The sequence below is a fragment of the Lissotriton helveticus genome, chromosome 5_1 (genome assembly GCF_964261635.1).
Source record: "Lissotriton helveticus chromosome 5_1, aLisHel1.1, whole genome shotgun sequence".
NCBI lineage: Eukaryota > Metazoa > Chordata > Amphibia > Caudata > Salamandridae > Lissotriton > Lissotriton helveticus.
In genome coordinates, this window is record NC_136065.1 from 1,167,658,472 (window position 1) to 1,167,802,650 (window position 144,179).

The 144,179-nt window shown below is 44.3% G+C and overlaps 1 protein-coding gene across 5 annotated transcripts; it reads left to right on the plus strand.

The window, feature by feature from the left end:
- The first annotated feature begins 24,482 nt into the window (after window positions 1-24,482).
- On the plus strand, window positions 24,483-106,462 carry PLEKHS1 (pleckstrin homology domain containing S1). 5 transcript variants are annotated; one of them, XM_078643858.1, is made up of 17 exons: window positions 24,483-24,739; window positions 31,243-31,304; window positions 33,170-33,255; window positions 33,347-33,465; window positions 36,109-36,243; window positions 38,982-39,054; window positions 51,849-51,950; window positions 57,309-57,392; window positions 57,918-58,022; window positions 59,006-59,077; window positions 61,843-61,949; window positions 63,212-63,286; window positions 64,824-65,033; window positions 85,444-85,542; window positions 90,215-90,350; window positions 94,608-94,687; window positions 105,049-106,462. In XM_078643858.1, exons 2-16 carry the CDS (start codon window positions 31,265-31,267, stop codon window positions 94,674-94,676), a joined length of 1,512 nt encoding a protein of 503 aa, XP_078499984.1. In that variant the 5' UTR covers window positions 24,483-24,739; window positions 31,243-31,264; the 3' UTR covers window positions 94,677-94,687; window positions 105,049-106,462. The 5 variants fall into 5 exon arrangements, 4 of the variants coding, with proteins under 4 accessions (XP_078499984.1, XP_078499982.1, XP_078499980.1 ...); XM_078643856.1 differs by having other exon boundaries at window positions 24,505-24,739; window positions 31,246-31,304; XM_078643854.1 differs by having other exon boundaries at window positions 24,524-24,739; window positions 31,246-31,304; window positions 33,329-33,465.
- Window positions 106,463-144,179: the final 37,717 nt, after the last annotated feature.

Sequence of the window (144,179 nt, forward strand, 5' to 3'; positions counted from 1 at the left end):
ATAAAAGAAATAGCTCTGTTGTGGTGGGCACTCTGTTCGTCAGGAGTAGCGATTTATTTATTTTTTCAAAAACAAAACCGTAGCTTTCAGGGCTTGTTTTAGAAAAACAGAAACTTTTCCTGATTCAGTCTAAAACAACATGACACCCTCGGGGCAAGGTGCTCTGACTTTAAGACAGTGAGATACCCTTGAAGAAGGCTATGATCACAAAATTTGGCAGGTGCTCAGGGTCGAGCTGGGACAGAAAATAGGCCCAGGCACCAAAATAATAATGCCTTCCATTAGCGAAATAGTTTGTACTTGTAAAGACACATTATACAGGTTATGCAAGGTAGGCATGCATTTGTGCTTGCAAAAGGCAATGTTTGTGATAATATCAGGGAAATTAAATGTAAAAACCTGTCACCAGACCGCAAAACAAGCCAAAAGAGCTCTAAAAAACGGCCCACACACTGACCTATCAGACCAGCTCATTTAGCACTCTCTCATTGCCCTAAAAGCCCGTTGAGTCCTGCAGGCATTCATCCACCAGGGGAGTGGAGATCAGAGCATAAGGAGACCTAAATACTAATCCTGACTTCCTCACTAGACACAGCTTTGTCCTATGCATAATTATTTCCTTCAAATTTTCATGCAGCTTGTAAGTTCTTTCTATTTCCTGAAAGTTATTTTATACTGCAGCCCTTGCCTGAATTCTTCCGCTCAATTAAAATAAAAGCTTCTCTTGTTTTCTTTGCACCTGTGAAATGCAATGTGCCACGGATGGCAAAGGTCAGCAGGCATACTTTGGTAACTTCTTCAAGAGTGCACTTTTAATCATTAAAGACTAAAGTGTGAGCACTATACTAACCATGGTAACCAAAGAATCTACCAACATACACATATATTTTTTTACAGTTTTATATAGCACAAACTCAACCAGAAAGGTATTGGAGCACTTTACATGAGCACCTGTTACGTTAGACAAGAACCCATTCATTTTTGGTAGATACGGGGAGATTCAGGGGATTATTTACAAGGGATTCATCTCCTCTTTTTTGGCTTAGAAAGCCAAAAAAGCAGAGATAAACTATCGCCCTATTTACAAGAGGGTGCTAACATGCACAATCGCATGTTAGCACCCTTTTTCCCAACGCCTCCCTTTGCATCTCTAATTAGATGCAAAGTGGGCGTCACTGGGCGTACCCCGGATGGACTACCTTGCAAATATCGCTGATGTTCATATCGTTATATTTACAAGGCTGTCCCCGCATTTTAGCACACCTTAGTTTTTGGAGAAAACTACTGTTTTCTCCAAAAACTAACGACTGCTAAAATGCAGACTTACCTTTTTTCTTTTTTTAAGTTCAAGTGAAATTTTATTAGAATAACAAAGGTGTCATTACAGAAAAAGAAATGAGATACATTATCATCAAGAAAGCAAGGTGAATTAGGTTACAACAATAAATATCAGAAAGTAATAATTGCAGGGGGGGAAAAAAAAAAAAGAGAAAAACAAAAGTGTAAATGAGGCTAGAAATATAAGATATATGAGGCTGTATAAATGGGGGTAAGACAATAGATAATATGTGAGGAAAAATATGTTCTAAAGAAAATAAAGGAACGAAAGGTAACTTAGGGAGGTTTTGAAACCTCTTGTTGAAAAGGGGATAAATGAGAGGAGCGCTTGGCACAAACTTCAAGGTAAAGGGTAATGGGAAGCCATAGGGCGTATCTTTTCGGGGCACGATTAAGTGGATAGACAAATGCAGTATCAAGCCTATTAACAAGCCTAAAATGCAGACTTACCTATCCCTAACATTGGGGTGGATTATGCTGAAAACCAGCGATGTTCCCTGCAAGACGGCGATAACCTTGCTATCTCTGGAATTTTTATCGCCCTGGAGACACTTTGTTTATAATGCGCTACCAGGGTGATAAATTCCAGAGATAGCCTGTGATATCAAAATTATCTCTAAGCATGGCCAGCGATAGATATCCCTGGCAGTTGAAAATATGCCCCTAAGTGACCTGCCTAGACTCACAGGATGTTTAGCCGATGCCGAGACTCAAACCTGGTTCCAAAGTCGGCAGCTCGGACTGTAACGTTCTGCAGATCACCTTTGTAAAGTGGTACTTGGCACCACTATGGTCTAATGGTCTTCATATGGAAATTTAGATTTTAGTCAAAACTTACTTTTCATGATGCTGCTCTCATGTAGGCTCACAGCCCAGGTCAACAAAGTACTAGGGTTAAAACCTCACTGGAGGAATAGGAGATTTTGGTGAGATAAATCTTAAAGCATGCAGGTCATGCACACTTTGTTTTCTCGATTAGCCTTGCAAATTCCAAGACTAACATGGTGTTCTTACTTTTTATTATGATCCACACAATGTTCCCTTTGAAGTAAGGAGACCAGAATAGAAAGACCTTTGTCTTTGCATCTGTCATCTTGAACTTCAGTGAAAATCACCAATTACTTTGAAGCCCTAAAACCAACTATTACAGACTTTAAGGAAAACACATTGTAAGTGTCTGGCCCATTTCAGTGGACCATGGGACAAGCAGGGGTTATTGGGCTCTAAAAGTGGTGGCAGAGGTTGTTTGCCTCCAATTTCCTACGGTCCATCCTACTATTGTTCTGCACACTGAGACAAGCACTTGACTCTCAGTGGTAGTGAGGGTGAGCAGTCGCAAGCCTCTCAGGGAGGCAGTGCGGTGTGCTTGACAATCAATTAAGAATGCAATAAGAGAATGTCCAGCCCATTATTTATATTTATAAGAACATTTTTATTGCACAGTAGATTGGAATACTAAACGCTACTAACAGAAAATGTTGTCTCTCAGGGAGCTATCCGGTACACACTACTAATCACAGAAAATGTTGGGTCTCAGGGAGCTATCCGGTACACACTACTAATCACAGAAAATGTTGGGTCTCAGGGAGCTATCCGGTACACACTACTAATCACAGAAAATGTTGGGTCTCAGGGAGCTATCCGGTACACACTACTAATCACAGAAAATGTTGTGTTTCAGGGAGCTATCTGGGTCAGTGCTGCATCTTCACCTGCCCTTCTATTGCCCCCTCCTCCCCCGCCACCCCTTGCCGGTTTAGGCTCTCTCTCTTGATCTGTGTGTCATCCCTTCTATGGGAAATACAGCAGTAGTATGATGATGTGCAGATTAGATCCAGCCGAATAATGTGTGTGCAGTCTCACTTCAGTCTGTCGCCACCTCTCGAGTGGATTCAGTCCTCACTGGCTGTGCTTGCCTACCCTCACTCTTGAACACATTCCAGTTAAGTGGCATCACAAAAGCTACCAGCTCTTTCCCTCTCCCACCTTTTGCTCTGCAGCCGCACGTGGGATTGTGCTTTCTCTGGGTGTCTTCAGTGGCAGGATCAGGAGACGACAGTCCTGGTGAGGCGTGCTCTCGACCAGACTGACTGTAAATGTCTCTGGCTTTGGAGTCTCAGCATTGAGACCATGTCTGGGCAAGTACGTCCTTGGAGAAGCTCTGTTAGGGTCTGGTAATACTTTAGTAGATGCGCATTATCTGGCTTGATGAGAGTTCAGTTGCTGCATGGCTGGAACTGGCTGGGTCCAACTTCAGCAGCTGCAGCTCCCTCATAGGCTAGTCACTCCTTGGCGAATGTTGCACTGCAAGGGTAAGTAACAATGTAATGTTATGTTAATTAAATTTGTATAAGGTGCAACAGCTCCCCAAAAGGGTTTCCCGGCGCTGCCAGAGAGAAACAGAGAGGTCAGAAGTTACTGATTAAACAACCAGGTTTTTAGTGACTTGCGAAAATGCACATAAGCTGTTTCCTTGCAGAGAGCCACAGGCAGTGTATTCCACAAGGAAGGGCCCAGGTAAGCAAAGGAGCGACATCCCATACGGGACAATCTAATCCTAGGCACCTGGAATTTAGCCTGGGTGGAGGAACGAAGAGTGCGTGATGACAAGTAGGGATGAACAAGAGTTTGAAGATATTGCGGAGCCGTACCCTGCTTAATTTTGAACATGTAGTTCAAAGCTTTAAACTTGATGCGGCTCTCGACCCTAAGCCAATGGAGGTCTCTCTGAGAGCCTGAGATGGATGCAGCTCTAGGGACCTGGCAGAGCAGTCTAGCAACAGAGTTCTGCACCAGTTGTAGTTTGCGCGTCACATCTTTATTGGCCCCCAGATAAAGGATGTTGCTGTAGTCCAGTCTAGATGTTATAAGAGCTTGGACTACGGTCTCTTTGTGGAGCTGGGCAGCATCGAGACAATTTTCTTAAGCCATTTCAGTATGGGGAAACATATTGCAGCCACCATGATGGCTTGTTGATGCATAGATAGTAAGGCGTCAATAAGAAAGCCAAGAGTACGAACATGATGAAAGGGCTGGGGCAAAACACCCATTTCTGCGGGCCAATGGTGGGGGCCCCAAAAATCTTTGTTTTTCCCTAAAATGAGGACCTCAGTCTTTTCACCATTATGCTTAAAAAAATTAGTTTGCATCCAGGAATATATTTTGCACAATCCCACCTGAAGAATGGAATGCTCCAACTCCTTCCCCGCAGAGAGAAAGAAAATAATCTGGGTGTCGTCTGCATAAGAAAATAGAGACAACCCTGCTTCCTCTGCAATCACTGCCAGGGGTTTGATGTAAATATTAAAAAGCAGAGGACTAAGAATAAACCCCTGGGGAACCCCATAGGGAGAGGAGTGGATATTAGAAGAGGCCACTGGAGAAAAGACTTGAAACATACGGTCTGTGAGATAAGATTTTAACCAACTTAATGCTAGGCCAACAACCCCCATGGATTAAAGGACCTTCAGTAACACGATGTGAGACACTGTGTCAAAGGTCGCGCTTAAGTCGAGTAATATAAGTGCCACTGTATCTCCAATATCCCACCGATGACGTTACACTTCTGTAACTCTGAGAAGAGTTGTTTCTGTAGAGAAGCCGGCTCTAAAGCCAGATTGTGACTGGTGGAGAAAATCTTGAGTTGCAACAAATTGGGCTAGTTGTCCATTGATGTGTTTCTCTAAAACTTTAGAGAGTGCTGGGAGGGGAGAGATCCGCCGATAATTAGCGGACACAGTGGGATCAGCGTTAGTCTTTTTAGCAAAGGTAAAAACCATTTCATGCTTCCAATCAGAGCGGACCGTTGCCTCTTTTAAGGAGGAATTGAGAAGCTCCATAATTATAGTAAGTGGAGGCCGCTCAAGCTGTTGCAGTACTGAGATGGGAAGTAGATCACAAGGGGAGCCAGATTTAATGCTACCTAAGTGCTGTTTAAAAGTGGTGATATCTAGTGGTAGCCAAAATTCCAACTCATTGTTCCAACAATCTTCAGCAGTCACAAGTGCCACGCAAGCTGAAAGCAGCTTATCATTGCAGCCATGCACAAGTCAATCATAACTGGCAGATGTGGCCATGCGCAGGCTGATCACAACCGACAGTGGCAGCTGTGCCCTACCTAATCCTGACCACCCCCACAGACCCAACTGGCCTGGAGAATTGCAGCTGTGTAGTACCAGTTTCTTCCAGGAACTAGCCCAGAGAGTCTGAGGGCCCATGGATGCTTGGGTTCAACAGATTGCTGTCCAACAGTCCTCTCTTGTGGGCACCCCACACAAGCGATGTGCTATACCTCACTCCTTGGTTGACAGCCTCTCTTCCTGCTGAGTTGGCAGACTCCTTTTCTCTCTTTGCCTTCAGGCTTCTGAGTGCTTCAGGGTAGGTATACAGCTCCTCCTGCAAAAGATCCCTACCTTGGGTGATGTCCCCTCACCTCTGGGAAACTAGCTCTCAGGCAGACCAGCCACGGTTGCACAGGAGTCCTCTAGGTACTCTGTAGGGCACTCACTACCTTGGCCACAGGGAACTTGAAATTGGACCGACAAATGGGTATTGGAAGCCCACTTTAGTCAACAAGTTTGAGACAGTAGATGTGTATCCATTCTCTGAAATTGTAGAACTAGTTTGGGGTGGTTCTCCTTTCAAATGTCCTTTCAAGGCCATTCTCCAGACAAAGCTTTTGTGTAGAGCAGTAGCGGTCGGTGGTGGGAATAATAAATAAATAAAATGAATTTCGTTGCGCGCACTGCATCATCACTTACCTGTATTTGGCTGTATTCCATAGTTTACTACCCTCCACCCTGCCCCTCCCTCGCCCCATGTCACCACCCGGCAGCACTCCCACCACTGGCCGCTACTGGTGTAGAGTGATGCTTCTCACAGCAGGGTAATTCAAACATGAAAAATCCACAACAAAGGTACAAAGTGGTGAGCAGTTTTTGCACTCAGCACATTGAAGAACTAATCAGAGAAAGACAGAAACAGAAGGACACCCTAAGGCAATCCTCAAATTGCTAAACAGAATTGGTAGTTCTATCCCTCTATCTTACCATCCACCAAATAGCAGAAAATTCAGGATTCAGGAAAACTAATCAGCAGCTCCTTGCTAAGCAAAAGGTCTCATTGACAATCAAAAAGGTCCATGTCTCCACTCCCCTCACTTCAGTATCTAAGTGGGTCATTACGATGGCAAACGGACTTTAGTCCGTCCGCCATCGTATCGTATTTACACCGCCCGCCTACAATGCGGTAGTCTCACAGGCCAAATAATGATGCGACTGCCTCCGTGGCTGTCGCATTGGACACCTTTTACATTGCGGCGGGTGCTGATGGCTGCAGTACCCACCGCAATGTAAAAGAGGGATGTTTTACATATCCCTGTACTACATGACAGGCACCAAAATAAAATGCCAGAGGGAAAAGGCGGGCCTTCTAGGGGCTCCAATGTCCGTCCCCGCCAGCCTTTTCATGGGGGGAGAACCGCCATGGAAAGCCTGGCAGGGGGGGACATCCTAATCCCTAAGGTGGGGCCTGGTATGCACCGCCGGCAATGCATGAATTGGGAGGCCCTCCACCACACAGGCGGGCTCAAGGAGCCCATATGGTGTGTGGCGGTCAGAGTTTCCAACCGCCATGGAACTGCCAGCCATCGTAATGTGGCGAGCGTGAAATGGCCTTCCGATGGCGGTGAGAATGCCACCGACGGCCTGTCGGTGATGGTCTTGCCGTCATTGTAATGAACCCCTACGTTTTCTCCTTCCAGCTTCAGAAATATGAGCAATGTGTCAGGGCCAGTGAACCTAGGTGCCTTCCTCACAGTGGCACCATAAAGACTACAATTCCCATGATGCCCGGAGAAAGCTCATGGGTATTTCAGGACCAGAGACGCACATACTTTGGAGAACCGCATCAGCTTATTGCGGGTTCTTCCTTGCACCACAGTTCATTTATTTTTCCCTGACAAGAGCACGGCTGGGACTGTGTTTCAGCGAGAACAGCATGGTGTGTGGGTAAAGGTCCTGCTTGTGTGCACCAGCGCACTGAAGACGGAGGAGTATTCTCCCCTTTCCTGTTACATTCACCCGAGGACTCCCTTTAGAGGTATGAAGGGTGGGGTGTACTATCCTCAGAGCTAAAGACTAGTCCTGTGCAGAGCTCGAGACGTTTTACATTCCGTGGAGGATAAGGATGGTTTAAGTTACAGTAGTTGCTCATCGGAAGCTTAGGTGATGTAACCTTTGTTTCTGGCTCTCTCTTATTTTTGTTTCTGGCATCCTATCATCTTTTGAATTTTTGTGTGCCTAACTATTTGAATTAGCATTCAAAGTGACATGAAGACCCCTGTTCCCCAGGGTACATCTGTTCTGATTGACTTTCTTTACTTTCTTATTGTTGGGGATTGGAGTATTGGATCACATGGATTTATTTTCTACACACAAGACTGGAAGCTTTGTAATAAGTCGTGCCTTCTCATTTGTGTGGTATGTAAGGTGGCTACCCAGTGTTGCAGCACCCTAGACATTTGTGTATTTGTGTAACTCATGCAAGGTTGTGTTCGTTGTTTTGGTGTTCTTCCCTTAATAGAAACTACGGAAAGGGACGGATTGGTGATTATAGGCCTGAGTGACAAAACACATCAGAACCGTGCTTCTACATATTCAGGTAGATCTTTTATGGTGCTAGCAAGACTTAAAGAGAGTACATTGTGGTAGTGTGCCCTCTGTACTTACTCTCATGTTGTCTTTTCCAAAGCTTCCTAAATTCCAGCAGTTCCCTTCCTTTTTACTTATCCCTCGATTGACCTCTTCACTACTCTATGTTTATTTCTGCTCATAGAGTGGGGATGTCGGGAGGTGGACCATTCTGAGCAACAGTCCAGTTCTGAATTTACTGGACTAACACAATACACTTCCACTGTCTGGGAAACACAACCCTCACCACTATCTTGGGCAAAGCCAGGCCTGGGGTATGTGTCCAAACTGGATCTCACTGACCTCCATTACTCTGGCTCACTCATACACACTTTGCATGTACCACACAGGTCACAACATGCATAGCACATGCTCGATGTTAGCGCAAGGAACTGAATAAGACTCTGTGCACTTACTCAGTGTCGTGCCCTAACATCTTGAGTGCATAGAAGTGGAACGTTATGCTTATTGACCAGCAGACCTCCACTCCAGTGATGCAGATAAAAAGGTCTGGTCACAACTATGGTACGCTCAAAAACACCGATTTATGTTCTAAACCCATGGCATGGATAGTGGCCTACTGTCAGCCATTGAGGGCAGAACTGGTGTGCCTCTCCAGATCATAGGTCAAGCCCAAGACCTACTCATGTCAAGGTGATGCCTAGACCTTTCGGCACACACTAGATCAGTTTGACGCCAGGACCAAAATCAAAAAGTCAGGATACGCGATTCAAGCAGTCTGGCACTAAGGGCAGGGTATGCTCCTGTGGACCATGCAAGTACAATTCCGTCCCAATAGTAACAAATGTAGATTTAGGTTAACTTAGAGGCAACTTATTTTAGGTTTGAAACTGCAAAAACTGAAATGTAGCTTATCCTTATGAAGGGCCTTTCTGTGGCCCATGACTTAGGGGCTGTGCTAAATCATTAAGATGTTCCTGATTTCGAGAGAAACAAAGAAAAGTAAGGCTTTCTACCTTGTATGTCTAACCCTACTGCCTTAAGCTTAACTACCTGTTGCAAATGGCAACATCCAAGCATGCTCCTTGGACCAGGGGTGCACTTGCTCACTTCTTCCCTGCTTGGATATTGCGGAACCAAAGACAGTGGAAGACTATTTAACCTTTTAATTATGGAGGCCTAAAGAGAACAGCTGAGCTGATACTGTGTAGCCATTGGTATGTTTGAGAGCCAATTTCCCTCCTTCAGTACTTAGTTTGTGAAGGTGGCTGTAGGTGGTGGGCTGTCGCAGCCGGCATGGCTCATGGGTGGCGGGGGGCATTCCCAGGGTGGCACGGGGTGGCGGGACGGGTGAGTGGTCGCGAAGGAAGGGGGGTTGTGCGGGATGGGGGTTTAAAATAATTTTTAAAATAATATTAATTACTTTCCTGGGTCCTGCATCTTCACTGCATGCAGCCTACATGGAGAAAAGGCAGAGTGCACATGACGGGTTCTGTCAGCCCTAGAGGGCCGACTAACCAGTCAGCGCCCTCAGCAGTGGGCAAGCCACTCCTCGCTGCCCTAGAGCAGACCCGCCCCCAACAAAACCCTTCTGCTTTCTCGCACTGAGAGAAGCAGCAACATAAAATGGTAGTTTTACCATTTTATGTTTCTGCTTCTCGCTAACCCTGAGCCATATATTCTGCTCCACCAGCGGAGTGTGCGAAAAACAGTTAAAGATTATTTTAAAATTAAATAAAAACACGATTACCTGTCCTGTGGTGTCCCTGGGCTTCCCCCTTCCTCCTCACCATCTCTCTCTCCATCGTGGGGTACATCTTGAGAGAACTGTGCATTCGTGCGTGCGCGTGTATGCATACTTCTCGCAAGACGGGGAAGCTGCAGTTCAGGTAAGTGTGTTTTTATTTAATTTAAAAATAATCTTAACTGTTTTTTGTGCAGGGGGTGGCGGAGCGAGTTTCCCCCCAGCTCCGTGGACCTCGGTGTAGTTTTACAGTGCCAGTTCCGCCCAGAGTTACTTCTCGCAGAGCAAAAAAGCAGTGTGACGATGCTCCTCTGCGCTAGTGGAGGAGCCGCCCCTGGTGGTGGGCCTCCGCACTCATTTTTTGGGGACCAGGACTTACTTTTTGGATTTGGACCCAGAGAAGGAGCGAAAAAGGCAGAAAAGAAAGAAGAAAATTAATGGAAAACAGTGACAAAGAGTGAGACAGTGGGTGAAAAAGAACTTTCCAGAATGTATTAAAGAGATGGGAAGTTTAGGGTGGCGGAAGAAGAGGGATGATGTGTAATCAAGACCAGGCAGCTTTGGTATTCGGCAGCTCCAGCAATTGGCAGCAGCAACGGCATGCTTCTGAGCAACGTACCCCAGAGATCCCTGCCTGATTTGCAAGACTTAAAGAAGCGACTTGCTCACCAGGCGCTACCCACCAACACTATTTAGCTAGCTTCCCTTCAGAATTTGGGTCTCTTTTGTCTACTGAATCATTTGATAGACAGAACGGCACCACCTTTATCAGTGGTCCAGATTTGTTTTCTGTTTATTCTACTCCCCCAACCCGAGCTACCAATACCAGGGAATCAGTAACTCCAAGGGTAGAATTAAAGGAGTTTACAGAGGTAACGCAGAAATGCCACTGAGAAATGAGGAATTACTGGGGGAATAATTCATTCCCTGTCCGATTCCCCATTTGTTACCTTCCCGTCGAAATTTGGAGGCCACTCATAATGAGAGCTTTGTTACTTTTTGAACATTTGTACTTGTATCCCAATCGTGTGCTGGTTTTCATTGAAGCTCATGTTAATGGTTGCACCCAATGACATTACTCTGTTACTTTTAATATTTTTCTTTCAATTCTCATTGGATTATTATTTAGGTGTTTTCCTTTTTTGAGAATTGTTTGGTAAAGGTAGTCTTTACTCTATTAGCTGATTTTCTTGTTGAATTGCTGATCCTCACATGTTTAGCACGTCTCTCAGTGTAAACCTTGAGCTCGGTTCAAGGGTCCATGGTAATAAAGGGTGAGAAAAAAATATTGTTAATGAGTCATCGAATTTTCTCTCTGACTCACCTGATGTGACTGATGTGGGAACCTTGTCAGAACATATCAAAATATTTATTTATTGAGTCTGCCAGGAGAATTTCACGTTGCGGGATTCTTGACGTAAAATGTAAACATGTACAATTAAACTGGCCTGTGCTGACCAGGGCTCACCAAATGATATATGCACCCATCCCCTTCGTTGTGGCCTCCTGATTTTTGGATTACCATCTCAAGCAGACCATAGACACCATACTGCGCCATGCAGTGGCGTCACTGGGGTTGGTGTCACCCGGTGCGGGTAACTCATGGTGTCACCCCCTCACGACTTACCGCATGGACCACCTCTGTCGGAAATGTACGGCACTAGGTACTGTCTTACTCCCTCTAGCTCCCTCTCTCTGTCTAGCTCCCTCTAGCTCCCTCTCTCTGTCTTACTCCCTCTAGCTCGCTCCCTCTGTCTCCCTCTCTCTCTGTCTTACTCCCTCTAGCTCCCTCTCTCTCTCTGTCTTACTCCCTCTAGCTCCCTCTCCCTCTTACTCCCTCTAGCTCCCTCTCTCTGTCTTGCTCCCTCTCTCCCTCTCTTACTCCTTCTAGCTCCCTCTCTCTCTGTCTTACTCCCTCTAGCTCCCTCTGTCTCCCTCTCTCTCTGCCCTACTCTCTCTCTAGCTCCCTCTCTCTCTGTCTTACTCCCTCTAGCTCCCTCTCTCTGTCTAGCTCCTTCTAGCTCCCTATCTCTTGCTCCCTCTAGCTCCCCCTGTCTCCCTCTCTCTCTGTCTTACTCCCTCTAGCTCCCTCTCTCTCTGTTTTCCTCCCTCAAGCTCCCTCTCTCTGTCTTCCTCCCTCTAGCTCCCTCTCTCTGTCTAGCTCCCTCTCTGTCTTGCTCCCCCTAGCTCCCTCTGTCTTCCTCTCTCTCTGTCTTACTCCCTCTAGCTCCCTCTCTCTGTCTAGCTCCCTCTCTCTCTGTGTCTTACTCCCTCTAGCTCCCTCTGTCTCCCTCTCTCTCTGTCTTACTCCCTCTAGCGCCCTCTTTCTCTGTCTTACTCCCTCTAGCTCCCTCTCTCTGTCTATCTCCTTCTAGCTCCCTCTCTCTTGCTCCCTCTAGCTCCCTCTGTCTCCCTCTCTCTCTGTCTTACTCCCTCTAGCTCCCTCTCTCTCTGTCTTCTTCCCTCTAGCTCCCTCTCTCTCTCTTACTCCCTCTAGCTCCTTCTCTCTCTGTCTTCCTCCCTCTCTCTCTCTATCTTACTCCCTCTAGCTCCCTCTCTCTGTCTAGCTCCCTCTCTGTCTTGCTCCCTCTAGCTCCCTCTATCTCCCTCTATCTCCCTCTCTCTCTGTCTTACTCCCTCTAGCTCCCTCTCTCTGTCTAGCTCCCTCTAGATCCCTCTCTCTCTGTATTACTCCCTCTAGCTCCCTCTCTCTGTCTAGCTCCTTCTAGCTCCCTCTCTCTCCAAGGGCGGCTCTAGGCTCATGGTGGCCCTGGGCAGGGAGCGTAGGTAGGGGGACCCGGAAGAGGAAATCCGGGCAGGGCGGTGCGGAGGCCATTGAAGAGGGGGGGAGGGGTCAGGGTGTTTGGAAGTGGAACAGAGCCGGAGGCCGCCAAATCTCTGCCAGGGGCCGCCACGCAAATATGTATCCATCCGCAGAGGATTATTATATTAAGGATATATATTGGAGTGGTGGCCCCTGGGGTTTGGTGGCCCTGTGCAGGTGCACAGCTTGCACATGCCTAAGGCTGCCCCTGCTCTCTCTGTCTTACTCCCTCTAGCTCCTTCTCTCTGTCTAGCTCCCTCTCTCTCTCTGTCTTACTTCCTCTAGCTCCCTCTGTCTCCCTCTCTCTCTCTGTCTTACTCCCTCTACCTCCCTCTCTCTCTGTCTTGCTCCCTCTAGCTCCCTCTCTCTCTTATTCCCTCTAGCTCCCTCTCTCTCTATCTTGCTCCCTCTAGCTCCCCTCTCTCTGTCTTACTCCCTCTAGCTCCCTCCCTCTAGCTCCCTCTCTCTCTGTCTTTCTCACTCTAGCTCTCTCTCCCTCTGGCTTACTCCCTCTAGCTCCCTCTCTCTCTCTGTCTTACTCCCTTTATCTCCTTCTCTCTCTGTCTTACTCTCCTAGCTCCCTCTCTCTCTTTGTTACGCCCTCTTGTTCCCTCTCTCTCTGTCTTGCTCTCTCTAGCTCCCTCTCTCTGTCTTACTCCCTCTATCTCCCTCTCTCTATGTCTTACTTCCTCTAGCTCCCTCTCTCTATGTCTTGCTCCCTCTAGCTCCCTCTCTGTCTTACTCCCTCTAGCCCCCTCTCCCTGTCCAGCTCCCTCTCTCTCTGTCTTACTCCCTCTAGCTCCCTCTGTCTCCCTCTCTCGCTGTCTTACTCCCTCTGTCGCCCTCTCTCTCTGTATTACTCCCTCTAGCTCCCTCTGTCTCCCTCTCTCTCTTAGTCCATCTGTCTTCCCTGGATTTGTATAAACAAGAGTGCGAGCAACAGGTGGCACTGTAGTGAAGAGCAAGCTGAAATTTGGAACTGGTTCACTGGAAAACTGAAGACTGTGCAAGATACTGAAAAATAGGAAACCATGCACCCTCAGATGAGCTAGACCGCTATAGAGTTGCCTTGTGAGCAAAGAAAATTGCAGTCAAGCATTGCAGATCTCCTGCGAGACGCTGGCGAGTGTGAACAGCATGAGCTCTTGGCCTAAGTTGGTATATCCAAGACATGAAATGTTACGTTCCCACTCGAGGCCTGCCCATGATTGCAACAGTGCCTGTCACATAATATTCAAAGATTGAATCTCTATCTTTGCTTGCCCAACATATAAAGTTGTTAGAGCTAAATGGTTGAAACCTGTATGTAGGGAGTTGGGGGTAAAAGATTGTATGTCAGCCCTACGTATTATTACAACCAACACGGTTTCTTTGTACATTGTTTGCGGGGTGGCCAAATATTTGGGGGGTGCGTAGCTATTACGCTCCAGACTGGTGAACAACGTATAAATCTCGGGAAAGGGGAAGTTAATTTCTTAAAACAATTTCTGTTTTATTTTGATCCATGAGATGTAATTGCAGTACTATAGATTATTTGTTTTTATATGTTTGTACGTTTGTACTTTTATGATGTATGTCCATCGAATAAAGTATTACAACACGCAACACGAATCTCTATCTCTGTTAACACACCTGCATGCAGTCCGCTGGCTTCAATGAACAAAGCAACCTTTCCCCGGCCGAGAGCTTAATAGGCACGCAGCAGCTCATTAAAAACCCATCGATTCCCTGCTGCTGTTAGAAATCCTCGAAACCGGCCGCACGCTTTCTAATATTTGCAATGTTTGGCATATTTGGCAATAAAGGCCCTGGAAGCGCTGAAGGGTGGGGGATGGGCTGGGCAGGGGCAGGCTACCTCGAAGAAAAGGGCATGTGTGGGGCATAGGAAGAATTTAGAAAGCCAGCTTGTACCCGCCGAAGAGGGCCCTCAGGGCCGTGTTTTCATTTGTGTGCCACTGCACTGCTTTACTAATATGACAGTCTCATGTCATGCAGTCTGTATTTATGATCATGATATACAGTATATTATACATTAAAATTATACTATTCTCTACTGTCTCTACTACTAGTGACAGTCAGCAGTCTCTCACCGTTCCAAATTTGAAGGGAAGAGAAGATAGTGCCGGAGTCAGACTCGCCTCGGCTCGGACCGGTGTCGTCGTCGTTCTTTTTAAGTTTATTCTCACGATGCACAGTACGCACTCTCCCTGGCGCAGGCGGGCGCGTGACCGCCATGACGCGTCAGAGGCTAAGCGCAGCAGGTGCAGTTGCGCACTTCGCACAGAGCGCGGGGGCTGTCCCAGGGCCGTCACGTCAATGGTAGTAGGGATAAGATTGACGGCCCTGGGACCCAAACTGCTGGGCAAGTGTCAGTGAAACCAAACTGCAAGTCAACGATGCCATTGCCTGCCTGCCTGGTATATGCATAACTGGGTTTGGTTTGGCTTCGGTTTCGTTTCGACTTTCGTCACAGAACAACAATGCAAACCCAAACCCTTGACTAAAGCAGAACGCAGGTAGACTCGTCAGTGTAGATTGGTGTCACCCCCCAGATGGGGTGACACCCGGTGCGGTCCGCACCCCCCGCACCCTCCTAGTGACGCCACTGGCGCCATGTACCCCACTTCACATACTGTGGCTCTCCTGCTCTATGTAAAGCGCTCCCCTGCTTCATGCATGTGCATCTGTGGTGTTTCATAAACCTTCAGGACCTTTCTGGCTCTTATGTACTGTTTCATTTAGCCAAAGCACTGCTCCCTCTGTTTCTCTCAGATGGATGGATGGAACCATGTGCCAGGAGAGGTGGGAGGAGCCTTGCCATTGAACTACTGTCAGGATTGCCTTTGTTCTGATGGTTTATGGGTCCAGATGAAGCACACGTCAGTCTCCTCAGTTCTAGTAGCCCAGACTCTCCTGCCAGAGTACCAGTATTAACACTGGTTTACAGGAGGGTCTTTCTACTCAGTTTGATGATGGTTTGCCTGTGGCCGCAATTAGCCTGACCCATGTAAGGGAAGCCCCCTATTGGTAAGATTAGTGGCTTGAAATCAAAAACAGTTAACAGGCCAGAATGAGCCAGCAAAATGGCTACTGTAAGATGCACATGTCGGACCATCATGGGTGTTGGCCCACATCCAAATAAGGGATTTTGTGCCCTAAGGCCCTTTTTATCACTGAGGAAACCCTACCGCCGTAGGAAGGGTCCCAGAGCAGAGCAGCCTAATTCCCTATCTGCTTATCATAGACCGCCCGGATCTATGACAAAATATAGAAAGACAAAATATCGACCTACAAAAATATCGGAGCACTAATATCGATGTCAACAATATCGACATCCTATCTACAAAAAGGTAAGTACAAAAATTAATTAAAAAATACTTACAAATGTAATAAACATAGTACAAAATATATTATGTTATTTAAAATTAATAAGTAATATACATAATGTAATAAAAAAATTAAACCTAGAAATATAATATATATACTTAATAATCAGTTGTAATATTTATTGTAATAACTTATAAATAATTAAAAATATTATATATTACAAATGCATCTATACACATAAAATAATAACATAAATACAAATTACATAATTATGCAAAACAAATTTAAAAAATATATATTTTTAATATTTTTTACATTAATTATCTACTACATTAACTAAAATACAAAAAATATTAAGTAACAGAGAGAATAAAATACTGTTCCAACTCCCAAAAAAACAACAGTAAGGAAAATGTTGGATAGCGGAGGGCTAACAATTACTATTCTCACTCCAGAGAGTGCAGCAGTAGGGAAAGTGTTGGATAGCGTAAGGGTAAAAATTACTATTCCAACTCCAGAGAGTGCAACAGTAGGGAAAGTGTTGGATAGCATAGGGGTAAAAATTACTATTCCAACTCCAGTTAGTGCAACAGTAGGGAAAGTGTTGGATAGCGTAGGGGTAAAAAGTACTATTCCAACTCCAGAGAGTGCAACAGTAGGGAAAGTGTTGGATAGCATAGGGGTAAAAATTACTATTCCAACTCCAGAGAGTGCAACAGTAGGGAAAGTGTTGGATAGCATAGGGGTAAAAATTACTATTCCAACTCCAGTTAGTGCAACAGTAGGGAAAGTGTTGGATAGCGTAGGGGGTAAAAATTACTATTCCAACTCCAGTTAGTGCAACAGTAGGGAAAGTGTTGGATAGCGTAGGGGTAAAAATTACTATTCCAACTCCAGTTAGTGCAACAGTAGGGAAAGTGTTGGATAGAGTAGGGGTAAAAATTACTATTCCAACTCCAGAGTGCAACAGTAGGGAAAGTGTAGGATAGCGTAGGGGTACAAATTACTATTCCCACTCCAGAGAGTGCAACAGTAGGGAAAGTGTGGGATAGCGTAGGGGTAAAAATTACTATTCCAACTCCAGAGAGTGCAACAGTAGGGAAAGTGTTGGATAGTGTAGGGGTACAAATTACTATTCCCACTCCAGAGAGTGCAACAGTAGGGAAAGTGTTGGATAGCGTAGGGGTAAAAATGTGTATTCCCACTCCAGAGAGTGCAACAGTAGGGAAAGTGTTGGATAGCGTAGGGGTAAAAATTACTATTCCCACTCCAGAGAGTGCAACAGTAGGGAAAGTGTTGGATAGCATAGAGGTAAAAATTACTATTCCAACTCCAGAGAGTGCAACAGTAGGGAAAGTGTTGGATAGCATAGGGGTAAAAATTACTATTCAAACTCCAGAGAGTGCAACAGTAGGGAAAGTATTGGATAGCGTAGAAGGTAAAAATAACATATTTATAAATAAATTAATAATTTAAAATAATACAAAAATTTATTAAATAAATATAAACTACAAAAACCAATACATAATTATTAAAAACATGATTAGCAGTAAATAATTAAGTAAAAATGAATTAATAATAAATACCAATCAATAATAATACATTACAAATTAATAATTAATTAAAAATAATTAATTTGCAAAACAATGAATTAAAATAAATTATTACTTAATAACATTTAAATTGCTTCCCAACCTATTCCCCTATAAACCCATAAACCATAACATAATTATCAATTAATCAATTAATTAAAATTAATTATCAATTAATTAAAATTAATTACCAATTAATTAAAATTAATGTATAATTCCTACTAATTAATAATTAATTTACTATAATTAAATTACTTCCCACCCTATTCCCCTATAAACCCATAGCCCGCTACAGAACATAATTATCAATTAATCAATTAATTAAAATTATTTACCAATTAATAAAAATTAATTACCAATTAATTAAAATTATTTAATAATTCCTAATAATTAATAATTAATTTACTATAATTAAATTACTTCCCACCCTATTCCCCTATAAACCCATAACCGGCTACAGAACATAATTATCAATTAATCAAGTAATCAAAATTAATTACCAATTACTAAAAATTAATTACCAATTAATTAAATTTAATTTATAATACCTAATAATGAATAATTAATTTACTATAATTAAATTACTTCCCACCCTATTCCCCTATAAGCCCAGAACCCGCTACGGTACTAAAATACAAAATGTACTCAAATTACATAAATAAAGACTTAAATACATAATAAATACATAATAATATACATAGAAATCATACAAAAATCGATATTAGTAACATCTATATTACTAACATCGATATTAGTAACATCGATATTAGTAACATAGATATTACTAACATCAATATTAGTAACATAGATATTACTAACATCGATATTAAACTTATCGATATAACTTACCTTCTATATTATGTCCCTTCGATATTTAAACATCGACATTATTGTAAGTCGATATTTAAACCTCGATATTTTGTCTGCCTACCAGACCGCCCACCCTCCTGCCTATGAGGGAGAGACCGCCATTGACCCAGCTGGATAAAACCTGCAAATTGAATTTATGTCTACTCGAAAAACCTAGTGCTACGAATGAGCTGCATGTCGCAAGCTATTGTTTTGCAAATTAACTAAAGAAGTGAACAGGAACAGCTGGATCAGCTTAAAGCGCTGCTGGCAAGGAGGGAAATAGGCAAAAAGCGTGGCCGGCACTAGGGCAAATATTGAGCAGGACCTGGTCATCTGGCAGCATGAACCAAAGAAATCCTAAGCACAGACATTATCCAAGAACCCTCTGGACCATCGACTGCTCAAGGTCCTGTGACAGCAGTTAGCATCTTTATAAACCTATGTATAGCACTTTCGACTTCATAGGCCAGACATTTAGAGCCATTTCCTCTCTTTCTGTTGGAGAGGAAATGGCTCTAAATGTCTGGCCCCAGGGCTTGCATGGGTTAAGCGGAATGAAAAAACTGGAGGGTCTCTCAAAGGGATGTGGCCAATGTAATTAAGGGCATGGCTTAAAAATACACAAGGTAAAAATCTATGCTTAGCATAGTGGGCTGCCTGACTGGTATTTTGCTGTGTCTGTCATTGCATACAGATATACAATACAAGTAACATTACTCATACAACAAGTCAGGGCTATTGGCTTTGCCAATGGTTGTTATTTGTGAAAATAAATAAGCAATAACTATGGCTTCGCTGTAGAGAATATTGAAAATGCTTCAGTTCTGAAATGACGAGACTGTGGAAGAACTATAACTAGTCTCTTTGAAGTTACATCAAAGACAGTGAAGGGTGGTACTGCTGCAGGGTTAAGATTGTTTTTCTCACCCTGAGGGTGAGGGCAAGAATTAGGAGCCTTATAGGGACCCTTCTCAGCAACTGCTTTTTAGAACTGCCTGTGAGGACTCAGCCCAATTAAAGCCCAGAAGAGAAACAGCAACATATAACCTGAAGCCTACAGGGAAATGGCACAATGGCCAGTCTGGCCCTGATGACCACGCGCACAAAGCCCGCCTCAATGTTTTGGTGATTAACCAGTGAACACATGCACTTTTCAAAGACCGTTTGCTTGGATAACATGTCATTTGTCTCTTAACTGTAATGCTTCTGAAATGTGTTTCTCATTTCCAAAAGTCCCAACAATGCTTTCAGGTTGAAATCCTGAACTTAGCTAAGCTATAAAAAGAAGAGCTTACCTTAAAGAGATGTCCTCAACTCTGTAGGACAATAAGTGAATAAGGGGATTGTGAATGTTCGGTTATAGCTCACTAAAGCTTTTACTTTCTCGTCCACTTCTATCTGACCACTAGTGGTATTTATTTCAAAGCAAGCAAATTACTTTTTCTCCCAGTGAGACAATTCCGTTAAATGACAATTTTGGGAGCACATAAGGCCATATCAGCCCTTTGAGAGCTTCTGTTTACTAACAGGATGGAAGCTGCGTAAGTCTCAAATTTTAGTCATTTGTCTTCCATAGGTTTTGCTAAATGAAAATAAACATTTTTGTCTTTTCTTTCATATGTTTATGCTTCTATTGCATGTAATTATTTATTTTGAAGTATTTTGAAAGTGGCATATTTCACTTTTCATTCGCTTAGTTCGAAGCACTTTGTGGGGACAAAAGTGAGAAAGACATTTGCCAGGTTGAGGGCAGGATTGGTCAGGGAGTAATTGAGAGGCAATGTACCTTTTTTATGTTATGAATCATATTCTGGGTCTTAAGCTGGCCAGGGACTACCACTTCTCAGACCAGGTAGTAATTAAAAACTTTGAAACAGGTCCCTTCCATGCTCTATAGTCATGTCCTTAAATTTACAGGCAAAAACACTGATCGGTTTCTCAACAACTACTGCTAAAACCCCTATGGTAATCCATGTCAGTGATGATATCCCTTTTTAGGTCGAGCTGGTAACCGCTGGAGACCTAATGTTGCCTGTCACGAGGGAAGGAGGACAAGAGGGTGTTACCCGCTTTTCCCCTGGATTTGTGTGCGCGAAAGCGCACGTTCCGTCCTGCGCCGCGCCGTGCACTTCCCTCCCATACTCCCAGCAAGTCAGCTGCACACAGACACACACACGCGCGCGCACACGCACTTACACAGACACGCAGGCACCCAGACAGGCAACCCCCCCCACCCCCACAGTCACACACACACACACGCATACACAGAGACTCCAAGACACATACACACACGCACGCTCACACACATACACAGCCCGCCGCCGCGCACGCGCGCGCACACACATGTCCCCTGCCCTCGCAGCCCAACCTAACAAGGCAAAGCCCCACTCACCGGCTTCCTTGGTGCAGCGGCTCTCACCAGCAGCAGGACTCTTCCTCCCTTCTTCGGCACCGGGGCGCAGGGTAGGCTCCTGCCTGCTCCGGTGCTCTAAACAATCGCGGCTCTTCCGTGAGAGGCGGGGTAGGCTCCCGCCCTCCTACTTCCTGTTTCCGGTTGTCCCGGCCGGCCTGCCTGACTTCCTGGTCGCAGGCCGGCGGCGCGAGCTTTCGACGGACTGCAGCTCTCGCGTTAGACCCGATTGCGATTTGGCCCCGATTGCGAATTGCTTGGTGCAGAGGTACCAAATTTACAGCGTCTGCGGTCACTAATGCAGTTGCTAATTACGCCTCTGCCCTGTGCAACTATGAGTTTTTGTCCCTGGAATTTCAGGTTACAAATTCCAATCCCGGGGACAAATCTGCTCCCATTATTTGTAATATCAATACATCTAAGTCATGTAAATACAAAACATATTGCATTACAAATGCTATAGGTATCACATTTGTGAAAGTTATAACTATTAGCATTGTAAATGACAAAGCTATTAATTTAGCTATTTAAAAAAAAAAACATTAATAAAAACTTAGGCATTTACAATACCAATAGCTCAAACTTTCCTAATGCGAGACCTATTGCATTGCAAATGCTTGTTAGAATTCGCCTGCAGCTTGCGCTGTGCTTGTGAAATCTCTTGTATTTTATATAACTTAAAAGCGGCTCTTATCAGTTCCCAACACTGATTTACTGTGTTCATTTGCTTTTGTGAGGAACTTTTTTAACTTGCCCTGTACGCACGCATTTACAATACTTCTACTAAAGCTGTTCACACTGTTTAAGCCCCATTCACTGTCAAGATAATATTTCTTCCCACGGTAAAGGCAGACAGCTTCTAACCATATCCTGGAATGCTTGCTTTTTGTTACTTAGTTGTGTAAAGCAGATGCTTTAGCCTTACAATATTTGCAGAAATTTCTATTTATGCTTCAGTGCCTTTCTTTGCACTTTGTAGGCATTATCGGATTGATTTTTTCAACTTAATTTATTTGGTAATCGTGATTACATTCTAAATGTTGTAATAAACATTGTACGTTAAAAATAAAGTTAATATACAAGAGTTATGCTATATTTTATTGTTAAACAGGCAACCACAAGTGCAGTAACTGTATAGACAACAGGTTCATGGTTCGAATGGTGCAGCAGGCGCAGTAGCCCCGGGCCCAAACGGTGTCAGAACTCCTCTAAATACATAATATTGCTATTTTTGACTACTTAACAGGCAGTCACAATTGCAGGTACCTTGCAGTTACAAGGAACTTGATTTGAATGGTGCTGCAGGCGCAGTGGCACTGGGACCAAAAGCTCTAGAGACCCCACTAAACCCAGATTATTGCTAAAAGTGTAAACTACACAGGCAGTCACAAGTGCAGTTACCTTGCAGCCAACAAGGCCATGATTTCAATAGTGCCACATGTGCAGTGACACTAGGACCAAATGTTCTAGGCACCCACTAAACACTTAAAATTGCTATATTTTACTATTAAACAGGCAGTCACAAGTGCAGTTACCTTGCAGATGACAAGGTCATGATTTGAATGGTGTCGCAGGTGCAGTGGCACCAGGCCCAAACGTTGTCAGAACTCCTCTAAACACCAAATATTGCTATATTTTACTACTATACAGGCAGACACAATTGCAGTTATCTTGCAGGCACTAGGGCCAAGATTTCAATGGTGCTGCAGGCACATTGGCACTGCTGCAAAAAGTTGTCATAACTCCTCTAAACACCAAATATTGGTATATGTAACTACTAAATAAGCAGTCACAAGTTCAGATATCTTTCAGGCACTAGGGTCATGATTGCAAAGGTGCAGCAGGTGCAGTTCCACTAGGGCCAAAGCTCTAGGAACCCCTCTTAACACCAAATATTGCAATATGTTACTACTAAACAGGCAGTCACAGGTGCAGTTACACCGGGGCAAAAAGTTGTAATAACTCCCCTAAACACCAAATATTGCTATTACATTAGTCGATTCTATTATTTCCCGCTTTCATTTTTCAAAATGTTGCTATTACTTACCCGCACTATACTACTAGTAACAGCACAATATATTGCCTTTTTAGACATAAACAACTCATTACACTTTAACGGACTTTCTGTAACTTATATTGTACAGCTACTCAGCAAGCTACAACTTACAACAAAAACCAGCTTATTATTAATCACATAGGCAAAACCTACTGAATTTACCAATGCTTCTTAAACTTGAGTAGCACTTACCACATGTGCTACTGTAGGTTCTTTTCATGCAACGTGATTATTGTATGTGATTATTGTATAGTCCATACTGTGAACGGAGTTACCTCTGGTGACTGGATCTTTTCGGATTTTGAGATTAATATTCCTGACGGGGCACGATTGAAGTTCCTGAAGTGAGGCTGAAGACAGAATGGTTTTCTCAGTGGGTCAGAACATGTTGAAACTACATGATCATGCAATCCTTGGCCTCTCTGCAGAGAGCACAGAGAGATGGTAACATAGGTGTTATTTATAATTACCATTTTATGTGAAGGGGTATCCTGGAGGTATAAACAACTGTTGAAATGTTGACCGTCCCAAAGGAAAATATACTACTGTGCCTTCAGGAGAGGAGTAACAGAAAGAGTGCATGTGTGTAAGAGAGAGCGATGGCCTCTGAAGAAATGACACAGGGAAGTATATGCAGTAGAGAGTGAAAAGGCAGTGATAAAGAGGAAGGGGGTGGCCTCTGAGATACGGAGATGGTGGATTTCAGAAGTATGTGTGGAACAAACAGAACATATGTGTCTAACAGAGTGTGAGGCTGCAGAGAAATGAGCTGCGAAGAGGAGGCAAGACTTAGACACGTCGCAGACCACTACCCATTCCACAGACCTTAGTAATGTTTAACTCACCCTTTCCTATTTTCAGAGTTGAAGCATTTTCAGTTCAAACTATTTGTAACATTATCTTTGCTGTTACCGATTTGGCTGATACTGCTAACAATCATTGGCAAAGCCAATAGTTCTGGCTTGTGTTACGCATATGTTCGTTGCAGTGCAATACGTCGGTAGGAGAAAACTCCCGTGTAAAACAAAGGATTCTAGTTGACGTGTCTAAGACACACACATGTATATAGGCCACACTTTTTAGGAAGAATTTCTAATTAAGCTTCTTTGGCCAAGCTCCTTTTAGACACGCCCCTCGTGTGTCAACACACTTAAGACACTGATTATAGGATGGTAAAATCTGTATGAAGAGACCATACGTTTGACATGGCCATGCACAAGTCTAGAATATGTACAGACAGCCAGGGCCAGCGTTGGCACCGACTGTCTGTGAACGGTTGGGTATGCAATTTATGCATAATCGAGGGGGTGGACTGATCAGTAGGGGCTCACAACAGGTTTAGGATTCTTATGCATATCTGTATTTAAGTATACTTCCTATCAAACGAATAGCTCAGTGGGTTAATGAGCCTGGTAACCCCAAAGTCTTTGTAACAAGATTTGCTATTGGAATGCTAGGGCGTCCCATAGGTTTCCGTTATACAACAAGATCTATATACATCAGTCCTTCGTGCGATTGAAAACTATACACTAAGACGCATCCAAATATTCTATTGAATCAAACAAACATTGGCCCGGGACTTCCCCTTTCTGTAACAAAGGATGTGTGGTATTTTTGCGGAAAGTTCCCGGCAGAGGTAAAATGGCGGCCCTGCGCCTACCGGGGGAATTTCCAGAGGGCTCATATTTCAGAGCTGGGCAGGTATATCTGAGGGTGTCCAAAGGCGAAGTGCAGTCTGAGGCGCAGAGAAGGAGGGCTGAGCTTAGTGGGAGGCGCTGAGTCGAGCAGAGCAGAGCAGGACTTGAAGCCGGGACAGGTGCAGCAGGGTGAGCCACCGGTACGCACTGAGCTGTGAGTACCGCACGCAGGGAGCTGTGAGGGCCGCGTGCAAGGAGCTGTGAGTGCTGCCTCCAGAGAGAAAGCTGCGCCGGAGCACCGAGTCAGCCGTAAGTGCTGCACGTAAATACCTGCACTTACGTTACGAACCTGCCTGTAATGTGTGAAGCATTTAAAGGCTGAAAGGTTTTTAAGCGTTTTATTCTAAATGCTCGCGCTGATTTAGTCCCAGGCGGCATCAATGGCTGCAGCAGAACATGTTGCTTTCCGAACCAGTTTCCAGACGAGGTTATAAGACCGCGCACTTTCCTCCAAGCCGTTGCAAGCAGGGTGCTGAAATGAAGCTGGTTGCAAAGCACAGCCCCGCAGGCTGCAGAACGCGCTCCATGTCTTGTTAGATCTTTTACCAATGTTTGTTTTATTTTAAGGGTCCCGGACTGTAAATCTACAGTCATGGTTATGCACCCATATATCTGTTTCTGTTGCATTTTCAAGTTGCTTAATACTTATAATGCTTTTCCTTTTTTCCTTTTAACATAGTTCTTTTGCTTTTCTTCTTTAGTGTCCCTGTTTGTGTTACTCTGCCCTCCTTAGATTCTACCGGTATTCTCCCATACTCGTCTTTCTTTTGTGTTTCCCCTCTCTTTATATGGATTAGTTTTTCTTCTGTCTCTCTTTTTTCTATTTGGTTTTCTCTCTCTAGTCTAGATATCCTTCTTTCTTTCCCAACTCTCGCAAAAGATTTACCGCGTCCTCTTGGTTTTTCTGGTCCCTAGTAACAAGGCAGTTCATTGTCAACGTTCACTTTTTGATTCCCCGTCCAATGCTTGATTTTATTTCCATGCCATATCACAGATGTATATTTTATGTTATCTGCTAAGAGAACCTCCAGCTGTCCCAGACGTCTTTCTCCGACAATGGAGGGTATGGATATTTGTTAATTGCTTTTAAACTTGCATATGGTTGATAGTTGAATTTCGCCAGTTTGCTACAAAAATAAAATGAACTACAACATATTCAGAAACAAGGTAAATAAAAATAAAAAAACTTGTGAAAAATGCAGAAATATGGAAAGTGAAATGTGCCAATTACGTGCGTTAAGTAGTGCTTGGTGCGCCATCTTGCCTCTTTGTGGTGCTGCAATAAAAGGTGATCTTAATGTCTAGGCTCTTTGGTACTTAGTAGATGAGTCTTCCATGTGCCCTCCTTCTCCTCTCCCCATTCTCCCCCAACCGAATCTGTGCACAAGTGCATATTTCTATGACAGATGCATTGACCCACTGCACTATATTTCTCTGGTGTGGACGGCACCCTAAACCATTTCTTAACATCTTAGGTGAGTACCTCTAGTTGTGATTCGTGTGTGCCTGCAGGTCTTTTCAGGCCAACTCATCATCCCATCCTCCGATGCTGATAACATGAGTATCCTTGCTTTGGCCAGTGAAATGCCTGCAGGGCGCCAGATTGGCAGCAGCGGCTCTGTAAAATCAATGTATTATGCACAACAAATCTGAGCTAGCAGTTGCAAATCCTGTGTTATGTAAATGTGTATTTGATGGCCGTGAATCATTGTGTTGTGTGCGGTGCCAAGAACGTCTCGTCGGAGATAGCACCGGCACTTCCTCAAAGCTCAGCACGGTGTTGCCACAACACTGGGCAACAAGCACCGGGTGCAGTCAGGTATGCGATGAAAGGAGTGTCGTGCACGCCAACGCGCAGTCTGTGGTGCTGAGAGGACAATTACATCATTCCTGGGGGCAGTTCAAGTGCAGCTTTTCAAGGCCAAGAGTAATCCTTTTTGAAAATGCAGCTCAGGTGTTTCACAACTTGATCACAATCAAAACAAAACAGAAGATTTAGTTACGGTGCTTAACGCGAACCCTTGCTTTCTCTGACGGATCGTATAAACATACTTCTTAGAAAAAATCAAACCACCTGTGCACTGATCACATCTTCTCCTCCAGATATCACTGAGTTTTTGCCTAATACATGAAAAAGTTTTTGAATTGCTAGCGGCGGAGACAACTCAGTGGGCTAATGCACTAGCTGAGTAGCTGCACCTGTGTGTGGGCTGTGGCAAGGTTGAATCTCGGTCACTTGGCTTAGTCTTTGATGCTTTTGTAAATGAGATTTCTAACGTTTGACGGTGTTTGTTGTAGACCGAACAATGCTGCAGAAAGGGGCGACCGTTTTAGCTAGATGGAACAGGTCTTAAATAGAAACCTTAAAAACACCCAGCTTTGCAAGAATGGCACTTCATCACATGCATGTCTTATTTGGAAATTCACTTTTTCACCATAAAACATTGGTTAAAACAATGCAGGCATTCACGTTGATGTAAAATAGAAATCAAGCAGTGTTTTAGTACTGGTGATGACATGGGGTGGTTAGCACTCTTCTTTTATTCTCTTCCTCAGGTTAGTTTCAATGCTGCAGAAAATGATTCATGGACTAAATGGGACCAGTGAACTTGGACTTACTTATGATTAGCTGGCTATTTAACAAAAACATACTGGGGAGCAGGGTGCCTCTCACACCACTGGACCCCGGGCCACTGCACCTGCTGCACTGTGGTGTACTGGGGTGGCTGCTACTTGAATACATCATATTTTAGCACATGTGTAATAGAGCACGTGCTTCACAGAGGAAAGTGCATGTGTAATAGACACGTGCTGCACAGAGGAAAGAAGCTCAGGGCCCTTTCGTGCTCTTGGTATTTTAATGTGTTTACCCAGCTCAGGGTTGTTCCTTGCACTAGTGTGGAAAGGTTTAGCACTTCTTCCTCTGAAAAGGAAATCCGTATATTGAAATGAGGTAGTAAAAAGGGCTTACAGCCTTTGAAAATAATGCGACAATAGAAATGTAGGCGAATCAGTGATACCAAGCTGGGCCGTAGAACAGAATTAGTCAGTCAAGGCAGGGCCACTCACTGGTATTTAGTCCTGTTGTGTAGACGCTGTACATAGATTTTCCAAGTGTAAAACTGAATTGAAAAAAGACTTCATGCCAACACACTGCATTTGTTTTTTGTCACTTCCCTCGCACACTCCCATCCCACCCAAACCCCAAACAGAAGCGGAAGCAGAGCGCGTTGAAGGTGACCTGGCCTGGCAGTTCAGGATGCGCTGTTTCTATTGGTGCAGGGCCAAGGCGTATTTGCATAGCATTGGTCTTTGTCTAGAATTGCACAGCGAGTGAAAAACTACGGAATGGAATGCTGCAGAGTGATCACTACTGGCTGAGATTAATTCACCTATTCCTTCCAGTACTTTGTTCTTTGCTCCAGTAAGCACACCTGCCACCAGTCTTAGCTTTTAGCCTGCAAAACACTTTCAAGCATAGCTTCAAGTGTGAGGATGCAACGTGCTTATTGCAACAAAATACCATCTTAGGTTCCACAGACAGCACGGAGCAAACTGGAAGCACTGGCTTGGGCCTTACAAACTGCACCATGTTTGCAACCTTCGTGAAAATATATATACCCAGTGAAATTATGTTCACGCGGGTCGAAAAATGTGGTATTAATAATCATGCATTAGTAGGCAGTGTAATATCTCAAAACACCTCACACGATTGAAACTGTTTGACGGCATGTCTCATTAGCGGTGCAGTTGAGGAACCAATAATCCTTCCCTTATTTTGGTTAATATATTAAACAGCATTGTTCTTTCCGCCTCACTGTCTCCAGCTCTCTCCTCCCTACACTCCTGGTTTGAATCCGGCGTCTGACACTTGACATTCGTGTGACTTTAGGCACTGGCTGGTTTAATCCCGTCTCTGAACTTTGACATTCGCGTGACTGCAGGCGCTGACTTGCAGGCGGAGTTTGCTCTCGTGGAATGGCTGTCTGCACGTACACTCTTGAACCCGTGCCTGTGCCGAGGTCCCGTTCTCATGGGGCCACTCAATGCGGGTGCAAAGGACACAGCCACTTATTTCCATCCAGAACGGGATGAGCGCCATACGTGCCCGTGGTGTCTCAGACACTAATCGTGCTCCCATGCTCTTAGATGAGGCTTTGAAGCTTTTGGGCCGGGTCCTCACGCGCTGGGAGTGCGAATCGCATGTGCACGTCACCGACACACGAGGCACTTTGGGCCATATGTATCAACATATTTCCCCATAGACACAGAATGGGCAAAACCCTTTGATACATCTGGCCCAAATGTGCGCACGGTGCGCAGGAGACTGCCATCATTGGTGCCACGTGGGGGCGCGTCCATGTCCCTGTTGTGTATTCTGCACACTCCTCGCTGGCGCTGCAACTGATTTGAGAGAACGCTTTTGCAGACAAAGAACCCATTTGAAGGGTGCCCGGATGTTCTTACTCCCCTCAATAGATGTTGTCGGCGGTTCTAATATCGCTTGGTATTCCAACCCCCCCCCCTCCCTTCCCACCCCCCCTCCCCAGCGTGGATTAACAAACAGAGAAACGCAAGGGATAGGAGATCTGGTCGTCTGGTACGGAGGTGGCTGTGTTGGGGGGGGGGTCTCCTGAAGACTTGCACCTCATGTCCTGATGTCAGGAGCCGCAAGTCCCATTCCCAGTGTCCCCTCTGACGCACTATCTTCCTTAAGGCAAATCAGTTTACTTGCCCTTGAACTTTCAGCTCCTCGGAAAGGGGCCGGCCAACCCTTCCTAGCACAAGACTTCAAAGCATCCCAGGGCAGGTGTTCTCAGAAAGGACTGTGAGCTCTAAAGCTCTGACGCACATGGAAACGTGCAATGTTGTGACTAAACTACAGAATAGGCCAGTCCAGTCTGACAGCTTTACATTCTTTTGTGCCCCCCTGCACTGCTTTGAGTTAATCCCTCCCATGCTCGGTAACGCGCTTGCTATTATAGCTTCCAGTCCTGCTGCTTGGAGGCTGCTCTAAAGAGCCCGCGCCCCTTCTGCAACCAGCATAGTCGACAGTTTTACTCCCGAGTCTCCCCAGCAGTATGGATAGAATGACTGCAAGCTCTCACCGTAGCCTTCACCTAAAATCCGCCTCCTTCTTGCACTGTATGTATTACCTATAGATATTTGAGTCCTGTGCCATATCTCAGTACATTCCTTCAGCGTGTTTGACTTCTCAAAGGCTCTCCATGTTGTCCTTTTCTCCTGGAGACGTGGCCGTCCCTGCTAGGCACACAACTCCAGGCGAGGACACCACAGCTGGGCAGTACCCAAGATCAGGCCTGCACTGCTGTGCACTGGCCCACCGGCACTGCACACAAGGACCCAGGTGACGCCTATACACCTTCCGGTGGAGGCATCCATAACTAATCACAGTATTCCAAAATAACACCTCGCCATCTGGACACAGTGCCTGTCATGCCAACTCCGTGGCTGGAAACTATCAGTGTTGGACTGGCCTGTCAGGCACTTTTGGCCCTGTTTGAAAGAGCCAATGTGTGTGTTTTATGGGGCCAAAAAAACAACCCACGCAGTGGCCCTTTCAAGCCGGCACAGCTGGCAGTGCCAAAGTGACTGACAGGCCAGGTCAGCCTTAGATACTGTACTCTAAAGAAGGCTTTTGGAGCTGGACCTAGGGCCCAAGTCAGGGAAACACGCGGGTACACAGCGTCCACTCACTATTGTGACAGGGTGGACACCGTCCACCCTGCAAGAACTGGGCCCCACTGATATATGCTAAACTTGTCCTGGTGTAATTTTCAGACACCGGGACACATTTAGCAGCGCCTGCACTTTGTCTGCTTTCCTTTCCAGCAGCAACGGTGGTGAGGGGGCTTTCATAAGACTCCAGCTGGGCCCATTGCAAAGGCAGATTTTAAGTGGCCATCAGGGCTCCTTTTGCTCCACTATCCTGGCTGGAAGCTAACTGAGCAGGGGGGGGGGGGGCAGCAGAGGCACACAACCTTTTATCACTTCACAAATACTTAAGAGAGGCAAGCTTTTTACATTGTTCAATCCCTGTACATAAGAAATATGCACGCACTGTAAGAATGTCAGATGTGTTGGCCTGATCCAGTATTTATACAAATAATTTAAATACCACTATATAATTTTTTTGTCTTTTGTTGCGCTAATCATCCCAATGCAGTGTGTCAGAGCACTTACACAATATACATTGGCAATAAATCATATGTGTATAAATCAATGTACAGGATGTGTTACATAACACAGTGAGGATTACCCAGTGCAGGAGTCACATGGTCTTCAGAGCTCACTGTGCTGTATTAGAAGGATTACACTTTATGAACCGCAAGAAACAAAAGGATCTGTGTTACTTCACTTAGCTTCATAAAATAAAAATCTGTCATCTGCATGTTAGATGATATGCTTTGCAGGAGATGCATCAGTCCTCAGTGCCCAAGAGCATGCGCCTGTTAGTTGTTTTAGTGAAATGTGGAATTTGTGAACATGAGAGAAGCTGGAACAGATGAGAGCTCCAGACTTGAACTCAGGTCAGCAGATGAGGCCTCCAGAGCAGGGTAACATGCTCCTGAAGCAGCCCCATAGCAGGACATAGCAGAATCTGAAGGTCTCTTCGGATGAGACCTTTCCAGTCACCTGCTCATTTTGAACAGAACAACAGTTGTTCTGCTGCTTGCACATCCTCCTGTTTTTGCCATCAGTTGACTGACCCTTCTCTTTCCATCAACCAGCAGGTGAGGAGAAGCGGTCGCCATGCGTTCAAATGACCGAAGAAGGAGCTCTGACGGCGTCAGTAAGTAACTATTTCAAATGTTGATGCTGAGTTGCTATAGCCAGACCCAGAGTGCAGGGAAAGCAACCAACCTGGTAAAACAACATTAGGAGGCTTCCCTGTGTATTGTGGTGGAATAGGGGAACACTCAGTCACATCAAGCATGTCATAATTGTTTGTGTTTGTATTGTCTGCTCCTAGGAGGATTCCTTGCTCGATCTAGTCCCCCAGTCCCAGTCTGGGGAGCTAGGATCTGCCCTTTCCTCCCCTCCACTCAGCTGTCACCGCTGGCTCGCTTGCAGGCACCCTGCACCAGGCATTTGTTGTTTCTCTTGATTGGGCCGATATGGTTGAGGGGATAAAGAGAGGGGTGGACCAGATGCCAGTGTCCAACCCGCCCATCTAAATAAAGAGGTGTCCAATTAGTGTCATAGCAAAGTATTTGTTTACAGGGTAAATAGATGAACTATGGCATAGGCTCTCTCTGTAAACAAGCATTGGAAATGCAATAGGTCTCGCATGAGGCGGTTTTATACATTTTGGTTATCCATTCGTTGTGGGTAAGAGATGGGGAGATTACCAGTGACGCAGGGCAGGGCGCAGACCTTTGCAGCTGTGATTGCGCATTCAATTAATGAAAAAAAAAAAGAAGACACAGCCGGCCGGCCGTGAAACTGAAAGCACGGCCGGCCGGCCGTGAAAAAGCCTTTGATGCAGCAGGGGGTAATTAGGGGAGGAGAATGGCTGGGCTGAGGCAGAGCGCAAAGCCTTTAATGCAGCAGGGGGCGGAGCAGGAAGAACTGCTGGCGGCACCAAGCTGACGATTTGATGCTGTGCACGCGCATTTTAACTAATTGCGCTTGCGCATTGAGTTAAAAGTACACATGCACTGCATCAAATCGCCAGTCTAGGTAAGCTCTGTTTAAGCCCCTATAGTCTCGCTCTGCTCAATGCACATGCGCATTGACAGACGAGACCTAAAAAGGTCCTAATCAGTAGTTAAAATCTAGAGTAGGAGACGAAAATGGCCAATTTCTAAGTAGCAACTATGCTCAAAGTGTTTTAATAAGAAATTGTTATGCGTTCATCTTATTTGTAGTGTGTTTTTAGGGTTGCTAAGGTTGATAAAGTTGGGTGTCCAATATCTCAGGGGTCGTCCGGCCCTGGGAGGCGTGTTTCGGCCTGAGAAACATCACAGCACAAGATCCCCTTGCCTGACAATCTGCCTGCCTTCCTGCCTCAAAAACATGAGCATGGGTCTTTTCCCTAGAATAGCGAGTTCCTCAGCTGCCCTCTGCCTTTCCAGGGATTTGAGAAGTTAGGGTTGAAAAACCCTGGGGAGTATGCTGTGCGTTATAAGCTGCATCACATAAATAGGGGGAAACAGTACAAAACAGACAGTCCTAAGACCGAAGAGCCTGAGTCTACAGAATTATGTGGGGTCACCTGCACTGGTGGTTGGTCTGGTTATGCCTCTGTAGAGCAACATATAGCGTAATTGGATCGTGTCTAGGTAGCTGTGATTGGGAGATGGTGGCATGCGCAGTTTCATGGGGAGGAGCCCCACATACACACTGAGATTAAGAGGTTTGGCTCTAAAAGATCACAAGACCAGAAACGTGGGATGCGTCATGTGGAACATCATACCGGGAAATAGCAAAAGAGATGTGATAGGAGATGTTGAAAGTGAACCTCATACAATTTGAAGCAATCCCAAATAGATAGGATTGGGGGTGTGGGGTGGAGCATTATTCACGAGTAGAACTGCCAGAGATAGGTAGTGGATAATGGGTGTGGACCATCATCTGGCCACCGGTGATCAAAAAGGGCAAGTAGTCAAAACTCCTGCTTTTGTAATCTAACCGCATACTTTGTCTTTTGTTTAGGAGACAGTACATGTTTTTACAGCGGGGAGGTCATCAAACACGGATTCCTTACGAAATCTCCCCCAGCCGAACTTTTCTCTAAACAGGTATTGAGAATCCACCAAGTTACTGCTGAGTTAGCATTTGAGATGCCTTATGGTGCTATGTCATAACCTCAAGACTTTCTTCTACCCACAGTCGTCTTGGAAAAGAAGATACTTTCTTTTGATTAAAATGAGCAGGAATGCCTACTCCCTTCAGTACTATGCATCCCAAAATTTAAAGAACCAATGCAAGGGGGTGATCAGATTGGACGAGTAAGTATTCGCCACTGGCCAGTTCTATCTGTGCAGTGTGATGTACTTAAAGTTAGATGCCAATGAGACATTGTGCCGGCTGATGAACTGTCGTTGTGTACATCTGAGAAGTGAGCAAGTGACAGCAATATGGTATTTGATTATCATCAGCTATAGCACTTTTAGGAATGGTTTCTTTGTCATTGATCAATCAGCGATGACAACTACTATGAAACCTGTTAAATTCGTGAAGGATCACCACGTGTGTTACATGACGGTGCTAGCAATGGGACTATATAGCAACACTTCAGTAGCGCATCATTGACCCTAATGTATCATGATGCTAAGGTCACATGATTTGTCTGTGGTGGCACATAATATTGTTATGAATTTCCTGTACGCTATAAGAAAGAATGTGTTGGTGTTCCACTGTTCCCTTGGGATCCCTGTTGATTGGTGAGTGCATGAAAACCAGTTTAGCAGTTTGCCAAAACTTATGATCCAATCAAACAAACGTGGACTGTACACCTCCCAAAACTCCTGGCTCTTGAGTCACAATAACCCTGATCATCCCAAGTCTAGAAATGTGGATTTAACTGTGAATCAGGCCCTACAAGGGCATTGTTTTTTATCTGGCCAGCATCCACTCATTCGCTTACAATATCCTTACCTCTCCCAATGGAAAAGAAACAAGCACAGCCCGGCTATTTTATGTGACTTTGTTATGGAGGTGGCTTTCAGAAATTCCGCATATCTCCTGGAGCCAGAAAACAGACAAGTAACATTCTTATTCCAAAAGGACATATCTCAACCAATCACTTTTCAAAACTGGCTTCCATCAACCTGCCACCTATGTGAAGCAGATTGGTTGGAACAGATCGGCGTACATGATCTAGAAAACCAACGAGGTAAAAAATGTGACATGGAACTAATTTTACAACATGCTGAAGAAAGGTAAAATATAGAATCTTTTCATCCCTATCATTTTTGAGACATTAAACCAAAAAGAGTTGCAAGGCCAAAGCTAAGCACAAATTCAAACCTCTAGATCTGACGAGAAGAAATTGATAGTATTTGTGAGAACCCGAATGCGGCGGCTGCTTCACAGGGCTACCATTTGCTCGGCTTCAAAACATTACCCAGCATTCCCTGCAGCTTGTGCGTTTATCTAAACTTTCAAGAAGGCAGGTCACGCTAAGAGGCTGACATGACGTCCCCCATCAGCCCAGTCTGCGAGCGCTTGAAAAACAGGACAGTTGGGCATAATGGTGGACCCATTATAATTGTTAAGGTCCCTGGTACGTCATAAGTATATTTTGGATTTAGAGATTACATTTTTATGTTATGAATATTGTGCCTTGTGTTTGCTAAGCATTGAGTAAATTACAGAGGGAGGCCATCTTTCACAAAAGATCACAATGTCTGTTCAAAACAGACTATTTGGTCTAGCCTTTGTGCAGATTCAGTACACGCTTGCACTCTGAAACATTTGTAATCAAAAGTCATAGAACTATTTGACCTTTTAATGTCACTTGCATTTAAAGTTATTTTAACTTGTTGGAAAGATAATTCTAAAGTTTGTACGTTAATGTGGTGGAAACCTTATTTGCAATGAACATAGAATCTCTACTGTCTTATCATCAACGTTATCTCAGAAAATCAAGTCTGACTTATTCTGGATTCCCTTTACTACTTTCCCATCTTCCAACCCTTCCATACATTAATTAATTATCTCATCTTTCCCCCTTCCCCTCTTCTCTCCTTTTCTTTTCTTGTTTTCTTCTCTCTTCTCCCCATTTTTCTTTCTCCTTACTCCTTACTTTTAAAATGTTTTATTCCATTACCACCTGTTTTAATATGTACCCATAACTATTCCTACTCGTTTTCTCCTTCATAAGAGGGTTTCTTTACCCCTTTTTCTCATTATCTCTGTATCAGATTGTTCCTTGCTATAATATCTTTTGATGATATACGTTTTATCACTCTACTGTTCCATCTTATGTTTTTCTGTTAACTTTGGTACTTTATTGTTATACCAATATAAATTATTAAAAAAAAAAAGTCATAGAACACAGAAGGTTAAATATGTTGCATCAAAGCCAGAGAAGCAACACCTTGTATGAATGATGTGGTAGTGTTTGCAGTGGCGGCTCCTCCGCTATGGCGTAAGACCATCGCTCCACTGCTTCACAGCAGTGCCAGCTTTAGAAATATAAAATGATAATAAACAAGCTATTATTATTTTATGTTTCATGTCCATCTCCGTTGAGGGAGGGCGGGCGGATGGGTGGTTCTGCTCAGCTCAGGGTACAGGGGAGGAGTGATTTGCCCACTCCTAAGGAGGTAGTGACAATATTCGTACCAAAGAATGGTGTCCTCACTTGGAACTCATGCAGTACTGTAATATTCAATCTATTAGATACAGATACAAACACACACACATATATAGGACAGGATATTAACATATATCAATTCTTAAACCCCGCTGCACTGAAAACGCTGAAATGTCAAAAGCAGAAGTGCATGGAAAGCGTGTGCGTGTGGGTGAATTCATGCCATAAATGCATGAACTGATTTGATATTTGTTTGAGTGGCATTTGTGTACCTCGAACTGAGTCAAAAAGCACATACTTAACATGTTCATCTCACTTCCCTCTGCAACAGAGTTCAAAGTGTATGTCATGGGATTAAGAACTGGGACAAAATGGCGGCTGTTCACAAGATGTTCAAATGTTCCCCTGAACATGTTATAACCATATCAACGAACCAACGGGACTACTACCTCATTGGAAATGAAGAGTGAGTCTTAGTTTAAATTTTTTTATGTATCCACAAATATGTCTTGGTACCTGTGTGCTTGCTCTGGACACCTTATGGGCTGATTAAGAGTAACATATATTTACATTTGTGTATACATGTGTCTGGCGGCAGCATGTATATTCTCCCCCTATATAACAGAAGTTTAATACAATGGCGTTTGGTAGCTTGACAACTGTGTGAATCAAAACTCTGCTACTGGTGGATTCTAGAACAACTTTCTTCCTAAACTTCAAAACAAACCTTGACTGCCTACCCGGACCTCAAAAACTCCTTAACCAATTCACAAGCAGGGGATGTGGGTGCGAACCCATTTTATTGAATGATAATTTAAGTGTGGATATATTTAAGCACAAAAATGCCCATCAAAATAGGAATCATGAATTAAAGACTTCTACAAATGGAGTCCGCTCAGATCAGCTGTTCTCTCGGCGGAGCTGGGGAAGCCGTTCGATGCTGGTAGACCTGCCGTTTTGGCTGCTTTGAATGCCTTCCTTAGTCCCCCCTCTGTTCCTTGGGTCCAGATAGGACTCTTACAGACCCAACTGGCTGCTCTGTCTTTTAATCTCCGATTTTTAAAACGGAAAGGAGTAGGCTGCCACACTGACCTGTTTTTTTATGGACATAAAAGTAATTTAGCCCCAAATTTTAAAGCTTGGAATTACTTAGACACAGCCGCGGTCCGTGGAGGGAGTTCCGTGGGGCAGAGAGGCGGGGCGGGGGAGGGTGGGGGGTTCGTATCACGCCCTGCATTGCAAAATGCGATGCAGGGTGCGCTATGAAATTCGTTTTATTTATTAAATTGTTTACTTACCTGCAATCATCCATATTCCAGTGTTTAGAACCCCGAACCCTGCCCCTCCCTCGCCCCGCCTCTCTGCCCCACGGAACTTCCTCCACGGGCCGCGGCTGCTTAGAGATTAAAAAAAAACTAGGAAGATTCCAGATATTTAGGCAAGTAAATGATTTCCACTCCCAAGAAGCATTGACAAACGTAACCAGTCTGGTCTTGGCAAGCTGGTGCAATGTTTACGTTTCTTTTGTTAATTTTTTTTAATGAAAGTATATGCCACAAAAAGAGAAAATAAAAGAAAGCAAACACCACATAAATATAGCCAACCTATGCTTGCAATAAAAATGCTAAATTAAAAAAAATGCACTCAGTTTTGCTAGCAATGTTAAAAATACATGTGGATAAAAAGCAAGCCTTTTAATTGATCCATGCATTCTACGGTAATTTTTTCTAGGGGCAACAAGAAAAAATCATCACCTAAATTGCAGACAGCTGTTCTCACTTAAACACTTTAAAACAGCAACTTAACAAGCATTTGCAATGCAATCGGTCTTGCCTTAGGGACCTTATAAATATTTAGCCATGTAGCACATTATTCTGGGTGCTGCAACATCTACTGTTCTTTAACATGGAAGCTTTGACACTAATCAGCACATTATTGTGCTGCTTTTAGGCCGCCATAGGCAGCTGTTGTTCGAAAATTAATGTCCAAACGAGGCGTTATTAATATAAAGTAGAATCCCGTTAGCATCACAAGTCGCTGTGATCAAAATTACCGCCCCCAAAACTAGAAAAAACATGATAAAAACACTGCTAGTCCTCAAATTTCACTGAATCAAAACTGTGCAAATAAAAATATCCAAAAAGGATTACCAATGCAACATAAAAACATGAAGGTATAATAGTTACCCCTGAGGTCAGGATACACGTTAAGGGGACATACACAATACCAGGAACACCGAAAAAAGGTGTTCATGTTTCAGTCATTGGTTAAATACTAAAGTCATTGACATAGAAAGAGGCCCCTTAGTCATAATTCCTCACATGAACGACTGCCGGTGGTGCCCATGACAAAAGTACGGAAATTCTCACAAATGAATGTCCAAAGCTAAACAGATTCTCACTAAAGGAATTGTTTTGATGCATGTAAAATAGAATTTGTAAGCATAGTAATACAAATATATCATAGCAAACAAGAATACTACATAATGAAAGTTCTCTTACGAACTTGCATTAAAAACATGGAAACATCCTTGTTAAGGGCAATTAGAGACCCACTTTTATTAAAGAGAAACATACACACTAGGTGCACATTTATTGTAATGCACATTCCACTGTTAAATGAGTAAAGCAGCAGTTTACACTTCATTTACATACAGATGACTTTAATAGCATAGCTGACATCTGTGAATGTGAGGCAGAGAGTAAAGCAGTTGAGGCAGAGAAAGAAAAGGGTGAGGGGGAGAGAGGTGTGAATCAGAGAGCGGGAGGAGGGGCGAGGCAGTGAAAAGTAATGTGTAGCAGAGAGCCAAAAAGGTACACACGTAGCTACTCAAAACACAGTGAAAAAGTCCCTAAGCAGAAAGTAAAAAGTTTAAGCAGACAAGTGCTGTGGCAATACTCAAGAGCCCACAAAGTACATAGAACAGATCATCCTGCAGCATAAGCACTGTAGGCTCAACCTAAAAAGGAGACAGGAAATAAATCACATCATAACTGGGCAACTGAATTGCAAGCTAAATAAATAGCAGTTTTAAAAAAAGATAATATACATAATAGTATTATTTTAAAACACACATTGAACAAGTATTAAGTGGATATAATCAACGTGGACAAGCTTTGTGTAGTCAGTCAAAGCAAATGAGGTCAGTGGGTGAGATCCGGCCCACTTAAAGCCCTGCTCTTGTCTTTTCTTTGTCTCCCACAGAGATCAGGTCAAGGAGTGGCTTGAGGCCATTCGGCAAGCAAGAGAAGAGACGTGGAAGGACATTGAAACACAGGTACACCATTCTTGTTTTCTACCCAAACAAGAATCACTCCCTGCCCTTATTGTTTATAGAAAATCAGTGCCTATGTGTTAACACCTACTAATAAATATTTTTGTATGCATGCACAAAACAGTGGGAAAAACAATTGTATATGTGTATCTGACACACAGTTGTGTTTATGCTTGTAAGTGATCCTAACCTGCATGCTCCAAGTGTTCCAGAGAGGAATAAACTTATCTTCAATTTAATTTACATAACACACACTTTACCATTATGTGGTAGTAAAGTGGTAGGGAAGGAGTGAAAGAAAGTAGTGAAGACCCACCCCAAACTGAATCAAGGTTTGTATCCTGGTGGGACATCTACAGAGGACCAGCCAGTATGTTAGAAATGCTCAACCATGTACTGTGATCTAAAGACCTTTCTTCAAGCTGAGAATTGTATCAATTGAGGTCTCTGAATTCAGCAGGTGCGTTTACGTTTTTTGACTGGGGCAGTATCCTGCGCATTGTAGATCTTACGCCATGTTTATCTGATAGAAACAGCTTCCAATAGGAAGACTAGACTCAACCAAACATTCTCCTTGTTTGTTTTTTCAGACTAGTCAGTCCATTCTGTCGTTACTCAGCTTAGTGCAGAGTTCTCATGTTTACCCAATTCCATGCATCCAGTCCAGGTTTTTTCCCTGCATTCTGGTAATTGTAGCCTTATTAGTGCCACTATAAATTCAGTACCAAAGATATCAGGAATGTCACATAATAATTTGTACTGAATGAGCTACTAAATAACTTCCTAGACGCAATGTTTGTATGTATATTGTATTTATATAGCATGAATCTAGCAGAAAGGCAGCAAACTGCTGTTCAGAGTCCAAGGTAAAATCCACTTCTTGCCTTGGTTGAACCCCTACATTGTCAGCAGCAAAATAAGGAGACTTAATCACAGTTTTTAGGTTTCGCCCTGGGCGTTGAAACTGCGTAGCAGTTGCTCCGCCCACGGCGAAATCTCATGATCCTACATATGGGCTTTGGTTCCGCCTCTGTCTCTCATTGGCTAGCTCCATAAATGGAGGCTAGCCATTGGGAGACAGAGGCTGTCAATCACGCTTTCTCGAGAAAACGCGATTCGGGGGCGTTTCTCGGTCTTTTTTTAAGTCCCGCCCCTTTGTCCTGGGCCGCGCTGTCATTGGCTGCCGGCCCGGGACACCCCTGTGACGTCATTCCCCGGGCCGCGCTGTGATTGGCTGGCCGGCCCAGGACCTGACTTGTTTTCAGTGTTGCATGTGGTCACATTGTACTAGTAATTATTATCGTTTTACTATTTCTCATACCGCGTGAACTTGATTTCATGTTTTTCAGTACTATGGAATCGGTATTTTCAGAAAGCGAGGCTGCCACTGAAATGTAGTGACGGGCACCCTCATACATCGAAAATGAAGGGCCCCCCGGCGTTTAGCTGCCCGTGAGTGACACCGACCACGAGCTAGCTGTGGGTATGCCTTATACTGTTCCACAAAACGGTGCCACCACCTATGTTCATCTGGAGGCGAAACCACGGCGCCAAAACTCATAAAGTCTTTCACGGGCTTCGAGTAATAAAGTTGCCGCTCTTGGGCTCCGGCAGACAGACAGAAGCGCATCCAGCAGGTACCGCGCGCCGCCAGCAGCAGCCTCCGCTGCGTGTCACGTGCAGGCGCAGCGGCTCTGCCTTAGCACTGCGGCAGCTGTCACTTGCTGCACATCTCAGCGTCGCGTCTCGCGGCGACGGCGCGCGCTGGGGATCGGGAGGTGAGCTGTGGAGCACCCAGCAGGCGTGGACCAGGGACCGCGTGCAGGCGCTGCCCGCCCCGCGCTGCTAGTCGTGGATGTAGCTGCTGCTTTCCCCGGGCTCAGGGAGACGGTTCCAGGAGCCTCCTTCTCGTTCTTAGCCCTGCCGGGCTGTGCCGAACGGACCCCGGGCAGCGAGAGGGCGCTGCCTCCTTCCTCCGCTCCTGCTTCGGAGCAGCGGCAGAGGGCGCCGGACCCGGCTCCTGCAGCAGGTAGGTCTGTGTGATTCTGCGACATCTCCATCCGACCCTGGGTGCAGCGGTGACGGCTGTGCCCCGCATCCTCCTTCGCAGCATCTCTGTGAGGGATCCCACCGAAGCAGCCCGCCGCGGCTTGCAGAAGCCCCCTCTGTCCATTCCACCCCGTGCACGGCCTGCCCCGTACGCAGGCAGCAGGAAAGTTTCGTCCAGTGTGTCATTGAGGCAGGCTCTCATTTTGAAAGCCGACCCCCCTGTTGGCACACACGTGCGTGGTGGGCTCCTGCGGTCCCAGTGCCAAGGCAAGGGGGCAGGGACTGCTGCTTACAGAAAACAAAAGCTCAGCGTGGGACACATGGCTTCCCATTTGGCGACTTGTGGGTCTTTCTGTCAGGGCTTGTGGAAGAAAGGCGCTTGTTTTAACTGACCACCTTTGGGAAGGTGTGCCAGCCTTGTGGCACTGAAATACGCGACCCACTGACTCCCTCCCCCAACCACGTTGGTAAATATATGAGATGTAAAAGGAACACGACTATCAAAAATCAGGGGAATTGACTGACCGTTTATTCTAACGTTGTGGAAAAGGGGCGAAGAGGGTGTGAATTGCGACCCGGTAAGCACAGGAGTCTGTTTTGTACTATAATAACAATTCACAACACAAACCGAGTAATCTCCCGGTTAGTTCAGTTAATCACAATGTTTTGCAATATAATTGCCGTGAGAATTGCTTGAGAAGTTTGGTTGTACGGTAATGTGCCCGGTGAATGCCCCCCCCTCCCACTCACCCCCACTCACCCCAGACAAGCTCTTTGTTCTGAAGAAGAAAGAGAACCCAAACATGTCATCGCTCTCTGTCATCCCTCAAGGGGTACAGTGGTATTCCAGTAACCTTGAGACAGGCTGTATGTATAAAAACCTTGGTGTATTTAATCAAACTTAGGATGACAGGCTGAGACAAGAGCGGTCTCCTTAATGAATGAGTGCAACTTTGTTTTCTCCTCTACAAAGTAATGTTGCATGAAACCTGTGCATGGGGGACACTTCTACAGCTTGTGATTGCAGCTAGTGTCTACTGCACTCCTGTCGTTCATCTCTCTCCCGGAGACCATCTCTGTGATTTATGAGTTATTTGGAGCGGGTGACTTTCACTATCAGGGCCAGTGATCTTTATAGTGTAAACCGGAACCATACACTTCACTCCAACGCCTCATGCTGCCTGTTTGACCCCCCCACTGCGCCGCCTTCTGCTCTGTAGTAAGTCTGGGCTCCGCTTCCACCGTTCTACCTCCTCCAAGCATCTTGCACAAATCTATTCCTCACTTAACAGTGGCCACGGTTCAAGGGTGTTTATAGCCCATCTCGGACTCTTAGCAACGCTGTCAGTAACCAGACAGGAACCTGAACCAACTCCTTTTGGGAAGTCACACTGCGTTCCGTGCACCAGTGTTCCTGCTTTCAACAGAAAGTGGATGCAGACAGATGCTACAATGTAAAACACACTTGCTTTCCAAATTGTATGGAAATGTATATAAATATATACCTTGGCCATGGTCCTGATGGCTCTTCTCCTATTGTAAATCGAGATGTACTAGTTAGTTTGTCCTAAAACAGAGATTGCTACCTGTCAGGTTTCTGGGGTTGGTAAGTCACTGAAGTGGTCTATGTGGGCATTGGAAGGTGATCAACAGCAATCTTGATGGGCAAGGACGTAAGTACGTTGGTTAATTGCCAAATTGGAGCAACCTCTACTTTCTACATTCTGGTTCACCCCTAAAGACATTACTACCGTAAACCAGCTTTGGGGCAGGTGAAAGGAGGCAAAACTAGAAAAGTACTGTTTTTTTTAATCAGAGATAGTGGATGACCAGTCACTGGACAGACAGATAACAAAAAGGCTAGCACTCTGTACTCTGAAAAGCGCAACCTTTTTTTTTTACCAAGAAACTATCTTGGTTTTAATGTGATCGATCAGCTCTTTTTGTATGCACCATTCTTTTCTTCCTATGTTTTTTTCTGTTTTTGTTTTGGGTTTTCAATTAAATTAATTAATGGGACTAATGTAATGGGATGTATGTCATTACAACGCATGCTTTCACTCCGCATGCTATTACGACGCAACTTTTACAACGCAAGTCGTTACAACGACTTGCGTTTGGGGTGCTGGATAGTGAATAGTTTAATTTACTATTTCAACTCCAGTCCCCGTAGATAGTAGGGAAGGTGTTGGATAGTAATTAAACTATTCCCTATCCTAGAGCGCCCTCCAGCGCAAGTCGTTGTAATGACTTGCATTGTAATAGTTGCGTCGTAATGGTAGTGCGGAGTAAAAGTTGCGTTGTAAAGGATGTTTCCCAATGTAATGTGGACAGCCACATATCCTATTTTCCTCTCCCCACTGATGGTGCTTTGGGTGACATATATGATTCCTCTCACTGCAAAGAAATACTTGCTGCCCTTAATTTACTCTATCATTTTAATTGCTGGGCTTGCCAATGGTATTTTAACACACATTTCCACCTAACTGTAACTTCACTTTAATCGTAGTTTTTTTCCGGCTAATTTATACAGTTTTGTTTAATGTAAAGTAAGGTATTACTATATATAAATATAAAATCACTTTCACTTTTGTTTTTTTCAGTGAATTTTCTAGGGTTTTATTAACATAAAGTAAGATTTTATTATAATATTTATCTATCACATATCCCCAGTTGTGCACAGCCTTTGGCTGGGCACAGTGGGGAGTTGGGTCAGACCCCGCTGGTGCCAAATCCACACCACACACGGGCTTCGCCCTTTGACTGTGTGCAGTGTGGTGGCAATGCCAATAGCTCTAACTTTTACAAAGGCGAAACCGTTGCATTGTAAATGCTTGTTTCTATTTTTCATCAAATAGTGAAATGGAAAGCAAATCACGTTGTCCCTGTACTGTTCAGTTCCCTTATCTTCAAACACTTTGAATGCTGCCTATAGTTTGATTCATAACTGAGCATGTTGTATGATTATGGTACAAGCCCTTTTTCTGTGTTTTTATGATGTTACACAGCTGTCATCAGACAGTTATGTGAGCATCACTAGCAAGGGGCTTTGGCTCCGCCCACATGTTGGGGCCAGGAGTACATGTTTTGATTGGGCAGAAGTTGTGTATTTCCTCAAAAAAGTACTTGCCCTCCACACCACTGTGATCATTATGTTTATTTATTAAGCTACCTGAGCTTGAACTTTCAGCGGCCAACACATGACATTGTAAAGCTATTAAAGTGTCTTAGATAACAAGATTATTTATGGCGCTTTTTTCCTCTGGCATCAGCACAGATGGGAAGAGGGCAGCCGTTAACCTACATGGATATTATGACTGGCTTGACAGTGCAACTATCGCATGACCATTTAACCTACACAAATAGTTTTCTACAATTTTTTGCTTCCACACAAATGCATATCTGTGTCCATGCTATTTACTTGCAATGCTTCACATTACCACACACCCTTACTTTAAATCCAGGCCTACTGGCATTGCCAGTGCTTGTTTAAAATTAGGGTTCAGAATATGTATGAGTCCCTTTTCATCTCTGGTTGCCACAGGTTTTCTACTTCTATGAGGAGTTCCTTTCTGCAACAGGGTGGCACTTTATTTGAACCGTGTGCACCCATTTTATTCAAGCGTGCACTGTAATTCAATAAGTCAGTTCAGTCAGGTTCATCAAGAATCCTGTAAAACCTGACGAGTCTTGAACTCTGTGTTTTCAGGAAGTTATTAACACCCCTTTCTCAGCCGCTCTTTTTCCCAAAGAATAGAAGCGTGCCAGTATTATTCCTATATTTTTTTTAACCTTCTCTGGATGACAGTGTTTACAACAACTATTGTCCTATTGCTTTACTGCTATTCCTTGCCAAACTTGCAGAAAAAGAGGGCAAAGTTGAAGTCTCCTCCTTCAGTGTTACTAAAGTTCTCTTGGATTGCTTCCATGTCAGCTTTCAGCCTCCTCACAGCACAGAATGAGTTTTGTACGATTCTTGATTGGGGGGGGATCACTTTCCATGGTTTCGTAGCGTATATTGATAGACAGACTGTGTAGTGGATATCGGTGATGCGGCGCTGGGCCAGATCTCCTCTTTTCTCACTGGACGCAGAAGAAGCATTTCTCCATCCTCATGGCTCCTCACTAATCCCAACGCTTTTTAACACCATGCGCGCTGCGGGTTTTCCCGCTGTGCGCTGACTTTTTAAAAAACCTGCGGTTCATGACGAGCTCAGCTCGTCATGAGCGTACGAGAGGCGTACCTCATGACGAGCGTCGAAGGGGTTAACATCTACTTGACACCTTTGGCCAGATTGTTTTTTTGGTCTCTCTTTTATGTGCTATATGGATGACATGCAATTCAGCCTCAGATTTAATGTCTACTCTCATCAGGCGGGCAACTAGAGCCAAATTTCGGGGGGGGGGGGCTGGGAAATATTTCAGGGGGGGCTAATTCTTCCAACCATGGACAGAGTGGCTGTAAGAAGGGATGAGCGCACAACAAAAGATTTTAAAGACCTGCTAAGTACTCGGGTGCGGCTGCAATTTGATGCTCGCCAGCCCGCAAAGCTGTCGCAGCCCGGCGAAGCTGTCTCAGCCCGGGCTGACAAACACGACGGGGGGGGGGGCTGAAGCCCCGTGAGCCCAATGGGTGTTGCGCGCCTGACCCTCATACAGCTCTTCGACTTACTTGCCGGAAGCGACAGAGTAGATTAATGACAACTGTCTGAAGCTCACTCCTGACAAGACCGAAGTAGTAGACACAGTTCTCCCCCTTCTGTCTTGTCTGCAGCCTGGTGACACAATTCTTTGGGTCTCTGCCCCAGTGGGGAGCAAAAAACTCAGGTACTGCTTTGATAGAACTTTATCCTTTAAACCCTACATCAATATAGTGGCTTCCTTGTGTTAGGTCCACCTGCACATTTTAAGAAAGGTACTCCCATTTCTTTCCCAAGATACACATTTAAATGCAATCCATTCAATTTTAGAGACAAGATGTGATTACACGAATTACTTATACCTTGGCTTCTACACTTCTACTACTCATCTTCTACAAATAGTCTAAAATGTCTCTGGCAGGCTCTTACTTAAAATGCCCCAAATAGCCTCAATCTCATGCCAGCTTAAGGCTTTAGATTGGCTTCCCGTTTAAAAACAGATTCTGTCTAGAAGCCTTTGTATTTTCTTGAAAGTCATTCACAACATCAGACCCTCCACTATGCGCCTTGACGCCCATTGGGCTAAGTTTGCGCACGATAAGATTCCTTTATTATTATTATTATTGAACATTGTTTCTCGCACTATGTTCCGGCGCACCCTTTTCTCTCGGTAAATGACCCTGTGTTGCATTCCATGAATCAAAGGTTCAAGGCGAGGTTGCTGCTCCTTTGCCTTTAGGGTGGCTTTGTATTGGAATGCACTCCACGTTAAGATTGGGTCTATTCCTTGGTAGGTGAACATTTCAGAAGGCTTTAAAAACCAGACTTTTTCAGATATCCTGAACTTGTCTTGCATTTGTGCTAGAGTCTGAGTGTAAATTTGTTTTTTAATAGCGCACCGCGCTGCTCACCTGAACCACATTGTTCTACCTTGGTCTGTCGCGGCTTAGCCATTTGAGCGGAGGGTACGTGCAACACTTTTTAAAAAAATCACCGCACCTAAGAGCACCAGAGAACAGCGCTCCATTCCCCCTTCACGCTGCTGCAGTACCGCCCCCCTTCCTGTCTCGCTTAAGGAAGTGCGCCGAGCGGACGCACGCAGCGGCGTGCCATAGGTGCCCCAAAGGCAAGTCCGTCCATGCCTGAACAATGCCAGACACCCTTCCCGTTATTTCATCTACCTTCCTCCCAGCTCCGCAGTGGCTATGATACGATACACTAGTCAAGAGCTTTGCGCATTCAATAGACCACCTCCCTTTCCAACAGCACCTTCCTCTCTGGCAGTAGGTACTACCCCCATCAGAATGACGGGGACTAAGACTAAGAGTTCCACTAGTCACAAACACTCCCCTCAAAATGGTATATTTACTTCAACACCAGGTCCAAGTCCTAGGAAACCCACCCACACCAACCTAACAGGTTTATACTGCAACGCTCGCTTTCTCCCAAAAGAAGCTCTCGAAATCTGGTCCCTGTTGGGCTCAGAGAAACCAGACTTATTTTTTTCACTGAAACATGGCTTCACAAGTTCTTGCAACCCGATATTTCCTCAGCCCTCCCTCAAGATTATCAGCTGACCAGACTAAATATGAAATGGGAAAAAAGGAGGGTGCATAGGCATTGCTTTCAAGACTAACATGAATATACACATTATTGACTTCATCCAAATGGACTGAGGAGAAATCAGCATTTTTAAAATAAACAGTATCAGGCAAGAGACCTGGAGAGGGGCCTTACCCTATCGACCCCCTGGCAACAAAAGTCACTTCACCAGACATCTAACAGAGGTAATTGCACCACATGGTTTGGCTGCTGGCAATTTTCTCCTTCTGGGGGATTTTAATTACCACGCTGACATTGCTTCAGATCCTCACTCAGACTATCTGGCCTCCAGCCTTAACACTCTTGGCCTTGACCAACTGGTAACTGGTCCCCGGCATACAGCTGGGCACACCTTAGATCTTCTATTTACTGACTCTCTCCAAGTGAAGGTCGACCAACCAGTCCCAGTCCTGTGGTCGAACCACTATGTCCTAAAATTTCAAATATTGGGCATACCTACCCGACAAAATCCCTTGAAGGAGTTAAGACTAAGCAGATCCTGGAACAAAATACACATGGACTCCTTTTCTAACCATTTTGCCCTCCTTCCCCCACCAGAATTAGATGCCCCAAATGAGGCTGCCAAATTGCTCGAGCTACCTATCACCTCGACCCTTGACAAAATCGCCCCACTAAAACAGGTTAAATGCCCTCATAAACTCTCCACCTGGTTTACACCAGACCTGAAAAGCGACAAACTAGCTGCCAGAAAGACAGAACGTAAATGGAGACATGCAAAAAGTGCCACAGACAAGCAGGACAAAAAAATAGTACACAGACGGTATATGGACCACATAGCTGCAGCCAAAATAAGCTACCTAGGGTATTGAATCAACCAGGCATCAAACTCACAAAAATAATTTACCAACCCCCCCTCTTGCCAACCTGCGCATACCTCCTCGCAGGAGTGGGTTGACTCTCAGTTTTTTTTGTGAACAAAATTAGTAGCATCCATAGCTCCATCCCACAGCCACAGGGAACTCCTCTTAAGGAGAGAAACCAGGATGTCACTCCCACTCAAATCAGCATCCTTAGCGAATTACGCTCAGTCACTGAGGAAGAAGTCCTAGCAACCCTCTGCACCGTTCCATCAATTCGGAAAGAGGCTATAGTAAGACCCATCTTAAAAAAGTCTCATGCGGATCCCCAACAACACAATGATTACCGACCAATTTTGGGAAAGTCATGGAAGCACCGGTAAATAGTCAACAATCTAAACACCTAGAGAGCAATATCCTGCTGGACCCCTCTCAGTCCGGGCTCCGGGCCTTCCACAGCACCGAAATAGCATGAGTGGAGATAGTTGATAACATCAGACTCTCCCTGGACGCCAGACAGCCCGCCATCTTGGTCTTACTAGACCTATCAGGGGCTTTTGACACCATCTCCCATAGCATCCTCTTGGGCCTGTGGGAGCTTGGTTTCGAGGACCGAGCGCTAAACTGGCTCAGGAGCTACCTTATAGACCGCACATTCAAAGTCAAAGTAGGAGCTTTCACCTCCAGGTGCCAGCCCATTGACAAGGGTGTTCCCCAGGGTTCCATACTAAGCCCCACTCTTTTTAATCCGTATCTATCTCCATTAGCTAAAATAATCGAAGCATAAGGCTTTGATACAGTGTCTTAGCTGACGACACCCAACTGCTAATCACTCTCGGACCAGATCCCACCTCCACTAAACTCAAATTTAAACAGTGCATGGCAAACATCAATGATTGGATGACAAATAATCACCTCCAACTGAACGATGGTAAAACAGAGGTGTTACTCTTCGGCAAGGCACAACTGTCGAACGATGACTGGTGGCCAGCCACTTTGGGCCCATGCCCTTCACCTAAACGGCAGCCCGTAATCTTGGAGTGATAATAGACAACAAACTCTCAATGTCGAATCGCATCAACCATGTAGTATGCACATGCTACGGGCTAGTGCGTAGCCTTAGAAAAATCTTTAAATGGATCCCATTGTCCTCACGCATGCCTCTAGTACAGGGATTAATTATGAGCCTCCTGGACTATGGCAATGCCCTGCTAGCATCCATAAATGAAGCACACCCGACAAAACTCCAGGTCTTGCAGAACACAGCGGCCAGACTGGTCCTCAAACTCCCCCTTCGTGCACCTTCTGCCCCCAGTCTGAAGACCCTGCACTGGTTTCCAATCAGAAGGCGGATCACCTTTAAAATATGCTGTCTGATACATAAAACTCTAAACAGAAAGGGACCTCAATATCTAGCACATAAACTAATAAAACCTCAACCAGCAAGAACCCTTAGATCGGCAAGCAAAAAATGTCTAACCACACCAAAGATCCGTACCATCAGGAATGGCGGCAGATTAATCACCAAAATCGTCCCAACGATTTGGAACACGGCCATAAGAAATTCCGAAGATCCCTCAAAACCCTGCTGTTCTGAGTCCCTGGCAGCTTTGCTTTCTCTGTTCTCCCGGTTCCTGCACGTGCTAGCGCTATGAGACCTATGGGTGATATATGCCCTTAACAAATGACAAATAACATAACATAACTCCTCTAGACATCTGCGAGCTTCCCAAAATGAATAGAACATATTTGTTAGCTCTTGTTTTCTTTGAATTTTATGCATGGTCTGCAGTTAATTTCCTCAAGTCAAAATTGTCTTTTGATTATTTCATCTCGCTTTAAAGAGGACGGTCCCCCTAGGCCACCTTCTGTTCATGAGCTCAATAGTACAGACTGCTATCCTGTGGATTCCCCCTCCTCCTGTACTCTGCCCCCCACAAAATCTGAAAGTTGCAGAAGTTGGCTCTTCTGGTCTTTGTTACTTCGCATCGGAGCCTGGGCCGGAGAAGGCGAAGACGGACTCAATGAGGGCCCGGGACAAATGCAGCGAGGAGGCGGGAAGCCCCCCACCCTCCTAGTTAAAATGGGGCAACCAGGATTGGTGCAGCAGTAGCAGCGGTCCAGAATAAGGCAGCAGGAACCAGCGGTGACCCGATCCGGTGTCGGAGCACTCCGGGAAGGACTGACCAGCCAGGCCTACCTGCTGAGCAGAACGGCGAGCAGGCGTTAGAGGGATAGGAGACTGCTCGGCCTTCCAGTGTTCACCTCAAGGAAGCTAAGTAGATGAGCTCCCTTCCTTGCTCCCAAAATTGAAAAAGTAGATAACATGTATTGTTTGATGACTTCCCGGAACATTAACTGTTGTATAAAAATATGTAGATGCTGAATGCTTTGATATGCAGTGACAGACAGAATATTGTTCAATTACATGAGACTTTCTAATTGTATATTTGTAATTATTTTAAAAAGTTTTTAAATGTGTACATATTGTGAATAGTATTTTTTGTAATTGCCTTTAGCCCTGAAGAAGTCCCATGAGGGATGAAAAGCGTTGGTGGCAAAGCAATTGAGCGGTGTTTTTAAAAAAAAAATAAGCATAAGGAGGATAACTGCGTATCAATAAAGATTTTGAATTGACTACAATCAAGACATCTGACTGATTAATAATTATGTTTGGGAAGTCTTTTCTGTTTGATATTTGTTTTCATTGCTAAACATTACTTGCACAATACTAGCTACACACATAAAAATAAAATTTTCTTGGGTGCTGGGTCAGTTTGGAATTTAGTAACGGCGGATGTTATCTGCCATAGGGGGGTGTATATGGGTCACATCCCAAACCCAATGCACCGAGGGTACTTTCTGACGATATAGGCATACATGGTAGTGAAGATTGGTGCTGGAACTTTGTAAAAAGTTCTGACCCTGGTTCACAGAGACTATACTTCACCTCAAAAAAGGAAGTGACCTAGGAGCAGCAGCGGAGGGTCCCTCGGCTCCCCTGCTTAAAGTCGTTTTCCTATTTCCATCTAAAAACGCTTCCATTCGATTTCAAATGGTTTGCATCCTTTTCTCATCTGAAATTATTATTCATAATCCATGCATCACAAGCACCTACTTGATTTTGTGCCCGCCAGGTGAATGCAATGTGGCTGCTGGGGCCTTGCCTCATTGGATAGGGCCACACCTATGCAAATAAGGAGGCGGCCCTTGACATTATAAGGCACAGTGGACACTACAGAACAGGCCTGCAGGCATCTGCAACCGCTTTCTTGTACAGGCCCCGCCCAAAAACATAGACATCAGTCCTGTAAATTGGTGCATGCAGGTTGGAATCCTCCTCTGTGATGTGAAGGAAACATAAACGAAATGTGTCTCTGAGACAAAAAAAAAGTGAGTGAGTGCTGTATTGCTGCAGAATAATAAGAGTATTTATTATCGAGTAAACGTACAATCGCTTAAAAATCGAAAAAATACATTGGTTGTTATGGAAATCAACCATGTATGGGGGCCAGAAAGGGATTGTTGGCTGGAATGTTTAAAAGCGATTTCTTATTTGGTTTCTGGGCTTAATCCATTGTTTAGATTATTATTTTAAGCAATAGTTATTTCTTAAAACACAAACATTTGTTTTGTTAGACTTTTTATTACAATGTATTTTTGAGTTATTCTGTAATTTCGTTTTTAGACTCCAAGAGAAGACACTAGACTTCGAACAATTTCCTTGCCAGTATGCTCTTCCAGTTCGGATCCATTTTTGAGCAGTGCCAGGACTATTGAGAAGGCTGAGGTAAGGTTAATTGCACAGTTGTTCCATGCTTACTTAATGAAAAAATAAGTAATGTGATTGAAGAAAAATCCTCTATATATATATATATATATGACCCGCTTTCTGTTTACCCAAAGTCTTTAAAGTAGAAAACAAAGAGAAAATATAAACTGACCATTCACCTATCCGCTGCTACGAAATGATTTACCTATTGGCAGCCTAAATACATCATCTGTACCTTATATAATGTGAGCTGTTATTTTTCTGAAACAACCAGAGGCTTAGCTGTTATTAGTGCAGCTGGTGCAGTAGCATAGAGGTAGAGGGTATGTCTACTGCACCACAAATATGTATCTTTTCCCACCCAACTGGTGTTAGCGTATCATTTTAGGAGGCGAGACTGGCACAGGGAAGAGGGGGGAATATGGCAGACGACGGGATAGGTGAAAAAGAAATAAAAAATCCACTTACCTTGCGCTCACCGCATCGCCAACTCTGTGATGCAGCGAGCGCAAGGTTAGTGGTTTTACTACTTTTTTAATTTAATTTGACCTATTCTGTCATCTGCTGACTCCCCCACTGCCCCGCCTTACCCCTCTTACCTGTGCCGGCCGCGCCTGCATTTTAGTGCTCTCTCTAAATGATTGTTATTATGAACGATTGTACTCTGGAATATCGAGTACAAGAATATTGTGGTACACTCGTAAACAATATCAATGGACATAATATCGAAAGGTAAGTTTATAGATTTACCAATCTTAACTCCCCATATATGTACCTTGAAGATGGGCATAGCTTGAAGGTACAGAAATATGGAATTAGGTATCGAAAAATGTATACATTATTTCCTTTCGATATTTTGGCCCTTGATATTTTGTCTATGATATTAGTGGCCCCCGATATTCTACACTGAATATTCAGGGTCCATACAACTACGAATATTTTCTGTATTATGAGCCTTTTACATTTATTTTGGAACTCTTCCATCTATAGATCCATACGCATGACACCAAGATTGCAAACAGAAAAAAAAACACAGGCAATCAATTCAGTTATAATTCTTTATTGTTTGATTACTTAAATCATGACAATTAAAAGAGGTACTTCATGTATACAAAAGTGAACCCTTAATACATAATAGTTTGAAAAATATGATGAAATTACTAAACATTTGTTAGAACAGAATATCCCTAGAAATTAAATGTTCATGATTGTCCGGAGTCCAGATTTATTGAATGAAAGACGTTGGACTGCCCAGGACAATTTTGCCGTTTTTGGGACCCAGCGGAGGACGGCCAAACATTAACATTCTAAAAAAGTGGAATAGGAATAAGTAAAACAAAGAGAGTGAAGCAGCATTTTGGGTGTCTGCACCGGATATTCAGGGGTTCGGTAATATCAGGAATAGCTCATCAGTGTGCAGATGGGGGCGGCCGAAGTTTTTTTCCCGCTTTTGTAACAAATTTGGTGAACCGGATGTTGAGCATCGTGTTTTCTGGGTTCATAGTGGCTATGATAGCTTGTCAGCATGATCGGGCTCCGAGTTTGTTCCATTTGGATCACTGAAACAATATCGATTGCAAAAATATAGAATTACAAAAATATTGAGTAAAAAATATAGAATGCCAAAATATCGACTTCCTATCTTCAAACAGGTAAGTACAAAAATATCGAATGAAAAATATAGACCTACAAAAATCTAGTCAAAATATCGATTTTTTAAATAGTTAAAAGTAATTTTAAATTAATGAAATAATAAATATAACTAACTTAAACATACTTAAAATACTTAAATAACATTAAAAATAATAAATAATTAATATAAATAAAAATATTTTTTTAATACACACGCACATATATATATATATGTATATATAAACATAGTATTAATAAAAAATATACAATATATTTACCATAGGATAGCGAGAGGGTTAAATTTACTATTACCACTCCACTGAGTGCAACAGTAGGGAAAGCGTTGGATAACGGGAGTGTAAAAATTACTATTCCCACTCCACAAAGTGCAACAGTAGGGAAAGCGTTGGATAGCGTAGGGGTAAAAATTACTATTCCAACTCCAGTGAGTGCAACAGTAGGGAAAAGGTTGGATAGCGTAGGCATAACATTTACTATTCCCACTCCAGTGAGTGCAACAGTAGGGAAAGCATTGGATACCGGGAAGGTAAAAATTACTATTCCCACTCCAAAGAGTGCAACATTAGGGAAAGTGTTGGATAACATAGAGGTAAAAATTACTATTCCCACTCCAGAGAGTGCAACAGTAGGGAAATCGTTGGATAGCGTGGGGGGAAAAATTACTATTCCCACTCCAAAGAGTGCAACAGTAGGAAAAGTGTTGGATAGCATAGGGGTAAAAATTACTATTCCCACTCCAGTGAGTGCAACAGTAGGGAAAGCGTTGGATAGCAGGAGTGTAAAAATTACTATTCCCACTCCAGAGAGTGCAACAGTAGGGAAAGCATTGGATAGCGTAGAGGTAAAAATTACTATTCCCACTCCAGAGAGTGCAACAGTAGGGAACGTGTTGTATAGCTTAGGGGTAAAAATTACTATTCCCACTCCAGAGAGTGCAACAGTATCGAAAGCGTTGGATAGCGTAGGGGTAAAAATTACTATTCCCACTCCAGAGAGTGCAACAGTAGGGAAAGCGTTGGATAGCGTAGGGGTAAAAATTACTATTCCCACTCCAGAGAGTGCAACAGTAGGGAAAACGTTGGATAGCGTAGGGGTAAAAATTACTATTCCCACTCCAGTGAGTGCAACAGTAGGGAAAGTGTTAGATAGCAGGAGGGTAAAAATTACTATTCCCACTCCAGAGAGTGCAACAGTAGGGAAAGTAAATACTTCATATATAAATAAAATTAAAATAAATATTAATACCAATCACAAATTAATTAAAATAATTAACACTTTTATCTAATATATTAATTAATCAATTAAAAATAAAAATAAAAATTAATTAATAAACATATTTACCTACTAATACAAATTATTTACCAATTAACAATAAATTAATTAACAATTACAAAATAATTAAAAAATAGATAAAATAAAAACATTTAAAAAATAGAATTAATTATAATTAAATTACTTCCCACCCTATTCCCCTATAAACCCACAACCGAAAATAAATTACTAAAATTAACATAATTATCAATTAATCAATTTATTAAAATTAATTACCAATTATATTTTAATTAATTACCAATTAATAATTAATTAACAATTAATTCAAAATAAATACCAATAAATAAACATATTTAATTAATTATAATTAAATTACTTCCCACCCTATTCCCCTATAAACCCACAACCCGCTACAGAAAATAAATTACTAAAATTAACATAATTATCAATCAATCAATTATTTAAAATGAATTACCATTTATATTTTAAATTACCAATTAATAATTAATTAACAATTAATTCAAAATAAATACCAATAATTAAATTAACATATTTAATTAATTATAATTAAATGACTTCCCACCCTATTCCCCTATAAACCCACAACCCGCTACAGAAAATACATTACTAAAATTAACATAATGATCAATTAATTAAAATTAATAACCAATTATATTTTAATTAATTACCAATTAATAATTAATTACCAATTAATTCAAAATAAATACCAATAAATAAGTTAACATATTTAATTAATTATAATTAAATTACTTCCCACCCTATTCCCCTATAAACCCAAAACCCGCTACCGAATTATATTACGCAGAAATTAAATACCATGAAAATAATTTATTAATATAAATAATATAATAAATATACACTTTTCAAACATATACTAACATAAAAAACACTTTAAAAATTGATATTAACTTACTTACCTCAAATTCGATATTTTTGTAGTCTATATTCTGTCCATTCTATATTTTTGTAGTTTATATTCTGTCCATTCGATATTATGTCCATTCTATATTTTTTAATTCGATATTAATGCTATCCTATTCGATATTTTTGTAGTCTATATTCTGTCCAGTCGATACTGTGTCCATTCTATATTTTTTAATCAATATTAATGCATATCGATATTAAAAACTCGATATTTTGACTCTATACCGTTCCATTCGCTCCACAACAGGATCCTTCTGTCATTAAATAATACAGGACATGCCCACACAGGCCACGTGCTCTATTGATTCTGAGTGATAGCCGCACCCCCTGCACTTGATTTTATCACTTGAACGGCACCATCCGGGTAAGTGCTTTAAGAAGGGCCATTCACCCATCCTCAGAGCCATACATTTTTTCTTCATGAAAGTGCACAGGTGCTTGATAGGTAAGGTGCCACAGGCTACCATTTCTAGTGTGTTCTACAGATTTACTAGTTAGAATTAGGACTTCTAGTTTCATGGTATTTATTTTTTTATATTTCCTTCAGTCTGCCATTTTTACTTTCATCTCCTTTTCATCTCATTTTTTGGTACTTATCCATATTTATTTTTCGTCCTACAAAAATCAAGTGGCAACTAGTATACTTTGACATTCATTTAACTGATAAAGTTACACTCAGTTGACTCTATTTTTTTAGCCAAATACAATAAAACAACACGCTCACCGTAAAGCGTTAGCGTGGACTATTAGAACATGTACTCATCTGAAGCTATTAAAGCTTCATAAGGAACTTTTAAGCACTTTTTAACTCCATATGCACGCAGTATGCGTCCCTTTTGGACTACCCTTCATGATTGACACCTTGGAGAGAAACACAAAAAAGATCAGATGTCTGTATATTCCGCTTTAAAAACATAGATACATACTGACAAACACGTTGCTTTCTATCTCAATTAAAGTGTAAAAAAATAGTAAATATCGAAAACGTGGAGCCTTATATATAATGCCTTTGAAAGTGGATAGTATTGCGCATTTACAGATGTAAATAGGTTAGAAGGAGCAGAATGCAGTGGCAACGAAGGTAATCATGCAGTAAACACTGCAGTACAGACATTATAAAGTGGAGTGGTTGGATTGAGAGCTGGTGGCCCAGGATGGAAGGTATTTACTTAATGCCAGGTGACTGTTCCAAGTTTTATTCTGGACATTTAATTAACACACATGGGTCCTGAGCGGGTTTGATTACTGCTCTTCATGATGAGAAAAGAACTCGTAAAACTAATGAAGTAGATTACAAAAAACTGAAAATGAACTTTAAGTAATGTTTTTTTATGTGTCTCTGTTGCATTGCTTGTGTCTACTTTCTCCCAGTCTTTATCCGAAATCTTTACCCAAGTTTTGTCACAAGGTCTCTTCTAGTGTAGAGGAACACTCATGAAAGGGACACGACGTAGGTGTGTTGTCACGAACCATACCAATAGAGGTTTTTAATCTTTCTATCCTCAGGGGACACAACTCAGTGCTCCAAGGCCATATTCGGATCCCTACAATTATTGCAGTAGCACTGAAACAACAACTCCTCCATTGGCAGTGAGTATGTCTCTTTTGCTGTCTAATGATTATGCAGTGATGAGGAAACTGATCATTTGTTGGGGCCTGGTGTTGTGGCCAATTGATTCTACTCTTAGGGCACTTCCGTAGGGAACGTCTGTAGTGTTGTGTGTGTGAAATTACTAAACAGATTTATTCCTGCATATAAGATTATTCTGAAAACTGTTGGTGTTGTTAGATATTTCCGATTCTTGCCCCAATCATTGAGCTGCTGTTAGAATGTGTTGTCTGTTGACTACAATGGAAGTGGTAAGCTGAAAGACAGTTCCCCACTGAAAAAGGGAGTCTTCCTGTGGCCCAGCTGACACTATGTGGGACTTCTATCATCCATGAGTCGTTTTCTCTACGAAGGAGAATTGAAATCTGATTCTGCCCCCGGCAAAAGCTGTATTTCTTAGGGCTTAATTTAACCATAAAGCTTACTGAACTTTGATGCTACTTATCATGCTTTTAGACAATGCTTGTAGATTTGGTTCACAAAATATTCTTGTTTTCTCCTGACAGCGCTACTCAGAATATCACTGCCAGTCAAAACCAGAAGCAAGCGAAGCAAATGACTCACCTGATGAAGGCATCTATGATATCCCAAGTTACTTTCTAAGATGCATAGTAGGTCAAACTGATGTACCAACTCCACTCAGTCAAGATCTTTTTAACTAGGGGGGACCCCACAAAATGCTATTAGAGCTAAAAGGAAATTGGGCAAAATATTAATTCAATGGCACTGTAGACTTATGTTAAAGCAGAATATTATTAAATGGTATGAGAATTTCTATAAAGTGTGGGAGCCAGCCGTGGCAATGCTAGATATTGCCATAGATGTGTGCGGGAAGCAAAAAGGAAACAAAACACTAGACAATAAGTACACAGGATGGTAAACTTGAGGTATTGTGCCATTTGCCTAAAACATTTTAATTTTAATTTCATGAGATTAATATTTAGCATGTCCGTAGCTCAGGAGGGAGGTAGGATGCTGTACATAGATGAGGAATATACACGACAGGTCATATAAGTTACAGCTGCCTGTATGAAGAGTTAGAAATGAATGCATATGGGTGATCCAACAGTGTGGACCGGGAAGTCAAGTCAAGATGGAGTTCAAGAAATGTGAGAGGGTAGGAGGTGGACGAAGATGGGGTGTATCTTGAGGTATACAAAGCACCAGAGGGCATAGGGTGCCCTGCTAATGAAACTCATAGGTCACAATATGTGAGATGCCCCATTCTAGCTTTAAGGACAAATGCTAAAGGGATGTAGTGGCACTTTGACTTGTCCAAATAATCCTCCATAGAAGGATTCCACACGAACTGGAGATGCTCGTGCAGGGGAGGAAATGTGAGTGTCATATATTGTCCATCTCTGTAAGTGCTGTTCAAGGAGTTACATTGAAATTAGAAACTTCATTTGAGGAAAACATTCTCTCTTCTTCTTCTGATCAGATCCTTATCTCCAAGGGAAAGAGGAATAATGATAAAAGTCAACACTTAAAGAGAATCAGTTTCAGTCCCTCACTCTGCAACATAATCCTGTCATTGCCTCATATCTATTGCAAGGCGTGCTCACCACGTATGTGCTTTTGTTTTTTTATCTAGTACTGTCGCAATGAGGACGGCTCGGCCCCAGGACCTTCAAGTTCCCCAAAATGCACGCACCCCCTCACTCAGGTAATACCAATGCAGAAATCCATTGGAGGATGGGAATGCTTTTACATGTTGTTCATGGTTCACCTTTGCTCATATCTATTGCTGGAACTCAACCTGTACCCTTTCTCACCGTGTCTATTGCCTGCCCTGCACGTTTGCATATAGGTCAGATCTGCACTGGTGGAGACAGCTCGGCCAGTCACCATTATGAGGGCGATAAAATGAGTTTCAGTGCCTGGGTGATGACACCTATCATGTTACTGAATAACAAACAGTATGGTTTGTGGTGTGTGCCGGGGTGGCATTCTTGAGTTATCACCCCTAACAGACTAGATGGGCACCACAGGACATGAAGATAGATTACTGGAACTCTAGTGTAATTACTATGCAGCATTTTCACAAGGGTTATACAAATTTGCATGAAAAGCTTCAAAGAAAATACCTAAGTGACAGGAAACACAGAGACAAAGACTGGCATTTCCACATTCTCATCACTTTGCTTAAGAGTTAACTTTAATAAGATTGTAGAAAGCAAATTTATTGAAAACTTGTGTGTTTTGAAAGCTGAATCACTTACCACCTGGGCCCATATTATACATAGGGTCCATGTTTGCGCCATGGCGCACCTTTCAAAAAGTGCTCCTGTCGTAGACCGGGATAGTGGGCCCTTTTATGATGGATGCACTGACCCCTCAGCCGCAGCAAACACTGCCAAGCTGCTTGTGTTTAACTGTACAGACGGCACTCGTCCTTAACTTTAAAGAAGGAACAGTGATCCTCCTGCGGGATGGTGCGATGAGTGACTGCACCTGCCTGCAAGGGGGTGTCTGGGAATCCATGGGACCGCTTTGCCCCCTCACAGCTCTAAGAACAACACGGTTAGGCAGCATGACTTTTGCAATGCAGCCTGCACATCACCTGCGACTCAGCCCCGACCTCTAGCAGACAGAGCACTCTGCCGCACCAACTAGCATCAAAGCGCTTGTAAGAGCTCATTTCAGTAAGCCCCTTGCACAAGCAACGAGCGATGAACTTCCAAGCGGATGAAGGACTTTGCTGGCAACCTCACACCCCCAGTGTTTAGGGTTTAGTATTCATTCCCCCAGGTAGGTCAGTGCCCCAAGAAGCGCACTCAACAAGCTTATCTCCCTGACAGCTGTCTGGCTTCAGCCCGAGTGGATGAACACATTTGCAGCCAGATTTGCTCCTCTTGTTCAAGCAAATTCCACCCCTTGATACCCCTACAATATCATTGGGGCCACATCCCCATGAAAACAAGGGCAGCTCTCTCACAATAGCAGAATAGCACTGGTTCTACATGTGTACCAGTGCTGTCAGTAGTACAGATGGGACAGCGCAAGCATCTGCAGCCCATTCTGTAATACTATAGTGCCTCATGGGTACACAAAGCGCGTGCACACAGCCGTTTTGCCCCTAGAACACTTTGCGCAATGCAGCCCCCGGCATACATTTAGGCGTGTGTGGGTGAGCATAGTACGCTAGAAAATTCCATCCAACATACCATACTACACTAAGACAAACATGTTATGAGCTATGAACAGCTGAAATTGTGGCAGGAATATTGTTGCACTGGTTTAAAAAATGTCTTTGGAGCTTGCCGGATAGACCCACACTTTATTAAGAGTTCTGGCACTTCATGGCATTGCTATCTACAATAATGGCCTTCTCTTGTGTACTGTGTGGTCAAAGACCCCAAGTAAATTCTACTTATTCTACTATCAGGCAGAGGATGCTCATCAACCTTCTTGCTGCGTGTGCTGATCCCAGTCACTCACTTTATTAGTTAAAACCCTGTATGTGTGTGTGTGTATAGCCCACAAATGATCCTATTCCCTCACTACACCTTTCTACCTGGAAAAAGGGGGAGAGGGGGTTGACAGAGCCTCACGGGAGCAACACCCAGGGGAGGATATGACAGGCTGGTACTCGCCTGAATCCCCACTTATCATCATCAGCTACTGTCAACCATGAAAGAAAAGGGGATAAAAATATGTGCAATGAAACCAAAATGTGTAACACGTGTTAAATGACCCTTTGTGGTATGACAGATCCCTAGATATTCAAGTTCTATGTCACCACTACGTTAAAAAGAGCTGAGCTAAACTAGCAACTACACCTTTATTCTGTGCTGTTTGCTCACTCTATTAAAAACAACAACCAACATGTTTCATCACCTCTATATACTTTACCGGTAATTTCTTCAGGGTTTTTAGGGTCAGCGTGAATCTTGCACTTCTAGATTCTCCCTTTATTGTACCAGGTGGCCTTTTTGTTATGAGCCTACCCGCCCCCCGTAGAAGAATCTACGCCTGTCGGACTCCACTACACCATTAGTGAGTCCCGTTAACCGCCTAACGGTCGGACTCGTCATTGTGCAATGGTCTTGACCACACAGTACACAAGGGAAGGCCATTATTGTAGATAGTGATATGAGTGGGGGGCGGCCTGTTTCCCTTTTGCTTCCCCTTAGGCTCCTGTTATGATTGACTTCATGGCATTGACCTGTTGCCTTAATTCCCATGTGAGATAGCTCACTGCATTCACATGATTACTGCACAGATCGTTGTGTGTAACCCGAAGGTGACTGGTCAGAAGCCATGCAGTGAGACTGCTAAAAAAAGATACCATCCAGGCAGTCAATACTAGCACCTTATTAGCTGCGCCCAAATACAAGGTCGTTTCTAAGATATGCTGCCTAGGTATAACTATTTGATTTATATTTATCCCAGTGACGCAACTTTTAAAACTTTTTCCAAATTTGGCAGGTCAAGCGAGACCTCAAGGAGCCTGCTGACCTACCTGCCTCTGAGCATTCAGATGAAAGTGAGGATGATGAAGAAAATGAGGCTCAGTATGTGTATATGAGTAGTATGTAAGTATATCTCAGTATCAGCTCCAGGGTTACAATGGACATAATACAATAATTATGTTTAGAGAACAATGTCAAGAGCATGTCAGTTTCACCTTGTCTGAAACTGAAGCATACAGTATCAGTAACAAAGCAACATACATACCCTGGCAACCAGCTATGCTCTCAGCAACAGGAACCCTGCGGTGTCCATGCACCAAAAGCTGACCTTAAACATGGAGGCAATATAATTTAAAGTACGGCGTGTGATCTACTTTTCCCAAAGCTGATCATAGAAAAGCTACAGACAATTCAAATTTAAAGTAACATATGAAGAATTTCAGTCACTGCTTGGAACGCAAGCACTAACTTTACTGATGCCTGTACTTGACCATTTCAGTAAAGGCAGGAGCTTGTCCGAGGTACAGCAGACCTTCTGACTTATTCTGCACCATTGCAGTGCTGGAACTTGCCAGGGGTTTTTGATCAATAAATGTCTAATGCACTTCAGAAACCAAGTATTAAAATTCGTTGTAACCATATGTAAAGTCTGTAATACTATGTAATGATATTCTCGCTTAAATCTGCGCAGAGGGAAGTGCTATGACAAACACTGAGAGCAGGTGTGTTAATATCAGTCAGGGCTTTTACTATTTTGTGGTACATTGACATGGATACAACTCTGTGTACAGATGTCAAAAAGGTGACACTGTGAGTTACAAATATGAAATTTAAGACACCTACTCATTTGATAGATTCTGTCCTTCCATTTACTTGTCAGCTCTATGCGCCTTTGTTTGTACTCTTTTGCACCAATTTTCATTCCTATAAATTCTGCAACTGTATTAACATTTGAATAATTCTTAAAAATCATCCCTAGGTGTGCCATTGTACATTCTAGAAATTAAACAAAGAGTTATTTCAGGTGTCCGAACCTGAGCCTCTCTTACACACAGAGTGGCAAAAGATGCACAAGCACCCACCCACAGCAGTCCCAACCAAAATAAGGAAAGAGAAGAAATACTAGAAATAACGGAAGTGGGCTTATGGGAAGTCATCACTCAACAGAGCTTCTTCCCAAGCTTGCAGGTGGTAGCTGTAGAGCCATTTGTATTGAAACCCTATCCTTAGCAGATGTTAATAGTAGTCATTAAAACTCAAGATTCTATATTTACCTTGGATGTGAAAGCAGCGAGAGCTGACACTTTTGTAAAATATCCATCCACTTGTATGGCTTGACTTAGTACATTTGTCTAGCAATTAATACACATTCTCATTTCTTTAAGACCACAGTTAGTTCAAAGTGTTGTCAGCGAAATGGATTACACAGCAACGGCATCCAGCTCTCAAGACCCTCTTGCGTAAGTAGCTCCTTAATTTGTAAAAGTCTAACAGCTTCTTTACAAGAAAGATGGTTGTGCATATCTTGAAACCACTATGACCATTCCCAATAGGTTCAAATTGTCTTTGGAGTTAAACTGGTGATGCTTTAGATAAGTGATACCTGTTACAAGCAATACTTAATGCCATCTCAATAGGTTTCTATGACATAATCATAACATCTTCTTCTATTGCATCATTGATATCACTGATAGGGGTGTGAATTCTAGCCACCTTAGGGCACGAGTTACAGTTACATGTGGTAACTACAACTAGTGAATTTCATAGGTTTTGCAGGTTTGAAATGGCGTTTTTTGTCTATCATCTTTCATCTATCTATAGCATCACTTTTACCTTTGTTTTTTCCACCTATCGAGATATATATATATATATATATATATATATATATATATATATATATATATATATATATATATATATATATATATATATATATATCAAAGAAATCGCCACACTGCAAGCTGGCGCTGCCGATTATCCAAATGACGAGGAGTAGACCCTTCAATTGCTGGTGCAGAAGTGCTTTTTATTAAATTCGTGCCAGCGCGTCCGCCATGGCGCGTTTCGCCTCAAGAAGAGGCTTGATCACATGACAAACTGCAAGCCAGTAGGCAGACTTTTTAAAGTGACAGTGCATGGTAACAAATTGTAAACATGGAAGAAACACTGTGCAAAATTGCGTCGATTGAACCAATAAATAAATAAATAAATATTGTTCCAAATTTAAAACAGCCTGTGTATATATAGCAGCAAACCTTATATATAGTCATGGCATATATGTTGCGCTAAGTAAAGTCAACCTATGATTAGCTACATATAATTATATAATTTACCTTGGGCGTGCTGTGGAGGTGCAGGCAGCTGCTTCACTTGCAGAATAGCGGGGACATCAAACGCTCCCCACATCTCTCTCTCACCTGCTCTGCCCTCCCCACAACCCCTAAATAGCCCCACACTCAATTACCACCTACTGAAAGCAGATGGGACATGTATGTGAAATTAGACGCGGTATTTCTGAATCTGCGTGTTATTCTGCAATCAAGGGAACTTGTAACATGTTTTCTAATCCCCCTCAAGCAATCACCAAAAAGTAGATCATATCATTTGTAGGGAACTCGAATTCTGTTAAAATAGCCATTAATTGTTATTTTTTTGCGTGTGGGTGGATTTCTGCATCATGGATATGCCCAGCACGATTTGCACATTTCAAATGTCGACAGCTCTATGGAAGATCGCTAGTTTGACCGAGAGCCAGTGGTGAGTGGTAAATGTGCCTTTTGCTGCACCGCTCGGGATTCCCATCTGAGAATAGTCTGGCTGTGCTGGTTTGCATCGTTTGCTGCACCGACAGTGTCCTCCCTGTACAGTATGTTTATGCAGTCTAGTTTGTGACTCAGTGGCTTTTGTGACTACTCTGTTGAGGCTTAAAAGTCACACTGTCAGTAAGGCTGTATCTTGCGACTTCTAACCAGAGGTCTTTGTGTTTTTTTTGCACAGCTCCCCTGTTGAGTCGAACCGAAATACAGAGCTGGGATTCCCAGAATCCACTTATGACGTTATCACTATGTCCGTTCCTGTCTCGGATGAAAGCAGCAGGTGTGAAGAAGGTCACGCGATATATGCCTCGCCCTTGAAGCAGAGATGCAGCATAGAGAGAAGAAACTGCAAGAAGCGAAGGAGCACGCCATCCCTGCGGCGACTGTTCAAGTGAGATATGTTCTTGGTCTTAATTAGAGTCTAAGAAATAACAATTGGCAGTGTCTTAATTTAGATTTTTTTTATAGTGAAAAGGTTTTTACCAAGTTTTGCAATAGTACAGAATGGCAGCAGCTATGTTGTCAGAGTGCCGTACCCAGCTAAGCATAGGTTGTAACACCAGTTCACAGTGCCCCAGTGCACATTTCATGCAAGTTTCACAGTGCCCTATTTGGTCCAAGGTTGGGTGCAAGTTAGGTCCACGTGAGGTTGCCATCATTACATTGCTCCTTATGTTTTTTTGAGCGTCTCTACCTTTTTTACTAGGCAGTATATATTTTTTTATCTCACACGACCATAGTGCCAATATCGGCGCCACTCACCAGCCCGCTCGTAGTAACATACATTTGGCAGAAATAAGCAGACAAGACAACTTTTTTGTTGGAGAAAAGTAGCTGCAGGTTTATTAGCATATACACAATGCCAACAAGGTGGGTTATCTTACAGGCGATCCAAAAGGCAAGCCGCCCCTCGCGACCTACCACCTGACGGGCCAATTTGCAACGTGGCCTTAGCCAATCGTTACTTAGCGGTTATGGGAGGAGATAGCCCCTCCCAATTCCGGTGAACCATTGGTCCACCCTCTTGCTCACGCCCCCCCCCCCCTACGAGGGGCGGAGCGTTCAAGCAACCCCCGGTTGTACAGGTTTCCAACCGCCCGTAGGATAGCGGGGCGCCGTCGTACCCCCAGGGTCCACCGCACAGACTTCCTGGGGATATTAGGCCTCAGCATCCTTTGTGCTCCTGAAGAGGGTACTCCCGGGTACCTTTCCGCCTCTGGATCGCCCTGTAACTCCTCCTGCAACACAAATGAGAAAAGATTAGAAACATCCCCCCCCCCAACCCTGAAAGCGCCGGGTATGCGGAAGGGAGGGAAACGGCGTCAGGGTGAGGGGACAGCGGACAAAGAGGCCGCTCGGTGGGCGGGGGAGGAATATATACTCTCCCCCGCCCACCACAGGAAGGAAGTGACGCGCGGGACCCCCGCGGGTCCTAAAGAGCTGGGCTGCCCCGTGTGCCTTCCTGTGGCACTACGGTGGCCGCCCTCTTATCTGTGTCCCCTGCGGGGACGTGTCGGTCGGCCTGCATAGTGCCAATATCGGCGCCACTCTTCAGCCCGCTCGTAGTAACATACATTTGGCAGAAATAAGCAGACAAGACAACTTTTTTGTTGGAGAAAAGTAGCTGCAGGTTTATTAGCATATACACAATGCCAACAAGGTGGGTTATCTTACAGGCGATCCAAAAGGCAAGCCGCCCCTCGCGACCTACCACCTGACGGGCCAATTTGCAACGTGGCCTTAGCCAATCGTTGCTTAGCGGTTATGGGAGGAGATAGCCCCTCCCAATTCCGGTGAACCATTGGTCCACCCTCTTGCTCACACCCCCCCTACGAGGGGCGGAGCGTTCAAGCAACCCCCGGTTGTACAGGTTTCCAACCGCCCGTAGGATAGCGGGGTGCCGTCGTACCCCCAGGGTCCACCGCACAGACTTCCTGGGGATATTAGGCCTCAGCATCCTTTGTGCTCCTGAAGAGGGTACTCCCGGGTACCTTTCCGCCTCTGGATCGCCCTGTAGCTCCTCCACAGACCTGGGTGTGGCGACCGTCGCAGCCAGGGCCCCCCACCAAGGCCGGCATTCCTCCTAGCTGTTCCTTAATTGCTATTACTAGAGTCTCTTCCCTATTCCGAAAAACAGGTCCATACCCACGTGGACCGCTGACCCAAAAGTCAAGCAACACCAAGGGAGTTTGGCTTGGGCTTATAGCCCACATGTAAAAGGCAAAATCTCTGCCCAAGATATTTACGCCTGGCGCAGCAAACCTCGTGCCAGCCAGCTGCCTTACTGTTCCATACCGGGCATCATGCCACTGGACCTCAGGATAAGAAATCAGACCACAGAGCTCCTGTCACTACAGTGTGGCAATTCCCCTAGTGTTCTTCCTCTAGTGCCTGCTAGCCCCATAGCCCAGACAAATTAACAATACTTCTCCAAAGCTCCCCGGCGACGCAGCCTGGTGTCACAACAAGGCGGAGGGAAAGAGAGTGTGTTGCCTGTGGATGGTACAGAAAACCTCCATGAAGGGCCAACAGGTGCGGTCTACCCTGCTTGCTGACCCTACGACCGGACACCGAATCCCGGTCCCTGCTAACCACCTGTGTGAGCCTAGATACTTCCACCGGGACGGTGTCGGGCTACCAAGATATGTGTCTCTGCCCCTTTAATTATGTACAGCACAGGACCTCCTGTGTGTTGGCTCCAGCGCCTCCCCTGAATAGCGCCTTGCCTAAAGAGATGGAGACATGTCTGACCACTGAAAATTACCTGTCCCCCACTGGTGGCGAGACCCACCGTAAGATCGTTGTGTTCGTTCTATCAAGGCCATAGAACATTGCAGTGACCAGCGCAATCCCTAGTAAAGGACCTAGGTGCACGCACAAGGTGTCACGGCCAGCATAAGGGGGATGAGCGCGTAGCGTCCTGATCATGATACACTGCAAGGCTTTGCAACGGGTCAACCTATGCTGCTTACTTGAGCAAGCGCCTGGTCACAGGAACCTGGACCCTGCTAACCACTTGAGACCCTTTTATATACACCGAGGTGGAGTCGAATCAAGATAGCGTGTCACAAGGTTCCCAATATGTGGGTAGGAGTATCCGCTGGAACCCGTCTGAGAAAGTGTAAATACAGTTACACGTACCTCAGTCCAAAACACCCTTGCCTGTTCTTCAGAGGCCCCTAGAGCCCGCTGCCCCCCACACCGCATGGCGAGGGAAAACTGGCCCAAACCCCCAGACTGGGATTGAACACTATCACCCCCACAGGCTCTAGCTAAAGATGGCTACCCATGCCCTGGCAATGTTTGACATTTGCGCAAGTTGTCACCCTGTGCTTGGCCTCAGTTGGCCCCTATGATGCGCTAACCGGCAGCCTATGCCACTGTATATACATGCTGTGCAACTAGGGGCCAAATACTTCCTCCTCGTACTCTCTCGTATGTGAACGCTGCACGAGGAATCCCAACTTTCGTACCTGAAAACAACTAAATAGATACGGTCTGGGTAGAACGCTTACCCAAGCACCTAGCCAAAGGCCCTCCAATGCGAGACAACCCCTGTTGTGGCACTATAGACTGTGGAAATTGCCTGCCCCTTGCGGACACGAAAAACAGCTAAAGCAATCGCCTACCTGGCCGCATGTGGACCACCAAGTGTCCCACGAAATGAAGAAGTGGAGTCTAAAAGTATCAGCTTGAACCACAGTGAAGTCAGAGCTGCTAGGTCTTCGTGGGATCAGACTGGGGGAGGTATGTGTGGCTAATGCAGGCCCAAATTCTGAGTAAATAGACAATGCATCAACAAAGTGCCAATTAGCCGGAGAATCGCAAACTGGCAATGCTGTGGTCCAACTAAGTGAGTGTCTCGGCGTGGGCCAGGAAGTATGGGTTATTTGTGTGGCTCGTGCAGGCCCATCTAAAATGTAGGGCTAACCATCTAATCAGGTGATGTGCTGTATATTGCCTGGCAAAACAGGCAAAAGTGCTGAGGAGTGCTTGATTAGCCGCTAAGACAAAAGCCCCCCTATCCTTACGTAGAAAAGGAGCGCTAACATACCACGAGGCCATCTCATCGAGAGTCAAAGCTTCATGGTGCATAAGAGAACTAAGCCACAGTAGTAGCTTTCTTGCAGCCAAACAAGAAAAGGTCGCCCCCATCCATAGCTATCAAGGTGTCAACTGCCATGTGTGACATTACCCTCAATACAGTGCACCATGAGTGACATAAAAGGACCAGAATACACTTTCCTGCCAGCACAGCAGAGTCACCAATAAACTTGACTTGCTCCGTGGCGTCAAGCGGTCCTCTCTGAAAGCCAGCAGTACTGAGGATGACAATTGAGGGACGGTGCCGCAGACCAGAAACAACCACCCTACTCAATAAAGCACTGATAACTTGCTTCTGCAAAAACAGTGGCGGGCAATAGCCGCACCTCCGGGAGTCCGGGCTTGACTCAACCTTACAGGGTAAAACGTTACCAGAATGACAAGTGTGTGCCCCGCCGCGAATGAGCAGGGAAAATAGTGAGGGCCCTTTCCCCCTTGTGAGACCCGGGCGGATGTCATGACATCAAATTATAATTAAACAGTGTGTCCAGGTATATTATTCCCCAGCTAGTTACCGGAGTTCAATAAAAGCTGAATTGAACAGATCTAAACTATTAACACAATATTACTAGCTGCACTTAGTAACGTAGGCACTCCTACGATCCCTATCAAGAGGAGGCATGAGCGTTGCCTGCTAGAAACGTGTGCATGAGACAAATTGTCACAATACTACATGTAACTACCTTTACAACATGTTAGAAAAGCAAGCCCCATGACACTACCGGTGAAAGCTTTTACCCTGCCAACGTAGTGAGGCTTCCTGGTGCATCCGGTCTAAAGCAATAAAATATTTTGCTACCCAGGGGGCTGGAACAAAATAGCATGTTACAAGAAACCAAAATGTGTATAGCTGGCTCTATAAAGGCAGGGTTAAAGTAAGCACCGCACACTAGGGGGACCCCAAACCAGGGTAAAAGACTACCCTGGAAGGCATACCTCACTAGGTCAATCGGGCCACATTCCTACTGCTCCAAGATCAATCAAGTTCAACACTCCACCAACTTCCAACTTTATCGCTGTGTTGCACGAGTAAGGGCAACCTGTCAACGTATCCAAACGCAACTACTAAATAGAACCTTACCCTTAAGAGTCACCATCACTAGCACCGGGACGAGCAACAATCTCAGGCAACTCAGCAGCTTCCCTCAAACTTTGCATGCTAGTTAATTGCTCAAAACACTGGAAGCTGATAGCTTCGTACCCTGAGTGACCCCTGCTAGCCCTCCTAGCGAGGGGTGGTCCACATGGACTCCTACTCTTGCACCATTTTGTAGCTGTGCCTTTAGAAGACCTTTGTCGCGCTGCAGTCACCTAATTATTCTGGCCCTGCGCTAGCAGCTCACTTCGGCTTTGGACCAAAACAATTCACCAAGATCCCCATCGCATCCAGTCTGTGATCAACACACCTTAATTCGGTTACCGCAAGCAAGACTATAGCCTCCCAATTAAATCAGGAGTCACAGCCGTTACTCCGGACAAGGTTGGGCACAACCCAAATCTACTGCTGCCCAACTGCTAGCTACAACCCTGATACTTATGTAAACGTGCAATACAGTTTATTCCGTGCCCACGAAGCTAGGAATGGCTTCGGCAGCAGGCCACAGAATTCTAATGCAACTTGAAATCAGCGAAGTATTCACACAATGCAATAAGGCGAACTAACTTAGTTTACGACACATGCCCTCATAGGCACCCACGGGACAAGCCGAGGTTTGTACAGAGTATCCCACTCCAAGGGAAAGCACCCACCAACCAATCCACTGCGCAGATCACCCACCCCGGCACCTGACCCGCCGGCCATATCCTGGGACGCTACCTGTTCTGCACTATCCCGTGCCTGGACAACCAGTTAAATAAAGTCTGCATGAGAGAAAACATACAAATGACACACAAGTAGCCATTGGCCAGTGGGCACATGTTCGTACGGAAATTGCTCCCAGTACATCCGAATGTCGTGCCTGCACATGGGGGGTGCACTTAGTGCCACTGCACTTAGGGGGCGCTAATTAGATCCCGCCTGACCCCGTAGTTTCCTGCTGCGGTTTGCCCCACTAGGATCACTAAGCTCCAGCATGGGAGGCGTATGACACGTTCGCCCGCACGTAAAACACAAGCAATGGGATAGTGACACTCGGTGATACAGAACCCCCTTGAGGATAGGGGCTTACCCCTCACAGTGCATCAAAACAACACCGTAAAATATAAGGAAAATGATAGCAAAGGGAGTGCACACAGCTACGTGTCAAGCCTTCCTAGCGGTCTACTAATGCCCCTGTAAAAGCCACTTGCGATATCCATCGAAGTATTACTACCACTGTCTTGGCGCCATACTGTAACCACTTGTGCTACTTCCTGCGTGACACAAAACACCAATGCAAGCCAAATCCTCACCAGTCCAAGAGTCATTAGAGAGCAGGCATAATACCTTAATTCCCGGGCGAAGCAAATAAATTGCAAATGCAACCAGCTGTGAAACGTGCATACATAACTTAGCTTAAGCGCAGGCCAAAGTGCCCCCCTTGTTACTTCATGTAAGACATTGGAGCTGTGCAAACGAGGACTTGTGAACCTGTAAAGCATGGGACTGCGTTGTCTGTGATAATGGTTCAGAAACTGTAGCATACATATCCCGGCCTAAATACGACAATGGCAGGCATGTGGAGGGATCTGAGCATTCAATATAAGCATTTCAAAATATTAAAGATATTAACACCAAAACTGCTATAACATCGAGACAGCCTTAAAAGTACTAACATGACTGTCGAATGTGACTGTGTCACCATCGATGACCGCTCCGAAGAGGGCCTGAACTTGCTTCTCTTGGCAGCCTAACTGGCGCGACCACAGAGATCCATAACCCGCTACAAGTCCACATACCACTCCTAAAAGATACGCCTACAACACCAGATGCGAGGTACCTTCCGTCGCATGTGACGCCTAGAACGCAAAGGCCCGGAGCATAGCCCCCGCACAAGGAAAGAGAAGCCAAGATGGCCGCGCCCGTCGCCATTACCCACGTGGGCCGCATAACTGTGCCGCCACAAAAGACAAAACCAAAATCCCACGAAACTGTAATAAAAATACCACGAGCCCGGAGCCCCAGTAACCACGACATTTTCCAACATATTCCAGTCCTCTTGGACCTAAAGGAAGGTGAATGGCCCTCCTCATGTAAGCCATTTCTCTCGGCTGTAAGCACATCCAAATGATACTCTCTCGGGCCGTCCTAGGTACAATGGGGGGGACTGGCTGTGGTACGAGTTCGCAAACACTGATGAAAGTACAAGTTCGCAAACACTGATGAAAGAACATGACTCCTATGACCCCTCTTCCCGGTCAATCGCAAGGGAAGTCGCAGGGAAGACCACAAAACTTCCTTGCCCCAACCTGGGAGCAGCAAGGAGGGAGGGAGGTAAAACACGGGTGGGAAACCCGTCCGTTGCAGGCAAACAAATACACTCCAACTCCGCGTCGGATGAAAGGAGTGCTAGGGCTGACATACGCTTCCAAACAAGACACAGAAAGTGTTGAAACGGGGAAAATGAGTGAATGGCTTTTGCTGAAGAAAGCGTCTCGAAACCAGAACCCCCAGTGCCGCAGGCTGGCAATGAATCACGAGAGCGAAAGCGTCCTTCCCTGCTCCCGGTGCTGCCTGTAATTGCGCAGCCCAAAGGCGGGTCCGTGCCCTCCTAGCTCAGTGTGCATTGTCCCTGAGGGCGGCCACACGTTAAGCAACCTCGCATACATAACTAGTGGCAAAAGGCGAATTCGCAAGTCAGCAGCCTGAAAAGGAGCACACAATATACCAAAAGAATGCAGACAGGCATAATCCCCACAAATAAATAGAAAATGAAGCAGCTGGCTGTAACCGGCGCCATACCCACATGCGCCAGACATCTCGCAAAAAACTTTTCCCATGCAAATGGCCACCCACCGACGCCATTACCCACGTGCGCTGAACAATGTAAAACATACTTCAAAAGCCCCGAGTCCAGCACCATCCCGAGCTTGGGCCAAGTATCCCCCTGTGAGTACCTAACTCCCAACGAGCAACTCAGACTGGGGGGAGGGGGGTATGAGGGTAATGATCCACCCTGGGCTGACCTGTAGACGCAATTTCCCCCCCGGCGCCAAGACTTGCCCGACCGGCAGTCCAGTCGAGAGCTAGCTCAGGGAACTATGTGCCCCCCCCCGCCACCGTGGGGGAGTCCCAGTGTGCATGTGGGGGCACCGACAAAGGAACCCGGAGAAGCGGAAGTACCTGGCCCACCCACATACCAGTCAGAGCCCACAAAAGGCCAATTAAGGAGACGACTGTGCTCGGTCGTCTACAGGAGCAGGATTGCCACACGCGGCTGCGCTGCTCTCTCCACGAATACCACTAGCTGCGCTGGTTACCAAATCACCTGTGGCTGTAATAAAATGCTGGCCGCCGCCACACTCCCTGCTCATGTGCAGGGTGGGCTGGGGCTGGGAGCTGTGACTGCGCCAGCTGCCTGTGCCTTTTACGGACACAAGTGGAAACCCTACCCATCAAATGCAGGCATGAGATGAGGACAGGGGATTGTCAAGTCTCGCAGGCAAAAGAATTCCAGAGAAGCGTCCCGAAATGGGCCTGTTTGCCCAATTTCCGAAACCGAGGTGAACACCTTACATTTATTACACGAAGGAGAGAAACACGCAGAAGCCACACAACATGAACAGATCCTCGGCATGCGAGGTGCAGCTGCAAATAAAATTGTTCCCGCTTTAGTCCGGTTGACATACACGCGAGAATAGAAAGCAGCTTTACCAAGGCCATTGTGATCGCTAATGTTACTAAATGTATCCTTGGGCAGGTCTAAAACGCAGTCTGCTGGAACTGAAAGGGGGCGCTGCTGCAGGCTCGGCGGCGGTGAGACAATCGAGACAATCTCCTATATAAAAGTGAGCGACCGGTCACTCTGACGGATCTTCCATCCGCATGCGGAGTGCAGGCGACCTACCACACTCGCGCTGGCTTGCTCCTAGGCCACGCCTATTAAAAATTATTCAACCTAACTGCACACAGAGCAGCGAGTTCACACACTTACGAAAAACACAATTACCAACTTTAACGTAATTCCCAGAGTCACAGGGTGCTTAGTGTAAGCGTCATGACCGAAACTCGAACCCATGTCCCCAGGTCCGAGGTCGCACGCCCAAGCGGATAAGCCAACTACTCACCCGTGCATAGACCCACAAGGCGGTTGGAGCAAAGAGCAAATACATAACACAATACTGACCCGCGCCTCTCTGTCCCCGTCCCCCTCGCCCGCTCCTTCCCGTCGGACTCACTGTGCCCCTACTGCCTTGGCGGAGCCACAGCCCCGAAGGTACCGCAAGGAACAAAGCACACTCAACCCTGACTCACCTAACAAACCCCGACGGACAGAACGGCAAACGACCCCCGGCGTGAAAGGACAACGCGTCCAGGCCGCATGGCTGGAGCGATAGCAAACGGCGTCAGGGTGAGGGGACAGCGGACAAAGAGGCCGCTCGGTGGGCGGGGGAGGAATATATACTCTCCCCCGCCCACCACAGGAAGGAAGTGACGCGCGGGACCCCCGCGGGTCCTAAAGAGCTGGGCTGCCCCGTGTGCCTTCCTGTGGCACTACAGTGGCCGCCCTCTTATCTGTGTCCCCTGCGGGGACGTGTCGGTCGGCCTGCATTGCAGCAGCTCGCTACTTACGGGGCTAGTCGAGAACATTAGGTGGACTGAACAGCAGAAACAGGCGGCTTCCCTCACTCACCCTCTCGACAGGGCAGTACCAAGGAAGCGACAGGCAGCTGAAGACAGCACGCTTCCTTGTGTAACGTGGCGACTGAAGCCTGTCGCATCTCTGTCACTGCAGCGGAGAGAGAACAGTGGGAGCGGCAGAATGCACCCCTCCTCGCCCTAGGGTGGTAGGTCCGATGACTAATAATACTGTGCTATAAAGGACGCGGGAGCAGCAGGGATCGGCTACACTCCCTATACTGGCTCTTTCAGGGTGCTGTACAGCAGGCGTGCAACACTCCTTGGCCTCAAAGTGCTTCAAACCCCCCCCCCGCAACTCGTCGAGTGTAGCAGTCCGGGATGAGACACTTCCCGGGCCCGCTCACAGCCGCACCAGAGCACTTCACAAGACTTCAAAAGACCTTGTGCATGTTAATAAGGCTTTGTTGTTGTTTCACCCCTTCTAAGAGCCCCTGCAACTCGACTCTACCGATTGCCTAAACATTCAGCCCCCTCCCGAAATTTTTTCTTAGAAACCCTCGCCCCCCCTCCCCCCCCACCCCACCCCCGAAATTTGGCTCTAGTTGCTTCTCTGCTGTACAGTATACGTCACGTCAGGCCAAAAGCAGGAGGACGTGTGCTCGCGAGGGAGGGCAGATGGCTTGAGTTGTGGTGAGGTAGGTGTGTGTCCAGTCCATGCGACATAACGTGGTAGACGGGGTGGCGAACGAGGCACCGAGTAGGTGCAAGAGGTAACTGTGCCACTCAGAAGCATGGTGTAGGAAAGGAAAAAGGGCTAAGTAAGTAGGACACGACAGGGCACCGAATGTAAGCAGTGGCGTCACTAGGGGGTGTGCGGGGGTGCGGACCGCACCGGTTGACACCCTCACATGGGGGTGACACCATCTGTTTGCGCCCCCGCAGCAGGCCTCTGTACATGGCACCCCCTGCACCGCACCCGAAGGCCTCGGAGAGACTCGATCCGCTTTAAAAACAAAAACGAACAGAGATATTTTCTCACCTATTCGAATTAAAATGTTCTCATTAGTTAAAGTTTGAAAAGTGTAGTAATGAGGGCCCCCCGCCATTTATATGGGAAAAGACACGGTGCTAAAGAGGGGGGGCCGGGGAGGGGGGGTATTAACCGCTTGGAAATTAGCTTTTACTTTAGCTGTTTCATATCGTAAAATTCTCGCGTCTACAAACTCGCTGGTGCCGTGTACACAGATTTCTTTTTGCATTTTGAAAAGCTTTAAAAGAGAAACCACATGAAAGCGGCAGAGAGTGTAAAAGGGGGGGGGGGGTCCTGCCCCCCCCCCGGGTTTAATGTGCGAGAGAGAGGGAGCTAGAGGGAGTAAGAAGACAAAGAGAGAGAGAATTAGAGTGAGAAAGACAGAGAGAGAGGGAGCTAGAGTGAGAAAGACAGAGAGAGAGGGGGCTAGAGGGAGTAAGACAGAGAGAGGGAGACAGAGGTAGCTAGAGGAAGTAAGACAGAGAGAGAGAGGGAGCTAGACAGAGAGAGGGAAATAGGGGGAGTACGATAGAGAGGGAGCTAGAGGGAGCAAGACAGAGAGAGAGGGAGCAAGACAGAGAGAAAGGGAGCTAGAGGGAATAAGAGAGAGGGAGCTAGAGGGAGCAAGACAGAGAGAGAGGGCGCTAGAGGGAGTAAGACAGAGAGAGAGAGGGAGCTAGAGGGAGTAAGACAGAGAGAGGGAGACAGAGGTAGCTAGAGGAAGTAAGACAGAGAGAGAGAGAGGGAGCTAGACAGAGACAGGGAACTAGGGGAGTACGATAGAGAGGGAGCTAGAGGGAGCAAGACAGAGAGAGAGGGAGCAAGACAGAGAGAAAGGGAGCTAGAGGGAATAAGAGAGAGGGAGCTAGAGGGAGCAATACAGAGAGAGAGGGCGCTAGAGGGAGTAAGACAGAGAGAGAGAGGGAGCTAGAGGGAGTAAGACAGAGAGAGAGAGGGAGCTAGACAGAGACAGAGGGAGCTAGAGGGAGTAGGACAGAGAGAGAGGGAGCTCGAGGGAGCTAGACAGAGAGAGGGAGCTAGAGGGAGTAAGACAGAGAGAGAGGGAGCTAGAGGGAGCTAGACAGAGAGAGGGAGCTAGAGGGAGTAAGACAGAAAGAGAGGGAGCTAGAGGGAGCAAGACAGAGAGAGAGGGAGCTAGACAGAGAGAGCGAGCTAGAGGGAGTAAGATAGAGAGAGGGGGAGCTAAAGGGAGTAAGACAGAGAGAGAGGGAGCTAGAGGGAGTAAGAGAGAGAGGGAGCTAGAGGGAGGAAGACAGAGAGAGGAGCTAGAGGGAGTACGATAGAGATAGAGGGAGCTAGAGGGAGTAAGACAGAGAGAGAGGGAGCTAGAGGGAGTAAGACCGAGAGAGAGGGAGACAGAGGGAGCTAGAGGGAGCAAGAGAGAGGGAGCTAGAGGGAGCTAGACAGAGAGAGTGAGCTAGAGGTAGTAAGACAGAGAGAGAGGGAGCTAGAGAGAGTAAGACAGCGAGAGAGGGAGCTAGACAGAGAGAGGGAGCTAGAGGGAGTAAGATAGAGAGAGAGGGAGCTACAGGGAGCTAGAGCGAGCAAGACAGAGAGAGAGGGAGCTAGAAGGAGTAAGAGAGAGAGAGGGAGCTAGAGGGAGCAAGACAGAGAGAGGGAGCTAGAGGGACCAAGCCGGAGAGAGAGGGAGCTAGAGGGAGCTAGAGGGAGTAAGACAGAGAGGGAGCTAGAGGGAGTAAGAGAGAGGGAGCTAGAGGGAGTAAGACAGAGAGAGAGGGAGCTAGACAGAGAGAGGGAGTAAGACAGAGAGAGAGTGAGCTAGAGGGCTCTTGACAGAGAGAGGGAGCTAGAGGGAGTAAGAGAGAGAGGGAGCTAGAGGGAGCAAGACAGAGTGAGAGGGAGTAAGACAGAGAGAGAGAGCTAGAGGGAGCAAGACAGAGAGAGAGGGGGCTAGAGGGAGTAAGAGAGTGAGGGGGAGCTAGAGGGAGTAAGAGAGAGGGGGCTAGAGGGAGTAAGACAGAGAGAGAGGAAGCTAGAGGGAGTAAGACAGAGAGAGGGAGCTAGAGGGAGCAAGACAGAAAGAGAGGGAGCAAGAGGGAGTAAGACAGAGAGAGAGAGAGGGAGCTAGAAGGAGTAAGAGAGGGAGAGAGGGAGCTAGAGGGAGCAAGACAGAGAGAGGGAGCTAGAGGGAGTAAGACAGAGAGAGAGGGAGCTAGAGGGAGTAAGGCAGAGAGAGAGAGGGAGCTAGAGGGAGTAAGACAGAGAGAGAGGGAGACAGAGGGAGCTAGAGGGAGTAAGACAGAGAGAGGGAGGTAGACAGAGAGAGGGAGCTAGAGGGAGTAAGACAGCACCTAGCACCGTACATTTCCGACAGGTGGTCCATGCGGTAAGTCGTGAGGGGGTGACACCATGAGTTACCCGCACCGGGTGACACCAACCCCAGTGACGCCACTGAATGTAAGGCATTGTGGGAAACAGGCTAGCTACATAGAGCGCCATGATACTGAATGGACCACTGGAAAGTGGTGGGAAGGAAGGGGGGGGGTTGGGGGGGCCACTGGCAAGCTCCATCCATACATGCACACTGCTAGCTTCTGACATTCTCACAGAATTAGTTTCTGCCACAGTACTCGATAGAGATAGTACAGTGGAAACATCAGTATTTCTGTTTTTAGCGCATGGTGAAAATATGTCAGAGCAGCCATTAGTATCAAACAGGGCCGGACTGACCGTAGCGGGTACCAGGCGTTTCCCTGGTGAGCCACCAGGGTAGGGGCCGGTTTTGTTACCAGGGGTCGGCAATATCAGCCCCCTGAAACAAAATTATCTGAAACCGGCCCTTGCAAACTGCTCGGCTGCACCCACCCTCATCCCAGGGGGTGTCCGGCTGAGCAGTTTGCCAGGGCCGGGTTCGGTTCCCAGTCCGGCCCTGGTATCAAATATGTCAATGTGGGATGATGGGGAGTGGCTAGAAGCGCTTACATCCCACAAAGAAACTGCAGCCTCATCCAGACTGAGGCTTGTTCAACTCAAAATATTACATAGGGTATATTATTCGGGATTAACATTGATGAAGATGGGTTTTAGGGAAGGCGTAGTTTGTATCAGGGGCTGTGGGCTGGATGGTACATTCACTCATACACTCTGAGAGTGTCCATTAATTCAGAGGTACTGGGAAAGGGTCACAAACTGTATGACAGAAGTCATGGGGGGAAACACTGATTGCAATATTAAGTTATGTCTTTTAAACATCTGGGTCCCTACAGACCTAAACGTCAAGGATAAGATATGGGTGTCATTGGGAATGATGGTCGCCAAATGCAATATTGCAAAGCTGTGGGGAGCAAGAGAAAAACCGTCCCTGAGGCTTTGGGAAAATGATATGGACCATTGCATGTTCACAGAGAAAACTGTATATATTTCAAGAGGCTGCCCTAACAAATGGTTGCAAGTATGGCAGAAATGGAACACTTACAGGGGGGATATCTGTGAGCCGCCGAGAAACCTACCAATTTTGGACACTGAGTAATGCTTACCTGTCTGATGTCTTGTGATATCTTCTAACCCAGCGGGAGGGTTGCCGATTGCAGCATGTAATGTGCTATTTTATGTGTTAATTTGTTTTTAATAAAAAGAACAATTAAAAAAAAAATGTCAATGTGCCGCTATTGCCGGCACTGGACGCTTTACTGTGCATGCAAAACAAAGGAAGGACACCTTCGGCAAAGGAAGGACATTAGATAGACGTGGTTGCTTCCTGTCATATTGTTAATTTCTTTTATTATAGAACTCTGCTGCTTTTTCCCTAGGTGACACAATAATAACTATGCTAGAGCATCAAAACGTATGTAATTACCCTAGCTGCATCCTCACATGCTCTGCAAATGTAGGAATGATACAGTATGATAGATTGTAGAATACTGGACAGTAATCAGTGCACTGACAGCCAGCGAGGTACAGAAAAATAAACATCTACATTCTATAGAAGGGTGATCTCTGGATATATCAATAAGAAGATGTCAAGTTCAACTTTCACTAAAAGCAAATGAGTGTGTTCCCCCAATCAACACTAAAACTGCAGTTGGTGTCAGTGGAATATCGTGAATGCATACATGAAGGATCAGAGTCATAATAATAGGTGCGGCGAAGCCTTGTGAATTTTGACAGTTAACCATTGGTAGACCTGCCATCCTCGGGGTGGTCTTCCCCCAACGTTTTACTGCTTACCTCCACTTTTTGCTGTATCTTTTTGTTGGCCATAGGACTCTGAGCACTTTACCACTGCTGATCAGTGCTTAAGTGCATGCACTTCTCTCCTAAACATTGTGACATTGGTGTATGCCTAATTGACATATTTAATTTACCTGTAGGTCCCTTGTAACGTGATATACTATATACCCAGGGCCTGTAATCTAAAAGCTACTAGTGGGCCTGCTGCACTGGTTGTGCCACCCACACAATTAGCCTTTCAAAACTGTCTCAGGCTTGCCATTGCAGGGCCTGTGTGTGCAGCTTATGGCCACTTCGACTTGGTAGTTAAAACAACTTGTCAAGCTTTAAACTCTTGTTTATTACACATAGGTCACCCCTAAGAGAAGCCTTAGGTAGTCCCTTAGGTAGTCCCAAGGGCAGGATGCTGTGTAAGTAAAAGGTAGGGCATATACTTTTGAGTTTTACATGTCCCTGTAGTGACAAACAGCTGAATTTGTTTATCACTACTTTGAGGCCTACACCTCTCATAGACTAGCATTGGGAATTCCTTAAACACTTTTAAGCTGCAATTGCTGAGTAGAACAGAGTAGCTAAACCATGTTTCATATCTTTGGATTGGTAATGATAAATCCTCTTTAGTGCTGAGGTTGGATTTAACATGACTATTTTAGGAATGCCACTTTTAAAAGGTGGGCTTTTCTCTGGTCTTAACTTAGCTCTGTATGCTGGCAGCCTGCCTCCAATACACGTCTGGGGTGGGTGAAAGCGACACTTAATTCATTCCCTCTAAACAGCCACAAACACAAGAAGAGAGGGTGTAACAGAGGACTCAACTACAATTATCTGCATTTTGATAGCCTCCCTGGGTAGAAAGGTGGAGTGGGAGCTGACACATCTGAATAGGTAGTGTCCTGTGTCTCACACGAACGGCTGAATACCTCCCCCCCCACACACACACACACACACAGACAGCCTGGTAGACAGGGTTGGGATGAAAGGGAACCTGTACGCTTCAAGGAGCTGCTTTGAAGTCACCCTCTCACTTCAAAGGCACTTTGGGTATAAGTACTTGGGTTCTGACCCTACTATGACAGCGCACTACGGGACCTGTGAAGAACTGAGGACTACTGTGTTATAAGGATTGTCACTCTGCTTGACTAACTATTCTAAGGAACTTACTCACTGCTGTGCCTAGCTGGCCCTGCCCATGCTACCTGCTGATCTCTGCCCTGCTACTGACAAGGACTGGACCCATCTCACTGGAACCCAGCGTGACTCCAAGGGCTTGCTGGCTTGACTTTTGTTTCAGGGTCATACAATACTTCCTGCAATTTTGCTGGTGCTGCTGGACTCTGCATCTGTAAGTCCGACCTTTCCCAAAGGTGCCCCCTTCCAGTCCTGGGCCTACGAAGTGGGTTCTGCAGCTGTTTTTGCTCCAAAATCAACACAGTGACAACTTTGCGCCGATTGGAACTCACACATTGCCCTTTGACGTCAGAGCCGGTCAACGACATCTCCTTGATGGATAAAGCGGCTCGACTTCTATGCAGTACTTTCATCGTAAAGGTGTTCGATACTGAAGCTTGCATCGACTGCGCAAAGGCCTCGCCTCCATACACGGAATGGATGACGAAGCAGCACCTCCTCGACCCCTTCCATCGAGACTTCAACATCAACGCTTGCTCCATCGAAGGTACTTTGTCAGAGGGATCTGTCTGAGTCCTGTAGCCAGCCTGCCCTCCATCACCTTTGGCTTGAACTTTGGATTTACCTCAGTCTAGAGCAACCTTTGGTATCACAGTGATGACGCCTGTCAGAAAAAAGCACTGGCGTTGCCAATAGGTCTCACAGTAGGAAAGTTGGAGCTATTACAATTGCAAATAACAATGCCTTTTTTTTTGTTTTCATTTTAAAAACATAAAGGGCTTTGTCATTTTCAAAACCAATAGCTCCAACTTTCCTACTGCGAGACCTACTGTGCACTGCACAGTGTGGGTGAAAGTGGCACTGCGTGGGTGTGAGTGGCTTTGAGTGAGTGGCGTTGCGTGGGTGAGTGGCGTTGCGTGGGTGAGTGGCGTTGCATGTGTGAGTGTTGTTGCGTGGGTGAGTGGCGTTGCGTGGGTGAGTGGCGTTGCGTGGGTGAGTGGCGTTGCATGTGTGAGTGGCGTTGCATGTGTGAGTGGCGTTGCATGTGTGAGTGGCGTTGCGTGGATGAGTGGGGTTGCGTGGGTGAGTGGCGTTGCGTGAGTGAGTTGTGTTGCGTGTGTGAGTGGTGTTGCTTTGAGTGAGTGGTGTTGCGTGGGTGAGTGGCGTTGCATGTGTGAGTGCTTACCTTCGCCTTACCCAGAACCACCTAGCATTCAGAAAGCAACTTAAAACGTGGATATTTGACAAGTAATCCTCCTCCCCTTTCTAAGCGCCTTGAGACCCTCTGGGTATGTAGTGCGCTATATAAATTCTCTGACTTGACTTGTTGCGTGGGAGAGTGGCGTTGCGTGGGTGAGTGGCGTTGCGTGGGTTAGTAGCGTTGCGTGGGTGAGTGGCGTTGCGTGAATGAGTGGCGTTGCGTGGATGAGTGGTGTTGCGTGTGTGAGTGGTGTTGCTTGGGTGAGTGGCGTTGCGTGGGTGAGTGTGGCGTTGCGTGGGTGAGTGTGGCATTGCGTGGGTGATAGTGGGCTTGCGTGGGTGTGAGTGGCGTTGCGTGGGTGTGAGTGGCGTTGCGTGTCTGAAAGTGGTGCTGTGTGGGTGAAAGTGGCACTGCGTGGGTGTGAGTGGCTTTGCGTGAGTGAGTGAGTGGCGTTGCGTGGGTGATTGGCGTTGCATGTGTGAGTGGTGTTGCGTGGGTGAGTGGCGTTGCGTGGTTGAGTGGCGTTGCGTGGATGAGTGGCGTTGCGTGGATGAGTGGCGTTGCGTGGATGAGTGGCGTTGCGTGGATGAGTGGCGTTGCGTGGATGAGTGGCATTGCGTGTGTGAGTTGCGTTGCGTGTGTGAGTGGTGTTGCTTGGGTGAGTGGCGTTGCGTGGGTGAGTGGTGTTGCGTGTGTGTGGTGTTGCGTGTGTGTGCATCAGCTAAGCCAACCAAACGTAAATATTCTGCGTGCAGTGGAGCGCGAAGGGCAGCACGAAGAGCAGCACGAGTCTCTAATGTAAAATAAATACGCTGTGAGTAGTGAAGCGTGAAGGAGACCTCGAGCCTTCAAACTGAAAGGGAAAAGGCGCGAGGATCAAAAAGCAACGAATATCTCATGCTGGAAACACATTATATGAAATGCTGCTGCTGCTGCTAATTAAATATAAAAAGTGTTTAGGGAGTCACGGCTGCGACGAATATCTCAGGCTGGAAACACATTATATGAAATGCTGCTGCTGCTAATTAAATATAAATAAAAAGTGTTTAGGGAGTCACGGCTGCCGAGAGTAACAAGGCAGTGCTGGGAGGGGGGCTGCACACCAACTGAAGTGCTCTGGTTGCACGGTGTGAAGTGATAAGCCTTTGAAGTATGTCACGGCGCCTGAGGGGAGAGCAGAGAGAAGAGAAGGCGACATGCTGTGACGGAGGTGTGAGAGGTCTGGCAGGGAACAGATGGCCTGGCCGTGAAGCAGGGGGCGGGGCAGCGCTGGGGAAGCCTGTGGGAGGGTGATTGATGCATTTGATGTGGGGAGGGAGGAGAGCCTTTTGCGAGCCTTGTGCTGGAGAAATGCTGCCTGGTGCACCTTTTGTTACTACATGTAGAATGTTTCAGGGTCTTATTTCGATCCCGTCCTGATGCTATTACTAGGTGTTTAGTGTACAACTCCACCGGCGAGGGAGTGCTTTCTTTGCAGTGCATTGCTATTAGTAGGAGCATCACATTTTTGGCAAGAAACTCTTCGGCTTCTTATCCTTTTACACCCAACACACAGCCTATTTGAAGTAGAGTCTAAAAAAGCATTTTAAATGCACTAAAGATTTATCAAGTCCCACTCTTAAAAAACATCTTTTTGTTGTGTATAAAATAGAAGACAAAAGATCCAGCACTATTTAATTTAAAAATGAGATCTGACTAGCAATACAGTGGGCATAGATTTCTTCATCAAACTCTAAGTAGATATTATGTTTATTTTCCTGTCCTAGCATTTAATTGATAAAAAAGGGCTCTATGAGATGAGGTAGTTGTCAGAATTATTATGGCGTCAACAAAACCTTTTGGTATGGTTTTTAATGTGTTTCATGATCTCTAAATATTTCACTAATGCGATATTGTTACATTGTTGTTGGTAGTAAGGTATTGTTACGTTCCTCACTCGTGTTCATGCTAGTATACATTTCTGAGCCACTAAAGAAAATAATTTTCTCAGTGATGCATTCGAAATTTGGACTTCTTCGTTTTTATTAGTTCATTGGATTGCTGTCCGTTTTTTTAGTTATGTAAGGCTTCGTTTTGCCCGTGCTGTTGCATTAAATGCTCACAAAACCTTCAATTATTTTCAGTTAGCGCCATTGTGATATTTCTAGGTCTTTCAGGAGACTGCAGTCTTTGGGGAGGCGTGAAGCCTTTGCTGCCGTGAAAGATATTTTATTTTTCAGCCCCTTGTGCTGGAGAAATGCTGCCGATGCACGTGTCTGGCAGGGAACAGATGGCCTGGCCATGAAGCAGGGGGCGGGGCAGCGCTGGGGAAGCCTGTGGGAGGGTGATTGACATAGAAAGTCATGTATAGTGACAGAGAGAGCGAGACACGGACAGTAAGACAGGGACAGGCATAGGTAGGTATGCAAGCATAGACAGGGATAGACAGAGACAGAGCGAGACAAGGGCAGCGAGACAGGCTATACAGATAAGCGAACAGAGACAGTGAGAGGTGGACATATAGACAGAGACAAAGCAACAGAGACAGTGAAAGACAGACTGACGCTGAGGAGGAACATGGCAAGAGACAGATAAACATACAACGTCATAGAAAGCACGAGACTGAGGTGGAAGCGTTTTAAATAAAATAGGTGAGGTGATGGGAAAAGGCAAAAGGAGGAGTGCTGCTACGGGCTGGGGAGGGGGAGGAGAAATGAAAGGAAAGGCTGTGTTTGCGGGGAGAGAGAGGGGAGGTGCTGGTGTGGGAGGAGTGCTGCTACGGCAAGGCTGTGTTTGCGGGGAGAGAGAAGGGAGGTGCTGGTGTGGGAGGGGGGAGGTGCTGGTGTGGGAGGAGTGCTGCTACGGCAAGGCTGTGTTTGCGGGGAGAGAGAGGGGAGGTGCTGGTGTGGGAGGGGGGAGTTGCTGGTGTGGGAGGAGTGCTGCTAGGGGAGGAGAAGCCCTGGCCGTGAATGCTCGTGCATGTTTGCTCACGTGATTCACGTGAACTGCAAGAAAACCGCGGGGCTGAAAGCCCTTGGGTTGAACAGGATTTTGCCGACATGAATTCTCGCTCCGCTCGATGCGCATGCGCGCATCGATAGGTCGCGAGACCTAACAATGGTATTTGTCCCATTGCAATCACAGGTTCTGCAATTCAGATGGTGGTCACCTCACCTTGCACTGGGGAACCAACGCAGGCTGCGAGTCAATTGAACACAACTCTGCCATTCACTAAGATATGTGCATTCCACAGTTTTTCTGCATGCTAGGCTTCTAGTGGTGCCACTGAGAGTGTGTGCCATTTAAAGGATTAGCAAAGGATAATGTGAGCAGCAGCACAGCACCTCCGTAGACTGACTCTAAGATATACATATGAAAATGTGCATTATGTGAATCTAGATAAAAAATGTGGCATCTATTTCTTACAGCTCCGAAGACCCAAGTCTGTTCTTCGAGGAGAACATTTCTTTGCCCAAAGAAGGCCTCAGTACATACATGGAGCTCATGGAGTTTGGAGAGAAAGTATGGTAGGTATAGCTGTTATGGGCACACATGTGAACTGAGGTCAACCAAGTCTGCTGCAAAGAGGTTCAACTTTTGGCACACTACTGCCCCCCTGCAAAGGAGGCAAGATGGGCAGCTCGGGTGATTGACTAATCACCCCAGCTCCATACAATATATGGCAGGTCGGTACACTGTATGCATACCTGCTGAGCAACGTGGCTTTTACAATAGGCCAGTTTTTGGAGCACATAGCTTTTGTAGGACGCCTGACCATCTACAGAGATAAGGCAATATGACAGCAGCTATCAACTGCATATGTTACTTCATTGCTTGTTGCTTAACTACGCTTTTAAATTAAGGACCAATGTTATTTTTATGTGGCAAAATATATAAATATACATTAAATAACTGAGGGGCATATTACCAAGCAATAGCGATAATTATCGCTATTGCTTGGTTAGAGACAAAATTTTACCGCTGAGCTGCGGCGATTTTTATCGCAGATAAACCTTGGTATTACTTGGTATTTGCGATAAGTAAATGCGATAAAAAACGGCCGCAATGCATGAATATCGCTGAAAAGTCAGCGATATTCATGCATTACCGAGCTAATGCTCTTAGCCATGTTATCCACCTCCCATTGGATAACATGGCTAAGAACTGCTCAGGGCAGGTGTTAGCTTTTGGAGATATTCGCCCTTAGCGCGAATATCTCCAAAAGTTGGTAATAGGAGATAGCGATGTTAGCGACTGTTTCCAGTCGCTAACATCTTGGCACGCCCACTTTGCATGTCATTAGTGATAAATATCACTGACATGCAAAGTGGGGCCCAAGATGGTCGCTATCTCCTACTAGCTGTCGCTAACTGGTGTTAGCAACAGCTAGGTAATAGGGAGATAATTTTATCTCCGCTTTCTTGGGTTTTAAAGCCAAAAAAGCGGAGATAAACCCCCTTGATAATATGCCCCTGAATTGCTATTTTCAAAAGCATACTGTGATAGTTACACCTAAAAGGTTGTTACTGAAGAAGCATTATTCCAATCACAAGTCATTGAGTCTAATCTTATCAATAAACAAAAACGATTATTTATTTACTATCCTAATTACATCTGCGTTAAATTCAGTGACAGTGTCCCTGAAGAATGTATGACAGTTAAACCCTCATATCTGGTGGGCTTGGTTATTTATTATTAGATCATGCAAATGTTTAGTTATCCACTGAAAATTACGCCGCTGACGATAAAAGGCAGCTGCCTGACCATTCACATATTTATTCTGCTCCTGTCAGTTAATGACAGCTGCAACAGGAGTCATGCACACATCTTGAGATTAAGGTTTCAGTGCCTCATTTATTATATTTTGATGCACAGCAGCGCAGCAAGCCATCCTGCTGCGCTGCCGTACATCAAAATAAACGGGCAGGAATGCATCCTTCTCCCCTCCACTAGCACACATACAGCACTATATGCCAAGGCAGACAACGTTGCATCATGGTGCAAGGGTGCCTGCTTTGCAGGAATGATTGTTGTTGCACAGGTAGGGACAGCTTTCTGCACAAAAACTACAATTAATGGCATTTTGCTACTTCTATGTGTACTCCACAATGCAGCACACACAGAAAGAGCAGAAAATGAGGAGGAATAAAAGTACTTCTGATCGTTGCGACACTCCTATGCCTCCCCTGGGGAGGCGTAGGATTCTGACACATTCTCAGGTTTACGACACTTTGAAAACCTGGGAATGTGTCAGCTTCCATGGATGGTGCGTGGGAACACCCACAGCAACACCCATGGAATGCCCCTTTCACGCGGGGTAATGCATGAAAGGGGTCCATATTTACCATAATAAGTCACACAGGGTCACTTTACGTTGCCTTGTAAATATTACCAGGATGGCTTTATGTGGCCTTGCAAATATGGGTCGGCACACTGCGCTGCCGGTGTGTCTAAAAAAGGGTTGTATGATAAAGGCACGACTGGATAAACCATGTGTGCCTGTACCACGCAGCCTAAATCACGAATGCGTCTTAACCACGCATTCCTTTGTCATTTAATTTTGTGGTAAAGGTATGAATGGTGAAGGGATATGTGTGGCTCAGGTCACAACACCCCTACCCCCGCCATAAGCTACAAACTCCCGGCACCCCTCTCTCTGCACTGAGGTCAAAACACCCGACCCCCATGCTGTCCCTAATACTTAAACACTACCACAACCGCCTCCCATCTCCTTGCACTGTCCCTACAACTACCCCAACCCCTTCTAATGCCCTTAGGCCTAAAACTCAAACCCCTATTTTGAAAAACTACCCGACCCCCCAGAAGTAAAAACTACTGCCCCCACCCTAAGCTGTAAAAATTACCCTGACTACCCATTCCCCTCACACTGCCCTGAGGCCTAAAACTCTGTTCCTTAACAAACACTATCCCAACCCCCTCCCACCCCGCACGCTGTCCCTAACACTACCCCAACCCTTTCCACAGCCCTTAGGCCTAATACCCTAACCCCTAATTTAAATAAATGACGTAACCCTCCCCAGCCCTGAAAACTACTCTAACCCTCCCCAGCCATGAAAACTACCCCAACACCACAAGCCCTGAAAACGACCACAACCCCTCCCAGCCCTGTAATCTACCTCTGACCCCCCTGAAAACTAGCCCAACCTCTCCCAGTAGTGAAAACGACCTCCATCTCCCACCCTGAAACTAGCTCAAACCCCCATCCCTGTAAACTATCTCCAACCCCATTGCCCTGAAAACTAGCCCGACCCCCAGCCCTAAAAACGAACTCTGACCCCTCTAGCCCTGAAAACTAGTCCGAACCCCCGACCCAGAAAACTACCCTGAACCCCTCCAGCCCAGGAAACTACCCCGACCCACCAGGCCACAAAACTACCCCTGACCCTCCCCAGCCCAGAAAACTACCCCAACCCCTTACCTAGCCCAGAAAATGACCCGACCCCAGCCCAGAAATCTACCATAACCCAGAAAACTACCCCAACCCCCAGCCCATAAAACAACACCCCAGCCTCACTTACCTCACCTCAGATCTCTTCCTGGCATGGTCTTACTGCTTCCGTCCCCAGTAGCTAGACCGCGCACTTGCTTAACCACGCCTATGCGTGGTTAAGGCATATATGTGCGGTTGAGGCAAGTGTGGTCTAGCTTGCGTGGTCGGAACATGCATGGTTAAGACTACGGTGTTCCAACTGTTTCCCCTAAAAAAGCAATGCACCGGCAGAGCAATGGGCTTGTAAATGAGGCCCTCAGTATTTAATTTGTTATAAAGGATGAAAAAATATGAGTGCAGAGGCTCAAAGTTTTGGTGCCCGCTGCTGGCCGTATTGAATGCCAGTATTACCGAACACCACAGTTGCCGAGATGTGATTCCACCTCATGCCTCTTTCTCCCATCGCCTTGTTTCTTTATATCACTCTTGCAGGGTCTTTTTTGTCAATGTTTTCTCCCTTTGTCACTGATGCTGTTTTCCTATAATTTTCTCTCTCCCTTTACTGTATTTATCTCGGTTGATCTGGGCCAAAGTATGTTGATGAAAAAGAAAGATATTTGACTGAATCCCTGTCACCAAAAACGAATGCCGATGCCATGCCCACTATCTGCAAATACTGCCTCCATAGTAAGCGCCCATGAAGCACATGATAGAATTAAGGCAATGGTTTGGTCATAGGAGCCAGGCATCAGAACCTCCTGCTCCTCTGTTATACCACTGAATTATTTTAGTTTTAATAGATTTGTTTTTGTGCTTGAGTTGTGTATATAATAATATTCCACTGGTTTCATTGGCCTGTTTGTTCCTTAGTCTTCTCTTATGATCTCTCCCTCTTTTCTTTGATTAGGAGCATACCTATAGGAATATAATAATTTGCATACACATAATTTTCTGTTCAGAATCTTAGTTTTGTGATAATTTATTCAAAAATGAAATAAATCTGCTAAGGTCAAAAGATATGTGTTATTCATCTTTGCGAAAGGACTGCTGTTTGCATTGCTGACTGTAAATTCACGCTTATAGTCTTCATAGACTTACAGCCTTTACATTATAACTCTGTTCTGAACTATCTTTTGGAATCCTTTGAGCCTAGAGGTGGGCATACATACCTGAGGATTCCGCTTACGTCTTCACGGTGTGTGCAATCACCTGTCTAAAGGCTGCAGGGTGCTGTGCATGCCAGAGGGAGGTTGGACGTGTTCAGCCACCAAATGAAAAATTCAGTTCGATTTCACAATATCAACAATGATTATTTCTTGGTCATTTTATTTATTTATTTATTTATAGAGTCTTATATAGTTCGAACGTAACCCACGTGGGTATCAGAGAGTTTTACAGTAGAAGAATAACAATGGAAGAGGTAGTCAACGCAAACAAAATGTCAGTTTGTCATAATAGAAATATAAATGAAAAGTATATATATCGAAAAAGTAAAGGACCAGCAATACTATTTACTATACTATTTGCTTTAGTTGACAAGCCCAGTCCATGCCACAACTTTGTTCTATATCACATGTTGCTGAAGTTCTCTTGAATGGGAAAGATGTGGCATTCCTGCCAAGCCGCCTCGTAACTTCTCTCAGTATCTACCATCAGCCACACGCATGACATGCCCAAGCCGACCACATGTATTGTACAGCTGGAGGTGTATGCTTCATGTTCATCTATGGTCTTCTCACCCCTGACAGTGTGTCACATTGGAAAGGGCCGGGGCACATGGCATGTCCATTCCACTTCGGAGACCACATAGTGGGTGTAAACGAAATTGGTGTCCAGAGCAAGGAAGACGTCTTCAGAAGCATCACCATGGCCAGGAGTGAGAAGGTGAGGAAGGCTGCAGGTTGTTCATCCATAAACACCACGTGCGACAGAGCATCTTGTGTGTAAGAGTACGAGAGGTTGTCATGGATGTAAGAGAAAGAGAACAAGAGGTCATCATGGATGGGAGCATAAGGTGTGAGTTTAGGTGAAATCGTGTAAGACACCTGAATGGATGCAAGGTCTGGAGGTCAGTGGTATGACAAAATGCATAAGAAAGAAGTGGGGGTGCGAGAACACTAGAAGAAAGCGAGGAATTAAGAGACTGAGAAAGAGAGAGAGAGAGAGAAAAGCATGGGCACAAGTACACGAGAAAGCAACGTGGGAGCTAGAGTACAAGACGGGAGTACGGAAGGAAGAGCCAAAAGAGGGTGCACAGATGTGAGGGCGAAGCATTGGTGAAAGACACAATAGAATAATGTGAGGGAAGGACCACAAGACAGTAGTGTAGGAACAAATGCACATGACAGAGGCGTGAGGCAAGAGCAGGAGCGTGGGAGGAAGGTAAAGAGACCAGCAAGAAAAGAAAAGCATGAGAGCAGTGTGGGTGCAGAAGCGTGAGGTAACAGCATGGGCGCATGAGCACAATAGTGCTGCCTTTGTGCCTAAGTGTGAGAGAACGGAGTGGGAAGATGAGCAAGAAATAGTGTGACTGCGAGGGCACAAAAGAACAATGTGTGGTGCAGGCAAGGGCACAAAAGCACAACGTGGGACACATGTATGTAAGGGCACAGACGATCAATGTGGGTGCATGCAAGGGCACAGACGATCAATGTGGGGTGCATGCAAGGGCACAGACGATCAATGTGGGGTGCATGCAAGGGCATATAAGAACAATGTGGGGTGCATGTAAGGGTAAAGAAGAACAATGTGGGGTGCATGCAAGGGCACAGAAGAACAATGTGGGGTGCATGTAAGGGCACAGACGAACAATGTGGGGTGCATGTAAGGGCACAGACGAACAATGTGGGGTGCATGTAAGGGCACAGACGAACAATGTGGGGTGCATGCAAGGGCACAGACGATCAATGTGGGTGCATGCAAGGCCGCAGATGAACAATGTGGGGTGCATGTAAGGGCACAGACGAACAATGTGGGGTGCATGCAAGGGCACAGACGATCAATGTGGGTGCATGCAAGGCCGCAGATGAACAATGTGGGGTGCATGTAAGGGCACAGACGAACAATGTGGGGTGCATGCAAGGGCACAGACGATCAATGTGGGGTGCATGCAAGGGCACAGACGATCAATGTGGGGTGCATGCAAGGCCACAGACGAACAATGTGGGGTGCATGTAAGGGCACAGACGAACAATGTGGGGTGCATGCAAGGGCACAGACGATCAATGTGGGTGCATGCAAAGGCACAGGAGAACAATGTGGGGTGCATGCAAGGGTAAAGAAGAACAATGTGGGGTGTATGCAAGGGCACAGAAGAACAATGTGGGGTGTATGCAAGGGCACAGAAGAACAATGTGGGGTGTATGCAAGGGTACAGAAGAACAATGTGGGGTGTATGCAAGGGCACAGAAGAACAATGTGGGGTGTATGCAAGGGCACAGAAGAACAATGTGGGGTGTATGCAAGGGTACAGAAGAACAATGTAGGATGCATGCAAGGGCACACAAGAACAATGTGGTGCAAGACTGAGCATGAGAGACCTGTCAGAGTGCAGCAGCACTGAAAAGACATGTGTGCAAGAGTATAAGAGAGCAGTGTGGAACAAAGAGCATTAACAAGAGCCGTTAGGTGCAAAGGCAGCTTAGGTAGAACAACTGCAGCGTTAATATAAGTGCATGAAAGAACACATTATAAGAAGCAAAAATAACAATTGATGGACAGAATGTTGAACAATGTCAAACATTCACCCCAGTATGGAGATCTGGGCCTAAATCCATATTTATTTTGCTCCCCATGCCATTCCAGTTTAAACCCAGCCATATGCAAATCAGTCCTAACCCTGTTCCCCATGGAAACAGTCCAGCCCGATCTGCCATGCCAGGTTTTCCTTGGACCGGAAACAAGCATCTTGGGACCAATTGTGGGGTTTCTCCCCTCATCAGCCAGGCTAGCTTGACTCCAGTGGCATGGAGAACCTGGGACCCACATCTGGGCATACCTGTCCCACTTTGGGTGACAAATGAAAAAGAACAATTGATGGACCGAATGTTGAACAATGTCAAACACTCACCACAGCACAGAGATCTGGGCCTAAATCCATCTTTTTTGTGCTCTTCATGCCATTCCAGTTTAAACACATCCATATGCAAATCAGTCCTGACCCTGTTACCCATGCAAACAGTCCACGCTGAACTGCCAGACCAGGTCCTCCCTGGACTAGCAACACGCATCCTGGGACTGGTTTCAGGGTTTCACCCCTCATCAGCCAGGCTAGCTTGACTCCAGTGGCATGGAGAGTGTGGGACCCATGTCTGGACATACCTGTCCCACTCAGGGTGACAAATGCAAAAAGAACAATTGATGGACAGAAGGTTGAACACTGTCAAACATTCACCCTAGTATGGAGATCTGGGCCTAAATCCATCATGTTTTTGCTCCCCATGCCATTCCAGTTTAAACCCAGCCATATGCAAATTAGTCTTAACCCTGTTCCCCATGGGAACAGTCCAGCCCGATCTGCCATGCCAGGTTTTCCTTGGACCAACAACAAGCATCTTGAGACCAATTTTGGGGTTTCTCCCCTCATCAGACAGGCTAGCTTGACTCCAGTGGCATGTAGAGCGTGGGTCCCACATCTGGGCATACCTGTCCCACTCGGGGTGACAAATGAAAAAGAACAATTGATTGACCGAATGTTAAACAATGTCAAACACTCACCACAGCACAGAGATCTGGGCCTAAATCCATCTTTTTTGTGCTCCCCATGCCATAACCAGTTTAAACACAGCCATATGCAAATCAGTCTCGACCTTGTTACCCATGCAAACAGTCCATGCTGAACTGCCAGACCAGGTCCTCCCTGGACCGGCAACAAGCATCATAGGACTGGTTTCAGGGTTTCACCCCTCATCAGCCAGGCTAGCTTGACTCCAGTGGCATCAAGAGCACAGGACCCACGTCTGGGCACACCCAATCCACTCCGGGTGACATATGCAAAAAGAACAATTGAAGGGACAGAATGTTGAACAATCTCAAACATTCACCCTAGTACAGAGATCTGGGCCTAAATTCATCGTTATTTTGCTCCCTGTGCCATTCCAGTTTAAACCCAGCCATCTGCAAATCGGTCTTGACCCTTTTCCCATTGGGAACAGTCCAGCACCAGAAACAGGAATCCTGGGAATGGTTTCGGGGTTTCACCCCTCATCAGTCAGGCTAGCCTGACTCCAGAGGCATGGAGAGCTCGGAAGAAGAGCAGAAAAGAACAACATGGGTGCAGCAGCACAAGTGAGCGGTGTGGTGCAAGAGTATAAAGTATCAGCATGGGTGCTAGTGCACAGGACCGAGGTGTGGAAACAAGATAACAAGAGCACCACATGAGTACAAGGGTGTGAGATAACATGGTTGCATGAGCTCACACAAGCCATACAGCCAAGAGCTCAGACAAGCAGTGACGGAGCAAGGAGATAAGAGAGCACCATGGAAGCAAGTGGCTGAAAAAGCTGCCTGGGTACATAAGCATGAGAGAGCCGCATTAGTTCAAGATCTTGGAAGAGAAGTGTGAAAACAGTGAGAGAGCAGCAGATCAAGAGCATATACGAGAATGGTTTGGGGCAAAAGTTTGAGTTAGAATCATGTGTGCTAGAGCATGAGAGCAGCATGTGAATATGATCACAAATGCCTATTGTGCATGGAAGAGCATTAGACAGCAGCTTGTTTGCAAACAAGTGAGGTGCGGTGACACCACAGAGCAGTCTGGTGCAAGGATGCGAGGAAGCAGTACAGGCACAAGCGGCGTGTTTCAGAAGCATACTGAATTGTGGGTGCAAGAACACAAGAGCATCCTGGGTTCAGGAGTGTGATAGTGTAGGAGCAAGAACACTTGGAGCAGCATGGATAAAATAGTGTCAGAACTCAAAATGCTTAAAAAAAACTACAGAGAGAGTTCTAAGCTCACACAGTATTGTGAATAAAATAGAAACTCTTGGACGCCTTTAAATACAAGTCTGAGAGAATACAAAACTGAGTAAAAAAAATTGTATCAGAAAAGTTTGAAGGAATTACCTGGTCTCCATATAAATGTGCTGTTTGGCAGGATTGGAAATATTAAGAAAACTCTATGTCTATGTTTTGTTTTTTTAGGTGAAGATTACCGTACTTCGGGTACCCAACTCTGAAGTTCTGCACGTCGAAGGATGCAGCTGCCCCTAGTGTTCAACCAGGTGGGTGAATTGAAGCTCTTGTTAGTATGGGTGGTTAATCCTTGATGCACGTGGTGCAAACAACAGCTTTTCTGCTGCAGCCACTGAACTACTTGGTGTTAAAACAGTCCCCACCCCGATCTAAAGGACACATTTTTTTTGTACTGAAAAAAATCCGTTACCCACCTTTACTGGAATATAAATAGTGAGTTTAGGTGCAATTCTTCTAATTAACAAGAAGAATGCGGAGAGGCAAATGTATGACGTTACAACGCATTCATTCACAACGCATACCATCACCCCTACACTATCCAACACTTACCCTACTATTACACCCCCCCTGGAGTTAGAATAGTAATTTTTACCCCATCACAACACAACTTTTACAACGCAAGATCCATTACAAACGCATGCTATTACAACGCATGCCATTACAACGCAGATGCTATTACAACGCATACCATTACAATGTAAGTATAGGTAGGTATTTAATTTTATTATAATTAATTTAATTTTAATATAATTACAAAAATGTTTATTAATTTATTGAAATTAATTTTTTATTTTTTGTATATTTTAATTTAATATTCTAACTCCTAGGGGGTGTAATAGTAGGGTGTGTTGGGTAGTGTAGGGGTTAAAACTACTATTCTAACTCCAGGGGGGGTGTAATAGTAGGGTAAGTGTTGGATAGTGTAGGGGTTATAATTACTATTCTAACTCCAGGTGGGTGTAATAGTATGGTAAGTGTTGGAAAGAGTAGGGGTAATTTTAACCCTAACCCCCCTAACTCCTGTGAGTTTAATTAAAATAAATTACATTACAATTAAATGTAATTAAAATATTAAAATGTATTTATGTAAATTAAATAAAAAAATTAAAAATATTACATTTAATTAAAGTAATTAAATTAATTTATGAAAATTAAATTTAAATTAAATTAATATTATTTAAATTAAATACTTACCCATACTTACGTTGTAATGGCATGCGTTGTAATAGCATCTGCGTTGTAGTGGCATGCGTTGTAATAGCATGCGTTGTAATGGATCTTGCGTTGTAAAAGTTTTGTTGTAATGGTAGTGCGTTGTGAAAGTTGCGTTGTGATGGTTGTTTCCCCGGAGAGGCCATGGAAGAATACTTCTCACCTTACAGAGTTGCACGAAGATGCTGAGGCCAAAAGGCAAACACATGAAAATGCAAACTTCTAGTACTTCACAAAATGTCATGAAGACTATGGGCCTAATTTAAAGCTGGGCGCTAATGGAAAATGCTCTGTCTTCCTTGAGGTAGCGCTGCATTGCAAGGAGTACCCACCAGTGGAATTTCCTACATAATAGGGATAGTATTGTGGAGGAATTCCATTGCTTAGTGTCCCCTGTATACAGCACTTAGTACCAAAGTCAGACTGCTTTCCATCTACATTGAGCTGTGAATTGATCTTTAGGCTGAAAGTCCCTCTTCTGTGCCCATGTGACAACCTGCTCCTCATATTATCATTTTGGCAGGCCAGTTTCTCATAAGTGCTCTACTTGATGTAGGCATGTTGTTCCCAAACTGAATGCTAGACTATTGGGTGATGGGGTCCACCCATAGAAATACTCCTTTTGACAGGGGTGACTATCATCCCATGTCCAAGCCATGACTCTCCTACGGGATGTTCTAAGCTTTGGTGATAGAAGTAGAGGACAGTCCTTTTTAACTGAACCCCATAGTAAATCCACATAGTTGTAGTATTCCTTTATGAGTTGCCTCGCATCTCCCACCTCAACTCAACTCAAATTTGTGTGCAGAAGAGAGCTTTGGTAGATGGGAGTTGGACACTCCTGGGCTGTGTCCACCTGGATGTAGGTAGTCTGTAAGGTTCTATGGTGCTCCATATAATTCACTGGCAGTCAGTGATGGTGTCTCCCTCTCTCCCTGTGTGCCCCCCTGCTCTGCTCCTCTGACTCCATGGTTCTCCTAAAATAGCTATAACTTCCGCCCCTGCCATGTGCAGTCTTGCCATCAACAATTTAATTTCAGATATTGCAGTAATATTATCAATGATATCATAGAATATGTCATTTGTGATGTAATATGAGATGTAATTAGCAGTACGGGACAAGGGTGTGAGTTATAGTTACTAAGGGCCATGAGTTATAGTTAACTTCAGATAACTATAACTGGTAAATTTCAGTGGTTCTGTTAGTTTAAAATGGTATGTTTCATGGGTAATGCCTTTTTTGTGTTACTATTAACTTTGGTGCGTAACTGAGACGGCTTTGGGTACAGAGATGTGACGGCAATTAATATGCTCACAACTAACTATGGTTGCCTGTGAATTACTTTTTTGCACCGAGTGTTCGCATTTGGAATCCGGTAGCAATCACATATTCTCAATTGCTAACTACTTGAGTTGTTACTAGCTTATTTGCTGATACGATTATTACCTGCGAAAGGCTTGCCACTATACTGAGTGATCCTTTTCCTCCCTACACCACGTGCCGCATCTCCAGCCTTAGTATACAGCTTTTTGATTTCGGCCTTGAAAAAGTCCTTGTGTAGGACGAAACACGTGTTGGTGATTTCTATTTGCTGCTGGAAATATCTGTTCTATGAAAATTGACAAAATAAAGATTGAAGAAAAACAAATAAGTGGACTATATATTTTTGAACCCCATGCTTTGAAAAAGACTTATGTTGATATCTTGGAACAACTCTAGAATTAATAGAGTTTGATATAATTTGTGAGATTGGCAGGGCCTCTAACTTATGCCCTAAATGTTATGATTACTTGGTTATAGGAGTGCTGATAATTATTTCTCAAAACTTTGTTTAATTTTGTGTGTATCACTTTTGTGTACACTAACGGCACCTTAAGGTGGTAGGTGCTTTGAGATTTTCTGGCACCCTATCTGTTTTACTGGTTCGATAATATACATATTGTTGGTTGTGTACTGAATTTTGGAGATATTACAAGTGTTTGGCGAGTGTGTGCGGACGTTTCCCTGTTGGGAACACTACCACCTGTATCTTTTGCTTTGTGTATAACTTTGGTGCCATTGATAAATCTTAGCAAACCTTTCCAAAAAGAGCTCTTTTTTGCCTAGTTTGAGCATAGAAAAATTCTGGGGGGGAGATCTGTCATGCGGGGGCAAGAAAAAGTGTGGGAGGGGGTCAAAACACATTTCCCCATTCATATCTCCATAGGAACTTCAGACACAGCAACAGCCCAAGCAGCTGAACGGATTTACATCATATTTGGCAGAAAGCTAAATCTTGGTTCAGAAAGAGTGCTTTTTGTGATTTGACATAAATTAAATTCAGTAGTTTTTAAGTACTTAATGCTCAACAACTTTGTATATTTCACACCACGGAGGATTTGTGGGGCTGACAGATCTCATGCTGAGATCTGATTGGCTGCCACCACATCAACAAGAATGTAGCGGCTGCCATCTAAGGACTATACGGACTAAGTCCTATAAAAAGATTTCTTTTTAATAACACATAAGTGGGCAAGGTAGGGATCCCCTGAACCCCTAGGCCTGGTGGTGGTGGGGGGGGGGGGGGAGTTCAAACAAATTTTGTAAAAATTGCCACAAATTTGCAGAGGAACCGCATATCTGCAGGAAAAAAATATATAGCACAGGCTCCCACATTATTCATACCCCCCTCCCCCGGGGTGGGGCAAGGCGGGGGTATCCTGAAAAGTAACTTTGGGGGAGGGTGGCGAATGGCACCCCCTCCCCAAGTCTCAGGGAGTGACAGGGGACCCCATCCTTGGGTTGTTATTGAAAATGGTGAGAGGAGGGCATGTGCCCCCCTCTCTGAACATTAATAGGCCCTGGGACCCCATCCCCAGGCTGAATCCCAGTACTAAGGATGGGGGAGGCATCCAGCCTTCCTCCTTAAGCCTTAAGAGGTGCCGGGGACCCCATCCCTCATGGCCAAATGCCAGTAAAAAGAGCAGGGTGGCAGTGTGGTCCACCTTTCTAAGCCTTCATAGGCCCTGAGGACACCATCCTCTAGTGCTGAATGTGCCAGAAAAGGGGAGAGAGTCATGCCTGCACCTGGAAAAGCACAGGGGACCCCATCCTGGCTGAATTACTGTGTCCCGGGGAGCCCACGTCTGGCACACAGCAGTTTCCCTGTCCCCATTAGCGTGGGAGGGTAAATATTACTGCTCCCACTTGGCAGGAGCATTTTTAAAGCTCTAGCTGGATGGGAGCAGACATGCTTTCCCTGCCCGCAGGAATGCGGCCAGGAAAGACATATCTGCTCTCATTTGCACACAGTGCTTTCACCTGGTGGGAGCAAACAAAAACAGCAGCTCCCACTTAGCAGGATCAATTCCAGCTCACGCAGCATCTGAAATGGGCTAGGGCTGCAGGGACCCTGGGGCGGCCCGCCTGCTAATTGCCTCACATATTTCATTACTCATGACCTCTTCTATGACATTGTTTTTTTTTGTTTAAACTATTTTATTGAACAAAGCAGAGTAAGTAATCAGCTGGCAGTCATGAAGTACAAAATTGACATAGAAGGCATACATTACAGCGGTGCATTACAAGTGCGAGTTCGGGGAGGACCAGTCCTGGTCATCGCCATTTCAGTTGTAGGGGAAGTACAAAGTTCGCCTCTATATACATTCCAAGGACCCCATTTCTTATCCCAAGTTCCAGGACACCCCCTGACCTTATATACAGTTTTTTCTGACAACATACATGTATCCATTGCAGCGACCCATCTGATCAAGAGCGGTTTATTTGGCGAGCCCCATTGCATTGCTATTTCACGTTTTAATAAGAGAAAGCCCAGGGCCGCCCATTGTCGTTCCAGCGCAGTGAGGTATGTGGGGTCCCACACATTCAGGAGTCCGCCTTTGGAAGACAGAGGGACAGGTTTTCCTAGTGCATCGGACATCTTAACTTCTATGACATTGTTGATAATATCACTGCAACCTTTGCATGTACACACACACACACACACACACAAATAAACACTTATATCTATATATATATAGAAAGAAAGAAAGAAAGAAAGAAAAGAAAGAAAGAAAGGAAAGAAAAGCATAAATAATTTGCTTAGTATTGCTTAGTAAACCAATTACAGGCAATAAGAACTCAAAATGTTCTGTGCTGGAGGCTGCAGTGGGTGGTGGTGATATATCTGGAATGAAGTTAGACAACTTCAACCGACAAGACGTGCATCTTTAAAGGTCATGAGAGAAATGCTTAGAGCTGATCATCAAATTGTGCTGGAATGCCTTGGAAATCTTGAAGGACCCTTTGAAATATTTGTTGCTGATTTATTTATTCTGTTTCCAGAAGGAAAATAAATCCAGGGGCAATGCTGTAGGAAGTGATCATGCATATCCGTGAAAAGTTGGGTTTCTAGGAACCTACATTAGCAGTATTAGGCAAGTTTACACCCAATTTTAAACTCCCTCTGTATATTTGATGCCGTTTTTTTTTTTAGAATTAATTAGGGCATTTGTTTGAATGAGATTGAAGGATGTGGACAGATCTCGAATGTCTCTCTTTCTTTGTTTAAGTGCTGCCAACTGACTCACTTTGGGGAGGAATATTAACAAATTGCTGAGGTCAATTTGATATTGACTTTTGGAACCAAAAACAGCCCTTGTAAAAATGTTCAGACAAGCCCCCCATACCTTTCCTATTCACTTGGTGTTCTTCCATCTCCTGTCTCGCTCCTTATCTCACATCTCTCTTCATCCTCTCTCGCTCTCCTTCTCTCTCTGTCTGTCTGATCCATCTGCCTCTTTGCTGAAGTCCAGCTCAGCCTGCTACGAAAGAATGACACTAGCAGCAATCCTAGGAATCAAAAAAGGGGTTCCCAAATTCTGCAGCCCACCAGAGAAATGTCTGTTGAAATAAAAGGCCGGTCTGGTCCTGCTAATATGGCATGGTCTTGCTAATTGGCCTTGGAAAATGCTTTTCTGCCTGAATGGGTGGACTAGTAGAATAGGTAAATGAAAATTCCTATGTAGCTTCAAACTTTCTTTGTAATTAGAGCTGGAACTCGGCTGCATACGTCGTTCAGAAATCTTAAAGGTCTTTTGAGTGTATTCAGGAAAGGAAGGATCCTTCTTGTGTTCTATGAACAATGGCGCTCATTGGCTGTTTTTTCCAGATTTCACTTCTGATCTAACTTGGTCCTATACTACTGTCTCTAACGCATCGCTGTCAGCTAGTTGTCACCAGTAGAAGGGAGTAACGAAATTAGAAAGAGGCCAATATGCCCTTATCAGTCATTTGCCATTCCTTTGTACAAAGCGTTTTGGGTCAGAATTAAATTACTTTACCTACTGAGATCCTGCATCCATTTACAGGGAGTTTTTATTCGATATCACTGCTTTCACAGCAGACATCACACATGGCTACTAAAGGATATCATCTCTTTTAAAACCAGGCCCGTGGCTCACGGATTGCACTATCAAATTAATCTCAGTCCCAGGTAAAGTCCAACAACAAAGGCGGGAACCTCCTAAAGCATGATTATACCTCTCTGAGGCCAGTAGGGGACAGGTTAGACATATTCTTGTCTCCTGGAATCTTCCAGTCCAGGATGTTTTAGTCCTGAACATTGTAAAAATTGGATATTTTATTAAGTTCCTTCATCCTCCAGAACAGCCCTCAGAGTCACTCCTCTTCCATGTCTTTCAATTCACAAAAGAGCACTGATAAGATGGATCGACATTCTTCTTTTTAATGAGCTATCATTCCTTTTTTCTCACTCTCAACGAGGATTAGGAGTTTACTCCATTCTATTCTTGTACCACAACCAGACTGAGATTTTCACCTAAATATGGATTTCAGATGAGTAAACAATTTTGTGAGATACATATCTTTGAGGGTTACTACACTTCAGACTGGATGCTAGGAGACTTCTTAGTAACACTGCATCTGAAAGACAATAATTATCATATTCCAACTCGCCCACACAGTAAGGGGGTTCTGCGATTTGCAATGGGGCAATTTCATTACCAATGTTCTGTCCTTCCTTTCAGCCTCTGAGCTGCTGCTAGAGTCTTCACAAAGGCATATTCTCAGTAGTAACTTCTCTTCAGTTGGACAGGGTTGTGACTTTCCCTTCCTTAGACTTTTGGTTCATTATCTGCTCCCCTCAATTCTTGGAGCCAAGGGGATGTTCTAGTTCACATGGACAATCAGGTGGCAAAGACTTATATAAATTGTAAGGGGCCCACACTAGCTCTGGGAGCTCTGGGGAGTTGCTCTTGGGCATAGATCAATTGCCTAACGCGACAAGTCTCTTACCTCCCGGGTAGGGAAAACCAGAGGGCAGATCACTGTAGCAGAGTTTTCCTTCATCATTGTGACACTATGCATTTCAGGAACCATTTCTGAAGTGAATAGATCAGTTGGGTCATCCCTGGGTAGACCTCTTTGCCTCCCTAAATAATGGTATTCTTAACCATTTCTGAGCATAGAAAGTAGGTCAGGGAGTATGGGGAGAGGATGCATGAGCACTAGCTTGGCATCCAGGACTTTTGTATGCCTTCCTTTTGATTCCTTTATTCTGAGAGTGCTGGAGAAGATTAGAAGGGAAGCAGGAACTGTGATTCTGTTTGCTCCCTTTTGGTCATGCCCATAGTTTGCAATCATTGTGTGGTTGCATGTGTTTCCCTTATTTCACCTGCCTCTCTTTCCTTCTCATCTCCAGTTTCTGGGTCTCAGTCTATTTGCCGTCTTCGTTTCATGTCTTGGAAGTTAAGAGGTGGGGGGTCTCGTAACTAGGATGTTCTAGGAAAGTCGTTATAGACAATCAAGAACTAAAGCATCCTTCACAGTGCCTTGCTCTTTCAAGCACTGCACTGATTATGAGTCGTGGTGTAAGGAGCAGGTTATTGTGCCTTGGTCTTGTGGTGCATGCTCAGCGATGGATTTCTGAAAAGTTTGCCCTTATTTTTGAAGCCATTGGGTTACTATTTGATCCTTTAGAGAACAGGGTTCACTAGCTTCTATATCTCCTTTAGTCGAATCAAGTTCTTATGAGTTTCCAAAATGATGACATATATTGCATTCCCCTATTACTCCCTGGTAGTTAACCGCTGTTTTAAGGGGTTTACAAGGTCCTCCATTTAAGCATCCATCTTCTGCCCCATTGTCTTGGCATACTGCAAAGGTTACATTATTTTTTAATATTGCATTTATACGAAGATTGGGTGAACTTTGAGTCTTGGTGTCTGCATCCCTCTATCATCAGAATCTCACATATAAGGTGTTATTTAGAACTGGGCCTGAAATTGCTCCTAAGATTCCTTCCCAGTTGCATACTTCGCAGCAGATTTTTACCAGTATGTTTGCCTTGAGGGGATGACAAAATAGGCTCTCTTTATACTTTACACGATCGCGGATGCTTGCTCATCTACATGAACTGGACAAAGGAGTGTTGGTCTACATAGTCCTTGTGTTTTTTTTCGTGGTGCAGATAAGTGTGGTAAAAAACAACTCCTGCCACAGTGTGTCACTGGGATAGGTTACCCAATTCTCATATGTATTCTTCCCTGGCCAAACAAATTTCTTAGGGTATTCAAGAAAGGCACACAAAAGAAGTGGCTTCCTCCTCGGCTGATGCTAAAGGAGTTCCCTTGCCTAAGATTTGCAGCACTGCCATTTGGCCCCATAAACATACTTTTGTCACACATTGCCGTCTTGAAAGGGGAAAGGTCATTTTTATAATGTGGTGTAACAAACCATTGGTGTTTATTTGATTACAGTAAAATCTTGTTTTTCTGTGTCTCAGGTTCGTTGGTGTTTGTATCAATAGTTGCGATTTGTACATCAGCAAATCAGTAAGGACTGGCATGGGAAAGACAGACAAGGAAGTAATGCTTCAATTGATTACCTGTAAACGTTATTACTCCTACTGCCAGTCTTCCTTATCCGTGCCCCTTTATTATCTAAGATCCAGTGTGGGTTCTCTATCAGAAGTTAAGGGCTGTACTTATGGGCAATATAAGGGATTATACAATAGGTAGATTAGGACTATTTCAGGGATATACAATGCCTTCTTCCCAGTTTTTAGTTTAAGGGTTAATATGTCCCTTGGAAACATGCATCCTCAAATCGGCAGGGCCTAGACAAGGAAGACTAGAATTAGGAGCAACAACATTTACCAGTAAGTAATCAGAACGGGAAACAACCTTTACAACGCAACTTTTACAACGCACTACCATTACAACAAAACTTTTACAACGCAACATCCATTACAACGCATGTCTTTACAACGCAACCATTACAACGCATGACACTACAACGCATACCACTACAACGCATAACATTATCATCCAACACTTACCCTACTGTTGCACCCCCTGGAGTTAGAATAGTAATTTTTACCCCTACACTATCCAACACTTACCCTACTGTTGCACCCCCTGGAGTTAGAATAGTAATTTTTACCCCTACACTATCCAACACTTACTTTACTGTTGCACCCCCTGGAGTTAGAATAGTAATTTTTACCCCTACACTATCCAACACTTACCCTACTGTTGCACCCCCTGGTGTTAGAATAGTCATTTTTACCCCTACACTATCCAATACTTACCAAACATGCAATGTAATGTTATGCGTTGTAATGGTATGCGTTGTAAAGGTAGTATGCGTTGTAGTGGAATGCGTTGTAAAGGTAGTTTAAAAATATTCATTGTAATGGCATGCGTTGTAATGGAATGCGTTGTAATGGATGTTGCTTTGTAAAAATGCGTTGTAAAGGAATGCGTTGCAAAAGTATGCGTTGTAACGTCATACAACCAATCAGAACATTTACAGTAATTTAAGACTAACTGCAATGTACCACTTCACTGACAGTGGAAGCAGGGCAGATGTTTGCAAAATGATCTTTTGGAATATGATATTGAAAGGGGCTAAAGTATCAACATTTTGACTCAAGGTGCAATTTATAAAAAACAATTGTGACTATAATGAATGTGCAATGCAGGCAGGGCGGGTTTGGTGAAGAGTACCAGTAGTGCGAGTGGGGTAGGAATCTAGCTAGATTTTCAATTGAAGAATTTGCCTGGTAGTATCAATCATAAGGAATCAAGGACTAGATTTAGAGTTGACTTTCAAGAGAACATCTTCCAATTTCTGGAGGGAAAGGTGAAGCTGGAGGAGAATCAACCTTCCAAATTTCCTACATCAGACTATCCAGGTGGTGGAGTAAATTCTACTGTTGGGACACTCAACTTTAAATCAGGCCAACTCATGAGGGCCATCAAAAACTGAGCACTGTTTTATGTTTACCCAAGTAATCCTTAAATGCATTTGCTTTGGGTACAGGTTTCTGCTAGCAGGACATATTTTTGTGAACTGCCCATAACACTACTGATGTCTTGCACTTTGATTTTTCAGATAATTGCACTCAAGGCAGAAATAATGTCAAGGAGGAAAAGGTCTAAGTTCAAGAAACAGAAGAAACCGCATTACTGGATCACACAAATGATTGAAGTCATCATTTGCATCTTTAAGAAAATCTCTCCACCATCATATGTCCACACAATAGGGCATATTCTCTATGATGATGACATCCAATGGACTTCTCTGACAATTTGAGAAGGCGGCTAATTTTCTATACAGATAGTCAATATTGTGTAGGAAACCGTGACGTACATTTGTATATTGTATGTGTATATTACACATTGGGGAACTGATTTCCTCTGTGTCCTTGTATATTACAGAACACTTTAAAGTAATAACTCTGCCCTCATTCAAGAAGGGCCATAGGAGTGACTTTTGGCTTATCAGCACTTTACAATCCGAAAGAAGAAAAGAAGATGATGATAAAGGATAATGAAGAAGGATGCATCATCACAAGATTATTTCAATAAGCTTTGTAAGGTGGAAAAATTGAATCCACTGTTGGGAAAATGAAAAAAACACTTGCATTGCTACCTCCCAACGGGCTAAGAGTCAGGAGCCATTTACGGATGGTTTAATGGACTCAAGATGAGGCAAAATTTTCCGGATCACTCAGGAACATCGTGGGAAACAAAAACTTAAATGCACCTATCTTTATAGACAATCTTGTAGTCTTATGCTCTGCATTCTAAACCAAGCAATTCATTTTGATACACACTCATAGAGTGGAAGGGCCACAAGTAACATTCCCTAACTTCTGATTAAATCTAAATGACCCCTTTCTGTGAGCATGGTGAGTGACTACTGAAATTCATAAGACATGAGCTTGGTAACCTCTACAATTTGAATCCTGCGGGCCTATCACGATTTAAAATTTCAGCTGGTGTCAGATAACTAATGACTAGGCCCATTAGCCAAGATTGGGCTTAAACATTCCATGGTGGTCTATTTTGTACAAATATTAGGCTTAGTAAATTTCATGGTTTCAAGCTTTAAGTCGATTGATGGAGGAGCCATTGTGTGTGTTATAGGCATCCTTCGTCCAGATTGTAAGTAGACAGGCAATCCCTATGGGATGAAGTATCTATGTCAGTGATGATCAAAATATGGTGCTCTACTGAACTGATTACTCAGTTTGCTTATCCTGAGGCATGTATGCAGCACATATGTATGCTTTATGAACCAAGCACTCTAGTAGTAGAGGTACGTTGTGTAGTATTCATGAGTAGGTACTTATGTACTAATGTAATGTTTATTAATTGTCAATTATTTATATGAAAAATTTGTATATAAGCTACGTTCTTATGTTTGATCTCCATGTGCTACTAAAGGCAGCCTTTGCAGAGTGTAAGTAATTCATCAATAAATCTGCAGTAATTCATCAATAAATCTGTGATTTACAAATACACTTCTGAATGGTAGTTCACATATTTAGTAGAAAACTACAAGTAGTGAATTCCCGCTGTGACCAAGCAATGCACATTCACTTAAAGCATACGGATGTCAAACAGACAGACGCCATACCAGTACAATTACATATGTTATGTACCAATCCAGAATGTACATGTTATCCACGAAAGAGACACAGATCCATTGGGATCATGCATTTTTATTGATTTACTCTCTGTGCAATTGTTATATATAGAATCTTACATATGCTTTACTCCAGTGGTTCCCAAACTTTTCATTCCTGAGGACCCCCATTTAGTCACTACTGGAAGCCGGGGACCCCCAAGCAATTTGTATGATTTTAATTTCAAACAATAAAACTGTAATTTGAAGAAAAAAAACACACGTGTGCACATCAAACAAAAGAGAGACTTGAATTACTAAAGATGTTAGTATTTTTATATTAAAAATATTTGCAAAAATTGAAAAATCTTAATGAGAAGGTTAGTGCTACATCTCGCGACTAACTTTTTATTGGTTTTATTTCGCTGCCAGAGGCTCCTCCTCCTGCCAAGGCTCGACTGGAAACCTAAAGCTGCTCTGGCAAATGTTGTCAGACCAGTCCCTGTACAGTGCACACCAAGTGCAGCGAGTGAGCCTGACCGCTACAGAGGGGGCTTTGGGGGAAATGGTGCATTTTACAACATATTTAACATTATATATTGAATTGTATTAGCTTTTAAAGCATAGTAAATAATAACCTTACTATCTGGTGTCAATCTTCAATGATTGACAATCTTCAATGGTTCCCTCACTACTACCCTCCAACAGTGCCTCTCATCTCTCCATAGCCCCACTGTCACATGTATTTAATTTATTTTATAGCATCTCTCATACCACTGTAGGGTGTCAGAGCACTTTACATCACACACATACAGAGACAATGAATCACACATGTGTAGATCAGTGAATACAAATTGTTACATAAGGCAAAGGGGACTACAAGGTGTAGGATTCACATATCTTCCATACTAGTAGGCATTTTTTAAGATTGCTTGGTTTGGAGAAGCACAAACTCAGGACTCAGAACATAACATAGGGGTTAGCATTGACTTTAATAATAAGGATTGATTTCTACCCAAACAAACCTTTTTAGTAGCATCACTATAATGAAAGTCTGGGAAAAATAATAAATGACTAACTTGTACCATGCAGTTTGCATGCAGCTATTTGATGACAGTTTATAGCTCACTGTGCTAGATTCCGATTGAATCTTGTGAACAGCACAATAACAAAATATTCTCTGTGGCAAAAGCAGGAACCTACTGAGCTATGCACAAAACAAAATACTGGTTTTTTTAATGCATGGTTGACATTCTTCGCAGCATGCATATTAACCATCTGCGCTTCCTTAAATGAGTCAAAGCTGCCACTGGACAAAACCCCCATCTCTCTCCAGCATTTACATTAATCATCTGAGTTATCTTGACACTTTTATTGCTGCCCCAAATCTGCTGATTATACAAGGAACTTTGCAGTGCTTTTAAAACTACTGCCTGCAGACCACCTAGGAATGTGTCACGGAACCCTGGGGGTCCGCGGACCCCAGCTTGGGAATCACTGCTCTATTTGATGACCTCTGAGGAAGGAGATTCCACAATATGCCTATGGTTATGTGTTGGGAGGTATGCATAGGAAGGCTCAGGTAAGGGGATGGTCATAAATTGTAAGTTGTGTGGTGGTTGTGGCAGAAGTATGTCAGTTGTTTGTGTGTGCATTGTGTATGTGTGTCCTCTTATTCCACTTCTCCTCTTACTTTAGTCTTATCAGCATCCTGCCCACATGGTTTTAAGTAGCTGTATGAAGGAAATACATGTCGCAATGTGATTTTATTGATAAATTATTTTGAAGGAGGATCAGACTTATGGAGACTCAGTTAAATTCTATTGTTTTGTTTGGGCAATTCATAGCCCAAATTATTTTATTTAAAACATATTGACATTTTAGATGGAACACACTGCATAAGCTGTTTTTTGAAGCAAAATTAAAAAAGAATGTTTTAAAATCTGGTCCAAAGCTAAAACTCAATTTAAAAAAAATGATCTTTAAAAACATTAGTAGTGTTAAATGTGGTACCAAATATTCCTAACGTTTTTTATTGCTCCCTACACATGCCTATGCCAAATCTGATAAAACATCCTTTCCGAACATGGACGTGATTTAGCGGTCTGGCTTGTCCTGTATGACCAATGGAACCCCCGACATCAGAGATAGCAAAGGCAGTGCCAAGGGCAGAATTTTAACAGTGCTCTAAGGAGCACTATTTATTTTCTGCTGCAACTGTTCGGAGCCGGGACAAGATCCATTCTTTGATGTAAAATTAATAAATTCAGTAGTTCAAAGCACACTCATAATAAATAAATAAAAAAAATAAGCGAAAAGAACTTTTTTAAACAACTAATTGCCATGTTTCGGTATTGTACGTAAATGAAAAGTGATATGTGTGAACACAATCTTCCTCTACTTACTTCTCAGGTGCGATAGTGGATTAATCAGCCATCACAAACCAAACTTTACTTAATAATTAGGAATCATATAAACGAATAGCTCAGTTAATAAATTTATGGAGGCGGATTCCCAAAAAATAGCACTAAAACTGCACTCTTATTTTTAAACCTACATCAGAGTGTAGTTTTGCTACTTTTTGGAATTCCTGAATGCTGACTGGGATCAGCATGGAAAGCTGCACTTTGCATAGGTTTGACTCATATGATATCCTAGATTGAAATCCACTGTGCCTGTATGGAAGTCACTGTGACTCCACAAAGTGTGAATGGATTCCTCTTTGCAAATGCACTTTTATGCTATCTGCCAGTCCTGGAAAGGAATTTTACGCCAGCACTTTTCTGGAGCAAAAATATTAACCTTTCCAGGTTGACAAATAAAACTCCTAAGAGTTTGTGAATGCATAGAAAATTCTAGCTTATGGGTGTTCACAAACTTTCAAGGAAACCCAATCAGAACAATCAGGACTGCCCTCAATCCCACCACGTGAGTTGGATTTAAGGCTACGGAGAGATTCACACTTGTAGTGGAAATATCCACACCCATAAAAGGGCTTGTATCTGCCAGGAATCATTTTGTGAATTCCTGGCAGGCATCAATGAGGTAAATTCCCTTGCAAACATACATTTGAAAATGTATTTTTATTTGTGAATAGGCTGTTGTAAAAATTAATTAATTCAGGTGAACATAGCTACTATGTTTTTTAAATGTACATTTTACCACCCCCTGTGATTTATCAAACATTTCTCATTGAGGCACAATGTTTTTATGTCGAGACCCCCATGTCAAAATCTTTAGGCGTAAGGACCCCCTGGCAAATCATTTTTACGGTGACAAAACAATATTAAACAGTCAGAGGCATACTGCACAGTTTGAACAAAAACTCTCCAAAAAGAATTATTCAAAAATGCACAATGGTAATTTCTTTGTCATAAAACAAACATAATTTGACAACATTTATTTGGATGATAACACCTTTTTGAACTAATGTGATGGGTGTGCCGTTTTCCCTAGAGAAACAGTCAATCTGTGGTTGCATCTCATTAGTATCAGTTATCTCCAACATATAGCACTAATCAACAAAAAGGTGTCCAGTGCAGCTTTGGAGAGGTCCTTCCACTGTGTGGCAACATGTATCATTGCTTTTTAGCAACTTTTGCATGTTTGAGTAATAATAAATTTGTTTTTGTTAATATCAACAGATTATGCAACAGATAATGTGGCAAATGCGTCAAATCTATAATTATGCTAAAATCGACACACAATCGCATATTTCCAGTGGCCATGAGTAGAATGGCTGTAATGCATGGGCTGCAACTTTAGTACATGGCATCAGAGGAGAACCGTACTATATTTTATGGGATGCTGAAGGCTTGGCTTTTACAGCTGCATGAAACTGGATGTTGCTGAACATCATTCATCATAATTAAAACATACTATTTACAATCATTAATGATGAACTATCAGGTCAAAGTATGATGCTTTCTTTATTTCCAGGGCAGGAAGTGGCCCCTTAATCTTCTTTCATGCCATGTTTCTAAAAATGTTTTATTTTAAAAATTATGAAAACAGACGTTTCTATTTTAGCAAAAACTGACTCCTGGTTACATTCGTTTGCTACTGTTGTTGACTTCTGCCATGTTTGAGAGGGGCTGGAGAGCCTGAACATGTGAGCGGGGTCAAAGGTGCAGCTAAAAACAAAATATTATGAATGTTTTTTAGGTCTTTTACCATCAGTTAGCTACATATACAATTACAGACAGCTTAAAAAAAAACAACAAAAAAAGTTGTTAGAGGGAAATGCACTATAGTGCATTATGAAACCTCTATTAGTTAATACACTCCAAAGATCTCTGTGTAAGTAGAGAGCCACAGAAATAATTCTTGGTTGGTGCAGTGGAAAATAATGGCTCGTATATTTTTTGTGCTAAGCGATCACAGCCTGTGACAGAAAGCACTGTGAATATGTAAGCCAATATTTTATACTTGCATTACACACAGTATAAAATAGAGTACTACAAAATGCGCAAACGATAAAATGGTGCTTCCAAAATATAGATTTTAGTAAATACCCAGACCATACGTAATACAATTTGTTTTACATAACTGTCCCTTCAGCACCTGCTCAGGAATAGTAAGCACTATGTAAACAGAATGACAGTTAAAAGAAAGCACTTCACAGCTCAGTTGTTAACTCTTTGCACTACCACTCAAATCAAGACATCTTTGTCATCACAAAGCTTCAGATGATTCCATCAATTAAAGCCAGTACCACTCCCAGCATCCTTTACATTTGTAGATTAACTCACTGTGCACATTTGCATTTCTTTCATGCAAACAGCACACTAGCAGAATTGTGTAATTAGCTGTCTGTCTTGCTTCAGGTTTACAGCACAGGAGACACCCTGAATCACACTCCAGCTGAAGCATTTTAACTGTCAAAATCACCCGCCTGGGACAGTTGTGAGAGAGCGCAAACTGATATAAATATATGAGTACATCACACTTACCTATAGAGAGCATAATTCATGAAGAGAAATGCCATGAGTGCTAATAGTATATGAAATTATATTCTAAATGTATAGCTAATATAGAGATTTAAGTAGAAGTGGAACTAATACAGAAATGTGTGACATTATATGATTTTATTAGACGTGATTATTTTGAATCTATGTCGTGTAGCTGTTAACATATAAGATGGTCTGTGGTAAAACGCAGAACGTGGTAGGCCTCAGGGCCAGAGCTGGAGCTAAAAGGGAAGGTGTTTCTTTTCACGACACAGATTGTTTAACGTTTTTGGTCATTGCATTAATGGGCCATGATTTAGAGTAATGTTTTCTAAATAATAGAATAAGAGTTTTAACATGCTTTAATTAAATGAAGAAATTAAATGCTATAATCATAATGTGAAATATTGTAGGCCTGAAATGTTTTAGCATTGATTTACACGTACATGTCTGGGCTGAGAAATGTTGCAAGCCTTTTTAGAAGTCTATGAGAGTTGGGTTCTTGGCGGCAGATATCTGTCTGCAACAGGAAAGGGGGGATCCAATTATAAGTGAATGAATAGAGGTCTGTTCAGTAGACGGCCCAGACATGGAGGAGGGTTCTGGAATGTTTAAGGGGTATCAGCGGGCCGGAGAAGAGACTGAGAAGCAAGGTCAACTCTAACGTCTGAGGCCCAATACAAAGCATCATGGAAAGAGCCTGAAGTTGCACCACGTGAGAGGCGTTTCGCAAGGGGCGTCTCAAATGTTGTTGACTGTTTTGTATTAGGGACAGCACCCCTGGGTGGAGTTAGAGCAGAGACCTGAGGACCCTTTAGAGAGCGGATGGGTAGGCAGTGAGGGGTCATGACTGGAGAACTTTAGGTTTTCACCAAGAGACTTAGAGTGGGTGACTTCCCTTGGGGGTCATTCATTGCTGACACCTTTGTTAGGTTGGGATTTGGTTAAGTAGGGATACCATCTAGAACAGGGTAGGGACGCCTAACCTGTGTTTGTTTTCCTCCAACCTAAATGAAGGAGAGATATGCGTCTATGCTGATAGCTTTGCTATTTTTAGAACTTGTGTTAGTGATTTCTGTTGCTCGTCTGAGGGCTTTTCGAGAGCACATGTATGTAATTGGACCTGTGTATCTCGTGAATCTCATTCTGAGATGCTTGTATTTGCAGCTCATTATATCTTTACAATAAACTTTTGAAACCTAGAAGTTGTCCGTGATCTTTGAGAGTAGAGTCCTTTCTTGGGTGAACTAATTTGCAGATAGGTGTACTGTTTCCTTCCAAGACAGGCAATAAAGGTTCAGTCGACCAGATCGAGGTTTGGATCAATAGATATAAGGTATCGATCAAAATCTCGCCCTTTCAGTTGGTAGCTATAGAGGATGGTTGCCTTCTTGAGGACGGTGACCTAGGCCAGGTTAGCTTACCCCAAGGCCCCTAGAAATCGATGATCGGAAGAACAGCCCGCAGATGAAGATCCGGATGACGTGAGACAGAAAAAGCAGCAGTATCGGTCGAGAGTGAGTATAAAGGGTTATGCGTGTTAGATTGCGGTGTTTTTGTATTGTATCTATGTTGTAATGTCTGGCGGAGTTGAATGTCTGTAGAGTGACTGTGGAACAGGTTGTGAGCGCGCGCAACCGGTGGAAATCTTAAGTTCAAGGAGAGCTTAAGTGGTTCGGGTGTATCGGACACCCAGAGTAATTGTCAACTAGTGTGAAGGGGGTCATGAGGTACCATTGATCACCCGAGAGACCGAGATAGGGGGAACGTAAGAGTGAGTGTGTGAGTAACGGACGCTGGTCGGAAGTTACTGTGTGTGTAAGTAACCTATCAGAAAGACGATAGACATCTCGTCAGTTGTGTTGACAATTACAGATAGACTGTGGACGTACAGTCGAGAGAAGTGACCGCTTGGTCGGAAGTAGTCATTTTTCAGTGTATGAATGGGACGCATGCATAACCGGGAGACGAGTTGAGAAAGGAGGGGTGCTGCTGCGAAGCGGAGAAAAGAGACGTCAGGTGGTGTCGCGCAGTGATTGGCTGACCGGAGAAAGACCGCGCTGTGATAGGCCAGCTAGCGAACACGTCATACAGGGTCGCGACGTGATTGGCCAACAGGAGAAAGACCGCGCTGTGATAGGCCAAGCTAGCAAAGCCGCGACAGGATTGGTGGATTGTCATCAGGAAGTAAACAGAGTAGCGAGGCTGAATTTTGTGCGCATAATTATGAAGTGTTTTAAATGGTTGAAAGCGCTGTTTAAGAAAGAGAGGCGAGGATCGTATGAAGGGGAAGAAGCCCCGCCGGAGGGTACGCCAGCTCGTTATATGGCAGTAAATGTTGGGTTGCATACGATCCTTTGGATATCAGAGTGGAGTAAGATTACTGAAGGAAACGAGGAACTGACGTTCCCGAAGTACGGGACGTTCAGATTAGAGGTGTTACATCGATTGAAATCAGTCATGACCTCAAAGAGACCCTTGCCTAGACCAACCCAGTTTGAAGCCCTTAATGCATGGCTTAGGGCAGCGCATGAAAGGAACATGAACAGACGACAAGAAAGGGTGAAACGCTCGGTAAGGGCAGTACAGGATGCCAGGTGGGATGCGGATGCTAAAAGATGGAGAGTGCATAATTTGGAAATAAATAAACTGTACCCAGTGTTAGAGGCGCCAGTAAATAAAAGCCCCCTAGAAGAAGATGATGAGAGCGAAACAGAGGACAGCCTGATAAACAGATTACTGACAGACAGGCCACCCCCGTATAATAGAGCGGGGGGAGAGGTCGAGAATACTGAAGGAGAAAAGGGGGGCAATGCAGGAGAGCATAGACCGCTTCCCAGTTCAGAGTGGGATCCTGAGCCAAAGAAAGAGTTGCTCCAGCCTAGTCAGGTGCAACAGGTAGTCGGTAGGTTTGTGGTACAAAGAGCGCCGGAAACGGAAAGCGCCACATCCTACCCATTACCAGATGCACTACAGGTACCTGTTACCATAGGTCCTATAATATCGATATATGACCAAGAGAGAGCAAAAGGGGAAGAACGGAAACGGAAAGACAGAGAAAGAGCAGAGCAGGCAAGGAGGAACGATACCACTAATTCCCCAAGTCAGATGCCGATACCCAGAGAGTGGAGCACCCCGATGCACACAGCAGGGGACCCAGGAGGAGATCCTGGGGGCCCTAGATGGCCAATGGATCTGAGGGGATCTGGACGAAAATCCTTTCAAGAGCTAAATGAGTACATGAAGCAGTGGGATGAGGCAGTGAAGGCTCAAAAGTGCATCAATGCTGCAGAAGCAGAAAGGGAAAGTCAGGACAGCAGAGCACGGACTCACTGCGGGGCTGGGGAGAGTAGCCCGGAGTGGGACTGTAGAGGGAGTAGGGGAGTCACCCATTGGGCCCGGAATGGAGGTAGAACAGACCTGGAAAACGGGGGCCCCGGGAGTGAAGGGGTGGCGTGCCCAATACTCAGGAAAGGGGAGAGGAGAGCGCAAGAGTACAGAAACAGCTTTAAGTGTCCACACTGTGTGCCTGGCACCAGAGAACAGAATGGGAGTTGTGAGAGGTCGCACCATAGTCCCTGTGATGACAGAAATGAGCGCAGCCCAGGGAATATGGGGAACCAGGAAGGATCGTATCGGATACTGAGCGATACGAGGCAAAGGGAGTGTAGCGACCAAAGGGAAAATAACAGAGAGATGTGCGGTGAGAGGAGAGAAGAAGACGAGAGTGGGCAGAGAGAGAGCAGGGATAAAAGGCCCGTGTTCCATCACCTTCCAAGATTGGATGGCCGAGCATGGGACCTGGAGAGATGGGAGCAAGGGAGGCCACCCATTAATTCTCCTGAGCCCAAACGCAGAGCTCGAAGTTGGGATGGTAGGGAGACCAGTGAGCCCCCTTCAAAAGACATATTGCGAGCTGAGATAAAAGCCAAGAGACTTGATGTCTCCAGCTTAAGGTCAGACCTGGATGACATGGTAGATTGTACCCTGCCTTTAGAAAGAATGGAAATGTATGAACAGGATGAAATACTGTATATGGCAAAGGACATCACACGAAAGGCGAGAGCAGTCCATGAGAAGTTAGTCGAACTAGCAGGCAAATATATGGTGGACTTGTCAAGAACCAAAGCATTACAGGGTAACCACAGGCTACATTACTCAGATCGAGATCTAGATGAGAGGAGAACGATTGGGCTGAAAACACACATAAGGGAACTGATTACTGGAATAAGGACATGGAGGGCACTAGATAAATGGGAAGAGAGGTGGTCCAAGAAAGGGACCGGCAGAAGAAGCATGATTGGTATAACACCAGGACAGCAGGGAATAGAAGCTTACCCTTTGCGTGAAGTTGCCAATGGGAGCTATGTACATGTCCCTTGGAGTAGGGGAGATTTAGCTGCTTTTACCACATCTTTCCCCAAGTTACGAGAGAGCCCCGTGGAGTGGTACAAGCAAGTCGAGAGGTTTGTAAAGATCTCAAAAGTCCTATGGATAGATCTGAACACGCTGTTTGACATTGTAGTACCAGGAGATCTGTGGACAGCATGCAAGGTTAGCGCTGAGTGGCCCACAACGGAGCCAGAGAGAGATGCTAGGACTAATGGGCCGTCCGAGATCGTGATGGCAAAATTCGAGAGAGTGATGACTTGGCTGAAAGAAAAAGTGCCAATGCAAGACATAGATTGGGTCAGAATAGACAGAACGAGACAGGAACCCAAAGAGACAGTCCATGAATATTACGAGAGATTGCTGAAGGCGTTTAAACAGTATAGCGGCTTGGATGTAATGGATCCAAAGGACATAGGGCAATTCGTGTCCAAGTTCGTCCTGGGACTGAGACCGGATATTAGTTTAATGATTCAGCAACACTCGATTTGTTGGCAAAGTAGACCCCTAGATGAAATACTGAGATATGCCAGGTACTGCTGTGATGAGGTAGACTCCAAGGCTAAGAAACTAAAAGAGAAGCTGATGGTGGTACAATTGCAGGCAGCAGGAAAGGGGGGACCGCAACAACAGCAGCAAGGGACAGGTACAGGAGGTAAGAAGCAGTACAGTCAGAACAAGGGTAATGAGGAGAGTACTACCTTCAGACCCAGAGTAGACATAGCTACCTTGAAGAAAACGACTAGGTGCCACCAGTGCAACGAGTTGGGGCATTGGAAACGCGAGTGCCCTTACAATGTAGAGATCGGAGAGCAAGAGATAGAGGAGGAAGAGGTCCAGAGCGCACCTATGAGAGGGGCGACGCCATACCAAGGAAAGGTGCTCAAAGGGGGGGGGGCTCCTCCCCGAGCCCAGTTCCCGCAACCTCCTCGAGTAGGGAGTATGGGTAAGACCTATAGACAAATGCCCCTGTTTGTGGAAGGTGAAGAGTGCTATTATGTGGACCCATTAACCGGACAGAGAGTGGAAAGAGAAGACTGCACCCTTGGGGCAGCCTTAGAGGTAGATCAGAGGGGACCCTATGTTGAAGCAGAAGTAGCAGGGTGCCCTACGACATTTCTGGTGGACACAGGAGCCACTAGATCCACGATCAGATCAGCTGCAGTTCCAGACCTGCCCATGTCTGGAGAGACCATACAGGTGGTAGGGGTCGCAAACAGGAGAATAACCAGCCAATTGACAGAACCGGTACAGGTGAAAATAGGGAAGTACAGCGATGAGCACCAATTTGTGGTTTGCGATTCAAGCCCTGTGTGTCTGCTAGGAAGAGACCTGTTGTGCAAATTGAATTGTACTATATATTGTACACCCCAGGGAGTGGAGGTATTGACTAATGATGATGATGCAGATTTCAAAGTTGCAAACTCAAGAATATGTGTGGAGCTGTACCCTACTTTGACAGTGGACGAGCTTCCCTGGGATTTGAGAGAGACAGTGGCATCAGAGGTATGGGATTTCACTGGGGAAGAGATTGGATTGGTCAAAGGGGTGGACCCAGTGAAAATTGTAGTGAAACCGCATGCTGAGTTCCCAAGAACACCCCAGTATAAATTGACTCCAGAAACGATTGCAGGCATAAAACCCGTGATCGAGTCCATGATTAAACAGGGAATACTGAAAGAAATCGTGGGTAGTCCATGTAACTCCCCGATTATGGGTCTGCAGAAACCAAATGGGAAATTTCGGATAGTGCAGGACCTTCGAAAGATTAATAACATAGTCGTTTCATGTTGTCCAGTGGTACCGAATCCATCAGTGATACTGTTTCAGATTCCATTCCAAGCTGAGTGGTTCACTGTGATAGATCTTTGTCAGGCTTTCTTTTCGATCCCTTTGGACGAAGATAGCCATTTTCTTTTCGCATTTAAGCTGGAAAATCGTGTCCTAACATGGTGTCGTATCCCTCAGGGGTATACAGAGAGTCCATCGATCTTTAACCAGCTTCTGAAGAAAAATCTTGAAAGTCTAGTGCTGCCCCAGAAGTCAGTTCTGGTCCAGTACATAGACGACCTCCTTGTGGCGTCAGAAACAGAAGAAGCTTGCAGGGAAGATTCCATTGCTTTGTTAAATCACCTAGCTGCTAATGGGCACAAGGTGTCCCCGGGAAAATTGCAGTACTGCCTGACAGAAGTACAGTACTTGGGACACAGAATTGAGAAAGGCAAACGAAAGGTGTCACCAGACAGGATAGAGGCGATCATGAAAATGAACGCGCCTCAGACACAGAGAGAGGTCAGGATGTTTCTAGGGATGGTGGGTTATTGCCGACAGTGGATCGTGAACTTTTCACTGAAAGCAAAGCCCTTGCAAAAACTGACGCACAAAGAGGTGAGTGATCCGGTACCATGGGACAAAGACTGTTTGATGGCATTCTTACAGCTGAGAGAGGACCTGTGTCGTGCTCCGGCATTGGGAATGCCTGATTACAATAAACAATTCTTTCTTTACTGTTGTGAGAGAGAAGGTTGTGCGTTGTCTGTGTTGGTCCAAATCCATGGGAATGCCCGTAGACCAGTTGCTTATTTCTCAGCTACTTTAGACCCAGTAGCCGCAGCGTTGCCCGGATGTCTCAAATCCGTTGCTGCAACGGGTGTCAGCATTGAGAGATGTGAAAATATCGTCATGGGGCACCCGTTAGAGGTGTGCGTGCCACATTCTGTTGAACTGTTGATGACCAGGACCAAAACACAGCATCTGACCAATAGCAGGCTCACGCGCTATGAGCAAGTTATTCTTGCTGCAGAGAACGTGACCCTCAAGAGATGCTCTGTTTTGAACCCTGCTACCTTAATGCCACTTCCAAATGATATTGATGATGATGATGAATATTCAGACCATGACTGTCTCGATGTGACTGAACTATGCACCAAACCCAGACCCGACATCGTAGATGAGCCACTGACCGACCCAGACGAAGTTTTCTTTGTCGATGGCTCATGTGTAAGAGACGAAGTTGGGCAGTTGAGAGCAGCTTATGCTGTTTGTACAATCGAAGGAGTTGTGGAAGCAGGGTGCCTGGAAGGAGTAAACTCCGCTCAGGTAGCCGAGATTATTGCCCTAACACGTGCTTGCTTAGCAGGCAATCAAATTCGAGTCACCATCTACACCGACAGCCAATACGGGTTTGGGGTAGTTCATGATTACGGGCAGTTATGGTCTCAAAGAGGGTTCATGACTTCTTCAGGCTCTCCCATTCGCAATGGAGAGTTTGTGCGCTTGTTGTTAGAAGCATTGCAATGTCCAGCAAGTATCGCAGTTGTAAAGTGCATCGCACATACCAAAAATGAGGACTTTGTTTCGAAAGGCAATAGATATGCTGATGAAGTTGCGCGGTATTGCGCAGAACAAGGTTACTCTTTCACAGAGGTGGATGTGGGTGGAATAAATGTGAGAACTGAATTAGCCATGATACTGGAAACTGTTGATACTTGGGATGAATTGTCAACCATGCAAGAAAATGCTCCTGATTCAGAAAAGGAAACATGGGTAAAGGCAGGATGTGTAATGGGTGAGACTCATTTTTGGGTCTCAGCAGACGGCAGAGCAGTGTTGCCCAATGAGATGGTGAGTCCAATGGCTAGACTCATACATGGTCCCGTACACTTAGGGAGAGATGCTATGCTGAGAGTGTTTAGACAGACTTGGTACAATCCTAAGTTTAGAATAGCAGCAGAAGCAGTGTGCCAGCGTTGTGTGACCTGCCAGCAGCTGAATGTAGGGAAAAGAACACCAGTTGCACTAAGTCACATAGGAAGGTCTGGAGGTCCATTCAATAGAATGCAGATAGATTTCATTGAAATGCCAAGATGCAACCGCCTCCGCTATGTCCTGGTGGTTGTTTGTGTGTTCTCCAGATGGGTTGAGGCATACCCTACACGTAGGTGCGACACCCTCACAGTGGCTAAGTTACTGCTTAGAGAACTTATCCCTCGGTTCGGGGTGCCGGCCTTTTTGGAATCAGATAGGGGAACACATTTTAACAGCGAGCTTGTGAAGATGATTTGTGTTGCACTGAATATAGACCAAAAGCTCCATTGCAGTTACCGACCAGAAGCCTCAGGAATTGTGGAACAAATTAATGGCACGATCAAGTCCAGAATAGCGAAAGTTTGCTCCTCAACGACCCTGAGTTGGCCTGATGCCCTGCCATTGGTACTCATGAGCCTTCGTAGTACCCCAGACAGAAGAACAGGGTTGTCACCACATGAGGTGTTAATGGGGAGAGCAATGAGACTGCCATCTATTCCAGCTACTGCACTGTTAAATATCACAGATGATATGATCCTGGACTATTGTAAGGGGCTGTCTGACGCCATGCGTTCTGTGTCCCTTCAGGTGCAGGCTGCAGAGGTTCCAGCGTGCCAGGGCCCTTGCCATGACCTGTATCCTGGGGACTGGGTCCTGGTGAAGAAACATGTGAGAAGAAGCTGCTTGGATATTCGTTGGCGTGGGCCCTACCAGGTCATCCTGATCACAAGTACAGCTGTAAAGGTGGGAGGCCTGCCCAACTGGATACACGCGTCGCATACGAAAAGGGTTCCAGCACCTCTGGAAACAGCTCCTCTCTCGGACGGACGTCCAGCTGAGGACCAAGAAGCCATAGAGGGGGCTAGCCAAGCTGTAGAGGTGCCAGTGGAAGCAGGGAACGAGTCTGACCAAGCTGAGGACGGTCAGTACAACAGCGAAACAGAAGACGCTACAGAAGGAGAAGACAGCTGGGAGTACGAGTCTGACCCTGACAGGTCTGAAAGAGAGCGAGAACAGACCAGAAGGAGAAGGAGTAGAAGGGCACGTGGAGAAGCAAATTGGCCGCAAAGAAGAAGTTCTAGCCTGAGGTCAACTCCAGAAGCAACCCTTCCTCCGATATCAGAAGACTCAGACCCAGAAGAAGGTGCTCAGGGCGCTGAGGCACCGAACCGAAGGAGGTCAAGAAGAGTGCGTGTGCCTAACAGAAGATACTCCACACCTGAGTGGACATATCTGGCGACAAATGTCTGTGAAACCGGAGACAGGGAGGATCCGAGCGGTGGTGGTGTCCAGTTCTGAGCCCATTATCACCGTGGAAATACAACTGTTGGTACCCGGTGTCGAACAAGAAGGGTCACTAACATTCGTGCTCCCCAGACCTCCCCGCCTCAGCAAGTTAAAACACATGTTTCTTACAGAATTGAAATTCCCCGACTTTGGTAACACGATAACAGCACATGAAGAGCACACTCTTCGCATGGAAATATTGAACTATGCTATTGAAGCTGCAACCACAAATCTAATAGTCGATTGTTAAAGGACTTTGTAAATAAAGCAAGTAGAAGAAAAGAAGATTACCTAGCGCCCAGGAAGCAGAGAATTTTAGGGAACCCCTTGAGTGGATGGAGGAGGGCTAGGGTTGTCTTTTTGAACTGTGAAAGGACTTTTTGCGAAAAAGGCTGTCAGCCTCCAGCTGTGTGGATTCTAAAGACAAAAAAGGATTGAAAGAGACTGTAAAGGAACGAGAGGAAAAGAACTTTTTTTGCAAAGAGAAAGGGAAAAGCTAGATTGTCTGACGAAATGGAGGCCGGCACCCCGAACCGCAGAGCTAAATGTATAATAGGTACACTAATAGTAGGAGTGATAATATTAATAGCTTTAGTGGTAACAATTTCTTATGTAAAGGGACATGAGGAAGAGGTAAAGGTAACTGATGCGAATTCTGTAGTAACACTTACACCCACTGTTGCGGGTGAGAAAAGGGAAAACACTCAAGAGAAAGCGTTATTGGCTGCAGAAGCCCGCAGGTTACATGTAGACGAGTCCCAAGGAGACTTTAGGTCAAATGCTTATGCTAAACTTTTGTATGAATACGTGGATGCCATGGAGGTTAAGGATTGCTACGTCTGCATGCAGTTGCCTGCGTCTGTAGATGAAGGAATTCGATATCATCACCTCCCTCTGACATATGGCATTACATGTAGCTTATTGCTTAGTATATTTTATGAGAGAGATAGTTTTGAATACTATTTCTCCAATTATGATTCTGTGTTGCCAGAAGTCCCGAATTATAAGCAGATGAATAAATGGGATTACTGGAAGAGTGAAGACAGATTGGCCAAGTTCTTCATTCCTTGGATTACCTTAGATACTTCACATGCCCGTAGAAATAATCTGACATGCAAGGTGTCAGAAGTCGAGAAAAGGTTCATAGGGCAGGTGGATGATCGTTACAGGAGACAAAAGATTTTGAAAAAATCAGGACAAGGGAAATTAGATTGGACCGAGGAAGAGAAGTCACACAAGAGAAAGGGTAGTAGTGGTCCAATAGCTTTAGATAAAGCGCAGAAAGGAAAGTTATGTCTTCACCGAGCCAAAACGTATTATGAAAATGTATACGTGGGTGAAGTTGACTGTGAACATGCTTTTAATTTAGAGTACTACACTAAGGATTTCCTGAAGGGAATGCAAGTGATTCCAAATGTGTATTTTGTATGTGGAAGAAATGCTTACGTGAGACTACCTGACAACTGGTATGGATCATGTTACTTGGCAATTGTCTTCCCCAAAATATATCATGCACAAGACTTATTGATCCTTGAGGGCCAGACATCATCGAGGGGAAGGAGAGATTTAGGCGATGCAGAAATGGTTGGAGATGTCTTTGGAGCTATGTTCCCTCTTTTGGGAATAATCCTTAATGATGTTAAAATTAGACGACTGGCAACAGTTGTCGACAGGTTGTCTGCCAGCACTGCTCAGTCCTTAATGCTGGTAGAAGGAGAGATGCAATCGATAAGGGCTATGGTTCTTCAAAATCGGCTTGCATTAGATGTCTTATTAGCAAAAGAGGGCGGAGTCTGTAAGGCTTTGAAGGTTCAGGAATGTTGCACTTACATTCCAGACCTTTCAAAACCCCTTGAGAAAGTTATTAAGAACATAACTAATATACACAAAGAGATCGAAGACTTGAGTAGAGAAAATGTCTGGGAAAAGGTGGGTCACGGAATGAGTACAGTTGGAGGGTGGTTTTCCACCTTAGGCAAAAGCTTTATTTGGTATATCCTAAAGCCTATCATCATAATATTGATCTGTGGGATAATATTGTGGGGATTGGTGAGGGTATTCAAATGGTACAGAGCAAGAAGGTCAGAAAGGGCCCAAAGAGAACAGTTGCAGAGATTGGCTGCCATACAAGATAATCAGTACAGGAGCCTGAGAGCTCTGGAAGCGCAGAGAATGCCAGCAATAACTGCAGTTTAAATGTTTGTGATGACCCCGAGAGGTCATCAAAGGGGGGAACTGAGAGAGCGCAAACTGATATAAATATATGAGTACATCACACTTACCTATAGAGAGCATAATTCATGAAGAGAAATGCCATGAGTGCTAATAGTATATGAAATTATATTCTAAATGTATAGCTAATATAGAGATTTAAGTAGAAGTGGAACTAATACAGAAATGTGTGACATTATATGATTTTATTAGACGTGATTATTTTGAATCTATGTCGTGTAGCTGTTAACATATAAGATGGTCTGTGGTAAAACGCAGAACGTGGTAGGCCTCAGGGCCAGAGCTGGAGCTAAAAGGGAAGGTGTTTCTTTTCACGACACAGATTGTTTAACGTTTTTGGTCATTGCATTAATGGGCCATGATTTAGAGTAATGTTTTCTAAATAATAGAATAAGAGTTTTAACATGCTTTAATTAAATGAAGAAATTAAATGCTATAATCATAATGTGAAATATTGTAGGCCTGAAATGTTTTAGCATTGATTTACACGTACATGTCTGGGCTGAGAAATGTTGCAAGCCTTTTTAGAAGTCTATGAGAGTTGGGTTCTTGGCGGCAGATATCTGTCTGCAACAGGAAAGGGGGGATCCAATTATAAGTGAATGAATAGAGGTCTGTTCAGTAGACGGCCCAGACATGGAGGAGGGTTCTGGAATGTTTAAGGGGTATCAGCGGGCCGGAGAAGAGACTGAGAAGCAAGGTCAACTCTAACGTCTGAGGCCCAATACAAAGCATCATGGAAAGAGCCTGAAGTTGCACCACGTGAGAGGCGTTTCGCAAGGGGCGTCTCAAATGTTGTTGACTGTTTTGTATTAGGGACAGCACCCCTGGGTGGAGTTAGAGCAGAGACCTGAGGACCCTTTAGAGAGCGGATGGGTAGGCAGTGAGGGGTCATGACTGGAGAACTTTAGGTTTTCACCAAGAGACTTAGAGTGGGTGACTTCCCTTGGGGGTCATTCATTGCTGACACCTTTGTTAGGTTGGGATTTGGTTAAGTAGGGATACCATCTAGAACAGGGTAGGGACGCCTAACCTGTGTTTGTTTTCCTCCAACCTAAATGAAGGAGAGATATGCGTCTATGCTGATAGCTTTGCTATTTTTAGAACTTGTGTTAGTGATTTCTGTTGCTCGTCTGAGGGCTTTTCGAGAGCACATGTATGTAATTGGACCTGTGTATCTCGTGAATCTCATTCTGAGATGCTTGTATTTGCAGCTCATTATATCTTTACAATAAACTTTTGAAACCTAGAAGTTGTCCGTGATCTTTGAGAGTAGAGTCCTTTCTTGGGTGAACTAATTTGCAGATAGGTGTACTGTTTCCTTCCAAGACAGGCAATAAAGGTTCAGTCGACCAGATCGAGGTTTGGATCAATAGATATAAGGTATCGATCAAAATCTCGCCCTTTCAGTTGTCTTTTTCGTGTTTTGGATTCCAGGCAGAAGTGAGCCTGAATAATGCGCGCCCCCATCCCATGACTCCATAGCTGCACCTTGGGTCACGCCCCACAGCTTGAAGGCCTCTGCACTAGTGGAACCATTATATTGTAACTTTTTGTGATAAATTAAGTTTTCAAATGTTGTGCTGTGTATTGTGGCACTGCATCCTACTCTTGAAACAAACACAATTTTTCATGATAAGACAAAAAAAGAAATGAGTAATACTCCCTTAGCATTTTATGTCAGCACCCTAATTAAAATATAGGCCATATTTAAAATACACATTTATGTATGATATATCAATCATGCAATTATAATGGAACTTTACAACGTCAGTTACAGTGATATCAGGGTGGGTTACGTTCATATGAAATCATTTCCTGGGAAGATTCAGGTTCACAGGTCATCTGATTACAGGTTCTGTACTGTCACTAAGGTTAAAGGGTGTGTGGTGTAACTTCTGCTACACCCATTTATGATAAATCAATGTCCATGTTCCCCAAAATACAAAATCTAGCAGTAGCGGTCGGCAGTAGGTGTTTCTGTAGCGCGGTGACGTGGGCACGGGGAGGGGCAGGGTGGGGGGAAATAATGTATGGATTACGGAGTTTTACAGGTAAGTAAACATTTAAATAAATAAAACGAATTTCGTTGCGCACACTGCATCACCAAATGTGATGCAGTGCGCGCAACGAAATTCGTTTTATTTTTTAAAATGTTTACTTACATGTAAAACTCCGTAATCCATACATTATTTCCCCCCACCCTGTCCCTCCCCCTACCCCTCTCCCTGCCCACGGCACCACCCTACAGAAACACCTACTGCCGACCGCTTCTGAAATCTAGCACAGTAACTGGAAGCCTCATTCAATCACACTTTGTATTTGAATTCATTCCTACTTCCAGCATTCTATTACCACTTGACTCTGCTTTAATCACAATTTGAAATAATCTTTTGCATATTTCTGGAATATTTCATAGATGTCATAGAAGAACATCTCATTAACTTTGTTAACCCAGATGGAATGGAAACAGCCCTTCTCTGTTTTCCAGCACAAGTGATGGTTCCGAAACAAGTACATTACTATTACCTTTTAAAATGTTCAAACCATTCAAAATATGTGAGGTGTAGTGTTATCCTGGTAGGAGAGGGACTCAAATTCAGTAAGATTTAGTTTCAATTATAATCCTTTCAACATTATTCCGAGAGTTGTTATGTACATTTCATAATTATATAAGGATAGAATACCCCCTGGCATGCATTATGGGAATATTGCAAGTCACTGAGGAGTTGTTCAATGACCAAATACAGGAATCAGACCAAAAGCCAAGGAACTCTGAGGCAGCTTAGATGGTCATACCTTCATCTTTCCCAAAAACCACTTCAGTCGTTGGCTTCATGCTCTTTCATGTTTATTGCAAGCAAAAATAATAAAAGCAGAATATCTACTGTTGAATTATACACAACAAAAAAGCAGTTAATATTTTTTGCAAAAAGATATTAGAGTCAGTTGAAGGTAAGCTGGTTAAAAAACAAACAAGTGCCTCAAATTGTGTATAAACAGACAGACGTTCTATCTACCTGCAATGACCTTCAGCATGGGAAAAACAAACATGCTGCCATAAGTATCTCCTGTCTTAGAAAAATAAATCAGAGGGAAAAACTAGTTCCCATTGTCCTTGTTTGAACTGTAGTTATAAATATGCTCAGTGACCTTCCTGGCTGCTGGCTCTGGCAGCTGGCATTGAGACATCAGAACTCAACTGTAATAATTTAACATAGTTGAGTAGTTGTGCCATTTCTTTATTACAGGCAACTGGAGATGTGAAAATCCCGAAGGAAATTAGAGACTTTTTAAATATATTTATAAAGGGATTGCAGGTTCCCATGTATTATAAAAAGTTCGGAGTTAACAGTTCTCTGAAAAACAAAGCAGTAAATTACAGATTAGATAGATAAGGGTTCCCTCACATACTCTCCTGAATGTGAGTATTTGGTTATATTATTCTATGATGACACTTCTCAGGCAACTTTGGGAGGGGAGGAAAAGTAGAACTGTGTACTCTCCTTTTTTCTTGCAATCCAGTAGCCCTTCTAAAATTGTAAATATTTGCATTGAAAAAATAGTTCGAAAATCCAAAGGCTCCATGTAAATGAAAACGCTTCATTCACAAGAAACTATTTGCAAACGCCGGTATCTGGATCACAAATTCATTGTGTGACATGTCCTTGGTCTTAGTGGCATTAGAGTGCAGTGTAACGCACGCTTAAGCTGACTATCCCTATGCTGGTTTAAGGTGAGGTAAAATATCATTTACCGCTTCATTTCTGTGGACCATACTCTGGTTTCTCTACATTGGAAAAGGGATTTCCATTTTATACAATCACGTAAAAGGAACTCCCGGGCAAAAATGATTGATTTACTGGTAGTACTGTTCCCCTATCACTCATGTTCCTTTCCCCACCATTGAGTCCTTTGGGACTGAGCCAGCAGTTGCCATGAAAACCTATTACCATCAGTCTGGTAGCAGGCTTTAGTCAGCCTGAGTCTTCCTGCTGCTACAGAAGATTGTAAGAGTTTTAATTTACCCCATCTTTCTTTGTTACAAAGATTCCGGAGAGAAAGGTATAGGTGAAAAGCAGCTAGAAGTAGTGGCTTGAAACCTTGAGAACATTAAATTTCCAGTGGTCACATACTTCCTCGAAGCACCCTTCAGGGGTTTGGCTTCGGGCAGAGGGCCTGACATAGATCTTGGCAAATGGGTTACTCCATCACAACGGTGACAGATATCCCCCCTGTCGAAATATGAATTGCATTTTATCCATTTAGATGAAAATTTATTAATTTTCAGAAGTTACAGGTTGATGTTTGGAGAAAAACAGTTGAATTTTCAACATATATTTAAAGCTGAGTGACAAATCATGGGGCGTTTGAGAGACTAATGTTATGTCTGGCTCTCATAGAGAGCCTACAGCGTTCATTTCAGTTTCTAAATGTCATAATCCACAGCTATAACATTATGTTATGTTATGTTATGTTATTTTTTTTTATAGCGTGCGCGAATCACCTGGGGGCATCTCGGCGCTTTACTCTAACTCACCTCCGAGGGAAGGCAGCAGGGAGGTGGATATCAACCAGGTTAATACAAAAGTGCTTTTAAGTGTTTTCTAAAAACAAGGTAGGAGGGAGTTTCTCGTAGGGAGAGTGGGAGACTGTTCCAGTATTTGGGGCCAATATAGGAGAAGGCTAACCCCCCCGGATCGCTGGCGTCTGATGCGTGGCACTAGACGCAGCTGCTTAGTGCAAGATCTAAGTAGACGAGAATTAACATATCTTACCAGTTTGTTCTGAAGACAAACTGGTCCCTGTCCCTGAAGTGCACGGAAGGTGAGGCAGCAGATTTAAAAAAAGGCTCTATGCTTGATCGGAAGCAAGTGCAGCTGTCTCAATAAGGCTTGAGAGGGGGTGCCGGCAGGCATATTCAGAACCAGCCTGGCTGCTGTATTCTGTATCACCTGTAATTTTTTCAACGCCGTGACTCCCACCTCAGCAAGCAGAGCATTCCCATAGTCCATGCGACTCATTACTAGGGCCTACGTTATGGTTCTGCGATGTTCCATGGAGATGAACGGCAAGATCTTCCGTAGTAGTCTTAATCTATGATAACAAGCCCCGGATATTGCGACTACCTGGTCATGCATGGAGAGGGACTGGTTTAATTTGATGCCCAGATTGTTAACACATGGCATTGGAGTTGGAGGTGAGCCCAGCTGACATGGCCACCAATCATTAGACCAGACTGCTTCTGCCTTCCCTAGAAGCATGACTTCCGTTTTGCTTGGATTTAGCTGTAAGCAGTTGTTATTCATCCATTTGGAGATTGCCAAGAAACCCGTGGCAAAACGGAGTCGTCAGCTTCAGGGTCTGGGCCGATGGTAAATAGCAGCTGGGTGTCATCGGCGTATGATATTATTTCATACCCCAGTGCTTCAACCACCTTAGCCAGAGGGGCCATATAGATATTAAAAAGCGTGGGGCTAAGGCAGGAGCCCTGGGGGACGCCTTTTTCAAGAGATGTTCTATCAGATTGGTGTGGACCCAGTATGACCGTTTGAGAACGATCTGCCAGAAAATTACGAAGCCATTTAAGGGCCAGTCCCTGTATGCCGCATGCATCTAACCTCTCCGCGAGCCTAGAGTGAGAGATGGTATAAAAGGCAGCGAGAGGTCAAGCAAGATCAAGACTGCTGAGCCGCCCCTGTCTATTGTTGTTCTCAGGGAGTCCGTTACGGCTAGGAGAACCGTTTCTGTGCTAAAACTTCGGCGGAAGCAAGACTGAGATGCATCCAGGATCCTATTAGACTCCAGATAACTATTCAATTGCCTATTTATCAGGCTCTCCAATGTTTTGCCCAGGAGAGGGAGCAGGGAGATGGGACGGTAGTTGACTAGTTCTAACGGGTAGGCCGTAGGTTTTTTTAGTATAGGGCGCACAAAGGCTTCCTTCCAAAGTGCAGGGATAACTCCCTCCTTAATAGAGAGATTAAAAATCTTTTGAACTGAGGGGGCCAGAATAGGCGATGGAAGCGCCATTATTTTTGGTGGACAGAGGTCCGTCGGAGACCCTGATTTGGCGGATGTAAGCGCCATCTGGGTGTCGAGTAACGTGATGGGATCAAAGTGTTCAAGAGAATACCTAGTCCCCCTAGTAATACCATCTAGCTTGTCCATGTCCAAGAGGCTGGACGTGTTGTCTGCAGGGAAGTTCGCATAGATTTTTTCGATTTTCTCGTGGAAAAACTTAGCAAGAGATTCACACAGGTCTTTAGTCTCTATGGCAGGTTGTTTACACGTCATAGGTTCCACAAAGTCATTAACTATGTCGAAAAGGGCCTTTGCGGAATTTTTCGAGTGCTCAATTTGGTTGGCGATGTGTACACACCGTGCAGTCTTAAGGTTACGGTGGGTAGAGGCCAGGGCAGCTTTAAATAATAGTTTAGATTGAGCTGATTTGTTACGTCTCCATTGTCTTTCTAATTTCTTGCAGGCAGACTTTTCCTGGCTCAATTCTGAGGTGAACCATTTTGCTGATAAACGGCTAGGGGTAGACCTAAGTTTGTGTTTCATAGGCAGGGTCCCATCGAACACTTTCTTCAGCCCCTCGTTGAATTCTAGCAGCCTAATCTCAACATCCGGATCTTCTGACTTTGTAATGGTCTGAAAGGCCTCCTCAAATGCCTGAGGAGTGAGTTTATCCCACTGTCTATATGTAGTGGGACCCCTGCCCGCAGGCAGGCTACTAGGACCCTGGACCGGTAGGGGAGCAGTAAACTTGATCAACCGATGGTCAGTCCAAACAAGGGGCTGTGGGGGGTCGAAGATCAGATCCTCAATGTTCATAAAAACGAGGTCCAGGGTATGTCCACCGTCATGGGTGGGCCCTAGTGTTCTTTGGTGGAGGCCTAATTGTTCCATATCTATAAGTAATTTGTTGGCCTCTGGTGAGGAGCTAAGTTCCCAGTGATAGTTAAAGTCACCAAGTACTACAAACTTGGTTGCTGCCAGGGCAGGAGTGGCCAACAGATCTATGAGTGTATCTGTGAAATAATTTTTGGGTCCGGGAGGACGGTAAACTAATGCTCCCGTCCAACTCTCTGAGGCGGAAAACATAGCTTTGAAGATGCCTATTTCTAGCTCTTCGTCCATTTGCGAAAAAGACCAAGAAATGTTGATATAACATTTGATAACATTTGATAACTAAACTGGTTACCCACTTTTATGATGTCATAAAGACCTTCCAGTCTATGCTGACAGGGCTCTCTGACCCTGTCAGCGCAGCTCTGCTCGTCTGCTTTGATTGAAAGTAGGACGTTGAGTTGCACGAGGGGAAAAGAAGGCAGCGCATAAAGTGAGTTGGTCTAGGATGGCATGTAAAAAATTTTTGAGACAGGGATACATAACAGAGGCCTTGTTGTGTATAGCTCCCTCATTACTCCTCTGTCACTCCTCTGTCACTGTGAAGCAGTTGAAAGCAGGTACAGATGATCTTGGAGGTCATGCATAACATAAAACTATAGATGGGTAAAAAGTAAATTACATGGATGTTTTTTGCCTCTCGTTCTGAGTGACATCATAGTGAATTGAGCTTTGCTCTTGTCTATTTGATGTCACTCAGAACACCTTGGTGAAAAATATCCCCGTAATTAACTGTTACCAAAATATAATTCTATATATTATTGCCTTAGTGGCAAGGGAATTGCAGCTATGGCTGACATATATTACCAATGCATAGACATTACTCATTGACAAAGCATTTTTTACGTTAATGCTAGCAACATAACCTGATGCACGGAAGTGATTACTGCTGGTAACCTAGAATATGCTTGCTACTAATGTAATCGTATGCACACCAATCAGGAGTGAAAGAGTTGCGCTATCACACATTCTCTCCATCACATACACTTTAACACACAAGGGTGCATGGGCTTGTGAAAGGGGTTACCTAACTCTGGCATACCCTACCAGTTCACTGGCATATATTTATATTAGAAGACCCCTCACCCACAATTATTAGTGGCATGGTCCATCATAGGTGCCTTCTCCTCATTCGACTAAGTTAGAACTACTCAAGTGGGCTCAACCACTGTTTGGGATCTCATGAGATAAGATGTTGTTCTGGATAAGTCCGAGGATCCCGTTTTTCTAAAAATGCCTCTAGGTAAACCCCCAAGATTTCATTTTTATTGCATAAGTACCCATGTCATGATTAAAAGATAAAGAATATGGATGAGTTATGAACAGCAAATGGTTCATGCATCCAAAACTGCTTGCCCACATGTTTCAGCCAAATTTAATAAGGCCAAACGGGTCTTCGACTTTATTCTGTGCCAATATAATCCCTGCCTATGTGCAGTTGACAATAGAGGCCTAATGCTCTCATGCCTATATTGCTACTATGCATTGGAACCTGTGAAGTAGACAAAAAACATTATATGTTTTACACTTTTGTGCTGCTATATTGTCACCTTATTTATCGTTGCACACCAAATTTGTGATCACGGCAACGCACACATTCTATAGTGGTAAAAATATATATAACATCCAAAAGGTAGATATAAACGTAAATGCACAATGCTATAAGTGCAGCTGTATGCGTATAGAATGTAGATTAAACCATGTGTGCAAATTATTAATGGCATAACTCACCCTACTTGGGTTTCTGGGTCCCAGCTCATCGGCATAGGGGGGGTGGCACTTCCTTGTAGTCAAACACTTAAAATAAGAAGTATATTCATGATGAAAATGTCATTTATTGATATTCTCCTCGTGTGTAAGTCTACATTAGGGCTGGTACCGCAGCACACCTGGAACCTTTGGTAACGAGGTGATCATTGCGCAAGAACAACTTGAACCACTAAATCAAGTATATGACAGACGTGGGGCGTTTCTTTGTGTTCAGGCATGCGGAGGGAGAAGTGAACTCATGAAGTAATTGTTACAATTAGTTTATACTGGGTATTCATGCACATTTTAAAGTACTATGTTGGCAAGCTCTTGGTAGAATGGGCCGACACTCAGGGCAAGCAGTTGACATTCCTGTAATGTCTGGTGAGATGTTGACACAACAGACATGCACACCAAACTCAGCTGAATGCCACGAACGCGGTTTGTTTTTCACCTCAAATTTTTGCATGCTTCTTTGTTTACAGCATGAGGTTTACTAAATTTACACTCGTTCAGTATTGCTCCATATCCTGAACTTTCATCACGTGCTCATAATTTCGCCTTAGTACCTCTTGTGCAGGCCCACACTGGCCATAGCGGGCACCGGGCAATCCCCCGGTGCACCGCACGGGTGGGGGCCGGTTTTGGGCCCCTGGGGGCCATTTTTGTTACAGGGCCGTTTTTGCAACAAAGATGCAAAATCAGGCCTGTACCAAAATCAGCCGAAAACCGGGCCCGGCAAAGAGCTGGCGGCACCTCCAAACCCCTCCCCCTCGAGTGGGGAGGGGGGCCAGCCGAGCACTTTGCCAGGGCCGGTTGTGGTTCCCAGTCCGGCCCTGCTCTTGTCTGTGTTTTATTTTTTACTTTTAAATAATCTTGCTCCGGTAGAATACCTCTATCGAGGTTCAACTATCTAGAACCAGAGTGCGCCCGCCCTCCCCTTGACGTACTTTGTCAAGTGTTCAGTGCCACTCCCTGCAGAGACGTTTTAAGGCATGGGCAAAGTGGGCCCTGATATAGCCAGCTCTGTTCTGCAGAGTCTTGCCCTGATGACCTTTGATTAATCTTAAATAGATTGTTTTAAATCCCATTTTCCTTGAATTTTTTTGGGATGTGTGAGAGTCTATTACAGACATTCTGCAGAGAAAGTGTGTTTGTTTCACTCAAAATCCAGAAAAGAAGCTTCTTTTAGATCAAAACAAGATCTCACATATTAGAAATGGAAGGGTGTCACCGAGATTATTTTCAGTAATATTAGTGAGCTGCTGCTGTGCTACAATATTGAAATAGCAGTTCTTTATCCCTGAATATGAGATGTAAAACACATTTATAAATTGGACAAGTGTGCCTGTGACACTGTCAGTGACATGGTGAAAGAGGGTATGAAAGAGCTGAAATGGGATCATAAATTCAAAGCTGTTCTGAACAGAGGCCCATAGTTGCCATTTTTTTTTTAATTCAATAATTTTATTAGGATTTTAAAAAGATAAAAACAGTTAGGTACAGTTCATAATGATACCAAAATAAAGGATAAGGAAAGATCCACAAGTTCGGTATAATACATCATTAACAGTAGATAGATTGCCACAACTCATGCCTTTAAAAAGCAAAATGAAGGTTAGGGAGCAGAGTGGCAATAGTGAATCATAGGAACCCATGAACGGCATCATTATTTACAGAACAGAAAGATAGAAGAAAAAAAAAAAAAGAAAAGGAAACAGGACAGAAAAAAAAAAAAGAAGGAAGAAGAGAGGAAGAAAGAAGAAAGAAGAAAAGAGAAAAGAAAGGATCTCTCTGGATGGCGCCGCAAAATAAAACACTACAAACAACGGTCAGTCAGACGTCACAAAGGGATATTGGTCGACCAACCCCCTTGAGGCCAAGTCCATATAAGTTCTCCATACGTTAAAAGAAATAGTGGGAGTGAGATGAGCTCTATCCACAGAAGTGTGTGCACTTCTCAAGAAGGAGACCCATGCCCATCATGTGTGATAAGACACGGAAGCAAAAGATTTCCAATCCATAAGAATTACCATAGTTGCCATTTGAAACAAAATTCCAGAGACACTTTGCAGCACAGGGCTGTTGCAGATAGAGGAACAGTTTCTGCAACAATATTACCCGTTCAGGGACTGTCCCTGCAAAGATGGGACAGTTGGCAACTATGGAGGGCCCCCATAATCCTTAAAATGTTCCTGACTCCCTGCACCGTATGTTTACTCACCTCTGCCATGCCAGACAGCATAGATCGCAGCACTCCCTATTTAACATGTGGCTAGATGCTCGTCACACCTGAAGTGCAGTTGAAGCGTATAACCCGTGACATTAGATGTCCACATGCTGAATTGCATTGAATGATGTAAATTATAGTCTTTCTCCTTTCAAAGTATCCGTAGGAATTGAAGTATATAGGAGACATTCATGGGTAGATGGACTCCCTTTTCACTACCACATATGTTACTCGGAGCATACCTGAAGTGGTCCTAGTATTAGGGCGGGAACGTGTTATGCCTATCATTTTTCTATATTTCATCAAGGACGTCCTGCTCAAAGCTATAGAAGATATCTGTTTCATCTTGGATGACAGAAGAGTGGCAGACTTAAATTTGTCTGCAAACTTTTGACACTATCTCTTGCTCAATTTTGTTGCATCATGGGTATCATGGGTACAGTTCACAAATAGTTAATCTAATTTCTGTAAGATTGTACACAATTGGTGCCGTCAGTCAATTACAGATCTTTTGCTAAGAGAATTCCCACTGGGGTGCCACAGGGCTCTACTTTGAGTCTTCCGCTCTTCCATTTCTAGGTGGGTCCACTTGCTGACCTCATTGGCTCCTTTGGCATCACTTTCCATGCTTAATGACTCAGCTCATTGTCTGGTTGGATAGAAATCCAAGAGTGGCTTCTCTAAATCTCTGCACCTGCCTCAATGAGGTATCCATGTGGAAGAATTCTAGCTTTTTGCTCCTCAATAAAAATAAAACGGAAGCCATTGTTGGTTCTTCTGCTGCTTGGACAAAAAAATGGTGACTGGAAACACCAGGGGGCATATTTACAAGTCCCTATTGCCATGGGAATGTCACTTTTTATGACTTTCCTGTGGCCATAGGGTCTTCACCTTATTTACAAGGCAGTGTTAAGCCACCTAACGTGGTTTAACGCTGGCTTGTAAATAAGCCCCCCTTTCATGCTACGCTTAGCGTGAAAGGGGAGGGCAGTGGGTGTTGCTGTGGACGTTCCACTGCAACACCCATTGATTCTGACACCGCCCCCTATTTACAAGGGAGGTGTAAATAGGAGGCAGTGCCAGGTTTGAGACCAGGGAACACCTGGTCTTACCATGGTGCAACTTTTGCTGTTTTCATTGGTGCTGCCTTGTGCAGCACACATGAAAACATCAAAAGGACAATAATTGTTTATGTACAGGAAGGACCCCCTTCCTGTATATAAACAATAATTTTATTAAAATGTTGTTTTGCACCTTCTATGTGTGCTGCATTAAGCAACACACATAGAAGTTACAAAACGGCATTGAAAGATTGTTTATGTGCAGGAAGAGGGACCTTCCTGTACATAAACAATCTTCCCCTACACGCAGACACCCTTGCACTATGGTGCCAGGGTGCCAGCTTTGGCGCTAGGCTGCTAATTGTAGTGTCAGCGCAGGGCTGCTCCATATTCTTGTAAATATGATGCAGCCCTGTGCTTCTGGAGTGGCGGAGTGAGGTGTTAAACCAGGAATGCTAACGCCTCACTCCGCCACTTCCCTTGGAAATATGCCCCTTTGAGTTTTGCCACCTCCATTCCACCATGCTAGAGATTTAGGATTTATCATTGACTCTGTTAGCAATTTTCTATGTGCAAATGTTGAGGCCAATAAGGGCTATTGGGGGAATTTAACTTGTATTCTAAATCTCCTAGTCTGCTCTGAGCCATGTTGAAAACCAGTCTGAACTATAATTAGGGTACCCGGTTTTATGGTATTTATTTTTTTAACATATCCGTTTGTATTTATCCACATTTCTTTTTTTGCAAATTTTATGTGTATTTATCCATAATTATTTTGGGTTTTATGGAAAAATTAAACTGAAATTTGTATATTTCCACATTTATCCAGCTGGTAAATATGCTTGAATGCCTACTAGGTTTCAATGTTGTAAACACCCACAGAAGATAAATCAATGCACTTATACGAAAATATGCAAATTTCAAAATCAACCTTGCACTTATCTACTCCTGTTAAAGCCTCTTTGCTAAAATTCCTTTCTTTTTTAGCCCTTTACCTATCAATCCACACAGCTATTGGCCTGGCAGTCATGGCATCGAGTATTTATAATTACTCAAAAAGCAACCCAATTTCCGTTTTTATCCATATTTAAAACTAAATACAGACAAGAAAAAAAAATTCTCTCTGTATTTTTCAGTAAAAATAGAAAACAGGAAGCCTTAACTATATTTACTCTGTACTAGCTTCAATCACACAATTCTAACAATTGACACTCCTACACACAGTTTTCATGAACTGAGCCAATCAAGTTATAGCGAGATGATACAATTGTATATGCTCATCAGATTGTCAGGACTCCTCACATTAGTGTTTTCACAGTGTCCTTTAAAATTTAACTATTTGTGTGAGATATTTTCCCTTGGATTTACGTATGTAATTATCTGATGATGTTACCTTTGAAACTATTTTTCTATGACTAGGTAAAGTGTGTTTCCTTGGCTTATCTTAACTAGGCCTCAATTAGGGCTCCTCTTCTTCCAAATGGATGGCTCACAGTGCACATTCACTGTTTATTATTTCCCCTGCACACAGTCAACCATTTTTTTATTCTCAAAGAAAACTTTACCAACATTGGCTTAGTCATTTTTCAACTGCTCAGGTTCTCTTCTGCTGCATGCAGTATTACATTCATTCACAATAGTTTACTGGGGCCTCATTTATGAAAAGTGACGCATTGCTGCGTGAAAACAGCGATGAGTCACTTTTTACTGCGCCCTCCCTGCAACATCAATGATGCGTCATATTTACAGTATGATGCATCATGGCACAAGGAGTTACAGATACATCAGTATTTCTGACATATCTGTATGGCGCAAAAGTGACGCATTGCTGGAGTGTGTTACAAAAGTGACGCAACTCCAGCAATGTGTCCTTTCACATGGGGCAAGTCCTATGTGAAAGGGCCTGCGTCAGTCATACGCCTGCTGTGAGGCAGGCGTAGGAAATTGACGCATTTGTGTCCTAGAAGTGGCGCAATGAAATCTTATAGATTTCACTGCGTCACTTCTATGACCCTTTCTTGTGTCAGAACCCCCCTCCTGCATACATGATACCTGGCGTAGGTATAATGTAGCGCAGGGGTTTACAAAGTGACGCATCTACCTAGATGCGTCACTTTGAAAATATGGTGCAACAAGGCACATTTTTTACGCTGCTGGTGCGTCACAAAAAGTGACGCACCGGCGGCTTCAAAGTGACGCACGGCCTCATAAATGAGGCCCTGTTGTTTTTGTAACTAGTTTGTTGTCCCATCTCTGTGTGACTTCAGCACCCTCTAGCTATATCACAGTACATGTAGTAGGATAATGCTGTGGTGGTAAGGCCATAAGATGCTCTAATTTTCTTTGTTAGGATTTGCCAAACATTGTATTCTTTATTCACACCATGATGAATCTGCTGCTCTTATAAGAAATAAACTCTTGAATTTGGGGGTGAGCCAGAGGCATTTCTGATCCTACTAGGGATGCTGTCCAGTTTCTTATTGATTTTGCTGCTCATTATGGTCTTAGAATACTTTTTGACACTGCCTATCATTCTGTAATGCCTATTTACTGTGAGCTTTCATGCCATTTACTTTATGCATCGTCACTTACAACTTTTTTTATTGTACGCTTTGAATTTTTGTAATAACTCTTTCTAAATTTTACAATTCTGCCCTAGGACTCACTTATTGAGTCTGCCATTACTTAATTGACAGTATTTTTGATATGTTGTGTGGTGCTCTGTCTTGGGACACAGTTTCTCATGAAATTGAGTTCTAACACTGTCCTATCCACCATAAACATATGATTGAGGAGTCTTTTTTGAGGTGTAAGAATTTAGGGGTTCTCCCTGCCAAACAACGAGATACAGGGACCAGTCTGTACCCTCCAATTATCTTTGCAAATGCACTACACATTAAAACATATTAAAGCATTCCAAGATTATAAGATTATTCCAAGATTATAACAAAGAAAAGAAAAAAGAAAACATTTCTTCCTATGGGAAGGAAAGCAGAATAGCATTATTTTTTAAAGTTAGGACTCCAGTTTCACATAGAAGTAAAATATTAATGCATCACAAAGCAAGATGACAACCAATGTTAGCCATTTTAAAATTCAGGCGTACATAAGCTAAAATCAATCTAAACATAACTAAAAATAATTGTGAGAAATTGGGTTACTGGTGGACTGGGGTGTGAGCCCTTGTCAAGCAGCAACCCCCATCCCCCATCCTTGTCAGGGTAAGGCACAAGCAAACTCCAAATTAATGTGCTCAACGCACTAGTAGTTGTGTAACACTTCAAACAGGTAAAATGTGAAAACACCACACAAAAAGTTCCCACATCAGGTTGGAGACATAGAGCAAAATGTAGTAAATAAACAACATGAATTTTTAAAGAATATAGGGCCAGATGCATGAACACATTTTCCCATTGACACAGAATGGGCAAAACCCTTTGAAGCACCTGGTCCATAGTTAATATAGTGGCAAAAAGCACAAAGCACCAGCTCAGGGCTGGACCAGTCAGATGAAATATGTCTGGCTGACTGCAATGGAGCACAGGTTAGATACAGTCCCAGGTTAGTCCCGTTGAAGGTTTACCTTTTGAAGTTCATGCCAAAAGTTCCATTTGCATTGCAGAGGGCCACTGGGAGAGTGTCATGGGATGCTGCCGGAAAAGCACAAGGAGCCAGCCGATGTCAGTGCCCATGAGCAGTCAATGCTGCAGTGAGAAGAGTCAGGCTGTGGCAGCTTCGAGACGATTTGTGGTGAGAGCGACAAGATCTCTGTACAAACGTGCCAGTTCGTGAAGAGCCCAAAAGCTTGATTTCACCACCTGCAAGCAACACCAAGGGTCCAGGACCTGAGAGGCACCACTCAGGGGTTAGAAATTTACTTCAGCTGGGTCCAGGGGCTAATTTAAGATATTAGGGAGCCTTTTATGTCCTGAGGCACAGATCAGGAGGCCAGTAGACTAGCCCTCGGCATAACTCTGGGGTCTTGAGTCCAAGATGAAGTTCCAGTTCCAGTTCTCATTCCCCAAGCAAGAGGTCAGAAGGTCAGCAGTTCCTATAGAACAGCGGTCCAGCAGAGTGTCAGTCCTTGTGGCAGCACTGCTGTCCTTCCTCCTGGCAGAGTAACCACAGGTCCAAAAGTGTACTGAAGTCTGAGATTCAGCATTTCTACCCAGTTGTGCCTTTCAAATTGACGCGAAGCTTCTAGAGATTTACCTTTGAAATCCCCAGGCATTCTACCTTTCCTACCCTGCCTCCAGACTGTCTACAAGACGTATCCAGCTCTTTGTGTGGAGGTAGGTCACAGTCTATTCAAGTGTAGGTGGGGCTGTGCCATGCTCCTCCCTCCCATCCTGCCAGTGATGGCCCATCCAGTCACACCTAAGCTCCCTATTGTGTGTGGCTGTCTAGGAGGAACACACAAAGCTCAACTGTCAGCTACACCATGTGATGTGACCAGAGACAGGCTACAGGCACTAAATGGCTCAGGCAGAAAAATTCCAGCTTGATTAAATTGGCATTTTTGAAACTGTAAGTTAAAATCCGACTTCAGCATAAATTGGGAATTTAAATTAGGATTCCAGAGACACCAAACAGGAGCTGGCTACCTATTCATATTTGAAAAATACACTTAAATATGTATTAAGTAACTACAATGTTATCCTATGGGAGAGGTAGGCCTTGCAGTAGTGAACAACTAATTTAAGAGTTTTTTTATTACCAGTACATGTAAAACTTAAAAGAATGTGTCAAACGTTTTAAATACACTGCCCCCTGTGCTGTCCGGGGTCTACTCTAGGGATAATTTGTTTGTACTAAAAAGGAAGGTTTGAGCTTGGCAAACGGTTTACTTTGCCAGGTCAAAATAACAGTTTAAAATTGCACACACACACAGGCTGCGATGGCAGGCCTGAGACATGTTTAAAGTGCTACTTAAGAGGGTGCCACAATCAGTGCTGCAGGTCTACTAGTACTAGTTAATTTACAGGCCCTGGGCACATGTTGTGCCACTTTACTAGGGACTTATAAGTACATTAAATATGCCAATTGGGTATAAGCCAATTCTACCATGTTTTAAGAAGAAAGTTTGCACTGGTTAGCAGTGGTAGTGTGCAGAGTTCAAAGGTTAGCGAAACAACCTCAGCAAAAAATTGTGGGGAAAGGCAAAACATTTGGTAGTGACCCTGGAGAGAGTGCAAGGTCAAACAATCGTTAATGCATTTCAAGATTGTTATTAAAGATTTAGATCTACAAAGAGATCAACAGTAATTTTACATACACAAGGTCAAAACTTAGTACATTTTGAAAAAGCACTAAAAAAATGAAGACTTTGAAACACAGCATTTCATTTGCTGGACAGTAAAGCATCTGAGTTGCTGCTCTAGCTGAATTAATACCAAATGTTATAAAATGAAGTTTTAGAAATATACATCTGGGGTGTTTTGAAGCAGGACAAGCAAATAAAATATGATCTAACATTTGTACATCACTTTTACATAAATAACACAACCTGTCGTCCCATCTTATTTGCCGCCATGCATCTGCAACACTTCTTAAAGGAAGACAATGCAGCCTAAATAATAGAATACACCGAAGGACACTGTGTTCTAGATTCCAATGTAAGTAGAGATGCAGCGCCAATAATTAATTACATTTACATGTCTATGTGTTAATTTCATATTAATGCAAGATTTGAAGTTATAAAAAATTCCCTATGAAAGGTAAAATAAGAGCACAGATGTTTAAAGTAAAAATATATACCAGCAATAATCTCCCAGGACGTTATAAATGTGAATTTCTTTTGGACAACATTTGATCAACTTTCTCAATACGTTGCAAACTTTAAATAGGCATTTTAGTTACCCAAACACTTATTCTAGAAGGTTTGGTGAAGATTAGTTAAAAGGAATGGGCTTCACAGTCCTTCAAAAATGTCCATGTTAACTTTTCTTTTGATTCAACATGCTTTAGGTGCTGGTACTAATTTGCGTAATCCCACCACAACATTGTTTTCTCTAAATTACATCTATTATACCCTGGCAAAAACAGGTGCTGCAGCAATTGTGTGTTTGTACCGTACCTTTTCGCTCACTTTTTCAATTTGCAGACATGTAACATTTCAGATCATACAAACCTGTCCAGCTCCAGAGTGACTCTAAATTGCAGATCAGTCCATTAATTCTGCCAGGGCATTTCTTTCCTACCCCTCAAAGCACTTTCAAGACCATATGAATAATTCCAACTTTTACTTGGGTGGGAGAAGACTGACTGAACGGCCATCAATCTATTCATGTTGGGCCTCATTTATGAGAAATGACGCATCGCTGCGTGAAAGCAGAGATGCGTCACTTCTCAGTGCGCACTCCTTGCGACATACCTGATGCGTCATATTTATTGTATGACGCACCATGTCGCAAGGAGTTACAGATATGTCAGTATTTCTGACGTATCTGTAAGCGCAAAAGTGACGCATTGCTGGAGTGTGTCACAAAAGTGACGCAACTCCAGCAATGCGTCCTTTCACATGGGGCAAGCCCCATGTAAAAGGGCCTGCGTCAGTCTTACGCCTGCTGTGAGGCAGGAGCAAGATTTTGAAGCAACAGCGTCCTAGAAGTGACGCAGTGAAATCTCATAGATTTCACTGCGTCACTTCTACGAGGCTTTTTGCGGAGGAACGCCCCCCTGCATACATTATACCTGACGCAGGTATAATGTAGCGCATGAGTTTACAAAGTGACGCATCCGCTTAGATGCGTCACTTTGTAAATAGTGCGCAACAGGAGGCATGTTTTACGCCGCCGATGCGTCACAAAAAGTGACGCATCAGAAGCGCAAAACTGACGCAAGGCCTCATAAGGAGGCCCGTTGAGTTTTGGTTTAGGTGTCGTAGATGAGGCCTGGAATTTTGTCACAGTGGCATTCAAGAGCATCTTTTGCATGTGGTGGCAGGACAAAAGGATGGGAGGATAACTTTACACGCTGTATATAGAGAAAGATCAGAGCTGTGCTCTGAGAGTCGCCCTGGTCCTGGTTTTGAGAAAAGCCAAGCCTTTACTTCTCTTCTGAATTCTCAGAGGTTGCCTTTATTCTCTTTGAGAGTATGTTCCCCAGCTTGCATACCGGGACAGTGATGCTAAGTGTTTTTTTAAAGGGGTAATTGTTAGGAATGGGATCCTTCTTGATCAGAAGTGTCAATATCGGCTGCATAATCTGAGTCTAGCTTGGAAAAAGATTTGATGTTATTCCCCTCAACGCTTGTCGTGTTACCCCTGGTAAACAGTAGAATGGTTTCATAGTGAGGGTGAGGTGATCCCGTCTATTTCACTTTAGGATTTGTCTGGCTTGTGCGTTCTGGATTCTTTGTAGGTTGTTCTTTCGTTTTGTACTCAGTGTGATGGAGAGACTATTCGCAAGATCTGGACCCGACATCGCCTTGGCCACCTCAGCCTTGCTTTACCCTATGTCACTGCCCAGGTAGGGGAGGCTGATGCTGTAGCATTCTCATTGGGTAACCGAGGATAAGTCATAACAGTGGATTTACACCAATCCAAAAACAGGTACTCGAGCTGAGGTGACCACTTATGTCATCCCTAATGTGCAGTTAATCTTCTAAAGGTATTTTGCACCGTCACAGAGAAAAATGCTATATGAAAAGTATTATTGCTTAACCCCCTTCATCCCTCAAAAAAGCAATTGACACCGTTTTCACCATCTTTACCTGTTTTTGCATAATCATTACTAGCCTGGGGAACATGAATCCCGAAAAATATCGTGCAAACTGTGCTGGATTTAAAAAATCTGAAATGTGTATTTATAATGTACATGAAGATTGAATACATCGCTTGCTGTCAGGCCTTTCTGAGCCTCCCCAGCCATTCACCAAAGATAAGAAGGGAAGCCACATTGCACTTACCTAGTTCTCTGACTCACTCTATGGAAACAGAAAAGGTTCGGCTGATGCTCTCTCCACTCCCCTGTCAGATGAAATGCAGTCTGGCTACATGGATTCTAGCGACACTCATTTCCTCAATCTCCAATAAGAGTCACGCACATTCCTGGGTGTTTACACGGTTTATTTACAACTGTGCTTCCTACTTCCTTGATCCTACAGCAGAAAGCCCACATACATGGGGAACACCGCAACAACTCACTACAAGCAAGACGAGAGATCAGCCCTAAGGCCTTAAGTTGTTGAATGTTTAGCAGCTGTAGTGTTATCTCCAACCAGTCTTTACTTATGAGGTGTATCCCACCTGAAGACAGGAAAAGTCCAGGAAAATGATTCTACTGAGGCACCCGTAAGTGGGCACTGACCTTCCGTTTGAGTTATTCTTAGTGCAGGAGAAGGTACCAGCACACGTTGTAGGCTACCAGCTGAACTTCTGTGAGGCTTCCTGGCTCGGCAGCCATCTTTAATCCTCGGGCTATTCTACTCGGGTTCTTGAACTCTCGATGGGATGTATGACAGTACAACGCGATCTTTTAGATCGCGGAACATGACAACGCTGCCATTACAACGCAAGTCGTTACAACGACTTGCGTTGTAGGGCGTGGATTGTGGAATATTATAATTTTATATTCCAACACCAGTCCACGTAACAGTAAGGAAGGTGTTGGAATATAAAATTGCAATATTCCTTATACAACAGCGCCATCCAGCGCAAGTCGTAGTAACGACTTGCGTTGTAATGGCATCGTTGTAAAGGCATCGCGGTGTTTTCACAGCGTTGTAAACGATGTTCCCCCTCTCGATGCTTTGCATCAAGGAACCCAGGCACAATGAATCGGCTTGTGGAACTCTCCTGGAAATCTCTCATTATGGTATCTCTGGAGGCCTGCAAGGACTATTGCGATAAGGACACACCTATTTGATTCATGGGCACCGCACTGATTCTAGGCCTACTAGTCAACCACAGAGATGGGGGGCGAAACTGTCTGGCCGACCTGGCTCTATGAACCTTTCGATTAGAAAGGGAGGGGGCAATTGCTGTAGGGTGC

What these genes read in the sequence shown, in the direction of transcription:
- PLEKHS1 (XM_078643854.1), top strand. Translation starts at nt 31,265, where the DNA reads ATGCGTTCAAATGACCGAAGAAGGAGCTCTGACGGCGTCA. An exon ending in TCCCTGCGGCGACTGTTCAA is followed by an intron (nt 65,034 to 85,443) that starts GTGAGATATGTT and finishes TATTTCTTACAG; the next exon opens with CTCCGAAGACCCAAGTCTGT. An exon ending in CCATGGCCAGGAGTGAGAAG is followed by an intron (nt 90,351 to 94,607) that starts GTGAGGAAGGCT and finishes TTGTTTTTTTAG; the next exon opens with GTGAAGATTACCGTACTTCG.